The following is a 144,179-nucleotide window of genomic DNA, read 5'->3' as shown; positions in this document are numbered from 1 at the left end:
ATTAGGTCCCATTTGTTTATTTTTGTTTTTATTTCCATTTCTCTAGGAGGTGAGTCAAAAAGGATCTGGCTGTGATTTATGTCATAGAGTGTTCTGCCTATGTTTTCCTCTAAGAGTTTTATAGTGTCTGGTCTTACATTTAGGTCTTTAATCCATTTAGAGTTTATTTTTGTGTATGGTGTTAGGGAGTGTTCTAATTTCATTCTGTTAGATGTAGCTGTCCAGTTTTCCCAGCACCACTTATTGAAGAGACTGTCTTTTCTCCATTGTATATCCTTGCCTCCTTTGTCATAGATTAGTTGAGCATAGGTGCGTGGGTTTATCTCTGGGCTTTCTATCCTGTTCCATTGATCTATATTCCTGTTTTTGTGCCAGTACCATACTGTCGTGATTACTGTAGCTTTGTAGTATAGTGTGAAGTCCAGGAGCCTGATTCCTCTAGCTCCATTTTTCCTTCTCAAGATTGCTTTGGCTATTCGGAGTCTTTTGTGTTTCCATACACATTGTGAAATTTTTTGTTCTAGTTCTGTAAAAAATGCCACTGGTAATTTGATAGGGATTGCATTGAATCTGTAGATTGCTTTGGGTAGTAGAGTCATTTTCACAATGTTGATTCTTCCAATCCAAGAACATGGTATATCTCTCCATCTGTTTGTATCACCTTTAATTTCTTTCATCAGTGTCTTATAGTTTTTTGCATACAGGTCTTTTGTCTCCTTAGGTAGGTTTATTCCTAGGTATTTTATTCTTTTTGTTGCAGTGGTAAATGGGAGTGTTTCCTTAATTTCTCTTTCAGATATTTCATCACTAGTGTATAGGAATGCAAGAGATTTCTGTGCATTCATTTTGTATCCTTCAACTTTACCAAATTCATTGATTAGCTGTAGTAGTTTTCTGGTGGCATCTTTAGGATTCTCTATGTATAGTATCATGTCATCTGCAAACAGTGACAGCTGTACTTCTTCTTTTCCGATTTGGATTCCTTTTATTTCTTTTTCTTCTCTGACTGCTATGGCTAAAACTTCCAAAACTATGTTGAATAATAGTGGTGAGAGTGGACAACCTTGTCTTTTTCCTGATCTTAGCGGAAATGGTTTCAGTTTTTCACCTTTAGAACAATGTTGGCTGCGTTTGTCATATATGGCCTTTATTGTGTTGAGGTAAGTTCCCTCTATGCCTACTTTCTGGAGGGTTTTTTTCATAAATAGGTGTTGACTTTTGTCAAAAGCTTTTTCTGCATCTATTGAGATGATCGTATGGTTTTTCTCCTTCAGTTTGTTAATATGTTTTATCACATTGATTGATATGCATATATTGAAGAATCCTTGCATTCCTGGGATAAACCCCACTTGATCATGGTGTATGACCCTTTTAATATGCTGTTGGGTTCTCTTTGTTAATATTTTGTTGAGGATTATTGCATCTATGTTCATCAGTGATATTGGTCTGTAGTTTTCTTTCTTTGTGATATCTTTGTCTGGTTTTGCTATCAGGGTGATTGTGGTCTTGTAGAATGAGTTTGGGAGTGTTCCTCCCTCTGCTATATTTTGGAAGATTTTGAGAAGGATAGGTATTAGCTCTTCTCTAAATGTTTGATAGAATTCGCCTCTGAAGCCATCTGGTCCTGGGCTTTTGTTTGTTGGAAGATTTTTAATCACAGTTTCAATTTCAGTGCTTGTGATTGGTCTGTTTATATTTCCTATTTCTTCCTGGCTAAGTCTTGGAAGGTTGTGCTTTTCTAAGAATTTGACCATTTCTTCCAGGTTGTCCATCTTATTGGCATAGAGTTGCTTTTAGTAATCTCTCATGATCCTTTGTATTTCTGCAGTGTGAGTTGTTACTTCTCCTTTTTCATTTCTAATTCTATTGATGTGAGTCTTCTCCCTTTTTTTCTTGATGAGTCTAGCTAATGGTTTATCAATTTTGTTTATCTTCCAAAGAATCAGCTTTTAGTTTTATTGATCTTTGCTATTGTTTCCTTTATTTTATTTTCATTTATTTCTGATCTGATCTTTATGATTTCTCACCTTCTGCTAACTTTGGGGTTTTTTGTTCTTATTTCTCTAATTGCTTTAGGTGTAAGGTTAGGTTGTTTATTTGAGATGTTTCCTGTTTCTTGAGGTAGGATTGTATTGCTATAAACTTCCCTCTTAGAACTGCTTTTGCTGCATCCCATAGGTTTTGGGTCATCGTGTTTTCATTGTCCTTTGTTTCTGGGTATTTTTTTATTTCCTCTTTGATTTCTTCAGTGATCTTTTGGTTATTAAGTAGTGCATTGTTTAGCCTCCATGTGTTTGTATTTTTTACATTTTTTTTCCTGTAATTGATATCAAGTCTCATAGGGTTGTGGTTGGAAAATATACTTGATACGATTTCAATTTTCTTAAATTTACCAAGGCTTGATTTGTGACCCAAGATATGATCTATCCTGGAGAATGTTCCATGAGCACTTGAGAAGAAAGTGTATTCTGTTGTTTTTGGATGGAATGTCCTAAAAATATCAATTAAGTCCATCTTCTTTTATGTATAATTTAAAACTTGTGTTTCCTCATTTATTTTCATTTTGGATGATGTGTCTATTGGTGAAAGTGGGGTGTTAAAGTCCCCTACTATGATTGTGTTACTGTCGATTTCCCCTTTTATGGCTCTTAGCATTTGCCTTATGTATTGAGGTGCTACTATGTTGGGTGCATAATTATTTACAATTGTTATATCTTCTTCTTGGATTGATCTCTTGATCATTATGTAGTCTCCTTCTTTGTCTCTTGTAATAGTGTTTGTTTTAAAGTCTATTTTGTCTTATATGAGAATTGCTACTCCAGCTTTCTTTTGATTTCCATTTGCATGGAATATCTTTTTCCATCCCCTCCCTTTCAGTCTGTGTGTGTCCCTAGGTCTGAAGTGGGTCGCTTGTAGATAGCATATATATGGGTCTTGTTTTTGTATCCATTCAGCCAGTCTATGTCTTTTGGTGGGAGCATTTAATCCATTTACATCTAAGGTAATTATTGATATGTATGTTCCTATTACCATTTTCTTAATTGTTTTGGGTTTGTTATTGTAGATCTTTTCCTTCTCTTGTGTTTCCTGCCTAGAGAAGTTCCTTTAGCATTTGTTGTAAAGCTGGTTTGGTGCTGAATTCTCTTAGCTTTTGTTTGCGTGTAAAGGTTTTAATTTCTCTGTCCAATCTGAATGAGATGCTTGCTGGGTAGAGTAATCTTGGTTGTAGTTTTTTCCCTTTCATCACTTTAAATATGTCCTGCCACTCCCTTCTGGCTTGCAGAGTTTCTGCTGAAAAATCAGCTGTTAACCTTATGGGGATTCCCTTGTATGTTATTTGTTGTTTCTCCCTTGCTGTTTTTAATATTTTTTCTTTGTATTTAATTTTTGATAGTTTGATTAATATATGTCTTGGCATGTTTCTCCTTGGATTTATCCTGTATGGGACTCTCTGTGCTTCCTGGACTTGGTTGACTATTTCCTTTCCCGTATTAGGGAAGTTTTCAACTATAATCTCTTCAAATATTTTCTCAGTCCCTTTCTTTTTCTCTTCTTCTTCTGGGACCCCTATAATTCGAATGTAGGTGTGTTTAATGTTTTCCCAGAGGTCTCTGAGACTGTCCTCAATTCTTGTCATTCTTTTCTTTTTTATTCTGCTCTGCAGCAGTTATTTCCACTATTTTATCTTCCAGGTCACTTGCCCATTCTTCTGCCTCAGTTATTCTGATACTGATTGCTTGTAGAGAATTTTTAATTTCATTTATTGTGTTGTTCATCATTGTTTGTTTCCTCTTTAGTTCTTCTAGGTCCTTGTTAAATGTTTCTTGTATTTTCTCCATTCTATTTCCAAGAGTTTGGATCATCTTTACTATCATTACTCTGAATTCTTTTTCAGGTAGACCGCCTATTTCCTCTTCATTTGTTTGGTCTGGTGACTTTTCCCCTTGCTCCTTTATCTTCTGTGTGTTTCTCTGTCTTCTCATTTTGCTTAACTTACTGTGTTTGGGATCTCCTTTTTGTAGGCTGCAGGTTCGTAGTTCCCATTGTTTTTGGTGTCTGCCCCCAGTGGCTAAGGTTGGTTCAATGGGTTCTGTAGACTTCCTTGTGGAGGGGACTGGTGCCTGTGTTCTTGTGGATGAGGCTGAATCTTGTCTTGCTGGTGGGGAGGACTGCATCTTGTGGTATGTTTTGGGGTGTCTATGACCTTACTATGATTTTAGGCAGCCTCTCTGCTAATGGGTGGGGTTGTGTTCCTGTCTTGTTAGTTGTTTGGCCTAGGGTGTCCAGCACTGTAGCTTGCTGGTCGTTGAGTGGAGCTGGGTCTTAGCGTTGAGATGGAGATCTCTGGGAGAGCTCTCGCCATTTGATATTATGTGGAGCCGGGAAGTATCTGTTGGACCAATGTCCTGAACTCAGCTCTCCCACCTCAGAGGCACAGGCCTGACCCCCGGCCAGAGCACCAAGATGCTGTTAGCCACGTGGCTCAGAAGAAAAGGGAGAAAAAAAGAAAGAAAGAAAGAAAGAAAGAAAGAAAGAAAGAAAGAAAAGAAAAGAAAGTTATTAAAATAAAAAATACTTAATAAAAATTAAAAAGTAATTTAAAAAAAGAAGATAGAAGAAAGAAAGAAGGAAGAGAGCAACCAAACCAAAAATCAAATCCACCAATGATAACAAGTGCTGAAAACTATATTTTAAAAAAAACCAAAAAGATGGACCGACAGAGCCCTAGGATAAATGGTAAAAGCACAGCTATACAGACAAAATCACACAAAGAGGCATACACACACACCCTCACAAAAAGGGAAAAAAGAAAAAATATATATACCTATATATATTTTTTAAAAAAAGGAAAAGAGCATCCAAATCAATAAACAAATCTACCAGTGTTAATAAACTCTAAATACTAAACTAAGATAAACATAAAACCAGAAACAAATTTGATACAGGAAAGCAATCCCCAAGTCTACAGTTGCTCCCAAAGTCCACCACCTCAATTTTGGGATGATTCGTTGTCTCTTCAGGTATTCCACAGATGCAGCGTACATCAAGTTCATTGTGGAGATTTAGTCCGCTGCTCCTGAGGCTGCTGGGAGAGATTTCCCTTTCTCTTCTTTGTTCGCACAGCTCCTGGGGTTCAGCTTTGGATTTGGCCCTGTCTCTGCATGTAGGTCGCCTGAGGGCATCTGTTCTTTGTTCAGACTGGACGGGGTTAAAGTAGCAGCTGATTGGGGGCTCTGGCTCACTCAGGTGGGGGGGAGGGAAGGGTACGGAATGCAGGGTGAGCCTGCAGCGGCAGAGGCCGGCATGACGTTGCAGCAACCTGAGGCGTGCTGTGTGTTCTCGTGGGGAAGTTGTCCCTGCATCACAGGAGCCTGGCAGTGGCAGGCTGCACAGGCTACCGGGAGGGGCGGTGTGGAGAGTGACCTGTGCTCGCACACAGGCTTCTTGGTGGTGGCAGCAGCAGCCTTAGCATCTCATGCCCATCTTTGGGGTCCGCACTGATAACCGTGGCTCGCGCCTGTCTCTGGAGCTTGTTTAGGCGGCGCTCTGAATGCCCTCCCCTCACGCACCCCAAAACAATGGTCTCTTGCCTCTTAGGCAGGTTCAGACTTTTTCCTGGACTCCCTCCCGGCTAGCTGTGGCACACTAGCCCCCTTCAGGCTGTGTTCACGCCACCAACCCCAGTCCTCTCCCTGCGATCCGACCTCCGAAGCCCGAGCCTCTGCGCCCAGCCCCGCCCACCCTGGCGGATGAGCAGACAAGCCTCTCAGGCTGGTGAGTGCTGGTCGGCACGGATCCTCTGTGAGGGAGTCTCTCCACTTTGCCCTCCGCACCCCTGTGGCTGCGCTCTCCTCCGTGGCTCCAAAGCTTCCCCCGCCCCCCGCCACCTCCTATCTCTGCCCGCGAAGGGGCTTCCTAGTGTGTGGAAACCTTTCCTCCTTCACAGCTCCCTCCCAGAGGTGCAGGTTCCATCCCTATTCTTTTGTCTCTGTTTTTTCTTTTGTCCTACCCAAGTACGTGGGGAGTTTCTTGCCTTTTGGGAGGTCTGAGGTCTTCTGCCAGTGTTCAGTAGGTGTTCTGTAGGAGTTGCTCCCACATGTAGATGTATTTCTGATGTATTTGTGGGGAGGAAGGTGATCTCCACGTCTTACTCCTCCGCCATGTTGAAGGTCTGCCCCTGTCTTCTTATATTAGGGAATAACATTCTATGAGAGTTTTCTGGCAGGCCTTTCCATGTGAGTCACAGAATCAGTTTCAGTGTGTTTCTAAGAAGGTAAAACACCATCATCATAATTGCCTCCCTACCTTTATAAATATTGGAACTTCTTTAATATGAATGTAATCTTAGTAAAACCTGTATTTATTGCCTTTTGAGAAGACTTCATTTATATGCAAAGCATTTTAGAACCCTTCATGGGTAGAATTTGTATTAGTAGAAATATTTCATATATTTTATCTCATTATTGGCCAAAGGAATGATTTATTTTACAAGGTTAATTATCTTTGTCTTCTAAAAATACTTGTTGGTTAATAAAACTATTTAAATTCTTTTTGTTTAAAAATTAAGTCACAATATACCACACTGTAACAAAATTCCTATACATTGTGCATATACATAGTTCTGGTTTTGATCTAGGGAACACAATTTCCTTGAATGTTATAGTTTTCTATTCTATTTTAGTATTATAATTTTTCCTGGCAATAAATAATGTGCTTCTATTGAATTCAAAATTACAGTAAATGTGCTCTGTGCAGATAATGTAACACGTGAAAATTCCCAAGCCCTACAATTGTAGATTGCATATCTCAAAGGCTTAAGGAATTCTGAATTTTATTGCAAAAGTAATGAGCTGAAGATTGATTGCAAATGTGCATCTGTTAAGACAGCCACTAAGTTTTTCTACTGCTTTGGATAGATCTGAGCATGAGGCATTCAAAAGCCACAGCAATGTTTTGGATTCAGCAGGTTTAGATCTTTAAAAAATAAACTAAAATCATAGCTAATACTCTTCTCCCAGGGATTGAGAAGGGAGAGTCGGTCAGTGGTAAACCCAATGGTAGGTACTAGTCAGGAGTACCTTAGATATATGATCTCACACGGAGCAGTGCAGGGAGGATGGAATAAAGGCTGAAGCAGAGCCAGGAAACCCTGACAAAGAACCACACATTCTGTGCTCCATCTCACCTCTCCTGCCAAATCACGCAGCTACAGAGAGGAGGAGCTATATTTAAAAAGGAAAACCAATAGAATAAGCAAACAGAATCGACCTCCTCCCCATTCTTCTGTTTTTCATACTTTCAGAAGTGATGTTAGAATTATTTGAATCGAATCTTTTCTTGTAACTGAGTCTTTTCTACTGTGAGTATTGATTTTATTCATCCAGCTACCAAAAGAGTGTTTTATTTAATTGTCAGAATCACAACATATTAGCGGTGGAAGGTTATTTAGAAATCATTTACATTTGATTAAAGATGCATTTGACAAGACATGAGGGAACTGGGGCTTGGAGAAGCTATGTGCTCAGCCAAAGGTCAGAGGCAAGGGCAAGCCCCCACCCCAGCCCACTGACCTGCCCTGGACTCTCGTGCAGCCACTCTCATGGTACTGGGTGCCTGCACAGCAGTATTCTGAGTCTTCCTGAAAAAGTGAGGGAAGCGTCTTCCAGGGGCTGACCATCCTATACTTTTAAAAATCAGCTGAAACTTAGAGCAAGGGGAATACCTGAAGTGTTAAAAATAAAATTTGTAAAGACAGTTGTTGGCCTACTGCTTTCTTTTAGACTTTTTCCTGATTCATCTCCTAGGTTCTAGTCTGGAAACATCCCATTGAGAAGGATCAAATATACATAAAAGGAAATACTTTGTTGAATACGCATTTCCTATCCTAAGGTTTGGATTCGGTCACACACTGGTGGGCTGACCCAGTTTATGGGGCTTCCAGTCCTAGATCCTTTTTCTCCCCAGACCATGACTGAGTTTTTAAAAGAGCAAACTACTCAGTCTTTAGCCAAGGAAAGTGTGGGTAGTTACAACCTGGAGTTGGAGGAGGGGATTATTTTATTTATTTATTTTGGGGGGCTGACTTACCACACATTTCCTTGTTGGAGCTTCCTACTTTCTTCCATGTGTATAATTGTACAAGTCTGTAAGAGTAGGATTCAATCTGCCTCATTGTCAACTTGGGCATCAATACAATAGGTGTCAGATATAAAATGATTGAGGCAAATTTTCACACGCAGAACTTATGAAGAAAATGTTTGAGAACTGATTCAATATTTTTTTGACCTCTTTGCCAACTTCAAATGTAAAAGGGTTGAGAGCAGGAAGAAGGCAGGGCAACTATGAGAAGTTCTTAGAGACAGTTGTTATGCTGTCCCTTCATCCCCACCAAACACAGTGGGAGTCGCTGACCTCCAACTCCACACTAAGTGAGTGAAGGGGCTGCTCAGAGAGCTTGGTTTGGTGCCTGAGTCAACCTGAGAAAGTTTAAGCAGAGTGGAGGTGGCTGTGTTGAGTAGTACTGCACACCCGAGATTATTAGGACAAAGGCTATGGAAGGGTTTTCTGTGGCCAGAAGTCAGCCATGTTGGAGAGAGGGGGATGAAGAGCCAAAGGGAACTGGTCTGGAGCAGTTTAAAGTCCTGTCCTAGAGGAACTTCTGTTTCTATTTGGTTGGACAACCAGAGGACCAGGAACCAAGGTTGGAGAGGTAGCTAGAGGAACGGATTCTATCCCCCATCAGGAGAGGGACCTCTGATGAAACCAAGGAAGTGCCCAGTGAGGAACAAGCCTGTTTGAAACCTCCATTGAACCCAGAAAATATCTCTTCCCCTCTTCTTCCTCACTTCTGCAACCTCAGATGCTAAACCACTGTTAACACTGGTGACAAAAACAGAGCCAAAGAGAGGAAACCAGAGCTAACAAACACCTCTTCCTAATGAACACCTTCTTGCCTTTGCGAGTCATAGCTGAAAGAGAGGGAGGAGAATAAATTTGGAACAAATAAATATGGAAGTGTTGATTGATATACTGGGCTGGACATTTCTCATGTGTAAATTGAGACTGAGTTTCGTGACTCTAAGTGATGGTAGAATATTTTGTTAGTTTAAGAGTGAGAAGACATGAGACTGTCAAATGTTTTTTCCGAAAACAGGAGAAGACAACTTTCACTGAACAACTTTGAAAACCACACTGGGAAACAAAAAGTTAAGTAGGCACTGATTCCCAAGTCATACATGCTCAAGGTATTGTTACAAAATGTTCTTTCCTTGTCAGGAAAGACCTTCCTGGTCTCTAAGTTTTGCAGCTCCCCTCAGCCAGAGCTGGTGTCTCAACGTTTGAACCAACAATGTGTCCGGAATCAATTCAGTCCTTAGAAGATAATAAAGTCATTTAACTCTGTTCACTCTGGGATTCAGTATCAAGTTATCCTTGTTACAATTTGGGACCTAATTTTGAGGCCCCTGTTCTGATTCTATGCCTTGTTTTTGAACCCCATCTTATTTTGTTGAATATTCATGTATTAATAGTAATTACAGGTATACCTCATTTTATTGCACTTCACAGATATTGTGATTTTTTTACAAATTGAAGGCATCAAGCAAGCCTATCAGCATCACTCTTCGAGCAGCATTCGCTCACCTCATGTCTCTGTGTCACATTTTGGTAATTCTTGCAATATTTCAAATGTTTTCATTGTTGTTATATTTGTTATGGTGATCTGTGATCAGTGATCTTTGATGTTACTACTACAACTCACCGAGGGCTCGGATGATGGTTAGCAATAAAGTTTTTTAAAATTAAGGTGTGCACGTTGTTTTTTCAGACATAATGCTACTGCACACTTACTAGACTACAGTATAATGTAAACCTAACTTTTATATGCACTGGGAAACCAAAACATTTGTGTGACTCACTTTATTGCGATATTTGCTTTTTTGTGGTGGTCGAGAACCAAACCCGAAATATTCCGAGGTATGTCTGTATAAGATTTCAGTGTTTGTGTGTGTGTGTGCAGTTGACCCTTGAACAACATGGGTTTGAACTGCATGGGTCCACTTGTACATGGATGTTTTTCAATAGTACACACTACATGATCCATGGTTGGTGGAATCCGTGGATGCAGAACTGCTGATACGGTGGCCAAGTTATATGCATACTTGCAACTGTGGGAGAGTCAGCATTCCTTACCTCCCTGTTGTTCAAGGGGCAACTGGACATATACGCACACGTATAAACCTTTTGTTTGTTTTGGTGGCTGACTTTCTCAATAATCTTTTGATTTATCTGGATGTTTGTTCTTTTTAAAGAGTAAAGCACTAACAAGCTGATGGTTCTCATGGGGTGGGAGTGGGTTTTGCATGTGATGAGACTATTGAGGAAGTGACAGACTTTTGCGTGGAGGATCACCAGCTCTCAGCACCTGTAGGACTTTTTTCTTGGGTTGCAATTTCCTTAGAGCATTGGTTCAGCAATAGTTGTCAGACTGTAGCTGGATCAGAATTACTCAGAGGGTCTGTTAAAAAGAAGGGCTGAGCTTCACCTCCCTCACCGCCACACGCACACTCCTCAAGGTTTGTGATCCAGTAGATCTATAGAGACATCTAGGGAGAATTTGCATTCCTATCAAGGTCCTAGTCATTGCAGATGCTGTTGATCTGGGGACCACACTTTGAAACTCACTGCCTTGGTACAGAGTTTCTCAAACTCAGCACTATGGACATTTTATGCCACATAACACCTCGTTGTGTGGGGCTGGCCTGTGCATTTGTAGGATGCTTAACAGCATCTCTGGCTTCTACCACTAAGATGCCAGTACCAAACATGTCTCCAGACATTGCCAAAAGTCCCCGAAGGGGCAAATCACCCTGGATTGAGAACCACTGGCTACCTTATGTTTTTCTGGAAAAGAAAAGCCCAGCTATAAGCAATCTGGGAGACAACGGGAGCCTTGAGAGTCTTACCATTCAGTTAGGACATTCAGTTAAGACATTCTGCTTAATTCCCTTATTTTTGGTTTTGCCTTTCATCAATACCAACACTCTTTCCATTTTCAACTGTAAGTCTCTCCAAAGATAAATCTCTTCAGTAGAGGTAGAAAGGGGCCAGACTCTTGGAGAGGGAACCTGGGGGTCTAACTGACTCTCACACAAACTTTCTACTTACCCTCCAGGTTGCAGTTTTGCTCTCAAGCTCTGCTTTCAGAAATATCTACTGTCTCTAGAATTTGTACCTTTCTGAGGTTTAGCAGAGCTAAGCAACTTTCTCTCCGGCAAGCTCACAGTTCCGTTATCTCTGATCTGCTGAATCAATTACTTTTCATCCCTCTGCTTCCCCGAGTCCAAAGTTTTGTTGACATCTTTCATGTGCTGTTATCTGTTCTTCCATTCTTTTTGTTTTTGTAGATTTATGCCCTTTTATGCATTTATTTTCATTTTGCAGTATTACAAAGGATCGACAGTAAATGCGTGTGTTTAATTCACTCTGTATAATGAGAATTCCCAGCTGCTTTTTTGATATTAGCTTTTGGTGAGAGGGAGGGTGGAAAGGGCATAAAAGTATGTGAATTGGGGAGGTATTATTAATGATTTTGGCTAAAGATGAAGAAAAGAAATTTAAAGGTACAAAATACATTCTTTTCACATTTTTTGGCCTAAAGCCCTTAGTGTTATCATTTGTTCAATAAAAACAGCATTCGAAGTGGAAAATATAGGCCTTATGAGATTCTGAAATGGCGAAACCCTAAAAGCAAATATCTTTGAGCAAGACAATATTTATTAAAAACCTTTTATAAATTTCAAATATACACCTATGTTAGGCTATAATTCCTCATTTAAGAATATAAAGATTAAAAATAGACAAATGGGACCTAATGCAACTTAAAAGCTTTTGCACAGCAAAGGAAACTACAAACAAGACGAAAAGACATATAGCAGGTCTTCCAGAAATACTTGTATGTATGTTCAGCGAGCTCTAATTCTTCTTGGGAAGATGCTTGTGGACTGGCCACCAGTTCATCTACATCTGGACCATTACTTTCCCATCAACATTTCAAGGTTCTGGGAAGAGGTTGTACTCTGCCACTGTCTTCTTTCTCCCATTCCCTTGTTATCTCATTGCTTACAGTTGCCAGGGAAAATGACAACCCATAGAAACAGTAAGAAGAGCAAGGCAGACGGTAGCTGTGAGGTTTTTAGTTGTTTTTCTGGGGTTTTATCTTGTTCCTTCACCTTGTACAAAGTCCTCTGCTTTTTCATTTTGTCTATCTTTCTGTGAATAGAAACCAGCCATGAAATCAATGTCATAAGGCTAGTAGCAACATAGTGAAAAGACAACCCTCAGAATGGGAGAAAATATTTGCAAATGAATCAATGGACAAAGGATTAATCTCCAAAATATATAAACAGCTCATGCAGCTCAATATTAAAAAAACAAACAACTCAATCAAAAAATAAGCAGAAGAGCTAAATAGACATTTCTCCAAAGAAGACATACTGATGGCCAAGAAACACATGAAAAGCTGCTCAACATCACTAATTATTAGAGAAATGCAAATCAAAACTACAATGAGGTATCACCTCACACCAGTTAGAATGGGCGTCATCAGAAAATCTACAAACAACAAATGCTGGAGAGGGTGTGGAGAAAAGGGAACCCTCTTGCACTGTTGGTGGGAATGTAAATTGATACAGCCACTATGGAGAACAGTATGGAGGTTCCTCAAAAAACTAAATAGAATTACCATATGACCCAGCAATCCCACTACTTGGCATATACCCAGAGAAAACCATAATTCAAAAAGACACATGCACCCCAATGTTCATTGCAGCACTATTTACAATAGCCAGGTCATGGAAGCAACCTAAATGCCCATCGACAGACGAATGTATAAAGAAGATGTGGTACATATATACAATGGAATATTACTCAGCCGTATAAAGGAATAAAATTGGGTCATATGTAGAGACACGGATGGATCTAGAGACTGTCATACAGAGTGAAGTAAGTGAGAAAGAGAAAAACAAATATCGTATATTAACGCATATATGTGGAACCTAGACAAATGGTACAGATGAACTGGTTTGCAGGGCAGAAATAGAGACACAGTTGTAGAGAACAAACATATGGACACCAAGGAGGGAAAGTGGCAGGGTGGTGGTGGTGGTGTGATGAATTGAGAGATTGGGATTGACATATATACACTAATATGTATAAAGTGGATAACTAATAAGAACCTGCTGTATAAAAAATAAAATTAAATTAAATTTAAAAAAAAAGACACTGTTTAAAAAAAAAAAGAGAAGACTCCTTGAACCTGTGACTGCAGATGGATCAACATAACTGGAAAGTGTTCATTCAAAGTACATTATGGGATGAATGATTTCGTGAACAAGCTGGAAATCTAACTACCACTCATGATATCATTTCTATATTCAAAGGAGTTTTGTATTCCAAGCAATTAATGTATAAACAGAAATTGTAAAGAAGTGTGGGCTTGAGATACTTGAATTACAATTTGTCAATCCTGGAGGCTGCTGCTAAGACCCACTAGGTGGCAGTGTGTTCGTGATTTGCTGGTAAACACAGAAAATGGAGTAACTAGAGTTGAATCTCAAGCTACTATTTCTTTCTGACATTTATAAGTTTACAATAGAAAATGTTCCCGGAATAGTAGATGGAAAGTCAAACAATGACTATCATGCCAACAGCCATTGACATATGAAATAAAACTGTTTTACAAGTAGTTAACAATGAAGCATTTTATAAAAGTCAAAACAGCAAAGAATGTTGCCTGCTATGTTCTTTAGTGATTCTTCTGATAGATGAATGTTAGACACAGCTGAAATATAGACAGGTGAGAGAATAGGATGATGAGTACCTCTTTGCCAATCGTTACAAACGCCAGGTTGCCTAGCTGTGCCTAGCAGTCTTCAAGGGTTTTCTGTCCCCAGATCACACTTCCTCTTTATCAATCCACATTCCCTGTTTCCTTTTGAAATGCTATTGGAGACAAATCCCTGACAAGTCACTTCATCTGACTATTTTACTTCATTCTCTCCATTTGTATTTCTCTGAAGTTATGTACAAAGACACTCTAACATTTTGCACTGTTAATTTTCTCTATTCCTTTCTGTTTCTGGGACCACTACTTAACTAGCTAGCTGTGTGACCTTGGACAAATTACTTAACCCCTCTGAGCCTCATTTTCTTTATCTGTAAAATAGGATAGCAATAGTACTAACTTCATAGGATTGTTGTAGGGCTTACATGAGTTAATATGAGCGCTTAAAATAGTGGGGCACATGGTAAACACCACACAATAGTTTGTTCCCCAACTGTTACTGAATCAAACTTGGGTCTGCTTGCCTGATGTACAGTAAAGCCAATCTACTGACACCAGGTTGTGTTGAAGGAAAGTACAGTGCATATTGCAGGGCTAAGCAAGGAGAATGGACAGCTCATACTCAAAGGACCTGAACTCCGCAATAGCTTTCTGGGAAGGGTTCTTAAAGGCAAGATGAGGGAGTTCCTTCTCAAGGGCTATAGATAATATACTGAGCCATATCCTTGCATTGTTTTGCAGATACTAAAACCCCCACCAGGTGGAAGAAGTTAGCTGCATGCTTACCATAAGCACATAGACCCCAGACTGGTTGGAACCAGAAGGTTGATGATGTTGACTCCAGAAATATCACCTAGTTACCTCACCACCAACCAATCAGAAGAATGTCCACAAGCTGATCACAAGCCTTGCACGGTCCTGCTCAGTTTCACAACCAGAACGTAAGGGAAAAGGGGAAAAAAACTGTGCATTCTTGTTCCCTTCTATTTGTGCCTTATAAGTGCTGGATATGCAGCATATGCTCAATAAATACTTAAATCAATGAATGAATAAATGAATGGCTAAAATATGATGGTGCATGTGAGATACACAAGGGAGGACTTAATAAATACAATCTGGCATTTAACTTTGGAATCTTTTTATGAATATATTATTCTTGCATGATTTTTAAAAATATTATTTATTAATTTATTATTTATTTATTTTTGGATGTGCTGGGTCTTAGTTGCAGCATGCAGGATCTTCGTTGCAGCATGCAGGATCTTTTTTTTCAGTTGCGGCATGCGGCTTGTTAGTTGTGGCATGTGAACTCTTACTTGCGGCATGCATGTGGGATCTAGTTCCCTGACCAGGGATTGAACCCGGGCCCCCTGCATTGGGAGCACAGAGTCTTAACCACTGGACCACCAGGGAAGTCTCTTCTGTGATTAAAAAATTGAACATTTTAAAATGTTTTTTTTTTATAAATTTATTTATTTATAAAATGTTTTTTTTTAACATTTAAAATATTGTAAAATATTTTTTTACATTTTATATAGATCAAATGTTATTAAACATTAGGATAATAGCTAAGAAAGATTAGTTGAATCCGAAGATATTGATTTAGTAGACTTTATTAGTTAGAAACTAATTTTGAGATAATTAGGTGAACTCTCTCAAAACAAGGCCTTTAAATTCAGTAATTTTTTTTCCTTTTTAACCCATATTGCTGCCCCAATCTGGCAAAAGCCATAAGTATGATGAGTATGTTAAGTGTGGTTGATTTTATTGTTTAAACATATATGTGAGGAATACTCTTGGCATCTTATGTTTTTGTATGGTTGTATCCATTTATGGAGTATCGAAACATAATTAATTTTGGAACTGGCTTCTTTATCATAAAAATATAAAATTTTATTCTTGGATCTGTCTTAGACTGTTTCAAATTATGAAGCACTTTCTGGATGTTTGTACCAATTTACTGTGGCTTTCCTCTTCCTTGAAACTATTTCTTTTCCCTTGAGGAAACTAGGTTAAAACTCTGCTTATCAGGAAAATTAGGCTTGGAGGAAGACAAATGATCTTTTAAATATATCAAGTAAATTCCTTAGTTCAAAAGATTTGAACATTATTCTTGAAAATAACTGGAACTAAAATAACAAAAGTTACATTTCGGAGAAAATTTCTTGGAACAGAAAAATGTTAATTCATGCATAAAACTTGCCCAGACGCCACCACCTAATCTGGTCTGGGTGCAGCCTTCACACAAGAACTAATCCTTTCCTTGTGTCTCACACTGGAACACAACCGGGCAAGCTTGCCAAGGAGTTACGGCGTCTTGTGGGGTTTTTTTGTTTTTTGTTTTTTTTTTACCATTTTAAATGGTAATCTTTTCATTTTTATTGAGTATCTTTTTATTGCCATAAATATCAGTGTAGCCTTAAATGAAATTCTGCAGGTGCGATTCGGCCCTGGAGAATTGTATCCATTTGCAAACAAAAGCTGTACCAAGCAGGTTTTTAGTTTAGCAGAAATCTCACTGCTGTTCATTTAGAATTTATATATTTCTTTGTATTCTTGGCGTAGTTCAGTACTGAGATTAAACCTTAAATGTCATGGTTGAAGTGACTCAAATTCAATGTGTCCTTTACGGAACTTGTCATCGCCCTTCTCCTTTCCAGTATTACTGATTTCAGGGAATGCACCTGAAATCTATCCAGTTGTCCATTCAGAAATCCAGAAGCCAAGCTGCATTGCTTTTACTTGCTTACTTCCACATTTCTCAGGCACCTAATCCTTGAGTTTGTCTCTTGCGTGTCTCCCCTGTGTGACTGCAGCTGCCACGTGGGCAGGGACTTGGTCTATGAACTCAGAGAGGCTATCACAGTCCCTGATGCTCAATAAATATTTGAGGAATGAATGAATCATGAACATTTATCTAATCTATTCCCTCTTCTCCATTTCTGCCATATTGACCCTAGTTTCAGTATTCACCATAGTCTTATCTGGATTATTGTAATAACCCCTAATTTGGACTCTCTGACTCTATTCACATCTCATTGCATCTGCCTTAAGTCTAGCCTCTTCTTTCTTTACTCCTGACCTTATTTTATTAACTTAAATAGTATTGAGCTGGCTATAGCTCCTATATACCCTTATATTTCTTGCCTCTATGACTTTACCCATGATGTTTCTCTCTCTAGAAATGCTTGGTTATTTTTTTTTATTTGCAAACTTGGTCATACACATTGGCTCAGTCCATGTGACAAACTCCCAGTAATTCTCTTCTGCAGTCCCAGCTTTTATTAAATGTCCCTTTTCTTTTGTCCCATAGCACCTTGTGCATTTCTCTAACTGAATAGATGTCTTATAGTCTATTTTTGTCTTTAGCTGCATTTCCCTAACTGAATACACATATTATAGTCTATTTTTCTGTTTATCTGTCTGGCTTTCCTTCTATGCTCCTTTTGGGTGGGAATTCTCTCTTTGGCATTGTAATAAGTTCAGTGGTACACAAAAGTCAGTCCATAAATATTCATTAATTTGAATTGTAGGTATTTTTCTTTTTGTGGAGTGAATAAACAGGAATTTAACATTGTTCCTAATTTTAAATGTTTCTACCATATCTTAAGGCCACTGAGTACATTGTATACGTTGTGCACTGCACAACTCAAGGGGTGGGTACTAGTGCCATAGCTTATGATGTAAATGTCCACTCTACCCCCCTTGACTTGTATGTAAATTATACAAGTTACCCAACTACAGGCAGTTGCCCTGATGGAGACAGAGGAAACAATACAGCAACTATAATTAACTGCAAGATGATTATATTTTAAACTGAAATTTACTTTGGGTTTTTAAATATCAGATCTATATTCACTAAACAAATAATTTGGTGATAATTTTTCTGATACTGTCTCTTTTCATAGGAAAACATTTGTCTTAACATGATCTATTTCCTTCCAGTATGCACCTCATAAATTGTGAAATGTTTTACCTTTCTTTCCTGGACCATAGTCTCATTTCTTTGATTGAATTTGCAACCCCTGGACAGATATAAGCCAATTGATTTCGCTATGAAAAATAAACATTGGCTTGTAAAATAGTTATTTCCATCAAACGAATCAGTCAAAATTAGAACATTATTTTTTAATCAGAAGATAAGGAGTTGATTCTAAAAAAGCTGCCAGTAGAAAGATATTACCTTCCTCCAGATTCTAGAATTAGACTTAGTAATTGAATTTATCATTAAATTTCAAATTTATAGCTTTAAAAAAGACATTAGTTTTCTCTAGGAAATAGAAAAGCTTAACTCTTAGAGAATTTAGGACTAAAAAACATGAAATTCCATATTTAGTAGCTAGCAAATTATAAATTAATGGACAATAAACCAGATAACTATTTCAAGAAAATGAATTTAGTAAAAATAGCCATTAAACTTGTACATCAAGAAAGTATCAAAATAAAAACTGGATAAATGGTCAACTTGGCATAAGGCCTAGTGCAGACTTATTAAATGAACAGTTGGTATTTATAATCTGTATGGAACAGGTATAGATATTAATATTTATAACAACCACCATATTGAGGGTTATATAACAAGCACTCTGCTCCATGTTATGTACTTTTAATTTTGTCATTTTAATACTCAAAAGAATTTATAAGATAAAGATGATTACAATGACCATATTATGATGGAGAAAACATATGTGTGGAGAGGTAAATAAATAAAATAAGGAAGAATTGAACGAAAAATTAATCAAAAGGTGAATATTTTCAAATCCACCGTTAACATTAACGAGCCCATCATTGTCTATCCTTGGAAATGAGGTTAAATATAGACAAGCCAAGGAGACTATAACTCTCCACATATGGTCCATTCAGCCCCTGTCTGTCCCTGCCTGTCTTCTATCCACTTTCTGAGTTTTCCACAGAAACTGAGCTTTGAAATCCACCTGCTGTTAATGTTGCAGATCTGGTATGGGTCCCTGGAAGTAGACTCATGGGCCAATTGACTGGTACCCTTCCCACAATTGCTACTGGTAAGCCTAACTGTGGGATGGACTCATGCCCAATTCTAACTCATATTACAGGAACTTCTGGGCCTGGAGCTATGTGCCCTGGACCCTGACTGCTGGCTACAGCCAAACGGTCCGGCCCTTGCCAACACTCACTTCCTGGTGGGCTGAACTCTGTCTCCTACCTAGAGGCACTGACTGGGGTTCTACTTCAGTCCCAAATTCCCTTTTCCCCCACCTCTCTTAGGATCCAGATGCTGTCACCTACGTGTCCTCAATGCCCAGGAAATACTGATTCCACACATCATTTAAAAGAGTAGACCTTCTGGATATTCACATTAGCCCAGAAGGGAACTGAGTTTACCAAGTCATCTTGGGCTTTGAGCTTTTTACTACCAGACAACTACACACAAGATCAACCCCAAAGCAAGTTTGGTCCTCTCAGTTTCTATCCAGCATACTTCCAACTCACCTCCCTCAGCCCACCATGCTGCTGCTAGGATCACAGAATGCCTTGAGGCCAAACCTATTTAGCCAATAACAATCCTCGAACCTTGAAAATATTTTTCATTTGTTCCAGTCATCCAAATATTGACCCAGTTTGCTAGAACTCTCTATTCATGGCATCTATCTATTGTCAACTTTAAGGAATACTCAGGATAAAACATGGAAAATCATTTGGGATCCCAAGTAGATGGACGGAACGTAGAGACATTTAAGTGGAGAGAAAATAAGTGAAGTTTAAGAGTACAAAGGAGAGATGGTAGATTTGCCAAGATCAGGTTGATAGTTTCAGAGGGAAATTAGAATATAGGAGATTGATTTGAGGTGGGCACATTTATATGTATTGATCACTGGATTAATCACTTCTGTTTTCTGTTTTTAATCAGGTAGACCATATCTTTAACAATTGTCTTTGGTATTGTGGCTGCTATCATTACCACTGCCTTGTTTATAACAGCTAAATAGACGGCACCCGCAACAAATCTCAAGAAAAATGTCGGTAGAGTTTAGCACTACGGATTAGGCTTGCCTCTATTACTGAAACTACGTTCATTTTGGGGAACAATGACCATCTCCCTGACATCTTTGCCAACCACTTTCAGATACACAGCAACCAAAGTGAGGTCTTAAAGGGTGGTAGAATGAAACAGCCCAGTGACTCTGTTAAATGTGCGAACAATGAAAAATTGCAGGATAATACATCTTATGTATCATGGAGTTAGGATAGTTATCTAAAAGTTAGATAGGCCCAGAGAATGGGAAAATATTGCCTGGGCTTGAGATGGATGCAAGAATGGGACTTGTAGGATATGGGGACATAATATAAGGATGAAATGACATGTTAGGGTATTGGTGTAGTATTGGCATGATATTGGAATGCAGTTAAAATGGCTATATTTTGTATTAAAAACTTTCCACTTAAACAGTATTTATGAGTTTATGTTGCTACCAAAGTTTTAATCTATATAACTAATCAAGAAATTACCGATATCAGGACTTCAATAGGGTAGAAAACAGTGAGATTCAGTCATGTAGCTATGTTTTTAAGGATGGTTTACAGCTTAGAAGAGGGAAAGGGAAAAAATTTATTATACGAATAAAGTGTTCATGTGCGTCTGCTATTGTCTGAATGTTTATGTGCCCCCCAAATTCATATGTTGAAATCTCAGTGCCCTGTGTGATATTAGTAGGTATGGCCTTTGAGAAGTGCTTAAATCATGAGGGCAAAGCCCTTATGAATGGAATTACTGCTCTTATAAAAGAGGCTCCAGAGAGATACATTGACTCTTCCACCACATGAGGACACAGTGAAACTGCACTGATTAGGAATCTGAAGGCGGACCCTCACCTAACCATGCTGGTGCTGTAATCTTGGACTCCCAGCCTCCAGAACTGTGAACAATAAATTCCTATTGTTTTTAAGCTGGCCAGTCTTGGTATTTTATTACAGCAGCCCAAAGGGACCAAGATGGCTTCCATGACCACTGAGTTGGGGGAACATATAAATATTTTACTGAGCAAGTGCAGTTAAAGTGGGAGAATTATGTAATAGATACTCCCAAGCTAAAATAACTTTTAAAAAAGCCAGAACTAAAAAATCCAGAAATTGGAAGTGACAAGTGAGAAGATGGAGGAAGAGGATTTGGGGGTACCAGATTTCATTGGTGGAAAGGGTAGATTTAAAATGTCTTAGGCTCTCCTCCTAGTGAACTGGATAGGTGTTGGCTCTGAGGGTGCTACCTGCTCCCTCAATCAGGCTTGGAAGAACTGGGAAAAGAAACTGCTCTGAAATATCAACATCAAAATCTCTATCACTTATGTAACCTCCAGATTACTGGGTACCAGAATTATTTCCCTGCACTCTTTCTCCCTCTTAAGAATATGAAAATAAGATTATTTGTTGAGGGGCTTCCCTGGTGGCACAGTGGTTGAGAATCTGCCTGCCAATGCAGGGGACACAGATCTGATCCCTGGTCCAGGAAGATCCCACATGCCACGGAGCAACTGGGCCCGTGCTCCACAACTGCTGAGCTTGTGTTCTGGAGCTCGCAAGCCACAGCTACTGGGCCTGTGTGCCATGACTACTGAAGCCTGCTCGCCTAGAGCCCGTGCTCCGCAACAAGAGAAGCCACCACAATGAGAAACCCGTGCACGGCAAGGAAGAGTAGCCCCAGCAACTAGAGAAAGCCCCCGTGCAGCAGTCAAAAATAAATAAAAAATAAATTTATTTTAAAAAAGAGAAAGTTTATTTGTTGACATTGATGCTGAAAAAAAGTTAACACAATATGGATGAGTTCAGCTATCTGCAGAAGTCATTTAAAAGGATAGGATATTCCTTAGAATATGAGCTGAAGTAAAAGGGAATGGAAATCAAATTAAGCCACGATTGAATATGAAACATATTTGTAACTCAATCAAAGATATTGACATATTAAATCAATAAACAGGAAAAAATTGGGTTTGCATGGAGACTATAAATAAAGATATCACCAGTTGTTTCTATTAAAATCAGAACCATGAGACTGCTGTCTACTGTCATCATTAAAATCCAACATTGTTTTGGATTTTCTGTCCGATGCAATAATACAAGTAAGGCAAAGAAGACATACAACAATGATAAAGGAAAAGATAATATTACTAATATTACATCCAGAAAAAAGATTGTATAATAGAAAATTCAAGAGAATTTACTTTAAAAAGTCTTAGACTTGATGAGAGAATTCATGAGAGTGGCTGGATACAAAATAATTACACAAAATTCATTAGTTTTTACTATGTATCAATACTAACCAACTAAAAAATAAAATGGTAAAATTAAAGATCCACTTATAGTAGCAAAAACAAGTCATGAAATGACTAGAAATAATTTAAGCAGAAATGTGAGGCCGTATAACCATATAGTTTTGGAATATCTACCTTTCCCTTATTCAATAAGTCTTTACTGAGTGCCTGCTATTCATTAAGCAACTATTCCAGGCCCTGGGAAATGGAGTGAGGAGCAAGCCAAAGAAAGCTCCTGATATCATGACAGGGGGTGATTGCTGGATGTGTATATACATGTGTATGTGTTTACAGCTTTACATGGTGTGGCAAAGTATGTCCTCTCCTAGGATGTGACATTTGAGACAAGACCTGAACATCAAGGTGAAGTAGGGCTTGCAAAGATTAGGGACCAATCGTGCCAGGTGGAGAAAATAGCAAGAGCAAAGACCTACAGGTTAAAAAAGTTTAGCAAGCTTAAGAAATGGAAAACAAAAGACAACAAACACCAGGGGAAGAGTGGATGGGGATGAAGTTGCAGAGATTGTCAGGAGTAGATCACAAAGCCTTGTCAGTGATGTGACCTGATTTATGCTTTAAAGTATCTCTGACTATTAGGTGGAGGGTGGTTTATGGGGATGTCAAAGTGGAAGCAAGTAGCCAAGACAAAATATGATGATGATTGGGTTAGGATGGTAGTGGTAGAAATGGAGCAAAGTTGCCAGTTTGGGGGTAATTTTTTAGGAGGTAGAATTGACAGAATGTGAGAATTCAGACGTGGAAGGGGAAAGAGGGGACAACGAAGTACAGCTCCTAATTTTTTTGTTTTGAGTGACTAAGGCTGTAGAAGGTGGCGCTATTTACTGAGAAGGAAAAGACTGGGTAAAGAACATTTTTGGGGGGAAAGCAGGAGTTACATTTTGGACGTGTTAAGTTTGAGAGATATATTACATATCCAAATGAAGATGTCAATCCCTAGATCTTGCTGAAGGTTTTCAGCACTAAAAAATATTTTAATGTATATTTGATGCATGCAAAAGAGTATTTGCTATACATGTATAAGTTATGAAATATACATAATAAAGGGAAGCCTTGTGCTCTTACTGCCCACTTGAGATCTAGGCTTTAGAACTTGATCCCAACCACTCACACCCTTGCGCACTCTTCTCTGATCCCATTGCTTCGCCTCCTCCCCAAAAGTAACCAAGATTCTGAAGTGTGTGTTGTAGCCTAAGATGAATTAGTGATCTAATGCATCCTAACCCCTTCCTGCCTGATAGTTTCGTGAGTGACTACTAGCCATTATGTTGTTAAATAGACCTGGATCAACTAGCAATTCTAATGGAAGCTCAGTATAATTTAGCATAGAATTTTGAGTAAACATATTTAATTCAAGTACACCGTGAAAAGGGGACATTATGACAGATTATAAACAACAGGAAGATGAGTTTGAATAAAGCTTCCATATGCACTTGACTCATGTTTGAGTCACATCCAGTACTGTAGAGCAGGGGTGATTCAGTCTATAAACCCTGGTGGCAGGAAATATCACCTTATTTCTTATTTTAAATCCATATAACATCTATTCTAAGCTCCCATACAGACAGAGGAGAAATTCAGTCTTAGTCATTAAGGCTGCATGAGAATCAAGGAAGTGTATGTGGTACTGACAAACTGAGAGAAGATTGTTTCATTTCTAGTTTGCCGTGGTCATCTTATCCTCATGGTTTACACCCATGTGCTCTGTTTCTATGCCACACAGAGGCTGCAAAGCCTATGCTTGAGGCCCAGACACAATGGGACCAGAGGACAGCCAGACCCCTTGTGGAGCTGCCACTTCTCTGGGGCTCTGAGCTGGAGCTACACTCAGGTTCCTGCACACAGATCTCCATTCTTTTCCTTCTCTGTTGAAATCTTTCCACCTCCCTCTGTTAACCTCAAAGGCACTACTTCCGCTTTCATCTATCCTTGGAGGACTTATCATAATAACGTCAAGGAGTTTAGTCTTTTACAAAAACTAGGAAAGTTCTCTCTTTTTTTAATTTAAAAAAAATGTATTTATTTATCTTTGGCTGAGTTGGGTCTTCATTGCTGCGTGCGGGCTTTCTCTAGTTGTGGCAAGCGGTGGCTACTCTTCATTGCGGTGCACGGGCTTCTCATTGTGGTGGCTTCTCTTGTTTTGCAGCACGGGCTCAGTAGTTGTGGCTCGTGGGCTCTAGAGCGCAGGCTCAGTAGTTGTGGCGTATGGGCTTAGTTGCTCTGCAGCATGTGGGATCTTCCTGGACCAGGGATCGAACCTGTGTCCCCTGCATTGGCAGGCATATTCTTAACCACTGCACCATGAGGGAAGTCCCTAGGAAAGTTCTCTGATTTCAAGTAGCTTCTGCTTTCCAACCTGCCACACATATCCTCAGAGTCCAAGGAGCATAGCCTTGAAACTGGCAGTTGGAGAAAAGGGGAGGAGGGAAACACATTTAAACAAATTACTATCTCAGTGAATAATCCTGCAACACTTCTACATTAATGCATGGGCATGTCATTAAAGAAAATGTTTTAGGGACTTCCCTGGTGGTGCAGTGGTTAAGAATCCGCCCAACAATGCAGGGGACATGGGTTCGAGCCTTGGTCCAGGAAGATCTCACATGCCGTGGAGCAACTAAGCCTGTGCGCCACAACTACTGAGCCTGCGCTCTAGAGCCCTATAGCCACAACTACTGAAGCCCATGCTCCTAGAGCCCGTGCTCCGCAACAAGAGAAGCTACTGCAATGAGAAGCCCGCACATGGCGAGGAAGAGTAGCCCCTGCTCGCCGCAACTAGAGAAAGCCCACGTGCAGCAGTGTAGACCCAAAGCAGCCAAAAAAATAATAATAATAATAAATAAATAAATAATAGTATGTTAACTTCCAAAAAAAAAAAAAAAGAAAATGTTTTAAAAAGAAAAGGAAGAAGAAGAAAAAAAAGAAAGACAGTGGCCTACATGGCCCTGGATTTTGATTTTGTGTGATTCTCTACTGAGGAAATGTGGTTGCTTGGTCTAGTTCATCTCTTCTATTTTATGGATGAGATGACTAAGTTCCAGAAGCAACACGGTGTGGAAGAAACAGCAAAGGCTTTGCAATAAGCAAAAGTAAGTTAGTTTTCTAATTCTGTTGCTTATTAGTTCAATGATCTTGGGCAAATTATACAGTCTCTCTGAGGTTTCACTTCTTCATCTGCAAAATTGGGATCATTGTACCTACCTTACAGAGTTGTTGGGAGATTTAAAGAGCTTATATGCACACATGGTATCTTACCTCAGTTACTGTCACATAGAAGACATTCAACAATGCTAGCTTCTCCCATCTTGCTCAAAGCCATATATGCAATGTGTGGCAGATCCAGAATGAAAGCCCAGTTCCCCTACTCCCAGAGCATATTGCACCATCAGTGTGGTCATTGGAGAAACGCAGTGACATGTCGACAACCAAGACGTATTAACAGTAGACAAGCCTGTTACCAGCAGAAAGGCAGTATGCATGCTCAGTGTAAAATGGACATCATGTCATCTATCACTCAACCCTTTTTATTTAAAAGATTCATAACATTTTCGAAAACACCTGGCAACACCAATCACCTTTGTCTCTGAGCTGTAGGTGATGGGCCAAGGCCCGACAGTAGCAAAGGGTCAGGCCTCCAGCTGCTAGTTTTCTCAGGTTGGCTTTCCTATTCTCACAGTCGAGCCAAGTGGTCAGCAGGCAGTTGATTAGCAGCCTTTGTTATGTTCCGGGGGGAATGGAGAGGAGGCCAAGGTTATGAGTTCTCTTCCCTCATGGGCAGGAATATTCCAAATGGGGAAAATAATGTACCAAGACTGATGAGTCCAGCCCTGAGCCTGACCGAGCAACTCTCCAATATGTGTGACCTGTCACCAAGACAAACACATCAGGGAAGGTGATGGCTCAGCCTAAGCCAATCACCACCAAGGAGACAATTCCATTAGTGAATCTTCCTGAGAGAGGACCATCACCTACAGCCTGCTAGTAAAGAACAGTGTGCTGATTACATGTTATAGACTTTTAAGCAAACCAGATACACAATCATTAATTCATTTATTCACTCAAACATTATCCAACCTGGGGCTTTGTAACCAACATTATCAACAAAGACCTCGTCTTAGTAGATTTCTATGCTTCAGCTATTAAACTGAAAGCTAACATTTATTAATATAATTTATTAAGGGCTTTACATGAATTATCTCTTTAATAATTAAAAAAAAAACTTTGAAATATTTTCTAGTATCCCTGCTTTACAGAGGATGAAAGTGAGGTTCAGGTTGCTAGGGTCACACACAGCGGTAGAGCTGGGATTTGAATCCTGATTTGTCTGTATTTAATCACTGCATCATACTGTTTTCAAGGGCTACAACCCAGTACATGGGACTGTTTCTGGGAAATTTTCATTCTTTTTTTTTTTTTTATAAATTTATTTATTTATTTATTTTTGCTGTGTTGGGTCTTCGTTTCTGTGCGAGGGCTTTCTCTAGTTGCGGCGAGCGGGGGCCACTCTTCATCGCGGTGCGCGGGCCTCTCACTGTGGCGGCCTCTCTTGTTGCGGAGCACAGGCTCCAGACGCGCAGGCTCAGTAGTTGTGGCTCACGGGCCTAGTTGCTCCGCGGCATGTGGGATCTTCCCAGACCAGGGCTCGAACCCGTGTCCCCTGCATTGGCAGGCAGATTCTCAACCACTGCGCCACCAGGGAAGCCCGAAATTTTCATTCTTAACGAAGGAGGAAAACTAATTACAATTATAGAGGATATACCAGGTGAGTGGAAGTAACATTTTTGATAACTGATTCTGTATTTGTGTATTTTCCGTAAGTAAAACAGGTATCTCACAGTGATTTCTGTTGAGAAATATTCAGAGGAAAAATTCACCATGTTTTCCTACATGCTGCAAAGTAGCAGTCTTATGCAAACGCTTATCATAATACCGTCATTTCCTACCTGAAAATGTAGTAATCAATCTTGCTACAACAGGTAGTGTTCCATAAGTGCTTTAAAATGCAAGTGTATTGAATCCTAAGCTGGAAAACTTATTCTCTAAAATGCTGGTCATTGTCAAGTTAGAGTTGCACCTAAAAATTCAGCTGTTCACATTAATAATGGTGGAGCAACTGCCATCACTGTGCACATCTGTATATTGTGCCCAAACGTCTGACAAAAAAGCTCTTCGATGATTCTTTGAGTCTCTATGCCAGAGGGAAAGGTAATTGCTATAAATTGGGACACTTTTAGAGGGAGGTAGCACTTCATGGTACTTATGTCAGAATCTGGATGTGCAATGCACTCTTTTTCAAATCTCAACCCCTACGTGCAAGTTAAGGAACTTACACCTTGCTAGACAATCCTGTGATGGACTTTGCAGTGGATTGGTTTCCAGCCACCTCAGATGTGAGGCACTGTTTATACTCCTGAAGGGTTTGTATGTGTTATGACTGAGCTATAAAGTCCTGAATGTACATTATAATAAACCTCAGCTAGACCATCAGGTGCTTAACACCACCAGGAAAGACCATCAGACCAGCTTGAAGCAAACCATAACTGGGGACTGTTGACTTTCAGTGCCACCAGCATTCACCACCTGCCACTTGCACTGAGGACACTTGGGCACCTGAATCCACAATTATACTTTCTCCTTTCCAAACCCATCACTCAGAAAATAGGACTTCTAAGAATTAATTCACACTGTTAGCTTCTGCAGCAGGTTGTTGGGTGTAGAAGAAAGAATATTACTACTTCGGATATTTGTCCCAATTCAATGTAAGATGTTGGCCTTTCCCATCCAAATATTCTACATAATTTTCTAAGTCTATTTCTCTCATTTTACCTGATCAAACTTATCCTCCTAATGTAGTCCCTCAAAAGTCAGAAGACTCTTAATATCTTGAAAGCTCCCCCATAGGACTTAATACGTGATAAAGTAGAGGAGATATTTTGTAAATATAATCTTATTCTCCACTAAACTTATTGAGGGTGTCGGACCATGACTTATACCTCAGTATGTACCCTATCTTTAATGCAGAGATGGTCAAACAATATGTGTTCAATAATACTTTATTTGTTATCTATTGCTGCGATAACAAATCACCACATACTTAGTAGTTTAAACAACACAAATTTATTATCTTATAATTCTGGAGGGAAGAAGTCCAAAATGAGTTTGCCTGGGCTAAAGTAAAGGTATTGACAGGTCTGGTTCCTTCTGGAGACTCTAGAGGAAAATCAGTTTCCTTGCCTTTTCCAACATTTCTTGGCTTGTAGCCCCTTCCATCTTCAAAGCCAGAAGCATAGCATCTTCGAATTTCTCTGACTCTCACTCTCTTATCCTCTCTTTCACTTACAAGGACTCTGTGATTACATTGGGCTCACCTGGATAATCCAGGATAAAGTCCCCACATCAAGGCCAGCTAATTAGTAACCTTATTTTTTTTTTTTGTAGTGTCTGAAACATTTATATTAACATATTTCCATACATATTTCCATACAAATACAAATATAAGATTTTTAGAAATTTCATGTAATGTCTGAAACATTTATATTAACATATTTCCATACAAATAACCCAATGAAAGTTTAGTATTAGTTGTTTTGTTTGTTTTTTTATACTGCAGGTTCTTATTAGGCATCAGTTTTATACACATCAGTGTATACATGTCAATCCCAATCGCCCAATTCAGCACACCACCATCCCCACCTCACTGCAGTTTTCCCCCCTTGGTGTCAATATGTCCATTCTCTACATCTGTGTCTCAACTTCTGCCCTGCAAACTGGCTCATCTGTACCATTTTTCTAGGTTCCACATACATGCATTAATATACGATATTTGTTTTTCTCTTTCTGACTTACTTCACTCTGTATGACAGTCTCTAGATCCATCCACGTCTCAACAAATGATTCAATTTCGTTCCTTTTTATGGCTGAGTAATATTCCATTGTATATATGTACCACAACTTCTTTATCCATTCGTCTGTTGATGGGCATTTAGGTTGCTTCCATGACCTGGCTATTGTAAATAGTGCTGCAATGAACATTCGGGTGCATGTGTCTTTTTGAATTACGGTTTTCTCTGGGTATATGCCCAGTAGTGGGATTGCTGGGTCATATGGTAATTGTATTTTTAGTTTTTTAAGGAACCTCCATATTGTTCTCCATAGTGGCTGTATCAATTTTACATTCCCACCAACAGTGCAAGAGGTTTCCCTTTTCTCCACACCCTCTCCAGCATTTGTTGTTTGTAGATTTTCTGATGATGCCCATTCTAACAGGAGTGAGGTGATACCTCATTGTAGTTTTGATTTGCATTTCTCTAATAATTAGTGATGTTGAGCAGCTTTTCATGTGCTTTGTGGCCGTCTGTATGTCTTCTTTGGAGAAATGTCTATTTAGGTCTTCTGCCCATTTTTGGATTGGGGTGTTTGTTTCTTTGATATTGAGCTGAATGAGCTGTTTATATATTTTGGAGATTAATCCTTTGTCCGTTGATTCATTTGCAAATATTTTCTCCCATTCTGAGGGTTGTCTTTTCGTCTTGTTTATGGTTTCCTTTGCTGTGCAAAAGCTTTGAAGTTTCATTAGGTCCCACTTGTTTATTTTTGTTTTTATTTCCATTACTCTAGGAGGTGGATCAAAAAAGATCTTGCTGTGATTTATGTCAAAGAGTGTTCTTCCTATGTTTTCCTCTAAGAGTTTTATAGTGTCCAGTCTTATATTTAGGTCTCTAATCCATTTTGAGTTTATTTTTGTGTATGGTGTTAGGGAGTATTCTAATTTCATTCTTTTACATGTAGCTGTCCAGTTTTCCCAGCACCACTTATTGAAGAGACTGTCTTTTCTCCATTGTATATCCTTGTCTCCTTTGTCATAGATTAGTTGACCATAGGTGCGTGGGTTAATCTCTGGGCTTTCTATCTTGTTCCATTGATCTATGTTTCTGTTTTTGTGCCAGTACCATATTGTCTTGATTACTGTAGCTTTGTAGTATAGTCTGAAGTCAGGGAGTCTGATTCCTCCAGCTCCATTTTTTTGCCTCAAGACTGCTTTGGCTATTCGGGGTCTTTTGTGTCTCCATACAAATTTTAAGATGATTTGTTCTAGCTCCGTAAAAAATGCCATTGGTAATTTGATAGGGATTGCATTGAATCTGTAGATTGCTTTGGGTAGTATACTCATTTTCACAATGTTGATTCTTCCAATCCAAGGACATGGTATATCTCTCCATCTGTTGGTATCATCTTTAATTTCTTTCATAAGTGTCTTATAGTTTTCTGCATACAGGTCTTTTGTCTCCCTAGGTAGGTTTATTCCTAGGTATTTTATTCTTTTTGTTGCAATGGTAAATGGGAGTGTTTCCATAATTTCTCTTTCAGATTTTTCATCATTAGTGTATAGGAATGCAAGAGATTTCTGTGCATTAATTTTGTATCCTGCAACTTTACCATATTCATTAATTAGCTCTAGCAGTTTTCTGGAGGCAGTTTTAGGATTCTCTATGTATAGTATCATGTCATCCGCAAACAGTGACAGTTTTACTTCTTCTTTTCCAATTTTTATTCCTTTTATTTCTTTTTCTTCTCTGATTGCCGTGGCTAGGACTTCCAGAACTATGTTGAATAATAGTGGTGAGAGTGGACATCCTTGTCTCGTTCCTGATCTTAGAGGAAATGCTTTCAGTTTTTCACCATTGAGAATGATGTTTGCTGTGGGTTTGTCATATATGGCCTTTATTAGGTTGAGGTAGGTTCCCTCTATGCCCACTTTCTGGAGAGTTTTTATCATAAATGGGTGTTGAATTTTGTCAAAAGCTTTTTCTGCATCTATTGAGATGATCATATGGTTTTTATTCTTCAATTTGTTAATATGGTGTATCACATTGATTGATTTGCATATATTGAAGAATCCTTGCATCCCTGGGATAAATCCCACTTGATCGTGGTGTATGATCCTTTTAATGTGTTGTTGGATTCTGTTTGCTAGTATTTTATTGAGGATTTTTGCATCTATATTCATCAGTGATATTGGTCTGTAATTTTCTTTTTTTATAGTGTCTTTGTCTGGTTTTGGTATCAGGGTGATGGTGGCCTCATAGAATGAGTTTGGGAGTGTTCCTTCCTCTGCGATTTTTTGGAAGAGTTTGAGAAGGATGGGTGTTAGCTCTTCTCTAAATGTTTGATACAATTCACCTGTGAAGCCATCTGGTCCTGGACTTTTGTTTGTTGGAAGATTTTTAATCACAGTTTCAATTTCATTACTTGTGATTGGTCTGTTCATATTTTCTGTTTCTTCCTGATTCAGTCTTGGAAGGTTATACCTTTCTAAGAATTTGTCCATTTCTTCCAGGTTGTCCATTTTATTGGCATAAAGTTGCTTGTAGTAGTCTCTTAGGATGCTTTGTATTTCTGTGGTGTCTGTTGTAACTTCTCCTTTTTCATTTCTGATTTTATTGATTTGAGTCCTCTCCCTCTTTTTCTTGATGAGTCTGGCTAATGGCTTATCAATTTTGTTTATCTTCTCAAAGAACCAACTTTTAGTTTTATTGATCTTTGCTATTGTTTTCTTTGTTTCTATTTCATTTATTTCTGCTCTGATCTTTATGATTTCTTTCCTTCTGCTAACTTTGGGTTTTGTTTGTTCTTCTTTCTCTAGTTTCCTTAGGTGTAAGGTTAGATTGTTTACTTGAGATTTTTCTTGTTTCTTTAAGTAGGCTTGTATAGCTATAAACTTCCCTCTTAGAACCGCTTTTGCTGCATCCCATAGGTTTTGGGTCGTCGTGTTTTCATTGTCATTTGTCTCTAGGTATTTTTTGATTTCCTCTTTGATTTCTTCAGTGATCTCTTGGTTATTTAGTAACGTATTGTTTAGCCTCCATGTGTTTGTCTTTTTTACGTTTTTTTCCCTGTAATTCATTTCTAATCTCATAGCGTTGTGATCAGAAAAGATGCTTGATATGATTTCAATTTTCTTAAATTTACTGAGGCTTGATTTGTGACCCAAGATGTGATCTATCCTGGAGAATGTTCCGTGCGCACTTGAGAAGAACGTGTAATCTGCTGTTTTTGGATGGAATGTCCTATATATATCAATTAAATCTATCTGGTCTATTGTGTCATTTAAAGCTTCTGTTTCCTTATTTATTTTCATTTTAGATGATCTGTCCATTGGTGTAAGTGAGGTGTTAAAGTCCCCCACTATTATTGTGTTACTGTCGATTTCCTCTTTTATAGCTGTTAGCAGTTGCCTTATGTATTGAGGTGCTCCTATGTTGGGTGCATATATATTTATAATTGTTATATCTTCTTCTTGGATTGATCCCTGGATCATTATGTACTGTCCTTCCTTGTCTCTTGTAACATTCTTTATTTTAAAGTCTATTTTATCTGATATGAGTATAGCTACTCCAGCTTTCTTTTGATTTCCATTTGCATGGAATATCTTTTTCCATCCCCTCACTTTCAGTCTGTATGTGTCCCTAGGTCTAAAGTGGGTCTCTTGTAGACAGCATATATATGGGTCTTGTTTTTGTATCCATTCAGCCAGTCTATGTCTTTTGGTTGGAGCATTTAATCCATTCACGTTTAAGGTAATTATCGATATGTATGTTCCTATGACCATTTTCTTAATTGTTTTGGGTTTGTTTTTGCAGGTCTTTTTCTTCTCTTGTGTTTCCCACTTAGAGAAGTTCCTTTAGCATTTGTTGTAGAGCTGGTTTGGTGGTGCTGAATTCTCTTAGCTTTTGCTTGTCTGTAAAGCTTTTGATTTCTCCATCAAATCTAAATGAGATCCTTGCCGGGTAGAGTAATCTTGGTTGTAGGTTCTTCCCTTTCATCACTTTAAGTATATCATGCCACTCCCTTCTGGCTTGCAGAGTTTCTGCTGAGAAATCTGCTGTTAACCTTATGGGAGTTCCCTTGTATGTTATTTGTCGTTTTTCCCTTGCTGCTTTCAATAATTTTTCTTTGTCTTTAATTTTTGCCACTTTGATTACTATGTGTCTCAGCGTGTTTCTCCTTGGGTTTATTCTGTATGGGACTCTCTGCGCTTCCTGGACTTGGATGGCTATTTCCTTTCCCATGTTAGGGAAGTTTTCGACTATAATCTCTTCAAATATTTTCTCTGGTCCTTTCTCTCTCTCTTCTCCTTCTGGGACCCCTATAATGTGAATGTTGTTGCATTTAATGTTGTCCCAGAGGTCTCTTAAGCTGTCTTCATTTCTTTTCATTCTTTTTTCTTTAGTCTGTTCCGCAGCAGTGAATTCCACCATTCTGTCTTCCAGGTCACTTATCCGTTCTTCTGCCTCAGTTATTCTGCTATTGATTCCTTCTAGTGTAGTTTTCATTTCAGTTATTGTATTGGTCATCTCTGTTTGTTTGTTCTTTAATTCTTCTAGGTCTTTGTTAATCATTTCTTGCATCTTCTCAATCTTTGCCTCCATTCTTATTCCGAGGTCCTGGATCATCTTCACTATCATTATTCTGAATTCTTTTTCTGGAAGGTTGCCTATCTCCACTTCATTTAGTTGTTTTTCTGGGGTTTTTTCTTGTTCCTTCATCTGGTACATAGCCCTCTGCCTTTTCATCTTCTCTATCTTTCTGTAACTGTGGTTTTTGGTCCACAGTCTGCAGGATTGTAGTTTTCTTGCTTCTGTTGTCTGCCCTCTGGTGGTTGAGGCTATCTAAGAGGCTTGGTGGGAGGCTCTGGTGGTGGGTAGCTAATTAGTAACCTTAACTCCACCACAACCTTAGTGCTTCATTACTATGTAACATAATATATTCACAGTTTCTAGGACATTGGAGCATGGATATCTTTAAGGAGCTATTACTCTGCTGACCACAAACACTAATTATTTAAGTAAAAATAAGAAGGGTTAAGGTAAATTCAGGATGGATTCTCCAAACCTCATCTTTTAATTCTACAAGAATTCCTAGGAATCTCTAAAAAAAAAAAAAAGAAGAAGAAGAAGAAGAAAAAAATACTAGATACAATCAAATTTGATATTCTGTTCATATTTATATTTATATCATTTTGAGACTTTTTCACAAACACCTTAGTTTCCTTCTATTGTAGCCAGCCATCTGGCATCTGTTATGATTAAGTTCAAGGTTATGTTGCTTCAAATTGTGTTCAATCTCTTCTTGAAACTTTTTTCTTTCTGACGATGTTTAATTTCCCTGATGCAGTCAAGCCTCCAGACAAGGTGTGTCATCTTTGAGTGAAATCTGTCTGGAAGCAAAAACTGATGCCAGAAGCATTAAAAGGTTTCCAATATATTTGGACCACACAAAGTTTTAGGTGCCTCTAATGATTGAGCTTTACTGACACCAGATTCCACAGACTCTCAGTGTTAAGGTTTGTTTGTGTATTGTTTGACGGTTTGCTGTCAAGAAATAAAGAAAAGCTAAGTGGTAATAACTAATACGGTCTGTCACTCTACCTTGCTTTAACACAGCACATGACATCAGCATTCGTCAACTAATTGACAACGTAGTCTATTCTGTGGACAATGGTCAAACATGAATGACTTTTAGAATAAGCATGCAGTAGGAATGCCTAGTTCTTGCTTTTAATTCAGATTTTAGTTTTTTGATTTGTGGTTTATTTTCTCACTTAAGAACCTACTGAGACTTGTTAAATAAGAAATGGAATAAAATCAGGCTTCACTTGCCTCAAAAACAAATGAAGTCCACTCTAGTTAGTTGAAGCCCACTCTGGCTTAAAAATTCCATTGACAAGTAGATTATAAATACAGGTGAATGAGGATATTCTGGGGCTGTAGATTCCATGACCCAGGCGATAGGGGTGTGTCTGTAGTCAGAGCTTTGCATCGGTGTGGCGTGACTTTCATCTGTCCATGAGCAAGGACCCGGAGGGCGTCTTGGCATTGGTGCACTACATGTGGTGTTGATGGCAGCACGTGTGAGTGGGAAGTTGTTGGTATCATAGCACCTTGTTAAACACACTGAAGCATGCTCTTTTGGGAGCCTTTCAGGAAATAAATGGCGAAAGGATGGCATTTCACTATGTCTTCTCTACTTTTTCTAAGCCTACTGACTGGCTGAAAGATTAAAATGCATAATTATGTGCTTTCTACACCCAAACACCTTCATAAATTCAGCTCAATAAATTTTAACTATTCATAAACTATTCTAATGGATTAAACTTGGCAGGGAAGTAGTTCTTACAAAGCAAAGACATAGGCATGTCTCTTGACCTAGCCTTTGGACAGGGGTTCTTAACCTCAGGTTTATGGATAACTGAATGATCCTAAAGGATATCAGGCCAACTGTGAATTCTCTCTAAGCATAGGAAAAGATTTTGGATATGATTGCATGTGTATTTTTTTGGGATGAGAAACCATAGCTTTCATTTGATCCTTAAATGGCTCTCTGTGTCTAATAAATAATAAGGAAGAAAATAAAATGTTTAAGAATCAGAGATTTAGAATCTGTTTTTTAACAAAATGTTGCTTACAAACCTCAGAAAAAAATTGTTTTAGAGTCCATAATGAGCAGTTTTTGGCTATCATGCATGAACTGAGCAGCCGCTTTGGAAAATTAATATGAAAACACAAAAATGTAATTGCTAAGCAACCTGTGCATTAAGCATCATTTTCAATTAATTTTAGCTAAGAATTGGGTTATTAATTTTAATATCTTACAATCACATTCATAATTAATTGAAGTTAATCGCTTTAAAACTCACTTTAGAGGCTCTGCAAACCATAGCATGTTTTGATTTTTGCAAGGATTTCTCTTTTTAAAAATATGAAACCCCCTATCATCTTGACAGAGTCCCACAATACTGGAAATGTATGGATTTTTTTCTTTAATGACAGATTAAAACGTGAGACTCTATCGTTCAAAAATAAAAAAGAAAATTATTTAACCCAATTCTTAATCATATAACGTTTCACATGTAGCTCAATATTTTAGTTGATTTTTAACTGTTCTTGATCTACTCGAAGAAGCTAACTAGCTTTCTTGAAAGGTAGCAGTAACAAAATTATTAAAATGTTATAAAGTTATCAAAGTCTTTATCTCTAGTATGTAAAAGAAAAGGAAGTGTTGACCATGCTTTGGTAAGCAGTGTAGCTGGTGAACCTAGAAAATTCAGACCATGTTGGGGGACCTTGATTCAAAGCTACTAGGAGCAAAACCTGACTCTTCTAGAATGGAATCAAATAAGAAATTTTAGAAAACTTCTGGAAGAAGACAACTTTTTGGAAAAGATGATGGAATTTAATTACTTTGGGGATTATTGTTATTGATTTTTATGTACTTTGGGTTTTTTGTGTAATTTAATATTGAATCCGGCATAAAAGGCTATTTCAGGGATGCATTATCTACAGCTCTCAGAATCTTGTCAAATAAACTTTTTACTTAGAAAAGATTTCATTTCACTGAACGTTCATTCTCCCTGACATCCCTTGAATCAGCCCCAAATCTCCACAGCCTGGGGTCTTAAATGAATTACCTGTATTATAAGTCATGACCAAGAGATGAAAGGATGCTTTCTAGTCACACAGAACTTTGTTGGAAAGCTTTGGTCAGTGCAAGAATAACATGCCAATGTATGGGTGGAGAAATAATTAATAAAAGGCATGTCTCAGCAGTATTGTTGCAAAGCTAAATGTATCCTATAGCCCTAATTCTCCAGTATTGTCCTGTTTCAAACACTGTCCACATGTTCGTCTCCTAGGGGGTCAGAGGATGCATGCTGATTCACTATGAGGAGAGTTCAGTGTCAAGGGCAAAGGACGAGTAGCACAGTAGGACCTGGGCAAGTTAGAGGCTGGGAGTTCTGAGGGAAATAGCAGGAGACAAAGTGCCAGTCCAAGAAGAAATCACTGACAAAGAGTAATGGACACCTCTTCACCCCAGTAAATCCCCTGAGAGAGGACCTTGCTGGAGTCCCCAAGCCAAGAGGCAACCCTCAGGGAGGAAACTATTTCTGGTTTTTGTTTTCCTTGTCTTATTAGCAATTTATTTTTCTTATTATAGAGTAGCAAATGTTCATTGTAGAAAATTTGGTCATACATATATAAGTGTATCCCTAACCAGTAAGAACAACTACTCACATTTTGTTATTTTTCCTCCCAGTGGTTTGCTGCGTGTCTATTGCTTTCCATCCATATGTTTGCACACTGACAAAATCCCAAAATCTAATTGGTAATCCAACTTTATTCGTTTAATGTATTATGTGTAAATATTTCTCCAGAGACACTTGTTTCTGACTTTCCCTGGTTCTGACAGGCAGTCCCTCCCTACTGACACCCCACCCCCCATATATACATATACTTTTCTAAATTATCTGATTTTTAAAAATATATATATATTTATTTATTTTGGCTGTGCTGGGTCTCAGTTGCAGCATGTGGGGTCTTCATTGCGGCATGTGTGATCTTTAGTTGCGGCATGTGGGATTATCTGATTTGTTTTTTAAGAGAAAAGTTGAGTATTATTTTCACAAAACCAAAAACAGGAAGGAAAGGAAGGGGAAAGGAAAAGTGGAAAGAAAAGACAGGGGCTGGTGGGGGGAGAGAGAGAGAGAGAGAGAGAGAGAGAGAGAGAGAGAGAGGGAGAGAGACCGTGTTAGTTTTACTTTGGCCTAAGAAATGTTCTTTCTGCCATTTCAGGACACCTGTCCCCGTTATGCCCAACTCACCCCCTCCATCTCTTCTGTCAATATTTCTGCACACTTTCTTTGAGCCCCAAACACAGAACAGTACACAAGTGGAGGAAAGGGGGACCATTTATTGACCTAATATTGTGCTATGAATAAATTTCTGTCAAATTAACCAGTCAATTTGCTCTAAACCTCTTAAGGTGGGGCAATGATCAAGTGGCCCAATAGCTAACGAGCACTTAATGAATGAGTGCTGAATTGAGGTGAATGTTTTGAGCGGGGAGAGGGCAGGGAAAGGTAGAAGAAGCCTGAAGGCAACAGGAAGGCATTAGGTGCCTGCATGGAAGTGGAGCTAGGAGGGTCCCACTCAAGGGAGAGAGGTGTTGTAAAAGGGGGCCTCCGGAAGAAAAAGACAACATTTCAAAACCTCACCATCTCTTTTCATCAATCAATCAGGAATGAGCATACGCTGCCATCCACCGAGGCATTTCCTGTCTGGCAGCTGTGGAAACCACTCCTCAGCTTCTGCTGCCTGGGAGGGTGTTCCGCGTCCTGAAAGGGGTGCTTTGGATGGAGCAGGAAGAGCTGTGTTAGTGTAGATTGAGCTGTATTCGCGTTGGTGAATAAGAATCCCCTAGACTAAGACAAGCCTTAGGCAAAATCATGAGGGAGGCTGGTTTTGAGGAGGTGGGGATAGGGAGAGAATCCAGGTCTCCAGAAAGCCCCTCAGAGACAGCAGCATTCAGAGGGCTTTCAAGTCCTTGTACCTGGCACATGGCAAGCTCTCGGCAAATGTTCTTTGAATGAGTAAACGCGGAAAGCGAGCTTTAAGCTCCCTCCCAGCAGGGAAGTGAGAATTCATCAGCTGTCCCCAACTGGCATAAAAGAAGTTGGGCTGCTTGACTTCACAGATGAACGCAGGGAGCTCAAGAATTAAAAAAAAAAAAACCCCAAAAAACAGAGAACCGACCCTCATAACTGGGACTAGAAAATTCTCAGTATCTGTCCTGGGTCATGGATCGTGCCCTGTTCCCAAGTTGAATGTTAGGACAACAAGTAAGGCAGTTCTATTAGTGTCCTGAGAGGGGTTATAGAGAAGTCTAGAAAGGTCGAAAAACACACTAGGCTGCTATGGCAAGCTGAATATTTTGTATCTTATCTTTCTGTAAGGGGCAGCCATAGAAGTTTTTAGGCAAGAAAATGACCTGATTAAAAATTAATGTGGTCATTTTGGGAAAGAAAGGAGGGTCAACTCCAGTTAAGGAGCTATGTTAATGAACAAAGATATTAAGTCTTTATGAGTAAAAGTCCATTAAAATGGACTTAGTTTAAAACCCAAGTGTGACTCACAACTTAAGGAGTTTGAATTGAAACCTCTTCACTTTATGACTTTTCTTACTATAAATAGAACCCTCACCCTTGCCAATAGTAACCACCAATTCTCATATTTATGATTACAAATTACTTCCAATGAAAAGGGCCCCAACTACCCATCCTTTCAACACCAATGCTAATGTAAAATCAAGGATAAGGCAATATAGCTGCACTTAAAGATCATAGAAGAATATGAAAATTTCTCCTTCTCAGAACTTATCATTGCAAGATGTCTGGGATCTTCATGCTCACTGAGTTAGAAATTAAACATTTTGAAGAGTAGACTTTTATTTTCAGTGTAACACATGGTTTCTGTGAGCAGCAAAGAAAGTATACACTGCTCTAGGGAGACATATGTGTAACAGCATGCCTTCATTCTGAGATTCTTAGAGCTTTGATATTAATGGGTCTCTGCCAAAAGGATCAATTGTGATATAGCTTACGTATTTTTGGTTTATAATTGTATTTTTGGTTTCTAATTGTTGAAAAACTGTACTGTGGGAGGTGGTTGAAATATTTATTTTCCATTTCCTCATGTTTCTATGGGTAAAAAGCATAGTCAGGTGTTGGAGTACATACTTTTCTCTTGACTCCCTTTGGGGTCTCTGATGGACAGGAAAATTGTATTCTTGTTCTAGGCCTGACATTTATTAGGTGTCAGAATCTGGGCAAGTTAAACTCTTTGCTCCAACATTCCAGTGTGTATCTTCTCTCTCAAGGTTAAAAAAGGAATTTCAAATTCTCTATGGGGTAATTAATCAATCTGTGAAGGAAAACCTTCTGGCACACTATACACTTAAACACTGTAAAAGAGCATTGTTCATGATTATATTTGGTAAACTTTGTGAAAGCACTCTTTTCAATTTTTTGTTGGCACTTGTCAACTTTCGTTTAAGTAATTAATGAGGAAGCCTATAGGAAGACAGAAGAGCTGATTTGACAAACACTTGAAGAATGGGGACTTATCTTGTCAGTAAGAAAAGAAATTCTACATTTCCTATTCACTGGTATATGGCCAGTGAATAGGATTAATTTCTCTAAAAGCAATAATGTATCACTCTCTGTTTTTTTAACAATTATTTGATGGTTGCTAATCAAACATACTACAGCAAAAAGTTGCATTCTCCCATAGAAGCAGAAGAATATAAGTAGATAATACTCTTGCTAGCAAGATGACAGAAAATCAGGCAACCATTACCTTGCCTTTTCCCACATTTTGAAGTAAATTATTCTTTCACACATCTAAAAGAAGGAAATACAATGAAGCTGCAGATTGATTGCATTTGCAAAAGATTCCTTGGGACTTTCTTTTAGATACAATGAAAGTTCAGGAAGCTTTCAATTCAGTTTGCAGATCTCAGGAAGAATTTCAGAAATTTTGTATTTTAGCTGATGAATTATAAGGTGAAAACTGGTTCTTAAATTTGTGGTTGCTTGTATATGTCAGTTTTGGAGAAAAGCTCTGAAAATATGAAGGTGACCTTCCTAAATCTGTCATTTATAAGTAAGATCCATCCTGTTGCTAGGTCCAGAGTTACAGAGGAGAGAAATGTCTCCAAGGTTGTTGTTGTCATTTTTTGAATGTTCATTATAAAAGTAACATAATGTCACTATAAAACAATTTACAAAAACAAAATTGTATAAAATAAAAATTAGAAGAATCCTCTCACTGTTTAATTTTATTCCCTATTGGTAGCCTCTGCTAATATTTTAGTATATATCCTTCCATGCCTTACACACGCACAGACACACACACACTTTTTAACAAAGATGGGATCACACTATTCAAGTTGTTCTACAACTTCTTTTCTCACTTAACAGTGTCTCTTTGACATCTACCCACATCACTGGTTATAGATCTTTTCTGTTTAATGCTGCATGGGATTCCATTGTATGAACATCATAATTTAACTAGTGATGAGCATGGGGTGATTTCCAGTTTTCACTGAGAGACAGTTAACATAGTTCTTGAGAGCCCAGACTCTGGCAGCAGGCTGCAGGGGCTCATAAGCCCAGTTCCTCCACTTACTAACTTATGCAAATTACTTAACTTCCTAGTTCTCAGTTATTTCAGCTGTAAAATGGGAAGAAATTAGCACTTACTCTAGAAAGTTGTTGTGAAGAGTTAATAAGTATAAAATGCTTAAACAGTACCTTCCTCACAGTAAGTACTATGTGAAGGTTCACCATGATATTTTTGTTGCTAGGGACAATACTGCAATCTATTGCTTTCATATATATCTGAATTTTAACTCTTGAACAGATGACATGTTTTTGAGGACACAGAATTAGGCTGTGGTGAAAATAGCCAATGAACTCTTAGCCTTCATTTCTTATATAGCAGAAATAGTATGAACAGAAAAGGCAATACATTGCTCTGTTCATGGAACACCAGTGCTAGAAACCATAAATAAAGACACTTATTTTCCGAATTTCTCCAATTTATCCCTATTTCCAAAGTCCTAGTTCAGTCAATCATCTTCCCTTACCTGGGCTGTTAACAAAAATCTTCTAACATCTTTGCCTGCCTGCTTGTGAGTTCCCCCATCCCTTCCAACCAACCTCTACCACTGCTGCCAAAGGGGCATTTTAATGTTCCTTAATTTCTCGAGGTTAAAATGTAAACTCTTTAACCTGGGATGCAAGGCCCTTTGTGAGCTTGTCCCTGCCTATCTCTCCAAACTCCTTTTTACAGCTCTGGCTTACTTCCATACTCCAGCCACACTGGCTTTACCAACACACCTCTGAATGTACCACACTGTTTCATCCTCTGGAAATTGCATGTTCAGTCCTCCTTCTTTGAATTCTGTACCCCTTTTGTCGATCTTTTGAAGCCTCCTTGTCTTTTAAGGCCAAGATCTTGTATCTCCATGTCTTTGATATCTCCTTTGAACTATAGCTTCTGAAAGGATTTCTGATGACGTTAACTTTATATCACCATTTTCTACCCTAATTAGGCACTTTTCACACTGCAACTATATGCTTATGGAAGTGCCAAACATACCAGGCCACAAATATGAAGAAAAGAGCTCGAATTCTGATTTTTATAAGATCCTAACTGAACATAATGTCCAATACATTATGTGAATGCTTTCTGAATTAATGAATGAACAATCTAAAACCGAAGCTCTACTTATTTTATCGTAAGGCTGTTTCCTTAGGTGTGGAGGCATGGTAAGGCTGGGGAAATGCATAGACTTCCAGGGATATACTGAAATCTCTCAATCGCCTGAGGATTTTAAAACAGCCTTTCATTAGTCATGTTTTACAAGTGTTGAATAAGCACTGAATAGGAATAGGAAGACTTGGGTTCTGATCATGGTCGTACCACTCTCTGGTTATATGATCCTGAGACAGACACTTATCCTGTGTTCATAAATTTAAAAATGAGGGAGCTGAAAGGAATGACAGCTAAGGTATTTTAAAGGTTGCTCTCCAGCAACTTTAAAAACTGAATGTAGTGCCTAAAAGAAGATTTGACCTGCTCAAGTTCATTACAGCTCATTCCCTTATAGAAACAGGTGCTTTCAGATCAGCAATGGCACAATGAGCAAAGATCCTAAGTGTCAAAACTCATCAAATGACTACTGTAATAGAGCAGATGATCAGGTTTGACATTTCTTTTGAAAAATGAATATTTCAACATTTCCTAATGTTCTAAAATGAATGTGGGAAAGGGTATTCCCAGGGCTTCTAAATAGCACAGTTAAAGCTGCATTCTATTTTACCAACATCATGGCTTAATTAAGGTCTATACATAAGTGTAAATGATTACTGTTTACAAAGTCAGCTGTATGAGGTACAGATTTCCATTGGTAGTATAATTAAGAGTTCCAGATATTTATAAACATTTTTTATTTCAAAATGACAAGTCATCTTGTACTAAATTAAAAAAAGATCTAATATAACTGTCAAGGAAGACATTATCTTTCTTTACCCCAGATCATAAATTATGGGTGGAATATTCATTACCTCAAAAGGGAAACCCTGAATTCATTTAGCAGTCACACCCCATTCCCTCTCCCACAGATCCTGGTAACCACTAAACTGCTTTCTATATCCAAGGCTTTATCTTTTCTGGATATTTCATATAAAACGAATCATACAATATGTGAACAAAATTAAATTATGGGTGGAGAAACACTAAATTGAAAGATTTGGTAGGTCTTAAATTTTTGTTTTATTGAATATTATTAATTTAATGTGTATGTGATGTGCTATTGATTTGATTGAGCAGGAACTGGTGATTAAACTTTTTTACAATAAGTTTTCACCATGCCTGAGAATGTTATGTTAAGAGGGCCTCCCTCCTGGTTAGAGGATGTAGCATTCACACAATGGTTGAGAGACATGTTGAACATCTGCTATGTACCAGGCTACTCTTTTATTATCATTGAATCATTAAAACAGCATCATAAGGACATACTATAATTATTGACACTTTATGAATGAGAACGATAAAGCTCAGAATGGTCAGTACAAGTTGTTTGATTCAAAGGCTATGCTCGCTGGGTAATACCACACGACCATCACCAAATAAAATGTAGCTAAAAGGGCAACATTTGGGGTATGCCTCTGGAGGGGACTGAATTGAGGGGGGATATAAGCAGAGAACTAGGGAAGTCACAAGGCAATGAGAATTGTGTCCTTGTGCAACACTTCTCAAATTTCAACAAGCAGACTAGTCACTTGAGGATGTTGTTAATTGCAGAATATCATTCAGTAGGTTTGGGCTGGGACTGAGATCCTGCTATTCTAACAACTCCTCAGTGATGCCAATGTCGCCGAACCTCAGACCACACTTTGAGTAGCCAGGTGTTAATGCGCCTTGACTGGTTCAGTACCATGGACAGTAGAGCAGGTGGGCTACCACTACCATCTTCTCTGCCATTTCTCTCAAACCTCTAATATCTTCTGTGGGTAGATTCTTGTAACAAAACACACAATCAGAAATTTTTAAAGTACTTCTTGGGTTACTAGCAGCTATGTGGTGATCCTTCCCTTTATATAAGTAGGTACAAATCTGTCCAGAGGAAAGAACTGGGGTTTTAGAAGGGAGAGAGTGTGCATTTTAAAAGTATATGCCACTAGTGCTACTCAGGTAGAAAGAATCTAATCAGGTTTATTATCAAATAGGGAATTCATAAAATATTTAAGTAATATTATCAGCCTCAACATTATAAAATATCTATTTGAGATATCTAAGTTGCACATTTGATGAACAGAAACTAGCAACATCTTTCTGCTGCTAAATCTACTCAACTATTAGCCAGTTGTACATAATGAGAGAGAAAAATTTTAAATATGGCAAAATGCTACTCAAAATAACAGTGAAATTAAAATGATTTAAAAATTTTATTTTAAATGTATTTCTGCTACCTTTTGCTTTCTTCTGGATTCTTTCCACCTAATTCCATATTTTAAGGATGAACTCAGACAGATAATTTTCTTTGACTTTGTCCTTCTTTACCCCTTACTTTGAAACAGCAACTCCGGGTGCCGGCAAAGCTTCCTCAGGGGCTTTATGACTATCAATTTATTTCACAGCTGGAACAAAGCAATTCAGATAAGAGTCTGGCAAACAATTCCATTTGTTTGCCATTAAAGATATTTTTATTTTCTGGTTGAGGAATTTTTTTCTTAGGTCTGGAGATGCTATGGGCTACATTTATGGCAAAAGCAAATGACTACCATCCCACATAAACCTTCTAATAAGCCTTCCCTTAGCCTTGTTACATGATCTACTTATGAATATTTGTTCTTTTTCATTTTAATATATGTTTTCAAAATGAATTCATTCAAAATGTTTTGCCATCCATCGGGATTATATTTTTAGTGTACCAAGAATGAAAATGTTGAACTTCATATTTCAACATTTTTTCTCAAGTCAATTCTTGACTCCAGAGGAAGTGTCTTCTTTCTTACTATGTTAATAGCATTAAAACAAGTTTGTGGTGTGTGTGTGTGTGTGTAACTAAATATGTGTTGAGGAACTGTGTCACAGGTAAAAAGAGTCTTACATGTATTATTTCATTTAATTTGTGCAAAAATACTTTGAAATAGGTTTGTTCCTACTTAAGGGATGGGAGAAATGAAGTTTCAAGTCCTTCTGTTAGTACGTAGTTGAGCTTGAATTATAGGGAATGTTCTCTTCCCACTATGCACTCTTGTCAAATGGGTTTGTTCTAGTGGAAATTTACACATCTCAGAAGGACACTGCAAAAAATATTATATGTGAAGTGCAGTGCAGCTTGATGGTGAGAGCTTCCATCCATTACCTCAAAAGAAGATATGGAGCTAAATTCAAAATCCATTACTGGCATGGTATTTTTGCTGCGCTTTTCCCAGATGGAGGGATACTGGTCATTAACAGAGATTAAATAATTTACCTGAGTTTGAGCACTCAATGACAGGGAAGAATTTATAACTAATCTTGGGAGTTGCTTGGTCTACTGAATTGCAGATAATCCTCTATTTATAGAATACTTTACCCCAGTTTTTCTGAGACTAATAGTAATTATTTTTAACAGAAATGTAAATAATTCCCCTTTGGTGATCTTATGTAGTCCATTTTTCTGCTTCTTTTTTGAAATCTAAGTTCAGAAATGAATCATCAATATTTGTGGCCAAAAGAATGTGCTTATTCCTTATTTCATGGCCTTCATCTTTGAGGGAGGCTCAGTCTTTCACTGTGTAACATGGCTAGATGACCATTTAAAATGTGTCACTACTCGTCTTAGGATGTCATGTTTAATGATCCTGATGGACACCATGAGCCCATTCTTCATTTCCTAGGAAGCTACTGAACATAATCAGGAGATATCCTCTCTCAGGAGCTTTACAGAGAAATGTGGTTTCAAGATATTTCGTCATAAAATGTAGAGGCTACAACTAGAAGGAAGGCACCATGGAATCACGCTCCTTTAATAGGATGCCTGGACAAATGTGTAAGAACACCTAAGTGAGTTGAGCAGTTGGCTGTGGGCTAAAGATTATAGAAACAGGTGGGGCAAAAATAAAACCACAGATGGTTTACAGGGGTGACTCATTTCTCCACCCCCTTCCAACTTCCAACCCCTTTAGTTTTTAGTTTTGTTTTTAACATTTTGATTGTGAAATTTTTACTAAAAGTGCCAAATCTCCAAGTTCCTCTAGTCGAGACAAGAAGATTGTACCAAAGAAATCCATTTCTACAGCAGTCTCTCTTCACTGCCATATCTGATTTCCAAGATTTTTTTTAATGTTAAAAGGTTTTCATGGAATTCTATTCTCTCTCTCTCTCCCTCTCGCATACATTTTCCACATCCAGAAACAAACCCTTCTTGAAAATGAGATCAGCAGATTGCACATTGAAAGACACAAATACACTGCACTAGAATGCCATACTTGCCCTCTAGTTACCAGCTCAAATACATTCAGGAGACAGATAGGTACAACCCACTCCCTGCGCTGGGGGATTGTATGCTCTGTACATGCCAGGGTTGTGGTTGGAATATCTGGTAATCCAGAGTTTTACATAAAACTTTATTTACTGAATTGACCGGCATATATACAACCATCAGTTCTGTCTCTGCGGAATAGGAGGTAACTATCATTAACATTTTACTCTGTGAATAGGGCACAGTCCCCACTCACAGGATGTTTGGGGGCAAGGCGGATTAACCTACACCCCTCCTTGACTGTGATGTTTGGAGTTGAACCTAAGCACTGCTCATCGAAGCCCTCAACTATCCGGTTCGCCCTCGTCCTCCCTGCCCATGACCCTCGCCCCCGAGCCGCTCTCCCGGACCCCTTTCCGGGCTAGATCTGGTGGGCGCTCCAGAGCGGTGTAGAGAGCGGACGTTCGCGGTGTCCGCTCCGCGCGGGGTTTGGCTCCGCTTGCGCAGCGCCCGCGCAGCCCGCCAGGGGGACCCCGACCCGCCCAGGCGGCGTCTGATAAGAAAGAGTCCGAGGGGCGTGGAGCCAGGGTCCTGCAGCGCCTGCTCCAGGAAAACCGGGAATCAGCCGCGTCTTCTCCACTCCTCCGGGGGCTGGCGGGACCCCGGCTCCGAGACCGGGGGCTCCAGCGAGAGGCTCGTCCCGAGGGTGGGAGTGTCCGTTTCCACCCTCTGGCCTTCCAGCCCGGAGAAGAGCTCCTGGAAGCGGGTATTTTGTTCTCAAAGATAGGTTTTTGTCTGCGGTGATTCCCTGTTCTGGAAGTGCAACTTTGCGGCCGCGGCACAGGTCTTGGGGGCTGGGGGTCCTGGAGGGAGAGGATTGGATTTTGTCTGCATCCTCGAGGAGGAGGCTGGCGGCGAGATTGGGGGCGGCCGGGCCGGGGGCGTTCCCACGGGTCGTGGACGGCGTGGCCACGCTCCTGGTAGCCCGCCCGGCCCCCTGCACCCCGTGCCCAGCCTCCTCTTCGGCGCTTGGGGCGTGAGGTTCGGTGGGCATCTTTCGGGAGCCGAGCGGAAAACTTTTCCCTTCCCAGCCCCCGGTCCCTTTTGTCTTTCTTGCGCGGCGGCGGCGACGACTGAGCAGCGATTCCCTGTCCCCTGCCCGGCGCCCCGCGCCGGGTGACCTCCGAGGGCGGGAGCGCTCGGACTCCGTGCGCCCTACGGCTGCAGCCGGCGACCCACGGCGGGCACACACAGCGACGCGCCCCCCGCCCAGAGGCCGCGGCCGCCACTCCCCTCCGCCGGCCCGCACCCCTCGCCGCCCGCCCCCTCGCCTGACTCATCCGCCTGCCGTGGCAGCGCCGCGCCCGCTGCCCGAGCCCCGCCGGGATGGGGAGGGAGAGCGCGGCTGCCCGCGGCTGCCGAGCTTCCTGCTGACGCCCCCGACCCCGCCGCCTCCTTCGCTCGGCTCCGGAGGCGCCCGACGTCCCACCAGCTCCGGGAGTGAGAGCCGCGACAGGCGACCGGACCCCCGAGGCCCCGAGCTCGGGACAGGTGAGGGGGAAGGAAAGGGTGCTGCCGGCGGTGGGGAGGTGGGTGGGCAGTCGGTGCAGCTGAAACGGGGCGCTGCTTTATTCCCCCTCCCCCGCCCCGCTTGGGACCCCGGAGTTAGGGTAAACACCGTCTCCTGAAGTTTGGGAAATAAACCAAGCCCGCCGTCAGTTCCGGACTCCCCAGTCCTCAGAGCGCAAGAGCAGCCGTGCGGGGCAGCCTCCCAGGACCCGGAGCCTTGGAGCGCCTGGCTGGGTTTCTCCAAGCTACACCCTCCTTTGTCTCCGTTCCAGAGAGTCAGCATTCTCTGTAAAGATGTCCACAGCGTAATTTATAGTAGTCCTTGGCAAGAGCAAAGTGTGGTCAGGGTTTCCTAAAGCAATATCTGTATGTGGTAGTATCTTCGTAGGCGAAATGGAGACGCGAAGCAATTGTTTGCCAAGTTCAGCACTATTCTTCTCCCTATGGAGTCTGTCCTTAAGAGAAAGGGCTGAGGGTTTGAAAAATTTTCTCCATTAATCATTCTTTTGCTATAATTAATTGCCCAAGCCAACATTTCACATTTTGTAGGTACAAGCTGTGTGTATTTACTGCCGCTAGATTTCGACTGAGAAGTATGTGTATGTGTGTGTGAGGGGATATTTGTAATAAGAACAGTTCACTATTTCAGTGCCAGTTTCAGGCATTGGTAATGCCAGAAAGTCAGATGCTTCACATTTATGTAATTTACTCATGGAAGTCAGACCAAGTACACCTTAGTCTGGTGTTGGACTAAGCATGTTGGGCTAAAGTGTCTCTTACCCGGATTTTTCTTCTAAAGACCTTCAGAAGTAGTTGTGGACCACTGTATATACAGAAAACATTTCAAGAATCAACAACTATTCTTATTTGTCAGTAAGAATATTGAACTCTTAGGTTTTGCTGTCAAACCGAGTTCTGAGATACACTTTCTGTAGTGCTTTATGAATAAATTATTACCAACTCCTATGAAAGCTATTTACTTTGCTGGTTTGTCATGTCTTGCATTATGGAAACACTTATAAAATGACCTTCAAGTTTGTTATTTGGCTACTGATACTAGAATATATTACCATTTTGTAAAAAGTAGGCTAAATTTTGAAACTTCTCAAATCTTACTTTATTTTTCCACTACTTTTTCCCCATACAGAAGCATCTGCTTTAGTTTCATGCTTTTCAAACAGCTTAAGTGAAGAATAGGCATCTTCTTAAGAGAAAGTAATGCTTCTATTAAGTAGAAACTATAGTTAAATGCCTTAGTAATGTCATGAGGTATTTTTTACTCAAAATATATATACTGAAGGGTTAGGAATTATTTTCTCTAATGAAGTCCTACTACAGAGCTCATAATTGTGAGATGACTTAGGTATAACTTGTAACCCTGGTTATAATTAGCTTTGTATCCTAGGCTGGGGAATCTTTCAGTGAAAGAGAGTTGTGTGGGGAGCTTCTGTATGCAATTTCCAGGCAGCTGGCACATAGAGATTTACCTGTTGCTTCTGAGTCAGGTCCAGAGAACACATGTAGTATTCCAAAGGCACCCATAAGCAGAATGGATTCTTCAGGAACGATCATTGTAAAGAATGATGGCTGCACTTGTATTCCAACTTGGAGGAATTATTAGTGAAGCTTTTGAATCTTCCCAGAGTTAGATTGCTATACTTGGACTTTTGTAGTTTCAGAATTTTGACAACAGCTCATTGGACAGAGAAAGATAACTACTGACATACAGGGGGAGTGGATTTGAACAGTTTGTTTAAATTCTCTTATTCCCATGATAATTCTCAGCATAAAGGGAAAGAAATTCTTTTTAATTTAGGAAAATAGATAAGAACAAAAATAAAAGCAGATGTCACTTCTTACATTTCTTAAACAAAATTAGTAGAAGATAAAATAGTCTTCATGGTAATGCATATTACTTATCAATAGAATGTACAGTCTAAAAGAGGAGGCAGTTTTAAAATAAATTTCATTTAGTGTTGCTCTCCCTAAATGGGAGACCGCATGGGGAGTTCGGTCAAGCAGAACACATTTGCAAAAAGAACTTGCGTAGAGATGGAAAAAACAAATCTGCAGTGAGTTGGACCCCTCATTTTATGACGGAAGATATGATTTGCAGTTTTATCAAGTGTATTCATTTCAGGACTTAAGATATGTTTTGTCTGCTAAGGTCTGATATGTGCCCAAGCATTCAGAAAACATGGGTGAACCCTTGTTATGGTGCCAGGCTTGCTGAAGGACAGCAAAGTAGCCTCTCCTATGGGAGCTTACAGGCTGGCGGGGAGGGGACTGGAAAATGTGCTATAGATCGCTGAGCACCTGGAATAGTCCTTGAGCATCACGGGACTGGTTCACACTGGGGAGCAGGATGGTGGATTTCCAAGGACACTGGATGGGGAGTCGGAAAACCCAAGTTGTTGTCCTGGCTGAGACACTAATGATGTGGCCCTGGGTATGTTTCTAGGCTTTTCTGAGCCTCTCTGCTTTCATCGACAGACCAAGGACTTTGTGATCTTTTCATCCTCTTTTTAAAATACTGCCTGATGAGGAGAAATCAGGATGTGTGGGTGGTGGTGGGGTGGTGAGTAGAGTTTGGGTTGGGGGAAGACAGGCTGGAGAAGACAGGCTGTGCTGGACACAGGGAAAGAATAATGGCCATGATAATAGAAGGTCGAGGAGATCCGACCTGGGGCATCTGGCCCATCGTTGGTTATATGAGTTTAAAATACATAACAAAGTAATAAATAGCAACATTCACTTAGTACTTGATGGTTTTCGATGAATTTTCACACATAATGCCAATTGATTTTCATTACAACCACAAGAGTTTATTCAGGCAGAAAGGTGGTGAAACCAGGAGTAATTTCTTAAAGCACGTTTGCACCAGTACGCTCCATTGCCTTTCTGTAGAAACAGGAAAAGCTAGAACACACTTTGGAAACCCTGTGTAAATGGGAGAGAGATATAAGGGTGGCTTCAGATTTTAGTGGGGTTTCAAATTTCCGAGTAAAAATTTAGGTCACATGCTGGAAGATAAGAATCTCCAATTGTGAGATCAAGACCTGACACATCTGGAATTCTGATTGTTAATCTTTAGTTTGATTACTCCTGTTCTGGGCTTCCTCCTCATCTCATCTCCCTCCCCATCCTCAGCAGGAGTTCTGGTGATATGATTATTACAGTCATTGATAAGACTTTTCCAAGAGTTTTGAGTGCAGTTGGAAGAAGGAAGTTCTCATATAAAGGTGGGGATTCTTGGACCATTGTACTGTTAATTAATGGGATATGTTCCAATAGCAAACTGTGCTTTGGAAACTGTCACCAGAGGTGAAATTACACAAAATTCATGGGAATGTGAGCAAAGTGTGAAGATGTGGATCTGTGCATTCCTTCCTACAGTGCCCTTGTCACTCTGCTCCAAGCACTAAAGGGGGGTCAAGTGCACTAAAGGGGGCCAAGTCCTCTCCCCCTCCCCCTGTGCTCCTGTGGAAGGGAGCTGATCAGGATTCATCTGGTTATACACTCGAGGGACCTACATTTAACTGCATTCGGCAGAAAAAGTAGATTTATTGGCTCATGTGACTGGAAAGTCCAAACGTGGACTTTGCTTTAGTCATGGCTGGAACCCAGAACCTCACATGACTTTGTTAAGGTTCTTTCTATCTCTCCCCATTTCTCAGCTTCTCTTCTTTCTGAATCAGCTTCATTCTGAGGCCTCTTTCTACGTACTAAGAAAGGTGACCACTGTTAGTTCCAAACCTGCATCCTTGGGCTTTTGATCCATAGGAAAGAGAGGTCTTGTCTCTTCCAGGTCCCATTTATAGAAATCTCCTGAAAGGGCTATGGTTGGCCCTGCTATGGAGGTCATTGAATCAGTCTCTGTGTCCAGCAGAGACTGCTACTGTGATAGTCTTGGACTGGATCATGTGCCCAACCCTGTGTATATGTGATGCTAGTGGTGGGATGGGGAAAAGGGGACCGGTAGAGGCACCATGATTGACAGTTCTGTTAAGGTCATATAGATCTCCCAAGACAATGAGGCTGCCAATCAAAAACAACATGTCTATTATTGCGGAGACTTGCCCCCTCCATTTATTTTTTAAATTTTATTTATTTATTTATTTATGGCTGTGTTGGGTCTTCGTTTCTGTGCGAGGGCTCTCTCTAGTTGTGGCAAGCGGGGGCCACTCTTCATCGCGGTGTGCGGGCCTCTCTTGTTGCGGAGCACAGGCTCCAGACGCGCAGGCTCAGTAGTTGTGGTTCACGGGCCCAGCCGCTCCACGGCATGTGGGATCTTCCCAGACCAGGGCTCGAACCCATGTCCCCTGCATTGGCAGGTGGATTCTCAACCACTGCGCCACCAGGGAAGTCCCTGCTCCCTCCATTTTGAGACAGCCACTTGCACAACGATGTGAAGTTTGCACATGGAAGCAACTCAGGTGACCACGGCCATGCAAATTCCAGAAGTGGGACCTTCCTCCCAGCCAAGGCAAAGCTAGGTGATGAAATAATTCCCTCCATGTCTAGACTTTGCTAAGAGGACCCAGAATATTATTGAATGAGGAGCCCACCATTTATCCATGTCCATGTGCTTTTAGCAAATACCCCTGTGCCTTATTTCCAGCCTAGGGTTCTTATTTCCAGAAGCCCTGGTCTTCTAGGGATCATTTGATTAGAGACCCCTACTTTGGGCATTATGAGATTAGAGACCCAGTGACACAGTGACAGTTTGAACAAGGAAGTAAAGTGATGAACACAGAACTATTGTTTATACAAGTTTATTGAGTTTGTGGGAAATGGGCAGAGGGGAGGCAGCAGGCACAAATTAGGGTTACCACTTAGGAGACCTAAGGTAATAGGCCCCAAATTAGAATATTGGCATGTGTGAGCAACATTATTAAGGTCTGGTGAGGATGAAGGAGCATCTGTGTTGACAAAAACATTGGTAGGATGAAACAGATCAAGGGGAACCAAACCAGGAAGGTAGGCTGGGCCAGTAGGTGAAGTGGCTGTGTGTTGTAGGTAGATTCATAGCAACTGGACTGTATCGAAAGGAGGCCTGTGGCCACCACGTGTCCTAGGGGCGAAACCTTTATATGTGTAGCACTGACATTTATTAAAGACCTACCTAGTATGCCAAGTCCCATGTTAAATGCTTTACATTCATTATGTTATTGACATCTCATAAAAGCCCTCTACTGTGAGAAAGCTGAAAGTTAGGGAGGTAAATAAGTTGCTCAAGGTTATGTGGTCATTAAGTGGTAGACCTGGGATTCAAACCCTGGCAGTCTGAAACAAAAGCCTGTGCTTAAACTATGCAACACCACCTCTCAAGGTCAAGGTCAGAATCTAGTATATCAGGCCAAATTGAAGGATGGGCCCCAAATTGGGCCTCCCAGTAGGCAACCAGAGTGCCAGAAGTCCAGGTCAGACAGAGGGGTTGGAATAGAGGCTATCAGGGTGAAGGTGTAGAGCATTCGTGCTCAGTGGCAAGCTGGACAAGAGTGCCACAGGAAGAATAGAACAGGCGTAGATTCTTGGTTTGGGGGGGTACAGGGAGGAAAGTGAGTGGGGGCAGCATCAGGAAGTTGAATAGGTGGGCAGATCAATAGAACTAGAGCTTGATGGTTAATCTGAGAATAGGAACTCTGCCATCTGCCCTGCTTTAAATATCCTTCGTGGTGTAAGTCAATAAGAATACGGGATGGGCAGCTCCTTAGAGGGAGACGGAGTTCTATTAGTTGTCAGGCACTCTTAGGGGAAAAAAGAGCTAACATTTGTAGAGCATCTGCCATGTGCCTTAGATACATAATCTCACCAAGTCTTCATTAGACTCCTGGGAGGAGATGTATTTCGGCTCTTTTTTTTTTTTTTTTTTGAGCAAGGTAATGAAGGCTTAGAGAAGTTAAATTACTTGCCTGAGCTCCTGGAGCCAGACTGGAAAATGAAGGAGCTGTCATGGAAACCAAGATATATCTGTATCTCCACCCCATCCTGGATCTTCAGGGAGTGATCCTGGTCCTGGCAGGGCAAGGTCAATTTCAAGTCTGGGCCATAGACATGGGGAAGTCAACAGGGATGTATGGTTGGGAAGGGAGATCGTGAGTGAACGTTTAGACATGTGAATGTGAGCTGAGAGCAGGTCACCTGAAAAGCGTTGTCCAGCAGGACTGTATCCAGCTTTGGCAGAAAACTTAATAACCTAGTAGGTTTTTCCCCCTCAGTGCAGGATCGCTATCATCATGCAGGATAGATACGTCAGCAAGTCAGATGTTTGGAGGGCTTAATTTTAGTCACTGACTTCAGTTGAAGAGAAGGGACCTCTGCCAGCTGTCATGGCCTGAATTTACCTTTATACACAAAGGTACTTTTCCCAGAAATATGATAAATAAGAAATAGATACATACATGGAGAGAGTTGGAGAGAGAGGAAGAGCATTAGCACATACTGAATGTAGCAGGTATGTGGAATATACTCCAGCTATAAAGGTCTATACTTGAAGATGCTCTAAATGAAACTATTTACTGATGAAATATTAGTGATATATCATTCCCCAACAAATGCAAGGTCAAACTGGTCTCTGTGTAAATTTATGACTGGATGTAGATGTTCGCTGTGTGCAGTGAACTGTGTATACATATGATAAGAGGAAGGGGAATGAAAAGGTAAGTGAAAAGAAATATTTGAGACATAGTTTTGAGAATTCATAGCCTATTGGGGGAGGTAAGACAACCATGCGTAAACTTTTAAAGCAGCACAATGGAATAATATGATTTCAGAGTTGGCAGGATCTTTCAGAGAGTAATCAGGATCACAGTGTTAGCCAGTATTATGAAATACAAACTGAATAGTAGCAGATGAACATAAACGTTATGGAAACTAAAAGGAGTGGAACCATCTGAAACCTGGAAGGCTGATCAGGGGAAGCTTCTGGGAGTTCTGATAAGTATGGGCAGAAAGAAGAGACAAGCATATTCCAGGTAGGATGACTAAACTTCTCAATGAGCCAGAGACCACTGGGAAATGACTTGTAGTTGAACAGGTTGGGTTTGCTACTTGTTACAGTGAGGGAAAAGGTACACCACAGGAAAACATGGGGTGTCGCAGTAAAAGGGTGTTAGAAATACGTGATTATAGGATTTGGTCTCGTAAGTGATTTGGGAGAGGGTTTAAAGAAGCAGGACTTTGCTCTGCATTGAAGCAGGGATAATGCTATGAGTTTGTATCTTAATAAGTCTTATCTAGAAGGAGCAAGACTAGAGGGGCTGACATTATAATTGGCAAAGATGCAGCAAATACTCATTAGCCAGATTAGGGGAATATTGGTCATTTTGGGGGTTGGATAATATTTGTGTTTTTGTTTGTGTTCAGATAGGATTACACAGTGGTCTTGTTTCTGTCCTGATTCATCACGGTCACAGAGTGGCCTCGTCTGGTGTGGATGCACTGTGAAATCATTTCCATCCAGCAGGAGAACCCCAGGGCCAGCTCCTGAATGTCAGGTCTACTGTGCTCTTTCATAAACTGCAAATTATATTCCAGAGTGTACCTGATTTCATGCACCAACCGAGATTCCCATTACAATATGATCCTGTTAGTGAATTCTTCTCTTGGAGTTATTGAGGTGATTTTCTTCCTATTTTGTAAAATTTTATTTAATAGCATTTATTAAGTTCCCACTGTTTACCAGGTACCCTGTTAGATTCTGGGGAGGTCAGGATGACAAGGATCTCAAGAATCTCATAATCTAATGAGAGAACTGCACGCAAGTCAGTGACTGTGATGCCTTGAAATAAAGCTGGTAGGGATATGAGAATAGGTGAAGAAGAATAGGGGCTCCTGGGATGAAAGTGGTGCTGAGAAAGGGTAGGCTCTTTTACAGACAGTGAGCTAATCACAGAGGTGCTGATAGGTTGGCAGCTGCTAAGGTATGTTTGCAGTTTTGAGAATCAGCATCTTTGGGCTGAAATGCAGTATGAATCCAAAGATTCTCAGTCCTCTCTCTAAGCTGATCTTCGTATAGAAGAGGCACGCATTTTTGGCTCACTTGGCAAAGCAAATATCAGGTCAGCTCAGTGCAAGTATGAGAACATACATGTGCAAGTATTTGTGATACAGTTGACAGCATTTCTGAAGGGGTGTTATTATTTCTAATAAAAGCAATACATGCTTCTAATGAAAACTTTGGAAAATACAGTAACTATAAAAAAAAATCAGGGAGAAAATTTGCCTATAATCCCATGACCCAAAAGCACCCATAACAGTTTGGCATTTTTCTTCCCCTTTATATTTAATGAAGTTTTTCCATAGTTAATAACATATTACAATGTGCTCTGTTTGCTTAACCTTGTGTCCTAAATATTTTCCAGCTTCTCAGCAAGCTTTATTAATGTTGTATAATATTTGATTGTATGATTTACCATAATTTATTAACTATTCCCGTAAGATTGGACCGTTAGGCTGTTTCCAAATAACTGGTCTTATAACTGACGTTTTGATGAAATCTTTATTCATATTTCAGATTACTTCTTTAAGCAAGATCCATGGAAAGGTAATTCCTGGGTCAAAAAGTATAAATATTTTAAGACCTTTGGTACTTAATGCCAGACTGATTTTCAAAATAAGTGAACTTGTGATTGACAGTGCAGGGGAATCCCCCCTCACCGTGCCTGCCCTAGGAGTTTATTTTTTTCTTAAATGAGAAAAGCTACCATTTCAAAATGAGTAACAGTTACGCCAACTGCTGATTTTGTTCCTTTGTACCAAAACCTCTCTTTCAGAGTGGAGGTTGGTCAAATGTTGTGATGAACCACTCGATTTAAAAAAACTTACAAAGTGGTCCTGAATATTCAGATAGGGACCCATGACAGAGAGAAAATTAGCTTGTGAATGACTTTTTTTTTTTTTTAATTTTATTTATTTATTTATGGCTGTGTTGGGTCTTCGTTTCTGTGCGAGGGCTTTCTCTAGTTGCGGCAAGCGGGGGCCACTCTTCATCGCGGTGCGCGGGCCTCTCACTATCGCGGCCTCTCTTGTTGCGGAGCACAGGCTCCAGACGCGCAGGCTCAGTAGTTGTGGCTCACGGGCCTAGTTGCTCCGCGGCATGTGGGATCTTCCCAGACCAGGGCTCGAACCCGTGTCCGCTGCATTGGCAGGCAGACTCTCAACCACTGCGCCACCAGGGAAGCCCATGAATGACTTTTTAAAGCCAATGACAGGCAGGCGCATCGTGCGAGGGCACACTTCAGACCGTAGTGTGGAGAACCTGCGAGTGAAGATGATGCTGGACAAAGGCCCCACTTTTTGGAGCAAACGCTCTGCCAGCCCCGCCTCTGTAGCTTGGCAGTCAGGCCCTCGCAGTCCTGGAATTGTGGAACATTTGGGACTGTTGCGCTCGTGGTCCCTACACTGTTTGAAGGGGCTGTTACCCAGGGAGCATGGTCTGTTTTGTTCAGGGCTGTGCTCTCAGCAGGCGACCCAGGAGGAGTTAGTGCTGATGGGTAGAACTTGAGGTCGGCTGTGCCCTAAGGTAGGATGTAAACACCTGAGGGATAGCTCCTTCCCGAGGCCCTCCGCCCTCTTAGTCACTGATCCCCGCAAAACGAGCCAAACAAAGATCCTGAATTTGGAACCTTCTGGTTTTACCCCCTTTTCCAAAGACAAGCCAACCATATCGAAGTGTCCGGTTTTCAGAGTGATAAACCTTGCCTTATTCCACAAGAAGGAGGAACTTGGAGTTTATTCAGACCTCTGTGGGGTGTTTATTGCCCCAAAATATTGCTTGAGACTACAAAGGAACTATTGAACTTTACCATAGCAGTCAATTTGAGGTGGTTTTTGAGTGCCTGTTTCAATGTTTCCACAACTGCTTTTTTGCTGTAGAAATAATTCACAACTACAATAAAAATACTTCTGTTTTTCTTCTAAAAGTTGGAGAATATTATTATAGTGTTATGACTCCATTTTCTTCTGTGGATCTCAGTCAATAATTTTGAGCAAAATTGTTTTCATTCATTTGTTCACCAAATCATTATTTACTGAGATTCATTCAGTAGTTGCTGTTGAATTATATTTATGACCCATTTTGTCAAATGTGAGGTGTGCCTTACACCATGATAGTGTAGAAAACCAGGTAGGAAAGTATGACCTATACATTTATTATTTGCTCTCTGATGAAACATATAAAAGTTCATCATGCATAACGTAGTAAATGCAAGCTCTGTAGGAAGTTCATTCACTAATAATTGATTCAATAAATGTTACATGCCGGGAGCTGGGGATAGGGTAAAGATCAAAAGAAAGGTTGTGGTGGAGTGTACATCCTAAATGAGGAAGACAAGTCAGTTTCAGGAAGTAGAAAGTCCTATCAGAAAAGGAAGGAACCTGATGTAACAGAGTGCCTGGGGTTCTGTAGATCAGAAGGTCAGGAAAGACCTCTCTGGGTTTGTCATTTGAACTAAGACCAGCCTTGCATATTGGGGAGGGGAGGTAGGCTTTATTTTCAGGGCACTGGGAAGCCATTAGAAGGTTTTTCTTCTGGAGCATGATGTTTGAGGTCATTTATTAAAAATAGTGGTTGAGGTTTAGAATGCTAAGCAATATTGTGATGATGGTGTTGGAGCCGGGAACAAAAGCAACGTTCGCGTTAGAAACTCCCTGTGTAGTTCTGCTCAAGATGTGCGCTACATCATTATGTGGCTGAAGGCATCCCATAAATAGTATATCCACCTTCAAAGGGTTTTTAATATGACTACAAATATTCTATATTAATATAAGTATAGTTCTGTCCATAAAATATAAACAGCTTAATCAGTCCACTGTGAAGTTTTTATGTAAAGCTTATATTTTTTTAACTGTGCCTAGCACAGTGACTTGTGTATTGTACGCATTCAGTAAATGTTTGCTGAATTAATTATATTGAATCTTCTATATTGTCAGTAAAATATCACCCTACGACATAAAATCACATTTAAGACAGAGTATTTTTATGAAAAGACCAAATCATTTTTTAGAAAAAAATTTAGATAAAATTTAGGTAAAATGTTAACTGTACTCTGAATATTAATAATAATTTTCAATTATAGTCAAAATTAAAAATTGAAATATTGAAAATAAAAATCTAATACGCAGCTATAATTATCTTCTTTATATGCAGTATAGGTGGAAGTCTCTGGAAAGTCCACATGTTAGATAAAGGTTTCATTAGCATCAGTTGGTTTTATAACACTCTATTTAACACATGTGGAAATTCCTTATTTATTTTATGAGTCTCCCAATCGTTGAATCAACCTCTATTCAGAACTCTTCTGCCAACACCGGCGTAGTGGAATATAGATGATAATAGCATATAATTAGTGATGCTTGTTAAGCTCATTGTCTTCCAGGAGACCGAGTTCAAAATATACTTATTGAGTCATCAGACATTTATGGAGAGTGAGCCAAGTGCCATCCACTGTGGTCAGTTCTGGAAGTTAACAGGCTTCTCGTGAGGAACTCACAGTGTAGAGAGCAATCTGGTACGTACTTAGAGCAAGGGTGAGAGTTTTGAAAGATGATCTTTGGGTCTCCCTGAGTCTAAGCTTGGGGAAAGGAGATGGTAGTGAGTGAAACTGTGCATTATTTCACAGAAGCCTTCAATGTGGAATTTGGTTAGGTTTTTTTTTTTTTAAAAGACAGATTACAAAAAGAAGACAAGGATAAAAAAGGCAGCACGTGCCATCCATCTTTCGGTAACAAGGCCACCTGCGTCCCGATTCTCATTTGTACTGATATGACCCTGGGGGTTCCCCAGCTGCCAGTGACTCGGTGTTCATTTGGCAGGAGACCCAGGGACTGGCAACATCCCCCTGCCTCCCCCAACACACAACCCCATGAACCCTGCCCCCTTGGCTCACCAGCCTTGGGGTCTAGGGACCTAAGCTCCCCCTCCACATCCTCATGGGCACCACTCCTCCAGACCTTCATATACTCCTGCAGCTTTAGATCTGCTGTCTTCTCGGTTGCTAATAGAGCATCACTTATTCATTGCTTTATTCATTCACTCGTTCAATAAATATTTTCTGAGTACCTACTAATTTAGGCACTGGATATATAACAGGAAACAGAACGAAGTTCCTCAGGAGACAGACAATACATGTATACTTTCTTGTGACAAGTAATATGAAGAATGAAGCACAGCTCAGGGACGGAGAGCGCTGGGATGGGGGTAGTGTGGCCTAGTCACGGAAAGCCCCTGTGATCAGGTCTGATGTTCGAGCAGAGCCCTGAATGAAAGGGAGGGAAGGACTCATTAGAAGGTCGGGGGGAGAGGAGAGTGCCAGACAGAGAGCAGGAAGTGCAAAGGCCGGAGGAGGCAGCAGGAGAGGTGGGAGTTGGCTTGGAATGTTTGAATAGCAAAGAGGCCAGTGTGATGAAAACAGAGCAGGGGCTTACAGAGGGCCTTGGGGCCACGAGGGAACTGTGGACTTTACTCTGGGTAGCATAAGAGGCATCTGCCAGGATCCTAACCTACAGTGGGGACTTTGCTGGGCCCAGTCCTCGTGGTCCTCAACTAGTCTCAGAAGGGAATATGCAGCGAGTGGAGGCCTAGGTGTTCTGCCTCATCACCTGTAGGCCCTACCTGATGGGCCTGAACTCCAGTTCAGGATTCTCAGCAGTGATGTGATCCAATGAAATTGACACTGATAAAGACTTTGAAGCAAGAATAACCCAGAGAATTCCAAAGGAGATGTTTTACTTTGAGTGTGAGCAAAATTTTGCTGTGGAGTGGAAACTGTGCATTCACCGATTCAGAGTGTGAGAGCCATGAGGAGACTTTTTCATACAACAGTAAGAAATCTGAAGTCTGGAGAAGCAGTCCGCTTTTGCTAAAGTTCACTTACTAAGTATTAGGTGCAGATACAGGATTAAAATCCAAGCCTTTCTCCTCCTGATCTTGGCTCTTGAAGAATGGGGTGACATACATGGGTTAAGGGAGAGAAACATTGTGAAATTTGGCCGGAGATTAGCTACCTAATAAGAACCAGGACTGTCAGGGTTAATGACTTGGAGCATGCCCAGAAGACCTCCTTAAATATCAGCATTCATTTGGTCGAGAGATGCTCATGGAGCAACTGCTGTGTTCTGCTTACTGACTGCGTGTGGTGCGGGGGGAGCAGCGAGCTGTGTTCACAGGGTGCACATGGAGCTGATGCTCTAGTAACGGGGGCAAAAATTACGTCATAAATGATAAGTGTGGGACTTCCCTGGTGGCGCAGTGGTTAAGAATCCGCCTGCCAATGCAGGGGACACGGGTTCAAGCCCTGGTCCGGGAAGATCCCACATGCTGCGGAGCAACTAAGCACGTGTGCCACAACTACTGAGCCCGCGTGCCACAACTACTGAAGCCTGTGTGCCTTGAGCCCATGCTCCACAACAAGAGAAGCCACTGCAATTAGAAGCCCACGCACTGCCACGAAGAGTAGCCCCCGCTCGCCTCAACTAGAGAAAGCCCGCATGCAGCAACGAAGACCCAACACAGCCAAAAATAAATAAATAAAATAAATTTATATTAAAAAAATGTAAGTGTGATTCGTGGCATGGAGACACACAGATTGCTAGGAGAGAGGGTTTGTGAGTCAGAGGGTCAGTGAAGGCTCCCCTGAGAAATGTCTAAGATGGGACCAGAGACGAGAGGAGCTTGTCTGGAGAAGATGCTTGCCAGAAAGGAAAACCCAAGTAGGGAGGTTGAGGAAGGCAGGAGTTGGATTGCTTTTGAAGGACAGAAAGTAAGCCCTGTTATTGGTCAAAGTGAGCAGGGGAGAGACGATGGAAGGAAAAGCTGTAAGCTGGGCCAGCCATAATGCAGTGCCCTGAGGGAGATGGTAAGGGTTTGATACTTGATCCAAAGAGCAGGCTTTGAAAAAAAGAGGAATGACATGAACTGATTTGCATTTAGGTATCATTCTAGGAGTTTCCTGGTGAAGGAGTTGCAAGAAGCAAGAATGCATAAAGGAAGAGATAACAGGGCCTTCGATCGGTGGCAGTGATGTTCGAGAGAACTGGACAGAGTAAAGACAGGTTTTGAAGGCAGAACCAGCAGACATTGGTAACTGAGAGCATGTGGGAAAATGTGGTCCAAGATCCTCCAAGATTTTAGCATGGATGGTGGTAGTATTCATACAGGTGAGGAAGACTTTTCCTAAGTTCCGTTCATGAGCTCAGTTTTGGACATGTTACATTTGAGTTGCAGGTGAGATATCCCAGGGGAAAGGGCAAGTAGGCTTTTGGACAGATGGGTGTGGAGGTCAGATGATCAATTTAGAATGGAGACATAAATTTGAGAGTCCTTAGCTTGTAGTTGGTAATAAAGTCATGGAGAGAATAGAGACCAAACAAAGAAGGTGACTTAGGAGCATGCTTTGGGGATTTCCACATTTAAGGGTGGTTAGAGAAACATACAGAGAAGTAGCAACCCTGGAGGTAGGAGAAAAGCCAAGGGTGTGATGTCATTCATGAAAGGTACGTGGTATTAGCAAGAAAACTTTGTTTGCCTGCTCCTTACTGAGCCCTTTCTGAAGATTTAAGTTCAATTTCTTTCTCCAATTAAACTTACAAGTGCAACGGTGATGTAGTTTAACCTATAAACTTTTGGGTGAAATGGGATTAGAAATTGCTGAAAATCTTTTTTTGAATTCCATGTCATAGTTGTTGATGCTAAATTAGAACAGAATAAATGCACGAATCATACCTTCACAAAAAAATCATGATAGAATAGCATATCTGAAGGTCATTTTCATTATCATGCTGGTTACTCATCTATTCCTACTATCAGTTCCACTGCTGCCTTCCAATTTGGTAGGTCTTTGAACTTTTTAAAGCATTTGCATACACTTCTTATTTAAAATTTTTTTTTTATTTTCTATTTATTTTTTAAATTTTATTTATTTATTTTTTTAAAGATTTATTTATTATTTATTTATTTTACTTACTTTTGGCTGCATCGGGTCTTAGTTGCAGCATGCGGGATCTTCGTTATGGCATGCAGGATCTTTCCCCACGGCACGCAGGTTTCTCTCTAGTTGCGGCATGCGGGCTTCTCTCTAGTTGTGGTGCACGGGTTTTTCTCTTCTCTAGTTGTGGCATGCAGGCTCCAGGGCGCATGGGCTTTGTAGTTGTGGTGTGTGGGTTCCAGAGCACGTGGGCGCTGTAGTTTGCAGCAAGCAGGCTCTCTAGTTGAGGTGCGTGATCTCAGTAGTTGTGGCACACAGGCTTAGCTGCCCTGCAGCATGTGGGATCTTAGTTCCCTGAGCAGGGATCAGATCCACATCCCCTGCATTGTAAGGTGGATTCTTTACCACTGGACTACCAGGGAAGTCCCCATATATACTTTTTAAAAATTGAGACATAATTGATGTATAGTATATTAGTTTCAGGTATACAACATAATGATTTAATATATGTATGTATTGTGAAATGCTTACCACAATAAGTCTACTTAAATTAACATCCATCAAATTAACGCATAGTTACAAATTTTTTTTCTTGTGATGAGAATTTTTGAGATCTACTCTCAGCTACTTTCAAATATACAATACAGTATTATTAACTATAGTCACCATGTTGTACATTACATTCCCCAGGACTTATTTATTTTAAAGCATTACTAGGTCATATGTTATCTATGTGACAGGCATTTTAAAGCTGTTTTCTCTCCCAGGACACTATAAGGAAAGTATGTAATTTAAAAGAGAGTTGCTTGGATAGCTAGCAGAAGACTCAGAGGATTACCCTGGCTCTTATTACAATTGCATTTTAGCTCATTAAAATTGAAGAGAAAAGACACCTGTTATTTGAGGTTGCCTTTAGCCTCCCCACTTGGGAGCTTAGCTTAGCCCATTCTGTGTGTGACAGTGGACCCTGAGGGAGCATCACATCCTTGTTCTTGTATTTTCCTACAGGAAAAGACACAGTGGAAAGTCACCAGTAGTACGTGAAACTAATGTGCAAAAATAAAAATCATCCTTGTGTGCGCATTGTCACATTAGAGGGGATTAACTACATTTACATTTTCTCTAATCTTCTAATGTAGTCTTTTCATTTTTTAATATTTTTCTTCATATTAAAAGATTATTTAAGATTCAGGAATAACCTTATTTATAATATGAAGTTATCAAAGCACTTAATAGTGCTATTATGTCCATAGTACTTTCTTAAGTTATGATTGACAAGTATATAATAAAAAAACTCTCCTGGACTTTGAGTCCTTTGGGAGTTTGCACCTTGCTGCCCAGGGTCCCCTGTGTCAATGAGAATCCTCCAGACCTCCTTTGGCACCTTTCTTTTGTTATTTGAATGCTTAGAAGGTGAGCTTATCACTGGTTTTATCCATAAGTTTTATCCACTGGCATAAGTGTCCATCAGTTACATAAGACCTTCACAGCAATGTGTCCTAAGAAGTAGTGCTAGATACTGCTGGCTATATTTGATGATCCGTCTTCTTGCTTGCTCCCAACCAAAAAACATTTTTTTTTTTTTTCCAAATGTGTGCCTCTGTGTGAACCATTTCTGAAGATAACCTTTGAGGAGAGAAGTGGGGCCGTTTTCTGGTTCAGAGAGGACTTTTTATAACTAGTCATGGAAGTTGACTTCCCAGTGGTTAACTATGTCTGGTGCAGAAGATGAATGAGAAATAGATGTCAGCCCTGGATTACTGTGCTGGGGACTCCAGTAACTTCTCTGCAAGTGCAGTTCGTTTAGAATGTCAGCCATCTTTCTGTACAACTGCAGTACATTGAGTGACGGTCCCTAAGCTGCCTTGTGCTATGTCAGACACACGTTATAGCATGATATTATTCCTGCAGAGTGGGAGAAAGCCTTTTTTTTTTTTTTTTCTGTTGAGGCGCACATATAAAAAGCAGTTTGTGGAAAGAGGCAGAGTGCCATTTTAAAATTTAAGTGTAGGCACCAGAAAGGTTTATATGGGTCTTATCCTTTAGCTCTATAGTTTAGCCGATGAGATTTGAGGAATTGCTAATTAAAGGTTAACTTTTGAAAGGTTGGTTCCCGGACCTGCTGGACCATCTCTGAGTGGGATCCCATCTCTTACCTGCATTTTCTCTTCCATTCATTCCAGAATCCCTATCACCTGGCTGTCTAGCTCTAGTGGCTCCCCTTCAAAGATACTTTTTAAATATAGAGCCAACTTTTGATTATCTGGGCTATTTATGATTTAAGTGAGATTTTGTTTGAATAAAAGAGTCCCATTGCCAGGGATAATTTGAAAATCACTGGAGAATTCGAGCTTTACACCCTAAAAGCTGTGTGATCTTGGTCAAGTTACTTAACCTCTCTGAGCCTTAGTTCACTCTCCCTAGCGTGGGACCGCATGACTTCCTTGGAAGCATGGTCGGGTTATAAAAGGTCATGTAAGTAAAGGGTCTGGCACAGGGTGAGGCACGAAGTGGAAACAGTATGAGGCAGCAAGTCTGGGCGTCCTGTCATTCCAGAACATAGCCAGAGGGGGAGTGTTCAGTGACAGTAGATAATCTAGTCCTTTTCTTGGCCTTTTTCTCCACTGGCTCCCATCACCATGCCTTTGTTTTGCGCACACAGTCTGTGGGATACAACTGTTATCTCTGCCTGTTACCTAAGATGAAATCCTTTCTCCTGGGAGAGTTGGTTGCACTTTCCTGCACCTCTGAGATGCTTTGAAGCCTGATCCACAAAGAGTGACTTCTCTACCTTCTGTCTCTGTTCTAGACTGAAGTGTATAAGTAGTAAAAGTGGACCTAATGCCTCCCTCAGGACAACAAAAAGAATTGAATGGAGAGTGGAAGGGGAATTATTTTTTTCCATTGGTGGTGGTACCACCAGGAATGTTACCAAAAAATAGAACCACTTCAGCTTTTTGGAGACCAGTGGACAGGGGTCTCGAGAAAGGCAGCAGCGCCACGAGCAATAGGGGTATGGGATGAAGAGATACAAACTAACTGCTATGCGTAACATAGATAAGCAACCAGGATATACTGTATAGCACTGGGAGTTATAGCCATTATCTTGTAATGAAACTAATTTTGAAACTAATATAATATTGTAAATCAGCTATACTTCAATAAAAAAACAAAAGAAGTACCTCCTCCCCACCCCCAGAAAGGTTCTTTCTCTGTCTTCTTGGGGCAGGGGCAAGGTAGATGCACCAAGCAGCCAAGTTTCTGCTCCTAAGTCTGCTAAGTTCCTGCTATTAAGTTTCTTCTGTGACCAGGCTCCTCTAGACACCTCCTCTGGCCCCCTAGGGACTCCATACCGGAAGCAAACCCTCTTACCTGATGAATGGTGTGAGCTCCTTATGGCCAGTTGTGGTGTTCTATTAAGTTTAAGACTCCTCTCTAATTTTTGAATTGTCAAACTCAGTTGAATTAAAACAGCAGCTCTGAGGGGTTTATGAACCCCTGTAGTAGCATCAGGTGGGATAGTGTCACCTTGGTTGACGGGCAGGTCTTATCAAGCCAAAGGTATTAACTAGTTCAGAGGAAGAGCTACCCTAGACTTAGTAGCTTTCTTCTCTTTTTTGAAAAAAGAGTCTCATTGCCAGGGATAATTTGAAAATCACTGGAGAATTTGAGCTTTACACCCTAAAAGCTATGTGATCTCGGTCAGGTTACTTAACCGCTCTGAGCCTTAGTTCACTCTCCCTAGCGTGGGACAGCATGACTTCCTTGGAAGCATGGTCGGGTTATAAAAGGTCATGTAAGTAAAGGGTCTGGCACAAAGTGGAAACAGTATAAGACAGCAAGTCTGGGCGTCCTGGCATTCCAAAACATAGCCAGATGGGGAGTGTTAAATGACAACAGAAAACCCAGTCCTTTCCTTGGCCTTTTTCATTTTGATGTTTTGAAACATCCATGAAGGTATCTTAATAAAACTGAAAGTTGAACACTTGAATGCCTGACAGTGACAAATAATCAGCTTCCCAAACATAGTTCATAACTCAGCTGTGTATCTAGATATTACTTTCCGGTCTCTCTGAAAATACTGATCAATAAAGTATGAGCTGTCAGGCTCAAAACCCAATAAGTGTCTTCAGTTTCAATTTTTAATGTTTTAGTAAATCACATTTGGTTGGCATAGAGATAAAAATGAATATCAGAAAGTGGTGAATACTGTCTTCATTATGAGTACAGAGGATTATCATTCTCTTTTAAAAATTTTCTGAATAATTCTGGCAAATATTAAAACTTTGAGGGCCAGTGGACCCAAAGAATTTTACAGGAATAATATATTCAAATGATATGAAAAAAGAAGAAATCATTTCTTAAGTACTTTCTCAACATTGTAAGTTGTTTTTATAGTTACTTTATAAAAAGTAAATTTATTCTTTATGAATTTATTTTAGTTTATTATAAACATTTGTCATGGTACTGAAGTTTTGATAAACATACCTTTCTAAAGGCTGCAATGTGGTCTGCTACCAACGTTTTTAAATTATAGTTTTTAATTAATTAAAAAGGAAATATTGATTCTTGTGATATTTAAAACTTTCCTTTGCAATTTCTTTGCAATCTTGGGAAAGAAAAGCATGTTTTTCAGATGTATCATTGGATATTTTGGAATTTTTTTAATGAAGCTTAACATTTAAAGTGAAGATCAGATCACACTTATTAACTTGTCAAGGGGCAGATAACGATCCCTGAAAGTTTTCTGAAGGAATTTTTTTCTCTTAGAAGCTTCACGGTGTCAGACACTTTGGGATTATTTTTGCTTTTCTTCTAATATTACAACAGTTAACATTTGGAGTACATTTATTATCTTTTCGTAAAAGGATTTATCTTTATTAGCATCTCATCCAGTGGTAGAGAGAAACACAGCAAGATTGTCAGGTTTAATACAATCTTTTGGATATAAATATGGAAGAAAGTAGTCAGAAAAAAGTCTTTATCTAGAAAGGGGATTTTCTTTGTTAACATTTTGCTCCATGCATGCATTTTGGGGGAATTATCAGTTATGAAGACCACATGATAAAACTTTTAATTTCTTATAGCCTGAAGCTACTGCAAGGTCTGATGGGGACCAGGGCTCCTTACTGGGACTCTGTGCCTGGAGGTGAGTGAGCGACAGTGTGGGATGACATCAGGGCCCTGGAGGACGTTGTCGCCTGGAAGGTGGCTTTTTACGATTATTTTTATTATCTGTTTATTCTTTCAGGGATCTAACAGAGTTCCTTTAAATTCCTAACAGTTTATTGTCAGGGATTTGGCAGGCCATTTCTTTTGTTAACCTGATTATATAAAGCAGTTGTCTTATGTTGCCAAATCAAAGCTTCTCCAGTAAATACTTTTAATGCACAATAAAGATAGGCCGCTACTCTGGTGAAACACTCACTGTAAAAAAGTTTGCAGACCATTTTGTTGAGGAGGCTCTTTAGCAGGATTGCGCCTCATTTCTCCAGGTCTTTGCTCTCCACCCAAATCCCCAAAAGAAAATGCCCTTAATTAGAAGCTCATTGTCGAAAAGAAAAATTAATCTCTCTGCACTTCTGTAATTTTAAAACTACATTATGTTCTGCTTGGAATGAAAAGAGGTCTGTAACCTTGCAACCACTGATCTTGCCTGTCATTTTCCTTTTTGAAAACCTTTTCTAAGAGTCTGAGCCTCAACTAACTCATAACGCTATGTAATCTCACATTATTATAAATAAACCATTAGAAGAATTTTCAGCTGAGTTTTTCGGGGTGACGTTTTGCCCTTTGGTCGTGCTTTGAAATGCAAAATGAACAGTTGAGAATATTATCCTTCAGTTGAGAAAGAAACTCCTGTTTTTCTGAAATCATATTGATATTCTAAGGAAAATTGTTAATATATTTGTGAGCAAAGGGCTCTTACATTTACATTATCTAGAATTTTCCTGTATTCTTTATTTCACTCATGTGTATGTATCTGGGTTTATACAGCAACTGTATAGTCGTTGGGAAAAATATAAAGTATGGAAAAGTATCTCACCCTTTTAGGGCAGAAAAGAAACCATAGGTCTTTAAAAGCTACTCTAGGTCATTGGCATTGAAACACTTTTTCTCCCACCTCCCCACAGCCAAAAAAAAAAAAAAAAAAAAAAAAACCAAAAAGAAGAGGAAGAAAGAAAGAAAAAAGAAACTAGTAAAAATGTAATCTCAGCAGGTATGACCTTGGAACATTTTATAGTAAATTTGCTTTGCAAATTTTGCTTTGTTATTTTAAAACTTGTGCTCAAAAGTCAGTATTCCTTTTTCTTCCACAGCGGCAGTTGAAAGCCAGATCCTTTTATAGATTTCCCTGCAGGACTCCCAGGCACTCCCTCACTGAGAACCTATTTCTAAATCGGAAACCTTTCAGCTGTGTTGAAGGCAGTCTCACATCATGGCTCATTCATCAATAATCCTCTGATGCTATTAAAGTGAGTGGGTAGGAGAAGGCCCTTTAATTGTCAATTCTAAGAGGATGTGACCTTTATGATCCATTCTAGCTCTATCATCTTGTGATAGTATGTCTTCCTTATGTGAAGTTGGTGGTGCAAGACTCTGAAATGCACGAAAAGAAAGGAGGGGTTACCTGTCTGTAACTGTCCCCCAGCCCTATTGTGTTTATCATAAAAATATCAGTCACATAACAACATTAAAGGCCTTTGGGAAAATTCCCATAATTCCTTTGTAGCAGAAAGGCTGTTTTGTTTGGGTGGGGTTTTAAAAGCATAGGTCATTGGGTGTGGTCTTATGAGTGTGGTCATGTGGACTCAACCACATGACTTTTCAAGTTTGTTTACAAATGGTTGAGCCAAGGAGACTCAAATCTGTAGAGGGAACTCTAGATCAAAATCATGGTACAAAAAAAAAAAAAAAAAAAAATCATGGTACAGTTTCCATACTCTTAACTGTGTTTCCCTGGAACAGTTATAGGTGAGGCTCTTTGGCTACTGGATTTGGGAATATTTAGGTTTAAACTTTTTTGTTTTAGAGATTTTCTGATATATTCATTGTTTTGTATATTTATTAGGTTTAAATTTTCTGGCTAGAGTGACTCAGAGTCCTGTCCAATTGTTTTCTCTTTGGAAGTTTCAAAAATTCTGTTTGCCTTTGTGAAAGTAAGAAAGAATGCAAAGATGTGAAGGGTAGGTATTCCAGTGTCACAGAGAATTGAAAATTTACAGTTAGTTTCCACTTCTCAGGATAATTTTCCTTTCACAGGTGGACATTTTCATAATGAGTATATGGGAGTGGAAGGGAGAAAGGCAAGTTCCACCCAGGAAAGAGGAGAGTGAAATTTTAAATGTTAGTAACATCCTTATACTGTACACTAGTGGAGATCATCATGTCCACTTCAGTAATCTCCAAATGAAGAGGCCGTGAGGGAACTGATGTTTAGGTGAGCAATAAGGCCTGACTAAGATGTTGCAAAATGTGAAAGGAACTAGGATTATTCTGGAAAAGAGAAAGTTTATATTAATAGCTTTCAAATGTAAGAATCAGATACCTCCCTCTTTAGGGAAAAAACAATTCGAAAGGAAATGTGCTTAAATTACAACATTAGGAAATTAGCTATATAGACACTTCCTAAGTTGATAACCTGCATAATGAATGATCAAGAGCGGTATTATACCTGTCCTTAGGGAAAATGGGACCTATTTTCAAAGTATGACAATTCATTGCTTAGATAAGTTCAGTGTCTGTTGATGTTACATGTGCATTCTTGATTATGTGTGTTTTCACTCCCTAATCTAAACTCATATAGCCCTATTTTTTCTACTTCTGATAAGGTGATTGATTTAGTGAGCGGCATAATTAGATAACCATGCTTTCTCAATCTTGTCACTAGAAAAATGACTATTAATTTTTATGTATGTAAGTACATATTTGATTTTTTAAAATAATTCCAGTACTTAAAAAATATGTGCATCAACCAGTTATAAACACTAAAATCACTAAGACTGAAAAAAAGAAGCATTTCAGTATCCTTACAGAAAGCATATTTATTGCAGTTTATGTGAATTACATCAACTTCTGCAGGTATGTGTGCTTACAAAATCATATAACTCATGGCACTCACTGAATGGTGGTAATTTTAACACTGATCATTACGTTTAAGGAGAAGACAAGAAAACTTATTTAAAAAGCAACTGCTCATCATTAATCTAATAAAGGTAAACTGAATATTAGTATAAAATAAACATAATATGAAAATACTACTATATTCTAGCTTCATTATGTTTAGATAATTAGATAAGCCAATGATATTTTCATGGCCTCTCAACAAATTAGAACCTTAGGATATAATTTTAGGTTATAACTATAGATTGTTGGATTTGGGTAGACTATAGAAGACCTTCTAATATAGTCCTCTGATTTTACATATGAGAGAACAAAGATTTAGAATTGGGATCCAGTCATACTGCAAGATATTAGTGGAATATTAGTGGAAGCAGGAAGCAGATCGGGATGGGCCTGAGGGGTCTCCTGATTCTCAGCCCAGGGCATGTTCTACTGTAGTGCACTGTCCAGAATGCTAGGTGTAGACTTTGGAAAGGGCACTGAAGGCACATGCTGGGAATAATGATGAGCAGAGTAGATATATCAGTGCTTGTACCATTAGGGGAAGAGGGAGGTGTGAGCCTGCAGAAAAGGATTAAGGAAAGCTAGGAGCAGGAACTTTGATTCACCAAGCCAGCTCCACTGTACATGACCCCTGTGAAAGGTGGCCTTTCCAAATAGAAAGGTAAATATTACCTTAGAACTTGAACTTCATCTTTCTGTGAAGGAAAATGCCTCACATTTGTTAGTATGTACTCTGTGTACCTTGCTAGGTACTTTGTCCATACCTTCTCACTTGATTCTCACTGCACCATGTGAGGTAACAATTGTGCATCTAAGAATATTCTAGAAAAGTGAAGGAACTTGTCCTTGGTTGCTCATCGAGTAAGGGGTCTGTCACTGGAGCTCTTGCTCCTTTGACATTATGTTGCCTCCCTTAACCCACAACTGTATCATCTTATAAAAAATTGAAAGTAAATGTTATATACTTGAGAGTAATATATAAGGTTAATGTGGATCCCGGGGCCCTCCACCAAAAATTTTTGAATATGATAGGAGGAAAGCAGTGATACAACTCCAGAATTTTGAGAAACCATTACTTTTAGATATAGGAGATCACAGCCAGATTTTAACACCATCAATAGATTCTGATGATTCACTGAATTTCAGATTTTCTCAGAAATTTCAAACTTTCTCAGTAAAATTTCCAGGTTAGTTGTGCGAAGTAAAGGACATATGTTCAGACTTCTGTGGGCTCATTACATGGGCCCACTTTGTCACAATAAAGCTATAAATTCTCCACCCAGTTCTTTGTTAATATGCTTCCTTAGGAAGGTTTAACCAGGTAAAAATTGCTCATATTGACAATTGAGTTACTAATAAAAGTTATTCTGCTTACAAGTACATTAAGCACACCTCAAGGACAGCCAGAAGTGTTTTGATTTCTTGGATGTTCTGGTTAACTAAAAATTACTCTGAATGCTTTATCAGTTTCCAAAAAACAGTATGAAAAATTAAATGCCCAACAGCCTTCAAACTATTTTTGACTATATAATTTAATTTTTCTTTGATTATAAAATTTCAGCCCTGATAGACATGATTATAAACCATACAATTTTACTTATTTTATCTCAGTTGTTTGGATTCTGGAGAAACGAGATCTTATTATACCTCTCAGTCATCCAGTTATTTTTTTTCTTTTTCTTTTATTTTCTTTTACTTTATTTTCATTGAAGTGTAGGTAATTTATAATGTTGTGATCGTTTCAGGTGTATACAGCAAAGTGTTTCAGTTATACATATATATATTTATTCTTTTTCAGATTCTTTTCCATTACAGGTTATTACAAGATATTGAGTATGGTTCCCTGTGCTATACAGTAGGACCTTGTTGTTTATCTATTTTATATGTAGTAGTGTGTATCTGCTAATCCTGAACTCCTAATCTATCCCTATCCCCAACCCTCCAGTCATCTAGTTTTAACCAAGAAGCATTCTGAAGTTCTTCACTGTAGCTGAATAGCAAACTTGACAGAGTCCCATTTTGGTGAAATGACGGGTGCCTTTTGCCATGTCGGGTGAGTGTGAGCTGCATTCTGCAGGGTGCTATCGTGCAGAGGGCAGGAGGAGAAGAGGGTGACACACCACTTTCTGTGTGGTCTGAAGTATGTCATTTGATCTCAGCGAGCCATTAATGAATTGACAAAGTGAGGCTAGTACTACCTGCTTCACTGGATTACTCTGAGGTTTAAATGATAAAGCATGTGAAAAAGCTTGCTAAGTTAGCATTCTTTATACCCTTAAGAGTGTGAACCCTGCCTTTCTTATGAATATTTCTCCTCCATATCATGGGGGGATTGCATTGCATATAGTAGGTGCTTAATAAATGCTGATAATGGATTGGGACTGTGAAAAAAATACTGCTCAGCAAGGAACACGGGTCCACTAAGATCAGATATCCACTCATTTCCTGGCAGATTCCTTCTGATGGAATCCACTCCAATGTTGAGGTTGCTCTGATCCTCCAAGGCAGCCTTGAGTGTTTGGTCCGTCTGCCCTGGACTTTGCTCTCCTTCATTAGAGCAGGATTTCTCAACCTTCCCACTATTGGTTGTTTGGACCAGATAATCCTTTGTTGTGGAAGGTCGTCCTGTGCATTTTAGGATGTTTAGTCACATCTGCCAGGAACTTCAGCGTTAAGAGCAGACCAAGTTGAACAGTAAAAAATACCTCCTGACATTGCCTCTTGTCGCCTGGGGACAAAGTTGCCAGCAGTTGAGAATCACTGTATACAGCAGTCCTGCAGCATCGCTGGATTTGTATGTAATAATCAGCTTGCCTGTGCCTTCTCCCAACCAGACTGCCAGCCCCTAGGAGGCTGCACTGTGTCTTTCTCTGAGCCTCAGCTCCCACACAGGGCAGAGGTGCATTGAATATGGAAAGAAAAGGAAAAGACACTTAAAGAACTAATCAGTTATAGTAACTGTGTTGGTTCATTATATGAATTTTTTGTTTTCTTCTGGACCAAAAGGGCAAGGACCCGCCGTAATCTCAAGTCTCTTTTCTGAAACCATTAGTGCTACCACCTTCTTCTCAATCTTCCTTTCCCCCATGCCCTGATCGTTGACAGAATTATGCAGTGTGTTCACTCAAAGCGGCATTGGATACTTGAGACTTTAGGCTTCAAGGTCCAGGCAGAGATCAAAGGCGCCTCTTTCTCTCCACCTCTTTTTTTAAACTTTATAACACTTTCTGCACCCAGGCTCCAAATACCACCTGTACCCTGAAGATTCCTAAACATGTATCTTTAGCTTAGAACCTCCCTATTAATTCCAGAATCATGTTTCCTAGCCCTACTAGAGATCTTCTCTTATATATTTCACAAACTCTGGAAACAAAAACCCAACCTGTATCCAGATGAACTCATGATCTTACTTCCTTGCCCCTTTTCAACTTCCTTCAGGATTCTTTATCCCAGGGACTGGTGCAGGGCTCTGGAGTCAGAATCTTCCTTTGTTCTTTGATAACTCAGTGACCTTGGGCATATTATTTCTCCTCTTGTTGCCTCGTTGCCCTCCTCTGTCAAACAGATACCGATCTTCCAGGGTTATTGTGAAGATCAAATTAAGTAATGCATGTAAATCACTTAGAAAATATTGCCTTGCCTGCTTAATAAATGGTAGATGTTGTTATTGTCCAAAAACATGCCTTCACCAGGTACCTGAGAACCATCTCTTACTCCTTCGCTCACTATTCCCCTGGTCCCACCCAGCAAATCCCTACAAATCCCTTTTGTTAATCCCACCTGTCATTTCAGTTCAGTGTGGCCCATTCTTATCCATTTTAAGTGCAATGGCTTCAGTGAAGGCTTTGGTCCTTTCTTGCTTAGATAGTTACAGCAGTCCTTAAAACCAGCCTTTCTGCCTCTAGTTTCACCTTCAGCCTATCTGTTCGTTGTCTTGCTTCCTGGGTGGGGATACTCCTTAGTGTTTCCCATTGCCTTTATAATGAAGGTCAGCCTCTCAAGCATGACGTAGATGGCCCTTGGTGACCTGCTTACCTTTCAGGCTCACCATGGGTAATATCCCAACATGCTTTAGCAATCAGACCCTAACATGCCAGGTTCACTCATGCTTCCATGCCTATGCCAACTGTCCCCTCCTCTTTGTTTCTTCTCTTTTCTTTGTTAAGCTAACATCTATTCATCTTTAAGTCAAAGTTCCATTGTCTCTTCATCTTAGAAGCAGTACTTGACCACCCTTTGCTGAAATAATTTCTCCACTATGTGCCTGTGCTCTTACCATAGTAACACTCTGCATAGGTATCTTCTGGCACTTACTATGATGACTTATGTTTCTTGATTGTGTTTCCCACTAAATTGTGATTTATTTATTTATTTTTTTTTTTGGCCTTGCCACACAGCTTGTGGGATCTTAGTTCCCTGACCAGGGATGGAACCTGAGCCCTCAGCAGTGAAAGCACGGAGTCCTAACCACTGGACCACCAGGGAATTCCCTAAATTGTCAATTTTTGACATTGCATCCATTTTGATTTCTCATTCATTTTGGTTTCTCTAGTGAGTAGCTCATTTCTTGGCACATAATAAGGTGACGACTATAAATAACTACTATTTATAGTTGAGCAAAGCTAGGATTCCATAAGATTGAGTCAGGCAGCGTAGACTTACAAAACTGCAGGAACAAAATTGAATCAGAATAAATTGACAGAAGTAACCAGCAAAATTTGGAATGAAGAAACCATGTTGGTATCTCTATTGGATAGAATCCAGTGGTCAGTAGATACAGAAGCTTAAAGCTGAGATCAAGTTAGAAGTCTTAACTGAGAAAGCTCATCTGTAATAGATAATAGCGGGAGGAATTCCAAAGGGTCTGGGTGTTAAGGCATGCTGCCTTCTTTTACTGTCGCTGAGAACGAGGAAGAAACACCAGAAGGAAAAGTGAATCAATGCTTATAATAGAGTGCTATTTAAAAAGGTACACACCTAGTGTTATGGCAACAGAGATGAAGTAATTTTGCAACAAATGGAGTCATTGCCTGGGGGCCAGAAATGACCAGCTCAGACATCAAAGGCACATGTGCAGTGGGCAGATGTTTTACAGCAGTTTCAAGCCTCCAGTGCCAGCAACAGCCGTGTGTAAAGAGCCTGATCAAAGATGGTGTTCAGCGGGCCACAATGCCTTGGGGTCACATGGCCCGAGCCACAAAAGGTGCCAGTGTTTCGTCATTTTCTACCTAAGCGTTTTTAGACTAGTTCGCTGCTAAAAGCGGTAGTCTCAAGAGTCCTTTTTCAGGAAGATCATTTTTCAGGCCTGACATACAAAGCGGGGAAACATGGTGTACAGCTTTCTCAACATTAAGGAGATGACCAAAATATCATTTAGTGACATCACTAATTATTTTAACCCATGATTCCATCGAAGGAACCATGTTGCTTTCTGGTTGGGCAAAGGAACACATTTCTTTGTTGTTCAAATATGTGCCTTTTATAAATTACATTTGAAAAACCTCTAGTCATGTTTTATCGTTTGAAATGTCATCTCATCTTCTCAGGAAGGATTTCTCTTCCTCTTTTTGATTTGACATATGGAACAGCACATGTTTCCCTTCAATTAGAGTAATGAACAAGTTTCCACACCCGTTATTTGTGCATTGCTTTGTCACTGAGGTGAAATAGCAGTGAATCGCATCCCTGGTTGTGTTTAAGGGATTCAGTAAACTGTATTTGTGAGTCAGCTGTTAGAGTTTGACGTCAATATTCATCCATTTCTGAAAAACCTTATACCAACCCCAGGAGATTTGGATCTTGACTGCTCTGTGTGGAAAACGCCAACACCCTTCCTCTAAACCCAGCCGAGAATCTGTAAGCCTGGGACTGCTTCAAGGGGAATGCAGAGCTGATGCGCAAGAAAGACCTTTTATCAAGGCTTGATCTGATTTTGCTGTCTCACAACTGTCACACTGAAATTCCCTTCCGTTCCTGCAGAAGGGAATACTTACTTCTGCCAGCAGGTTCCTGCCAGGAGCTGGAATGCATCCCTGTAAATACTCAGAGTAGCGGGGGTGGAAGAGCTTTCTTCTCTCCCCACGCTGCTTCTGCTTCTGGCAAAGGTTTGGGTATTGGCAGGGGCGCCCCGCCTCTGCACAGTCTGCTCTTGGAGGTGGGGAATTCCTCTTACTTCCAATTACCAGTTTCTTTACACGTGGGAGGACATTTTTGGGCACGGATTAGCCTCTTCGCTTCATGTCTGGCTGACAGTGCCCTTGCTGATTTATTTTTTGGCATTTTTTATGCATTTGTTAAGATGTCAAATGGTACATACAGAGCATTGGAGTGAAGGCTGAATTTACATTCTGGAGCTTCCAGTAGGCATGGGATGTTAGAAGTTCTCTCTTTGGAATGAAAGTTACAGTACTGGGTAAACAGAGGGTAGTGGGTGTGATTTACTTGCCTTCTCGCAAAAGTCTCAAGACCCTTTAGTGAACAGTGGATCACAGAATCCTAAGCTTGTAAGTGGGTCAGGATTTGAAAGTTCATGCGATCTATTGCCACGTGATCTATTGCCTTCATTGAGGCTGAGAACACTTAAGTGACTTACCTATGGCCACCCAGCTGGCCTGTGCTAGAACCTACACCAGAATACTGGTCTTTTCTCTTTGTCTTGCATTATTTTCACTGTATCTCAATGCTTTGAAAGTAGTGAGCACTCAGTACATTTTATTAGGTGTATCGAATACCTTCATTGTTGTTTCTGCATATAGGATGAAAAAAAAACCCCTTATCCCTTTCCCCACAAAAAACAATCCTGACTAGCTGCATAGCCATACTAGATGGATTGGCTATAATTGCAGCTAGATTGAGTTGCCTGGAAAAAGGGTCATTTCAGTAGTTTTCCCTTCTCCCAAGTGGTTGGAACCCTTAGTTGAAATGCCAGCCAGCTGAAACATGTCAAAATCAATCTGTAATTTTGGAGCAGTTCCAATCACCTGCCCTGGACAGTCTGTTCCATTATACTATCTGAAACATTAATAGCACATTTGTGAAGGCATACTCAGGAAAAACAGATCTCACAAATTTTTTCTTCAGAGGGAATGATTACGTAAACAACTAATTTGAGTGAAAGTAGCTCAGAAAATATTTCAGATTCTGGCTGAGAATCTTAAATGCTTAATTAAGTAATTTTTACAAAGCTCTTATGAAACCTGGTATTAGGAAGTGATTTTTTAAAAACAAAAGGTTAATAAACTATATATCTGTTCATAACAATTGCTTTTAAATTCACTGGTCAGCTGGGAAAGGTTTCGCTGGTAGTGATGTTAGAAGAGGCTCGCCACTCATTTCCTTGACTGGACTGTGTTATGTATTCAAGAAGGTTACTAGCTGGATCAAAGTCTGATTGAATTTTCTTTTTAAAACACTGATCTTCTGACTTGTAGTTTAGTGCCCTTTACCTTAGAGCCCATGATTTTATTTTATTTTATTTATTTATTTACTTTGGCCACTCCATGCAGCATGTGGAATCTTAGTTCTCTGACCAGGGACCGAACTCACGCCCCCTGTGTTGGAAGCACGGAGTCTTAACCACTGGACTGCCAGGGAAATCCCCTGATTGAATTTAAAGCAAATGCTACATATAATGGTAGTTAAAACATAGAGACCATAATGGTGTGGTCTTTTTTGACGGTAGTTCTAAAAAGGGCAGGGATATCAATTTTGTGGTGGTGCCCTTAGTGGCTAAAACTTAACACTTTAACGTCTTCATCTTCCTCCCTGGACTAAGTATGAAAATGCTAATAAGGGACATTTGGTGTTGAAATCATTTTCAAACAAAAGTATCAGACATACTTTAATTATGAACTTGTGTGCAAAATCTATACGGTTTACATTTTTAGGGGCCTTAAAAATATCAGCGAAAGCTTTAAAAAACGTTCTCCACTCTCAGACTTTATATTTATTAGTGTTTCTGACATTTATGGACATGGGGCCCGCAATTTCTTACACATAGTGGGTGTTCTGCAGATACTGGGAGGTGATAATATTAAAAGATTTTAAAAATTTAAGGAAAATCTTTTGCACCAACTTTTTATCTATGTATTTTCTAAAATTTACTTTATTGAAATATAGTTGATTTACAATGTTGTGTTAGTTTCAGGTGTACAGCAAAGTGATTCAGTTATACACATATATACATTCTTTTTCATAATGGTTTACCACAGGATATTGAATATAGTTCCTTGTGCTATACAGTAGGACCTTGTTTGTTTATCCATTCTATATAGAGTAGTTTGCATCTACTAATCCCAAACTCCCACTCCCTCCCTCCCCCACCTCCCTTGGCAACCACAAATCTGTTCTATAGGTCTGTGGGTCTGTTTCTGTTTTGTAGATAAGTTCATCTGTGTCATACTTTAGATTCCACATATAAGTGATATCATATGGTATTTGTCTTTCTCTTTCTGACTTCACTTAGTATGATAATCTCTAGGTCCATCCATGTTGCTGCAAATGGCATTATTTCATTCTTTTTTATGGCTGAGTAGTATTCCATTGTATATATGTACCACATCTTTATCCATTCATCTGTCAATGGACATTTAGGTTGTTTCCATGTCTTGGCTATTGTATTATTTATGTATTTTTGTTTGCTTATATCTTTATTGGAATTTTGAGAAAATCCTCAGACATTTTGGGCTTTGACCAGTTTTTTTTTTGAACTAAGAATATTCCAAATTGGTGAGATAAAAGTTATAAAAAAATCAAATTTCCCAAGAGGAAATGAGGGAGTTGGTTTTTGAGACTGTTGTTGTTGGTTTTGTGAAAATAATACTCAACTTTTCTCTTAAAAAACAAATCAGATAATTTAGAAAAGTATAAAGAAATAAATACAAGTCAGTGCAACCTTCATACTCCAAATCTGCAGTGGCTTAATTTCATATTATTTCTGTCACTGGCAGCCTTGCTTCTCTCCTTCTATCTCTAGGTGCAGCTGCACCAGGTAAAAACATTTGGGAAAAGCACATGGATGGAACATTCTATCTTATATTCCTCACACTAATGGTCCCCCCCATGCTGAGAAGTATCTGACATGTGACTGCATTAGTGATCGCTAATTACTACTTTGAATTCTGTTGATAAATGTAACAGAACATTCACAATAATTAATTTTTGATGACAGCAGATCACAGATTTCCTTTCCCATTGTTCAGACAGAATGCATGACCAAAGAAGATATCACTCCCATACCAAGCAAATTCTAGATATGTAGAATAATGGAGTCTTCTTTGTTATTGTTATTATTTTGATAAATGGTGTCCAGACATAGTTCTCTCTTTTTTTACCTTTGAGGAAATTTTTTCCTTCTAACTTACATTGGTGATCGCTTATATGATCACAGTGTTATTGGAAGAAGCAAATTGTATGTTTAATATTATAAAATTTTGAAAAAGAAATGTGTACTCTTTGATAGCTTGTATTTTTAAATGCAAAAGCATGAATCATTCTACGATTTTTGAGTGAATCATTCTTTTTTTAAAAATTTAATTAATTAATTTATTTATTGGCTGTGTTGGGTCTTCATTGCTGCACGCGGGCTTTCTCTAGTTGTGGCGAGCAGGGGCTACTCTTTGTTGCAGTGCGTGGGCTTCTCATTGCGGTGGCTTCTCTTGTGGCAGAGCACGGGCTCTAGGCATGTGGGCTTCAGTAGTTGTGGCTCGCGGGCATTAGAGTGCAGGCTCGGTAGTTGTGGCGCATGGGCTTAGTTGCTCCACAGCATGAGGGATCTTCCTGGACCAGGGCTCGAACCTGTGTCCCCTGCGTTGGCAGATGGATTCTCAACCATTCTCTTCCCTTGCCACCAGGGAAGCCCGAATCATTCTTATTATGGAAACTTTGAAGAATTGCTTTACTTAAATCCACTACTGCAGCAGTTTGTTTTGATTTCTTCCTACCATTCACTTTCCATTAGTTGATTTGGTGTCATGGTAGGAGAGTCATTTTAAGAAGGAGAAATTATGTGCATCACATCCTTGTGAACAGTCACTCACCTCTGACAGCTGGATTGCTCAGGGCTGCTGGAGACAATGCCACAACCTTGCACATCACTGCCCTTACACAGTTGTGGTCTCCAGCCCTGGGTGTGCTTTCAGCACTGCTCAGAGGTCCTCTTGGGAGCCTCTTGTCCTCTTCCTATGCCAGCTCATACCGCCCTCCCCAGGTTTCCTCACGCACTGCTTCCTGGTCCAGATGACAGACTTGCTTACCACCTCACTGGACCACAGCCTCTCTATGTATTGGACAGACCCATATGAAATTGCCAATGTTTGACTGGTTTTGACTTGCAAAGTCAGCAGTTGCATCTGCCTCAAGCTAATGCGTGCTTCTTTTCATATTTTCATCCTCTGTCATTCCCTGACTTCTAATAAGGAATAGATGACCCTCTTTTCCAAGGTTCATTCATCCGTCTCAGGAACCCATAAATCGTTGCTCTTCTGGGATCCACCTCCAACAGTTATCCTTGTCTTTTCATAACTTCCACTTCTAACTTTCACCTTGGATCCTTTTCATTAATATATAATATAGCCAAGTCATTTCTGTCCTTTTATTTGATTTTGAAAACTATATACAACATACCACATGTATAAAGGAGAAATATAAAATGTATGCGCAGTTTAAAGATTAACAGTATAACACACACAACCTAGCTTAAAACTAGACCCTTTCCAATACATCTGAACCACTTGTGTGCTCTGATCCTCTTCCTTCTCTCCCTCAAACAATATCCTGAATTTTATATTATTTTCTCCCTTTTCTTTATTGTTTAATCACATGTGTATGTATCTCTTAAAAATCTTTTTGCATCTGAAAATGCTTAAACATATTTTAAGTACCTTCAGAATAACAATAATAGAAGCAAAATTAATTGGAAAAAATCTTACCGAATGTTTCCTTTTATCCAGGGATTCAATTCACTTTGGAATGTGACAGGTATCAAGATTGTGAAATATGACACATGTTTGGCATCAGGATTAATAACTTCTTCTCATTTGGGCCAGGATCTTACTTCAGTAGGATTGCTGTGCTTAAGAGATATATTTTGTCTGCATTAGCAAAGATTATTAAAATAATGATCTAGGTAATTCAAAACCAAAACGTTTGTTGCCTAAATTATCTCTATTCTATAATTATCTCAATAATTTAACATCAATTACACCTTTACATGAAGATACTCTTTACATCTGTGTACACCTATGTACATGAAGATTCCTATGTACATGAAGATACTCGATTTGGCCAATCTCATAAATGCCTACGATGTTTAAAACACTGATTCGGGCTGTAAGAAACCCAGCAATGAATAGGAGAGATAGCCCTCAAGTTGCCGCCAATCTAGAGGAGAAAAAACCCAAAGTAGACAAATAATTTATATTGCAAATCAGCCTACAAATGGCATTTAAGAAACAGAAAAGGTATATAAAGGTTCATGTGAAAAGGGAGCTTGACTCTCACAAAATTTGAGACTTAATTTTCTTTTGAAGCAGATTTAAGACTACGTCTCAGACCTGATTTTTGAATTTTCTGTCCTCTATCCTTTTATTTTTATATAACAACTGTGTTGACGTATTACTTACATACCATCGGTATTCTAACACTTGTGATAAATTCAGTTCATTCATCAAACTTGTGTTGGTACTTACTATGCTCCACTACAAAGTGCAGGCATACAAAGCTTGATAAGATGTGGTTGAGAAGTTCAGAGCAGTAAGGAGATAGATGTGAAAACCGTGGGATGGAGAGCGGGGGAAAGATTAAGAGTTTGGGATTAGCAGATTCAAACTATTATATTTAGGATGGATAAACAACAAGATCCAACTGTATAGCACAGGGAGCTATACTCAGTATCCTGTGATAAACCATAATGGAAAATAATATGAAAAAGGATACAGATATGTATAACTGAATCACTTTGCTGTACAGCAGAAGTTAAACACAACATTGTAAATCAATTATACTTCAATAAAATTTTAAAAAAAGAGACCGTATTCCTAGTACAGTGTAAGTGCCCCAGTGTACACAACACTGTAGTGACCCAGTGGAGAGAGGCAGGCGGGAGCTCTGATTAGATCAGGTTGCACAGGCTTCAGGACCCAGTGGGGCTCTTAAAGGATGACTAGAAACTTACCAGAGGGACACAGAAGGCGAGTGTTCCAAGTTTTCTGCCCAGGTGACATTTTTCATGGATTTTTCTCCAACGACACCTGGGGCTGGCGAAAGTCTATGACAGACCTTTTCCCAGACGTTTTGATTAGTTCTAGCCTTGCTCTGGTCTCCACCCTGCATCCTCGGATCCTGACCTCCTATTTCTTACCTACTTTCCTCGAATTCGGACTCTAGGTTCTGGATGCCTCCAGAGCCCAGAATGGATTTGTCAGGTGTTGCAGCTTAGATGGGGTTGGGGAATCAGACACAACAGGAAAGAAAGGAGCGTGTGAAGAGTCAGAGAAGCAAAACTGGCATGCGGCATGTGGGGCATGAGTAAATACGCCTGGCTGGAGCATAGGTAGGATGCTTATGAAGAAGAGGTGGAAATGGAGTTGACCAGAAAAAGCAGGGTCCAGATCCTGAAAGAACATATGTGCTTTGCTGAGGAGTTTGGACATGATTAGGTCGAAATGGGAGAACCCTGAAAGGCTTTCAAGTAGCAGAATGACATGAAAGACTTGCGTAGTAAGTATATTCATACTGTTTAACTAGTTTTATTGTTTCTGCATTGAAGCCGTTGATGAGTTTGCTGTTCTGACCTCCCTTCAGGAGGGAACTGCTGTAGGAGTAGTTAGCCAACAGCCGGCAGGTGCCACGTCTTCTGATCTGCCACAGCATCCCCTCAGGGCCACACTCTCCGAGGGCTGCTCCCAGGGTAATGACTGAGCAGGGCGGGGCCTGGGGCCAGGCCAGTTCTGCCCAACGGGGACTCTTCCAGTGGGTGGTCTGCTTGAGGCTGGGCTGGCAGAGACTTTCTCAGAGCCGTACACATCCGAGTCTCCTCCTATTCAATCCTTCTCCTTCTTTTCATGGGTGCCAGGGGTTTATGATGGTCTCAGGCTTCCTCTGTCTATTCCTGAATCCCTCGCGCTTTATCTGTCAGGTGTTTCCCCCAGTAATCTCTTTTAGTTCTAATTCTGTCTTGACATTGGCTTTCCATAGGACATGAACTGACAAATGATGCCTCAAAGCCTACTTTTAAATTTTAGTCTGTATCTTTAAGTGGTTCTTTATACTTTTACTCTCTGAACTAGCATGCTTTCCTTTATACGAAATACACTGTTTTATGAAGTCAGAGGTAATCTTAAATAAATGATCTCAGGACAGTTTGGACTCGCGGGCATGCCAAGCTTCTCTGCACAAGTTTGTCATTACAACTACCTGGGATCTGACAGGCTTCTGAGGAACTAGGGCAGAACTGGCAGCCTTGCTTAGTTCTACTTAGTAATGTATTTCCTATATCCCATCGTGGCAGGATTGGCTCAGGTTCAAAGAGTTGATGAACAGGAAATGCTTCAGACAGAAAGGATTTTTTTTCCTGACTGTCACTCTTATAAAGTATTTTGATATCTCATGACTAGCAGGTGGTTAGATAAAAGAGGAAGATAATTCAGCATCTTAAAAGCCCGTGACCTAGCATTTGGGAGGACAGGATTAATTATAGCAAATCACTGTATGGTTTTTGAGGCAGTGTTTCTCTCTAGAATATTGTGCCTTATATATGAAAAGCACTTCCTCTCTCTCTCTTTAATAAAAATATCACTTTAAGTAAAAACAGTGAATCATGTTCTTGAAGTAGGTTGTGATCTTCAAACATGAGAAAAATATGGAAGTTAATTTTTTGTTTTTAGAAGGTCTGTCATATTGCAGTTTATATAATATGGCTAACAGCAAAATTGTGCACTACATTTATTTAAAATTAAATGCTAGGTTGAGTATCAAGATTTTTGAAACTAAAATGAATTTGTTTGAGTTAAGTTGTAGAATTGAGCATTATCTAATCTCCTGGGCAGACTTTCAAGTGTTCCTGTGATCAGAGGTCTTTTGTGAATTCTCTGTGAACGGGGATTCCCTGTGTGGTCCAGGATTTAAGGAGGGATTGAGGACCAACCTCATGGTTTTAGCTGCACTGCTTTGCTCTCATTTTACACACAGACTCTCTTAAGTGACAACTAAAAGGCTGACAGAAATTCAAATGGATTCAAACTATGCAGAATGATAAAATGTTAAATACCTTTAACATTAACTTTTCCATTAAGAAATACATATCTATTAAGTCCTAATGATCTAACTGGAATTGTGGGCATTATCTAGTAAGTTCTCATTTAAAGAGAATACATAGTAGTTGCTTAAATGTGAAAATAACCATGTGAAGAAAAATCTCCTATTTCTGTGAACTTACTTAATAGTGCTAAGAAGTTTATCTGGTGAAAGGATTTTGTGTGATATAATTTTGCAGTATCAAGACCCATGCACAATTGAGATGTTGCTCCTGTTCATGTGGCATATCCCTTCTTTAAAAAAAGCTAAATGATAATCAGTGAACATGACAAGAGTGATTACTTCAAAAGCCCAAGTGAAATACTGATGAACTTATGTCTTAATTCTGATAAGATTGAATTTCGGGGGCATGACCTTCTTATTCAATTAAGAATAAGTTATTAATCATAAAGATCAGATCAGAAGTAAATGAAAAAGAAATGAAGGAAACAATGGCAAAGATCAATAAAACTAAAAGCTGGTTATTTGAGAAGATAAACAAAATTGATAAACCATTAGCCAGACTCATCAAGAAAAAAAGGGAGAAGACTCAAATCAGTAGAATTAGAAATGAAAAAGGAGAAGTCACAACTGACACTGCAGAAATACAAAGGGTCATGAGAGATTAGTTACTACAAGCAACTATATGCCAATAAAATGGACAACCTGGAAGAAATGGACAAATTCTTAGAAAAGCACAACCTTCCAAGACTGAACCAGGAAGAAATAGAAAATATAAACAGACCAGTCATAAGCACTGAAATTGATTAAAAATCTTCCAACAAACAAAAGTCCATGACCAGATGGCTTCACAGGTGAATTCTATCAAACATTTAGAAAAGAGCTAACACCTATCCTTCTCAAACTCTTCCAAAATATAGCAGAGGGAGGAACACTCTCAAACTCATTCTACGAGGCCACCATCACCCTGATACCAAAACCAGACAAAGATGTCACAAAGAAAGAAAACTACAGGCCAATATCACTGATGAACATAGATGCAAAAATCCTCAACAAAATACTAGCAAACAGAATCCAACAGCACATTAAAAGGATCATACACCATGATCAAGTGGGGTTTATCCCAGGAATGCAAGGATTCTTCAATATATGCAAATCAATCAATGTGATACACCATATTAACAAACTGAACAATAAAAACCATATGATCATCTCAATAGATGCAGAAAAAGCTTTTGACAAAATGCAACACCCATTTATGATAAAAACCCTCCAGAAACTTAGAGGGAACTTACCTCAACATAATAAAGGCCATATATGACAAATCCACAGCCAACATCGTCCTCAATGGTGAAAAACTGAAACCATTTCCACTAAGATCAGAAACAAGACAAGGTTGCCCACTCTCACCACTATTATTCAACATTGTTTTGGAAGTTTTAGCCACAACAATCAGAGAAGAAAAAGAAATAAAAGGAATCCAAATCAGAAAAGAAGAAGTAAAGTTGTCACTGTTTGCAGATGACATGATACTATACACAGAGCATCCTAAAGATGCCACCAGAAAACTACTAGAGCTAGTCAATGAATTTGGTAAAGTAGCAGGATACAAAATTAATGCACAGAAATCTCTTGCATTTCTATACACTAATGATGAAAAATCTGAAAGTGAAATTAAGGAAACACTCCCATTTACCATTGCAACAAAAAGAATAAAATACCTAGGAATAAACCTACCTAGGGAGACAAAAGACCTGTATGCAGAAAACTATAAGACACTGATGAAAGAAAGTAAAGATGATACAAACAGAGGGAGAGATATACCATGTTCTTGGATTGGAAGAATCAACATTGTGAAAATGACTATACTACCCAAAGCAATCTACAGATTCAGTGTAATCCCTATGAAACTACCACTGCCATTTTTCACAGAACTAGAACAAAAAATTTCACAATCTGTATGGAAACTCAAAAGACCTTGAATAGCTAAAGCAATCTTGAGACAGAAAAACGGAGCTGGAGGAATCAGGCTCCCTGATTTCAGACTATACTACAAAGCTACAGTAATCAAGACAGTATGGTACTGGCACAAGAACAGAAATATAGATCAATGGAACAGGATAGAAAACCCAGAGATAAACCCACGCACATATGGTCACCTTATTTTTGATAAAGGAGGCAAGAATGTACAATGGAGAAAAGACAGCTTCTTCAATAAGTGGTGCTGGGAAAACTGGACAGCTACATCTAACAGAATGAAATTAGAACACTCCCTAACACCATACACAAAAATAAAGTCAAAATGGATTAAAGACCTAAGTGTAAGGCCAGACACTATAAAATTCTTAGAGGAAAACATAGGCAGAACACTCTATGACATAAATCACAGCAAGATTCTTTTTGACCCACCTCCTAGAGAAATGGAAATAAAAACAAAAATAAACAAATGGGACCTAATGAAACTTAAAAGCTTTTGCACAGCAAAGGAAGCCATAAACTAGACGAAAAGACAACCCTCAGAATGGGAGAAAATATTTGCAAATGAAGCAACTGACAAAGGATTAATCTCCAAAATTTACAAGCAGCTCATGCAGCTCGATATCAAAAAAACAAACAACCCAATCCAAAAATGGGCAGAAGACATGAATAGACATTTCTCAAAGAAGATATACAGATTGCCAACAAACACATGAAAGAATACTCAACATCATTAATCATTAGAGAAATGCAAATCAAAACTACAATGAGTTATCACCTCACACTGGTCAGAATGGCCATCATCAAAAAATCTACAAACAATAAATGCTGGAGAGGGTGTGGAGAAAAGGGAACCCTCTTGCACTGTTGGTGGGAATGTAAATTGATACAGCCACTATGGAGAACAGTATGGAGGTTCCTTAAAAAACTAAAAATGGAACCACCATACGACCCAGCAATCCCACTACTGGGCATATACCCTGAGAAAACCATAATTCAAAAGAAGTCATGTACCACAATGTTCTTTGCAGCTCTATTTACAATAGCTAGGACATGGAAGCAACCTAAGTGTCCATCGACAGATGAATGGATAAAGAAGATGTGGCGCATATATACAATGGAATATTACTCAACCATAAAAAGAAACAAAATTGAATTATTTGTAGTGAGGTGGATGGACCTAGAGTCTGTCATACAGAGTGAAGTAAGTCAGAAAGAGAAAAACAAATACCGTATGCTAACACATATATATGGAATCTAAAAAAAAAAGTCATGAAGAATCTAGGGGCAGGACGGGAATAAAGACACAGATCTACTAGAGAATGGACTTGAGGACACAGGGAGGGTGAAGGGTAAGCTGAGACAAAGTGAGAGAATGGCAAGGACATATATACACTACCAAATGTAAAACCGATAGCTAGTGAGATGCAGCCGCATAGAACAGAGAGATCAGCTCGATGCTTTGTGACCACGTGGGATAGGGATGGTGGGAGGGCGGGAGACGCAAGCGGGAAGAGATATGGGGATATATGTATATGTATAGCTGATTCACTTTGTCATAAAGCAGAAACTCACACACCATTGTAACCAATTATTCTCCAATAAAGATGTTTAAAAAAAAAAGAATAAGTTATTAGTGATGTCACAGGTCTAGGGAAACCACAGTGGATTGTAGACTTGGCTACTATCGGGAGGCTGCCTTTGTCAAGTGGAATTTTTGGAAAACTCAATATGGCATCTCACATTGACACTCGAGATTTGTTTCAAACCAGTTAATTGACTATGTTGGGATGAGTGGATGGGGCACTAAATCAAATCAATGCCATTTTGGGAAGTGTTTATTTTTTTAAAATCTCATGCTTACAGAAATTTTGCAAGTATAGTACAAAGAACATTTTGTCCTAAGCCACTTGAAAATAACTTATTGGCATGATACCTTCACCTATAATATAACCATCAAATTCAAAACATTCACATTGGTACATTCTACCGTCTAATTTTCTGACCCTATTCAAGTTTTGCCAGTTGTCTCTATAACGTAAAGGATCTAGTCCAGAATCATGTGTTGGATTCAGTGGTCATGTCTCTTTAGTCTCCTTCCATCTGGAATGTTTCTTTAGTCTTTGCTAGACTTTCATGATCTTGAAAGGCCAGTTATTGTAAGATGTCTCTCGCTGTGGGTTTGTCTGATGCTTCCTTGTTGTTAGATTCAGGTTTGTTGGGAATATCACAGAAGTGTTGTTGAGGTGGAAAATCACTTCTCCTTTACTGTCTTTAGTTCAGTGTTTGGAGGCCTTTGAATTAAACTGACAAAAGACAGATTAGCGAGAGGAAAGAAAAACAGATTTAATGCACGTATGCACGGGAGTTCTCAAAGAAATGTTACTCAAAGAGGCAGTTAGGATTTGGGGCTTACATACCATGTTAATAGAGAATCGGGAGGGCCAGAGGGATACTTCTGGGAGAGCAAATAACTTCTTAGAAGGGAAGTGGAGAGAAAGGGCACTTAAGGAAAAACAAATGACATTTTGGAAAGATAAATGGGCCTTAGGAGAATGGGTAGGATATGTAATAGTTTTGTGACAGTATGTTTGGCTGTAGTGCCAACTTCTCTTTCTGAAAGAGAAGATTGGAGTTGTTGCCAGGGATGGGATTTATGACAATTGAATTTTTTGAGTTCTTTTGAGAAGCTCTGCTTTTAGGCAGATAAGGGATTTCAGGAACTCAAATTACTTTAGCTTAAAATAATTTTTATGCCAGAGTGGCTTATTCTGGATCCCTTCATGGCACTGTATTATGTCATTTGGTGTGTGATTTCAATTCATCTCATGATAATGATGTTCACTTTGATCCCTTGATAAAGGGGTGTGTGCCACTGTAAAGTTTCACATTGTTTTCCATTTTTAGTTAATAAGTATTTTGTGAGGGGTACTTTGAATTTATGCCAGTACCTTTCAAGGTACACATATGTGAGTTTATATTATTGTGGTCTCATGGTTTAATGGGTTACAATCTGTTACTATCATTTATTTTGATGCTCAGTTATCCTTTATTTGGCCAGTGGGAGCTTAGTCAAGCTGGCTTTTATGTTGACACACCCCCATTAATCTTTGAGCATTTCCTTGTTTTTTGGGAGGCACATGTTGCTCCAAGATCATCTTATACTTTCCCTGCCTTAGCTCTGAAATTAGCCATTTCTCCCAGAAGCCCTGATTCTTTTTAGTGGAGAACGGTCTTTAGAAACCAAGATCTGGATGATAGGTGTGCTCATTGCTCTCGGGGCGTTGCTGCTTCTCACAGACCCTCTCAGTAGGTACACAATCTCTCGTCACTGCAGCTCCCAACCCACCCCTTGGGGACTCCCTCCTCATTGTCAGTGCCCTGATTCCCTGCACTAGGCTACTGTGCAATAGCACCCCTTCCTCATGCTGCCCAGGTCTCAACACCCACGTCAGGCCACCTTATCCCCTCCCACATGGAGTCCTAGCTCACCTTGCACAGGCTCAGATGCCCTGTGCTAGGCCACAGTCCCAGGTAGAAATGCTCCGTGCTTTGCTTGGGCTCTGAAACTCTGTGGCTAGACACCTCCCAGCCCACAACTCCATGCCCTGCTGTGGGGATGCCTTCTTTCCTCCAATCAGATTTTGACACCCTGGTTGGAGCTGCCACCCCTCTGAGTGTACATCGTCCTCATCCTAGCCAGACTTTGACACCCCACTCTCTGTCATCCTGGACCCCACTCTCTGTCATCATGGACCCCACTCTCTGTCATCATGGACCCCACTCTCTGTCACCATGGCTCCTCTACTCCTGTGTGGATTTCTGCCTTCCTCAGCTCCACCACATGGCTTCAGGAATGAATTGTTCATGTAGGGGAATAGAGCTCAATGCCATTTTAAAGTGTGGATTTAGAAGTTACCTAACAATTTACCAAAGATCTGTGGTCCTATTCTTTCACCAAGATTCTGGAACATATAATTGAAGAGAAAAGATTTCTTGAGACTCCTCGTGTCATTTTTTTTTAAGATTTATTTTTAATGTGAAAATACATATTTTAGTAAGGCAAAGGTTTGATGTTTGATTCTGCATTCAATGAGAAACTACCATATATTTATAGCATATCTTCTCCAAAATATACATGTGCATTAATTACTTAGGAGTAAGTTGTCTTCAGAGGATTTTGTGTCCGAAATCCATGACGAAAATTTCAGAATCCAAGTACCAGCAGTTCCTCATTTACATTCCATCAGGTCTGTACTTTTAAATCAGACAAAAGGTCTAAGGTACTTTCTGTTCTACACGTGGGATGTATACTAAGGACCCTGAGTTTATATTTCCAGCCCAGATCTTGACCCTAGAACTACCTTCAAACTCCCTCTGTTTTGGACTACCCTTTAGTCTCAATTGTGCTAAAACTTTGTCATCGAGATGGCTATGAGATATAAAATGCAGATGTCAAGTAGGCATCCCCTATGCTTCATGCTCCTATAGCCAGTGCCTATGTGACACCTCCATTTTGATGTGTCACGGGCATCTCAAACTCAGCATGCCCACACCTGAACTCTTGAATCCTGATACTGCCCTCCACAGCACAAATCTTCTTCTTCTTCTTCTTCTTCTTCCCGGTCTCAGTAAATGGCACAACCATCCCCTCCCCCCCGCCCCCACAAAGCCCCAGCCAGAGATCTGGAAATGTTCTTGGCTCTTCTCCTTTATCCTTTATGTAGAATGGATCAGTGTATTCTGTGGTCTGTTCTGTTCTTTTCAGCACTTCCTGTCTCAAGCCTAGTCCAACCCACCGACATCTCTCACCTGGTCTACCTCTTACTCCATTCTTGCCACCTGGTGATTCATTATCCTCACAGCTGCCAAAGTGATGTCTGCATATTGGATCATGTCACTAACCTACTTAAACACACTTAACAAATTCCACAATTCTTATATACACCTGCATGACTAGCCCCCTATTCATCTCTGCAGCCTCACCTTGTGCTATTCACCCCCAAGCCCTTGGCCTTCTTTCTGTTCCTGGAACGTATCAAACATTTTGCTGCCTTAGAACTTTTGAATATCATCTGCTAAAATATCATTAACTTCCCTATTCCAAATAGAACCTTTGAATCTTTACACTAGAACCAAATGCTTACTGATGAATGTGATTTGGGGACTAATCTCTGTGCTCTTACATATTATTTATTTTGTACTTGAAGGAGAATCTCAGTGGCAATTAGTATGAAATAATTGTTAAACTTAATTTACTATTAAGAAAACAACAAGGAAGGGTCTGCTTCCAACTGCTTCCAAAATAAAAATCTTAATAAAAATCAATGTAATTATGACATTTAAAATGTAAAAAGGAAAAAAAGGCACAGTGTCTATAAAATATTCAGTATATGAAACACTTTGAAACCCTGGAAGAAAAGGGAATTCAATGTATTATTGTTACCAAATTATTACTAGTTTAATTTTCACATGACTCATTTCAGTAAAGATGGTGAATTTTTATTAATGGTGTTTGTAAATATTATAATTCCTTATGTGTACGTTGCACAGTCCAGTGTACAAGAATGTGTGCATGCATTGTTTTTCTTGAATTCCAACCTCTTGAGCACAGAGAAGTGACTTGTTGTAGCATCACTTGGCCAAGTCCAGTTCTCTAGACTTCATCTTCATTCAAGAAATGTTATCTGAGAGTATATTGTGCATCAAGTGCTATGCTAGGAATTTATGAACAAAAATGTTCTCTTAGAGCTACTCCAAAAATGGAGTAGATGCATAATAAACAAGTCAGCCAGCAAATGCATACATGTGGTTGGAGAGTTATTTTTCCTTGCTCATACACTGTTTTTCTGAAGCCAGGAATGTACTGAACTTCCAAACCAATCTTTGGATTTTAAATACAAAGGAAGGGAAGAGTCAGAGGCTCTTTTGGCATTATTAACGCATAGGAGGTAAATCATTTTACCGCATTATGAAAGATTTTATTGTTTTGTAAATTATTTGGGGGCAGTATAAAAGATTTTATTTTTTTATAGATAATCTATCCATGAGAGCTAAAAGCCCATCCCTACCGCACCATTCAAAATAGAATTCAGTGGAATGTAAGGGCTTGCAAATTTAGCCTCTGAAGAAGTAGGAGCAAGGGGAAGAGAGTCAAGGAGTTAGAGACAGTGGGGGATGTAAAGAACAGAGGTCTAGCCCAAAGGGGGAGGGATTTTTTTCTCCTTCCAAGTGCATGATACGGTGCCAAGTCAGGAGGATAAGCAGAAGAGAGTAATTCCCCCTGCACCCTGTAGAGACGACAAGATGAAATTGGAAGCTGAAGAGATGAACCACTTAGTACGTGCTTCTCGATTCTGTGTGCTTGACTTACCAACAGCAAGCTTCATTATTAATGAATTGCATCATTACTTGGTGAAGAAGTTAGCTCTTTATAATTTAAAGAAAACTACATGTCAGTAGTTAGAAAAAAGAGAACCAAAATCTTCATAACGTAATAGACCCTTAACTTTTGAAAGGACACTGGGACTCCTTTGAACACCATTTTTATAGTTTACTAAATAATTACAATAAATGTGTCACCCCTTTCCTGCTCATGAGATCTATTTTTCTCTACTGAAGTGTCATTAGATGCCTCCTTTCCTGTGGCCCACAAGACAATTTTTGGAGGGTGTCTGAGCTTGTGCCCTTATTTAAAAGAAAACTGCAATCTGATATGTAAATGAGTTACTGTGCTATATATGTGTAAGGAAGTATTATAGTATTTATAAACATCATTAGTAAAAATTTATCGTCTTTATTGAAACAAGTCATTTGGAAATTAAACTAGAAATAATTTGGTAACAATAGTACATTGAATTCCCTTTTCTCCCAAGACTTCAAACTGTTTCATATACTGAATATTTTATAGACATTGCTACTTTTTTTCTTTTTGCATTTTAAATGTCATAATTACATTGATTTTTATTAAGACATTTATTTTGGAATCAGGCTATTTGGGGTTGTTGTTTTCTTATTTATTTATTTATTTATTTATTTTTGGCTGTGTTGGGTCTTCGTTTCTGTGCGAGGGCTTTCTCTAGTTGTGGCAAGCGGGGGCCACTCTTCATCGCGGTGCGCGGGCCTCTCACTATTGTGGCCACTCTTGTTGCGGAGCACAGGCTCCAGACGCGCAGGCTCAGTAATTGTGGCTCACGGGCCCAGCTGTTCTGTGGCATGTGGGATCGTCCCAGACCAGGGCTTGAACGCGTGTCCCCTGCATTGGCAGGCAGATTCTCAACCACTGCGCCACCAGGGAAGCCCTGTTGTTTTCTTAATAGTAAATTAAGTTTAACAATTATTCCATACTAATTGCTACTGAGATTCTTTTTCAAGTTATAAAATAAATAATACTGTAAGAGAACATAAATTAGTTCCAAAATCACATTCATCATGTAGTATTTGACTAGTGTAAAGATTCAAAGATTCTATGTCACTAAGAAAAACAACATTATTATGATTCATAGTCATTAAGCCTCATGCTTGTTTTATCGATGGATTAAATTTTCAGCTTTTGATTTGTGTGTGTGTGTGTGTGTGTGTGTATGTGTGTGTACATATCGTCAGTTAACAGTAAGTCTCTAGGAATGTAAGATCCAATAACATGTTCAAAGCTAAAATTTCCCCTCCAACAGCTTCTCTCTATTTGTTCCTTATTTTTCTAAAAGGTGCCATTATCCACATCCAATTGCTCAAGCCAGCAACTAGGCATCATCTTGACAAGTTTCTCTCCTTTATCTCCCACATCTACTCTAATGCCAGGATCTATTTATTCTGCCTTCTAAACTGCCTTCTCAGTTCTGTCCACTCATTGATCCCATAGCCACCACCTTCGTTCAAGTTACCATCGTCTCTTACCTGGATTGCCGCAGGGCTTCTTAACTAGTCTTCCTAGATCATTTGTACCTCCTTTGCATATGGCAGCAAGAGTCTTATAATTTGATCCTAGATTTGATCCTAGTCTCTCTCTGCATAAAGCCCATTCATCATGTCTCCTAAGATAAAGTTCAAAGCCCTTAATATGATCTATGAAACCTCATGTGATCTTGCCCCTACTACCTTTTCACTCACCACCTTGCCTGAGCCACATTGTTTCTGTTCATTTCTTTGAGAACCGGCTACTCAACCATTTCAGAGTCCTGGAACGTGCTGTTCTTCCCTCCCTTCTCTGCACTGTCTCAGTGTAAAGTCACTTCCTCATACTTCTCAGACTGAGATAGGTCACCTTGATATTCACTTCCATGTCATCCTACATTTTCCCTTCTTAACACATGTAACTCAGAATTATTTATTCAAAGTCTATCTTTCCCACTCAACAGGTAGATCCAAGGAGGTGAGGATCAAGTTTGAGTTGTTCATCATTTTATCCTTTTTGACATTATACTTACTTTTGACATTATGACAGAGTTCAAAAAACCCAAATAATTAAAAATTGAACACAAGTGGGTAGTGCTTTTTAAAAATTTGTTTGAAAGTATCATCAACAGTCGTGTTTACTCAGGTTCAAATTGACTTGGCAATGTATGGGTACATATGGAAAGAATCTTCCAGGTGAAGAAATTTCAATATATTGGTAAGCCCTGAACAAGTGGCCTCTTTATGAGAATGTATGTGGAATGTAAAATCTAGAAGAGACTTATTTTCTTGTAGTCATGCTGCATGTATCTAAACACATAAAAGAGGATCCAGTATACTAACTTTACACTCACTGGAAATTTGCAGACAGATTAAGAGCAGCAAAACAGGAAGTAGACACACATCCCAAAAGTCAAAAAACAAGTCAGATAGATGTCATAAAGCCCAAAGTGTATGTGTCCTCAAAGCCTTCACTCCAACTTTGCTTGCTCTTAATTTGCACATAGTATCAATAAATCTATTTGCTTGGCTTTCTCATTTCTAAGGCCAAAGCCCCAAACAAGAACTGGACAGGGAAAGACGGTTGCAGGAACCCACTGTTCCCAATGGCAGTGTCGACTGACAGCAGGGTCATCTCTCCCTCCTCCAGACTTCGGTGGGACCTTACTTGTGTGACAGCACTAACTATATTTGCCTAGTGGCATGATTATGCTTTCAGAAAGTCATTTCCCATTCTTGATCATAAGCTCTTAAGGGGAAACCTTGACTTTTTACAAGACTTTCAGAGTATCACACAAAACCATGTCATAGTTGATAGTCATAATTAAAATAAAGCAAAACAACTCTGAGCCATCAAGAGAAAATTGAATTATGTTTAATATTGTTTGAGGAGCGTGGAATGAAATATTGTATTTTAGAAATGTTTTCATACCTAATAATGGAAATGAAAAGCTTTTCTTCTAAAAGAACTGAATACAAAGTTATTGCTTCCATTTTTTAGAGCCACTTATAAACCATGGAGTGTCTCAGAGCTGAAGTTTTACTATTTACTACTCCTAATTCTATTGATGTATAGTTTGCAAACCCTTTAAACAACCTAGCTGAGAGCAACCTATGAGGAAGAGAGGGTAAGTGTTCTCACTTTACAAATAAAAAACCTGAAGCTATAACATAAATTATTACCTCAAGATTACAGCTATTAAGGACCAGAACTTTTAGTCTTTCTGGATACATTTAGCCATAAAAGCAATGTAGCATTGTGGTAAAATCACAAGCTTTAGTGCCAGAAACATCTAGATTTGTCTTTCCTTTAGTCACATACAAACTGAGTCACAGTGGGCGATATGCTTAATCTCTTTAGATGAGGGCAAACTGAGCAATTATTAGCCATGTGATATATCAGTTTGGCAAAGTATGAACTGGAGCCACAAGGGGGAATCTTTGAGGAATCAGCTAATGAATTCCTTTGGGTTTTGAAACCAGAGGATCAGGTATTAAACAAAAAGACATTTCCTGGTGACACCAGCCCTCTGTGTTTTAGTAAGGTATTTTTCAGTCCATCTGACTCTCAGCTTCTCTGGTATAACATTGGAATAACAGTAGTACCTATCTGTATCAGTCAGAATAGGTTATGTGCAGTAATGAAGAGTCCCCAAATCTCAATGATTTAAAACAAGATGTATTTCTTACTCACTCATGTCCGTTGTGGGTTGCCCAGTAGCTCTTTCACATCATCCTTGTATGAGAACCTGGGATGATTGTCTTTTTATTATCTGGAAGGTTGTCATTATGGCATTATGATCATTATGGCAAGGGGAAGGGACCACAGCAAATCACACACAGGCTCTTAAAGGTTTTTGCCAGGAAAGGACATACATCTCTTCACTCACATTTGACAGACCAAGGTAAGCCACCTCTCTTGCCTAACTTCATGGGGTTGGGAAAATGAAAACCAACAGTGGGCCTGTGAGCCTGGAAAGAGAACTGAAATATTGATGAACAGCCCTAATGATCACCATTTGGCCCTAGTAGGATTGCCAGGAGGGTTAATTTAGTGAATGTAAAACACTAAGCTTAATGCCTGGTACCTTACAAGAACTAAGTAAATGTTAGGGATTGTTATGACTTACATTGGTTACAAACTTTATTCATAATGATGATTTGAACCTTATATCAGCTTGTTACATGTAGTGTGTCTTAGGAAAATAGAATTTTTGAAATAGAGCCTGTGTCTGGAAGAAAAATAGAGCTGCATGACTTCCTAACCTTGCATGAGGGAAATGCCTCAGTGTGCTACACAGACACAGCATCAGGACTCAGCTGACTTAGATGTAGCAGTAGTCAGTTATTCTTTTCTGTCCAGATGGGAAATTTGTTATTTATAAACTGCTAAATAACAAAGAGGATTGGAATTATACATTTCATGTTACAGAGCCAAGTTCATTATTTTTGAGTGTCCAACCCTGTTTCTGCACATTCCTTTGCACTGTGTTAAGCTGCAAAGCCCTGCTTATGGTTCCTAGATTCTTCCAGGTTGATGGTAAGCAAGTCACACTATAGTCAAAGCCATTTAGGCAAAAATAGGTCCCCTTGGTTTTTAGAGTCCTTTTTTGTCTTCCTTTTTCCTTGGGAGGAGACATTTCTCTTGCCTTATTTTTTCACTCTTTTCCACTAAACAGGAAAGAATCGGTCATTGGGTCATTGTGATGGATGGTTGATTGATTACATTTTACCACAAATGACTTTATGTGTTAGTTGGCACTTTGATCTTAAATGTGTTATTCTGGCCTGTGAGCTTCTCTACAGTGAAGACCCTGTCATCCTTTAGCCTTGGGTCCCCAATGCCCAGAAGCATCTGGAACTTAGTTGGTCTTCATTAACCGTGAATGAAGAACAGAACGACAGTGCAACAAAGGTACAGTCCCCAGTTAAAGGAATTTCAGCATAAAGAGAGAACAAGGGGACATTTTCTCAGTACAGGGACCCCCTGCAATCCTATGCTAATTATCTTTTTCCTTTCTCTTCATTTCTTTCATCCTCATGGCCGGAAGTGACCACTGGGGAAGCAAGGAGGGGTCTCCCAGATCCTACAGCACTGCTGGCCATTGTTGCCTCGAGCCATATTTCTCTAATAACATCATTCCCTTCCCCACCTCCTTCCATCCCTGAAAAAGCGTCCTGTTTTAGAAGAATACAGTCAGCCGTCCCCTCCCCACTGTTGCATCAGAGTAAAGACTGGGTCTGTTAAGGAAATTCCTCCATCTCAGTGGCTCTCAAACTTCAGGAACATCAGCATCACCTAGAGGGCTTGTGAAAACAGATTGCTGAGCCCATCCCCAGGGTTACTGATGCAGTAGGTGGCAGAGGGCCCATGAATTTGCATTTCTAACAAGCTCATGGGTTATACCAATGCTGTGTTACTTTGAGCGGCACTACTCCATCTGAACTCTTCCGGTGCTCCTTCCAGAAGGAGCCCAAATTTTCCAGTGCTAGTTTCTTTCTAGGTACTGGTTTTGCTTCGTTTTTCATGTTGCTTTTGAACTGGTGGGATGTTCCTAATTATTTATCTTTCTGATATCATAATACTTGTCTTCTCTTTTATGTGTCTACCCAAATGTTGTTTTGATTGTTACGGATTATGAATTCCTACGCATGGGAGCTGTCTCATCCCAGAAGACCTTGTAGAGAGAGAAAGCTGAGGGAGTTGCCTGCCCAGCGCTTATGAAGGCTGTATTTGGTCAGTAAAGGGATGGTTTCCTTGTAGCAAACATTTGGAGCCTTTAACCAACTATTTAAGAAATTCATGAGTTTTTTTTTTTTTTTTTTATACTCCTGGTATCTAGCTAGTTAGCTGGTCAGCCTTTTTGAAATCATTAAAAAGGAATTACTTCAGCTATATTAGTAGGAGATAAAATTAATGTGTCTGCAGTTTTGCACAAGGAGATTTATCATTTAGTTGACTGCTTCAAGCTTTAATTTCATGGTATTAGCTCTTAAGTTGATCTTGATGTAACAACAGAGTAATTTGACTTTTGAGAATAAAGACACACGTGAGCCTGAAGAAATGAAAGTCCAGATTTTAAGCGATTTTCTGTTTGGGATGTTTATTAATAGATGAGCAAACTAGAAATTACATTAGTTAGACCATAAAATCAGCTCTTTTCCAAATGGCTTATCTGGGTATTTTCTTTATGTATATCTTTTCTCTGTGTATATCTCTAGTTACAACAGGGGCATTTGTGTAGCTCAATCAGTACACTGTAAGCAGCTGTGTACATTTTGGTGTCTGTTCTCCAGCCGTGTGTGTTTGTGTGTGTGTGTGTGTGTGTGTGTGTGTGTGTGTGTGTGTGTAAAATATAAATTTTCAAATAAATGAGATTGCTACTACATTATTCTTTTTATATTCAATTAGCATATTTATTGAACATTTCTTCCTGTCATTAAATGATTTTCTACATTTGTAAAACTGACTACATGGTATTCCTTTATTTGAATGTATCATAATTAGTTGATCAAATCATTGTGTTAATGTAATTGAAAGGAAAAAAAATCATGTTGTCAAATTACCCTCTGGAAAGAGAGAAAAAGCTTTTGTATAAACACTAAAAAATAAAAGCTAACAAATAAAAGCCTTTTGCTGACATTTCCTTAGTTTATACTTCTCATCTGATACTTCAGGTGAAAAGTGGAATCTTTAAGCTGATTGGGTTTTAAAATATTATCTATAAGTTTAGGGTAATAGGAGTCAGTTTTACATATCCTTAGTTTTGGAGCTAGATGGTCAAATCTGTAGCGATAAAAAGATAAAATACCAAAACTTATGCCTCAAAGTAATAAGATATATAAGAAGCTAAATAGATTAAGTGTTGCCATCAAGCAACAAGTGTTACTTGCTTTTGGGGATAGTTGATCTTTCTTTTATCTGTGTATTGGGTGATGTGGTATTTGGATATTTGTGGTATTTGGTTTTGTTTTTGGTTTTTTGGTTTTGTTTTTTTTGAGGAACTTGATTACTTCCCACATACTATCTTGATAATTTTTATGTAAGTGGTTCTTATAAAGGTTAGAAGCTGAACTCATTTTGTCATCACCAACAATTGCAAGTTATTGAGGGCGTGGCACTATGCCGTGCAATTCAGAGATGCATATGATTTCTTTCTTTAAATAATGTATTTTTTCTTTAAATGACACGTTTGCTTTTTCTTTAAATAATGTATTTTTCCTCACTACATCCTAAATTCACGATCGTAAACTCTTCTTTCTCCCCCTCATCTCCTTGTTTTCTCTCAACATTTCCAATTATACCTCCTTCCCTAATCCTATTTCTGTTAACAAGCAATATGATTGAAGGAGAAATCACATGATTTTAAGCTAAACAGATCTGGACTTGAAATCTTGCTCTTCTACTTCCTGGCTGTGTGGTGTTGAGCAAATTACTTACCCTATCTGAGCCTCAGTGAAATGGTACAGCTTTTCCTCTCTCACAGACTTTTTCTGAAGATTAAATACGATAATATGTATTTTCCTAAAAAAAAAAATCAGAGCTCAATAAACACTAGTGCCTTTCTCATTTTTAATTTTTTATTCTTTTCTCAATTTACATCCTCTCCCCCAAAGTCTCCAGATAAATCATTTGAACTTCTTGGCAGTTCTCTTGGAAGAGATTCAGGATAAAACTTTTTCCCTTCTTTCTGGGATTCATTAGTATTAAAAAGTCACCACTTAACTAACATCTCCTTCGATCTCAGTAAGTCTGTAGACCTTAGTTTAGTCAACTATGTTCCATTTAAATCTGAATAAATCCTAAAATGACTTTTTAAGCAGGACATAGTCCTCAACTATTTTATGAGAAGGGATTACTATCTGAGATCACAGGTCCAGCAGAGGAGCTATGATGGTGACTAGTGTCTCCATCAAGCAAGGCTTAAGGATTTTACCACTGAATTCTGCGTTCTGCTTGGGAATTGCTGACAGAAAGTGACACTACTTGGGTCTAAATCTCCAATCAGTCTGACTTCATGCAGGTCCACTTGTGGCTTAACTTCCTTCTGTTTTCTCTGCTGGAAATTCCTCTCTGCCTCTCTGCTTTCCCTCCTCCCTTCTTTTAAGACATCTTAAGGGTCACCTTCTTAATGAAACCTCTCCTGCTCATTCCCTCCCCCACCCCAAGGTCATTATCTCCTTTTGACCTTCTCTGTGCCCCATGAATACTTCCGTCATTGTGCCTAGAACACTTCTTAGTACTTGCTTGTCCCCCTGCTCTAGGCGCTCAGCCCAATAAGAGCACAGAGGATGTCAGATTCACTTCGGAGCTTTGAACATAGTCGGTGTTCAACTGAAGAATTAGGACTGTTATTTGATTACTTAATTACTTGATTTCATTATCTTATGCAGATTTTAGGAAGAAAGGATAGTTCTCTTTATCATTCAAAAAGTAATACAAAAATAGTCCAGACTCCCTATAAATATATGGTTTAAAGCAAAGGATATTGAAGCCTGAATAAGCTGACTGATTACTTCAATTCTCTATACCATTTTCATTTTGAAAACACAGCCAGTTCTTCAGAAGGTAATGTCATGGCTACAGAAATTGTATAGTCAGAACTGGAGTTGGAAATCTTGTAAGACAGTTACTTACGTACAAATTGCATGTCTTCTTGAACTCTTAGCTCATTGGTATGAGGGGGATGTTGATAACTACTTTTCATAGTTATTGTGAGGATTTAATGAGCCAATATGAGAAGAAGCCAACAAATGTTTGGTTAAACTCCAGAAGGATACAAATAAAATCTGTGGTACAGCATGTAACTACAGCCAATCAAAAAAAAAAATAGAGTACAGAAGCAAAAATTTACCGCTATAACCCTACTAGTATTTGATTTTGATGGAAAAAAAATCAAGATTAAAGGCATTTTAAAACTCAGATTGAAGTCATGTGAATTTATAGGAAAGCTCACCCTTGGCATAAACTCATCTTAAATAAGCCCCAGGGTTGTTAATGCCTTGAAGAAAAGTTCAATGTAAATATACCTTCTTTAGGTTCAGATTAAGCAGAGAAAAGGCACGTATGAGGTAATCCTTGAGTGCAAGGGTGGTCTCCTTCCTGCCACCCCACCCAGCTCCTGCCATAAGGCCCTGCCCAGACAGACCCTCACACTGGGATGACTCATGAGTCTCTGTAGACACTGGGCTGTGCTGCACACAAAGGATGAAACAGGGTAAATGGAGGGGACAGAACAGAGATTTCACTGCAGAGCATGAAAATTAAATAAAATTCAGTCTTGCTCCATCATCTTTAGGAGGAGATGAATATAAATCAGGTTAAGGGGAAGACCCCTTTCCGGAGCCCCAGCCCAGTTTCCCTCTCATAATGAAGCTGAAGATCTCTGTCCAGCCTTGATGGCTGCATGCTTCATGAGAATAATAATTTTGAAGTTGCCAGATAATCTCCATAAGAAACTCATTTGCATAATTGAATCAAAGTTGGAAGGTGAGAGTAACCAAAGGCTCTCGGCAAGGACTGAGCTCTGGGGAAAGAAATCAAGCCACACCCCCTCTGAAAGCCAGAAGGGAGTTGTGTGAATAGGTCAGGATGGCCCAGGCACAGAGAAAGCTGATCAATCCTGATAAAAGATTTGCTTTACAATATACAGCATTATCCTTGACATGTTCTAGATTATAAATTGTTTAAAGGCAGATACCAATTCTTAATTCATGCTTTATGTTGCCTTGCACCCAGTAAATGCAAGTGTTGCCCAGGTAGGTAAGAATTGTTTTCTGTGCTTCAAGATTATGATGTACCATAAGTAAATCTTTCATTCCTGAATTTCTGGTTTACTCTGGTTAGTGATTTTCGCCATTTCGTATTTTTTCAAGTTCTGCATTTTTGCCTCAAAGGCTACATTACACCTGTTTTTAAATTAGCAAGTCCACAGAATTACCCAAATGTCTATCGGGTTGGTCTACTTTTTATCTTATTTGACAAGTTACAGCATCTTTTTTTTTGCTCTGTATTTAATTAGAGTCCCAAAATGGAAATGAAATAAAAGCAGTGCACGCTCCTTGCAAAAACGTGAATAATTTGGATATGTAGAAAGTGAGCGTTCTGTTAGGTATCCCCCGCAATCCCACTCTTCAAACATAAGCACCGTTAACAGTGAGGTTGCCTCCTGCGTTTTTTCAGTGCATATTCAAACACGTCTGTATGTTTGACATCAACAGGCCTGGACTCTTATTTCTGTTGTAAAATCTCGAAAATATGATGTGAAAAATTTTCTTTATTGGTCTATATCAATCATTTTTGGTATCTGCATAATATTCTATTATACAGATGCAGCACAATCTTCTGTTGATGAACCTTTATTTCCAAGCTGTTGCCATTACTGTAGCACTGAATGCATGATTTTATGTGCACTTCTGCAAGTCTTTCTAAAGGATGTCTTCGTAGAAGTGAAATGGGGGGCGTGGCAAGGGGAATGGACAGTTAAACTTTGGAAAGTCATTCCCAAATTAACCTCAAAAAAGTATCAATTTGTCCTCTCATTGCCAGCTTATTAGAGTTTATTTTCTTACACTTCACCAATAAGGGGCATAATCAATCCCTCTTTTTTTCATTTTTGTCAATTAGTAAGTAAAGTTATAACTTTACTTTTGATATTGCTTTAGTTTGCATTTCTTTGCTTGCTACTGAGTTGCCCTTTTCATTTGTTAACTGGACATTTGTATTTTTTTCTTCTGTGAATTGACAATTAATGTCTTTTGTCCATTTTTCTCTTGGATTGCTATCTCTCACAGGAAATTACCAATGAAGCAAACCATTCTAAAGTATAACTGATATTTGAAGCTAAAAATATCTCAAGCATGATCCCCAAATACCCTACCCTTGTAGAAAGTCGTAATGTGCCTGTATAATGTTTTTAGAAACACGGTTTTATCCCCCGTTGATGTTAGGTTAGGTCTCTCTTGAATCATTTTTACTGCTAAGCATTCTTTCCAGTCTTTTTCATATTCCTGACATTTCATACAGTCTATCATTCTTCTCAACTTTTCCCTTTCAGCTAATATATTTAGAGTCAGGATTTGTAGAAGATTCAGTCATCCCAGCAACCCCAGGAGGACAATTCCTGTCCTTATATAAATGTTTTTTTAAAAGAAGAGATGAAAAGAAGTAAGGACCTTTAAGGAAATATACAGGAGTTGTTCACTGTCAGATAGTTAATGTTTGCACTAATAATCCATAATTTTCTCCCCCAATACGTTTCTTCATCTTGTCCTCCACTTTTCCCACCTTTCCCTCTTCCTTCTTTTCTGCCCTTTGCCCATTTTCTCTGTCTTCCTCTCCCTCAGCAGCTCTGAATCAGTTAATTTTGTCTCCTGGAATTCTAGGTAAAAACTCTCAGTTAAAACAGGCACTGATTGGTACTTTTTCAGGTGTGAAACAGTAGGCATTCCCATTCAATAGGAGCGAGGCAAGGATGTCCACGTCATTCCTGTTGTGTACTTGCTTACCTTTGCTCTCTGGGTAGTGGGGGATAGTTAGATAATAGCAATTGTAGGTTTAAAATTGGGAAAGGGGAGGCCAAAATATATCTGGAAGACATAATTATATTTCTAGAACTAAGAGAATGAACTGAAAAGTTTTTTTATTTAAGTGAGCGAGTTCAGTAAAGTAGCTTAGTACTAAATTAATGTACAAAAATCAGTAGCCTTCCTACATCCAAACAACAATCACTTGAAGATAGAAATGATACTGACAGAAAACACACCAATGTGCAATAGAAACCCAGTGACAAAGTACCCAAGAAATAAAAAGTAACAAAAATTAAGAAAGATCTATGTTTAAAAAATATATAACATAAAATAAAACTTTTCAGATAAAATGCTGCTGTGGTATAACAATGCCAAGTTTCCCTATATTTATGTAGAAATTTAGCACGTCCCAATAAAAATACTAACTGGATTTTTAAAAATCAAATTCTAAAGTTCGTAGGCACATAAAATGTGTAACAATATACAAGAAACTTTTGGCAAAGGAGAATGAGAATGGACTAATCTTATCAGATATTCAAATATGTATTTTAATACAAATGGTAATTAAATCAGTTTGGTTCTGGCAAACTAATAGACTGATTATTGGAACAGAATGGTAAGTCTTTTTTTTTTTGAATTTTATTTTATTTATTTTTTTATACAGCAGGTTCTTATTATTTATCCATTTTATACATATTAGTGTATATATGTCAGTCCCTTAATATTGATCCATATGCACATGAGATTTGGTATATAGTACTGATATATGAAAGTAATAGGTAATGGAAGTAGCATTTCAAACCGAGAAAGGAGTGACTGATTACCTGTCAACAAAGTAGATCCCTATCTCAGCTCTTACACAAAAAGGAATTCCAGATACATCAGAAAATTAAAATGGAAGATAATTGGCATATAAAATTATTAGAAGAAAACATGGGAATATTTTTAATATAATCTAACATTGAAGAAGGTCTTTCTAATGATTATATGAGGCCATCAATCAACATACTGATAAGGTTAACCGCATACAATTGAAATCTTCTGTTTGGTTAAAGATACAACGAAAAAAAGTAAAAATATAAATTAAATATGTTTGCCAGGCATATCGCTACCAGAGAGCTGAGTTTTAAACAGCTTGTATAAATCAATTGTGAAAAACCAAATGAGAAAATATTCTCCCCCTCTCTGGAAATAGCTAGGAGAAATACAACACTGTGCTTACCTCTGGGAAGGGGAACTAGAGAAAACAGGGGTGGGAGAGACTTCTTCTTCACTTTGTGCTGTTGGGCTTTTACTTTGAGCACAAGTAATTCCCAAATAAGAGAAGAGAAACACAGACTGGCCAACAAATCCTTTTTTTTAACTGGAAGCCTAAAAATATATTTTCCTCAATTCCCCTTGCTGCCACTAACCTGTACAAATAGGAGAAGAGAGGGAAGAAAATGAAAATAAAAATAGTTACATGCATCCTCACTGCCTCCTGTATTTTTTTTTTCAGTACATTTACCAATAGTAGAGTTTCTCTAAAGGACCTGTGGAATATGCCCCCTAAATGCTAAGGGACTTTTGCATTTCCAAGCTTAATAGATTCTTTTTTAGTGTGAGTTGTGGAGTTTGGTCTTGCCATCCCTCACAAGGCCTCTCTTCATACCACTTTCTATTTTGCCTGAAAGGCAATCCTGCTCAGATTTTACTTATGGGAAAAAAAAGTAAATTCTCTAGATGGACTTTGAACTATTTCCTAATGTTTTTCTAGGGTTTTAAAAATGCTATGTAGCTTAGAGCTACTGTCAGTTGGAAAACTTTATAAGAAATCTGATGTACTACGGTACTGTTACCGTGGATTAAAAGATGACATGGCTCACTGCTAATTTAGATGGTGTTTTTGCTCTGGTGAGAGGTGGTTCCTTCTTTACAGTAGAGAAGAAGGCAAGACCTTTTGCATCCTTAATGGTATTGGCACAGCTGTGTTACATGCAAAACTGACAGATGTATATAAGATATTGGCTAGAAAGTGGAGCAACTGGGATTGAAACTTCCTACTGCCCTCCAGCTTTTCCCCTTGCCCTATAGGAATGTCAGCATGTGTTTGGATTTTCCAGGCATTTAAAATCACTGGAAAGATCATTACCACTTTTTAGAGTCTCACTTTCCAATATTGTCTTCAAAAACACGGTCACCCTACCTGTAAGTGAAGTTACAAAATATGCTCTCCTGCAGAGGAGGGATCCATATAAAAAGTCCAATTTGTGATTTTAAATACTTCAGCTCTTTATGCAGGAATATCTCCGCTAACTTCCTGCATCTTAGTAAATTTGTGACTTCTTTAGTGATAGCTTCTTTACACCAATTTCAAGTCAACTTCCTGTCAGGAAACAAAGTGAACAGGGAGTGTGACAATCCTTCTAAGGACCCGTCCAGATTTGAGGAATTGGGATCCAGGGCGGGGAGTATATTTCTACTTTGAGGAAAGAGGTTCTGATTTCTTCTGTTCCTGCGGAAAATGTCTCCCACTGGCTCTCAGCAGAGTTTTTTTCTAACAGCTCATTATGGATCTGTTATTTGGCCTCCTGAAGACTTTTGTGTTCCATGGGCTTCCTGGCTTTTAGCCCTTGGAAAGAAATTGTTCCACGTCATTGTTACACAGCTCATAATTGGTTTAGGCCCATATTTTACAGTTTGTCAGGCTGGCAGGTTATGAAAGCATCAGTAACAAAGAACATATATAGATTTCCAAGTGCATTTTCCATTCCTAGCATTTTCTGCATGTTTAGGAGGTACTTGACCATAAAATGATATTTTATCTTTAATGACTGGGTATCATGCTGCTAATTATCAAAAAATTCTGTATTTCCCTTTAGTTCTAGCATTCGTGTGGAAGTAGAGCTATACTAAGTATTAAGAAGCCGTTCTCTCCATGGTAGGCCAGCAAAGGTCTTCAGAATGTACATAAAATCATAGCTTAAACTTTTTGTCACAAAATTCACATTTTGTAAATTTTCACTTTATGTCACCTTTTCAGCATCTTCTCTAGTTCTCATATCCCCAACCCATATTCTTCATTTTCAAGCTGTTTTATGTCCAGGTGTCCCAATGGAAACAGAATGGTGCTTGCAGAATTGATCAGATTACTCAGGCATATGAGTTAATTGCATCACTAAGTAAAAACATCACATGAACTGGTTTGGGTTTTTCTACCTTGTTTTTATTATTGCTATTATTTTTTGACAGAGACAAGTCTCCAAATCTCAACAAACAGAATGAATTGAAAAGAAAATCATGCTTTATTCTTTCTGTAACATATTTCCCACCTGTCCCTCTCTTACATACACTCAACTCTTCTTTGCAACCACCAAATTATTAATGCTTCTGCCACTAAAATACACAGACGCCACTCAGACAGTTTTTGACTCTAAATCCTAGGACAAACTTGCAGTCATAATTTCCTTCCCATGTACAGTGACCCATCATTAATTATTTAACTCAATATATTAAAATATATTTTTAGTTTGCCTACCTGAGCAATGAAAGGGTTAATAATAATAAACAATGAAGAGTTAATAGCTATTGTTTATTGAGAAATTACTGTAATCAACACTATAGTGAACACTTTATATGCTTCATTTTATCCTCAAGAAGACCTTAAAATCAGACACAGCTGACATCACTGATATAGTCCTTCGTTCCCAGACACTGAGCTGTGCTTTGCATTTATCATTTCCTTTGCTTTACAGCAACCTTATTGGTACTATCCTCATTTTACAGATGAGGAAACTGAGGCTTCAAAGGTTGAGCCAGTTTTTCAAGGATGGCTATTAAGTGCTGTGTAGGGATTCAAGTCCCCCCAGGTCTTCTGCCCCCAGTGTACCGTATCCTCTGTATTACAGACGGGTTTTGCCATTTTATACATGAAGAAACTGAGAGGAGAAAAGTTTAAAACAACATGCCCAAGGTTGCAAGGCTATCAAGTGATGAAGCAATGGTGTGAACCCCTGTCTTTCTGATTTCAAGGCCCATGTGCAAAACCATTACGCTACACATAAAAAAATGATTTCTGTTCTATTCTTATTTTTTAAACTTTAATATGATTGAGCTATCTGTCACCCATAGGCATTTTCTCTTTCAACTCTGGTAAAGATATAGATTAGAAATCCTCCTCTAAAAGTTTAAAATGTCTCTACAAGGAAGAAAGTCCTAAAACTGTTCTAGCTTGAACAGAAAATATTTCCGTCTGTCACATCTGTGGATACCACATGGGGTTTTAATATAATGCTTTTGTTTGGTCCTGAAGGCATAGATTAATTTTCACTTCCTTTTGGCAGATAGCCTCACTGTCTGGCAACTTTTTAAACCTCGAGATTAGAATAAAAATTCAAAGTATACGTAAGACAGTATCAAATATATTTAAAATAATAGGCACACTTCAGCTGAGAAGATGAAGAAAAACTGTAGGGCGAGGACTCTTGTGAAATAGGAAAAAGAATGACTTAGAATCTGCATGGCCAACTCCTGCTGATGCACCAGGTCTCCATGACCTGCTGCTGTTTCTTGGAAGCTTCCCTTGATTCCTCCAGATAGTGTGGAAGAGCATTCTCTAGTATAGCTCCATCAGAGCAATTCATTCATTCTACTTTAAACGTGTACTTTGACTGCTTTCCCACTGGACCCCATACTCCTTGAAATCAAGGATCGGGTCTTATTATCTTTGTGTCCCTAGTTACTAGCATATTTCAGTCATAGTCAAGCCTTCATCAAGGCAGTTCGCAGTCAACAACTAAACTTGCTGAGCACTTAACTACATTCTAGGCACTGAGCGAGGCATTGGAAGATAGCATGAAAAATAATACAAAGAGGAATGTCTAACCAAGAATGAACATTGGCCTGGGAGTCTGAAAACTTAAATTCCAATCCTATTCTTTCTGCTGATTCATTGTTAGATCTTAGACAACATTCCTGTTTTTAGCTGGCTAAAAGGAATGTCTGGATTCAAAGTCTTCTAAAGCTTTCAACTCTGCAAGTCTATTTACTTACCTTTACCTTAGATATGAGCATGTGAATGCATTTAGAATCACATGTGGTGTAAAACAGGCTCACGTGTGGTCAGAACAGTAGGTCAGTGTGGTCAGAAGAAGACTTAAGTGTACAGGGATAAACTTCCATGGGGCTGTGAATATTAAAAACTTGTATGGATTAGGGCTATGAAAAGCAAATTCCAGAATGTGCTTAAACTTGTAAAAAGGGTAAAGGACAACAACAATAAGGCTTTTAGAATTACAATCAGAGCAAGAACAGGAGAGGATAAACCTGACAGTTAGATGGGATGGTGTAGCGTTGATACGTGATACACAGGCAGAAATCCTCCTAGCCAAGGAGAAAGAGCTTTCAGCTGAGAGGTGTAGAATAAACATGGTCCAGGGGGGAGATGAGCCCAAGGTAGACGAGTAGATGTTAAGTGTGCTTGAAAGAATGCAAGGGTCTGCGTCTGTAGTGAGAAAGGTAGCAAATGAGATTGAATTCCTCCTGATGACTTCTGAGCTCTACGACGAGTGGGTACGATGGCAAAGGCTTGGAGACAGCCCAACAGGATCCTGGTTTGCACAGTGGAGAAGCAGGTGTGTTGTGCGAAATTTAAGCTGCTGATCTTTATAGCTGTTGCTAGAAAAATTGTAGCTGATTTATGAACACTGGGAATGCAAAATAGGACGATTGATATGTAGCTAAAAGTTAACCCGAACTAATTTTTTGTTTTGGTTTGTGTTGTTAACAGAAGAATATCTGTCTTTTAGCTTGGCATTTGACAAAATCGTGATATCTCTTTGGAGAATATGGAAACACTGAGTGTAGCTGACCCTCTCGTTAGGCTAGTTGAATGACCTCCTCAAAAAAATAGCTGCTAATCATTATATTCTTTAGGCCAGGACACATATTTTGAGCCCTATATCTACTACAGTACCAGATATCAGTTTTTACTGATTTCATGAATGAATATTTACATAAATTAACAATGTCCACCTAGGAGGAGGTCTCTAGGGGAATACCAAAGGGCTTTCTTCAAGTTTCAGAAGTTTGGGTGAAGCCTTGGATCCAGAGAGACTGATAAACCAAAACTCTGTGCCCAAGTTAACAAAATGAAATTCAGTGTAGAAAAATTCTTCACTTGGATTTTTGAGGAAATAAGCCCCAGCCCTACCCTATCCAGGATGGTAGAGTAAGGAGGGGAGTCGGGGTAGAGAGTGGTCTGTTCTGAGTCTGCACCTTCATATGCTGAAGGTGATCTAGATAGATGTGAGAGGCCAATGCTCACCCAAGGATGGGTCTTCATCCTCATCTACTCCCCATGAAATGGAAATGGAAGTCAGTTGGTTCATAGTCACAGTTTTAAAGGCACAAAGCATTCTTTAGGGTCTCGTGTTCTGGCAGAAACAGGAATCAAAATAAGAAAACGGACAGGGAAAGAAGACCTCAAGCAAAAGCAAATTTAGAGCAAATTTAGAGGCCCATCCCCATCTCAAATTCTGTAAGAGCATACGCTCTGAGGCCACCTCTGAGCTGTGTGACCTTAGGCAAGTCACCTAAACTCTCTGAGCCTCAGTTTTCTCATCTGCAAAATAGAGATCCTAATGATTGTGTCCACCTCCAGAATTGCTGTGAGAATAAATATGTTCTTATACCTAAAACACTTAGAGTGGTGCCTGACTATGAGCAGTGTGTGTTAGCTATTATTACTATTATTGTTATTGTTATTATTAAAACTTAGAAGGATGCAATGATTTGTTACAATAAGAAGACTGTAGTTAATGGGGTCCCTATCCTCCAATCCCAGCAAATCACCAGCAAAAAAAAAGTCGTAATGGGCTTCCCTGGTGGCGCAGTGGTTGAGAATCTGCCTGCCAATGCAGGGAACACGGGTTCAAGCCCAGGTCTGGGAAGATCCCATGTGCCGCGGAGCAACTAAGCCCGTGAGCCACAACTACTGAGCCTGCGCGTCTGGAGCCTGTGCCCCGCAACAAGAGAGGCCGCGACAGTGAAAGGCCCGCGCACCGCGATGAAGAGTGGCCCCCGCTCGCCGCAATTAGAGAAAGCCCTCGTGCAGAAACGAAGACCCAACACAGCCAAAAATAAATAAATAAATTAATTAATTAAAAGAAAATTATTTTTTAAAAAAAAGTAGTAAAAGTGTAGGATGGAAGAGATGTGGCTTTGCAGCATAAATAAAGAAGTAGACTTAAGCTGTTTTTGCATGTACTGAACACATTGGACCAAGCTGACATTGCAGTTTGAAGATGCTGAGGCCTGTGCGTTCACTGCCTCTAGGTTTTATAATTTCACTAAGTTTCTTATTGCAAAGCTGCCTTTAGCATCCTCATGTTATTTCCCAATATCAGTCCCTCATTACGGCTTTCCTCTACACGTTGAGATTAATTTTCCTAAGACGACAACTGGGTTTTGCATCTTCCTTCAACTCCATTGAGTGTGAGTGTAGCATTCAAGCATTCAGCAATGACTCCTGCTCCCTCCCAAGACCTGGCCCTCCCCTCCCTCTCTAGCCTCGCCTGGTTCCCTCCCTCAGTGCCGCGCTGTGTGCCAAAGGCGGGGCAGAGCTCTGTTCCCCAGCCTTTCTTTTTCTTGACCTTACCCCAAGTGCCATTCGCTTGATTTTTTTACTGTGATAAATGTTAGAAGGCTCTTGCCTGCATGAAGCCTGCTGTAAAGGTCCTCCCTGATTGAAACTTTTATTCTAGGGGTTACCATGTTATGTTTTATGTCGGTGTATGAGCCCCTTCATTAGGTTTCAAGCTCTTTGAAGCAGGGACCGAGTTTGTGCACTTTTGCTTTCCCAACTCAGGGTCAGTTTGGGGCCCTGAATCCCCAAAGAGGCTCACTTAGTGTTGAATTGCCTTGATTGGAACTGAGGGACGACACTGACAGCCACCCTGAGCTTGCCGATCCTTGGGCGTGTTGGTGCCCCTGTCCGGCTGGCAAGGGCCGACTGGCTGAAGAAGCTGTGTGAACCTCCATCTCCCCCTGATTCTCATCTCAATTTATAAACTCCTCCAGGAATCTTTCCTCCCTTCGCTCACACTCTTAAACAGCCCTTGCTTTTTCTTCCCGTCTCTTCCGACTGGCTTTGCTTGCTCACAAAAGAGCCCACTCACTCACTGCACTTTGCCACCTTCTCTCCTCATCTGGATTTCTCTTCCAGCCCCTTTTCCTCTATCAGCTTCAGGAATAGAAAATGGCATCACTAGCAGAAAATGTTTTCCCAAGTTGGGGAGGGCTAGGAATGTGTATGGAATGGGAATTCACCAAGGTGGCTTTCAAACCAGATGCGAGTCTTTTGCCCTTGTTTTCATTCTATTCAGAAAGAGTTCAGACAAAATTCGGATCTTGCCATTATGGAAATAATTGAGTTAGATGGCTCCTATGTAATCTAAGCATTTTTTTCAAGAGCTCGAAACTGTTTTTGGTTCAAGAAAATGCAGGTTGACACTAACCTTTGTTTTAGCCAAGGTTTGGGAAAGGTTCTAAGTTATGGTATGTATACTTTGATAAATTTCACAGACTAGAGCTATGGGTTATAACATGGTTTGTTCTTCCAATATTCAACTACTTTAATCTAACTTAGAATTCCAACGAAGGCTGGATTTACTCACCAGCCAGTTCAGCTAGCTAAAACTGTAGATACCATCCACGACCCTGTTATTTAAGGACAATTCAAAAATCATAAATAGAAATTCAAAAGGAGAGCTTGATTTTGCAAGACAGAATGTGATGCCGTGAAGCAACCCTCTCAGAAATTTGCCAGAGACCTTGTGGGTCTTAAAATATTCTCTGTTTTCTACCAGCCAGATTTGGCAGCTTGAGAACTATTCATCACAAATAATGACAGATATTTTACCAAGTCACAAAATGTTGCTTTTTATTTTGGTATTAAATTTGTTCAAATTTTTAACTAGGAAAGTTAGTATAGTAATATTATGATTATATAGCAAATCTCAGGAAAAGTATTACTCCCTTACTGAGCATTTTAGCAAATATCTCTTGACACTTGCTATGTGTAAGGTATTATATTAAATACTTCTGATAATAAAAATGTGGATTGAACTTGATGTTTGACCACAAGAAGTGGAAGAACTAAGACATTATAATATGGTGAGTGCCATAGAACACTTGCTAAAATGCTGTGAGGAATGAACTCGTGTAGGAGTTTGCTTAGTGAGTCAGAGAAGGCTTTATAAAAGAAGTGGAATATCAGCTTCAGTGATTAGCCAGATGATAATATGTGAAATATGTGAAAAGGGGGATCTAGACAGATGAAACATTATTAACGGAGTCTCAGAAATAGTATAGTATGGAGTACAGGCAATATGGTTGCGTTTTAGTTTTTGTAAATGAAAGAGAGCAGTTGAAGATGAAACTAAATTCAGTAGTTGAATTCATGGGTTTGAAATCCCAGATTAAAACTTTGGTAGGTAGTGGGGAGTATTTTATCCATTCTTCCACTCTTTAAGCAACTTCAGAACTGTATTTTAGGATAATTAATCTGCCCTCAGCGTGTAAGCTTGAGTGTGGAGGAAGAGAAATGGAGTTTGGAAGACCAGTTGGGAAGTTATTATAATGGTCTAGTAAGAGTTCAGAGACCTGCACTAGGCTGGGAAGAGCAGGATGGGAATGAAGGGGTAGAATTGAGAGACATTCTATAGTGAAAATTTCTAGGAGTTAGAACCTGATTGGAAGGTGAGAGGAAGAAGGAAGGGAGGAGTCAAAGATAACTATGGAGAGTCAAGCCTGAGAACTGAGGGCATTGAAAATGTCAGACAAGTCAAGTAGTGTGGGTAGAAGGTGAGTCCAGCTCTGTGTGTTGTGGGATGGAAGGTGAGTTCAGCTTTGCTGGAGGAGCATGAATGTACATATATATGTTCCCCAATGGAGAGCTGGAAATGTGAAATTGAAACTCAGGCTACAGTTTGAAATAGACTTGGGACTCATTAGCTTAAAGGAAATGGTGGAAACCGTGGGAGGGAAAATGAATACCAAGGGGAAGCATAAAGAGAAGATGGCCAAGGACAGGACACTGGAGGGAAGGTGGTCTACTTTTGGGTGAGAGAAGATGAGCCAAAATCGAAATAGTCAGTGAGGTCAGGGAAGAGCCAGAAGACTTAGCATCATAAAAAGCTGGACAAGAGAGAGTTTCAAGAAAGGAAGGGTCAGGTAATATCCATGGAAAGAGAGAAGTGAGGAAGATGAGAATTGAGCAGGAGAAATTAAACGTGGTAGGTAAGAGTTCACTGGTGACTTTCACAAGAATGGTCTTAGAACTGTGAGTTGCTGGAATGTATTCTATTTGTAAATCTAGAGTTTGTTTGGGGCCTATTAAGTGTTCTGGATTTTTCTGTTTCTTTAAAATAACAGATAATGAAAGATGATGTGTGTGTGAGAGAGAGAGACAGAGACAGAGAATATGTGTATCTTGTGACCAAGGAACTGTTTTATATAATAAGTGATAAAATTATTTAAGTCAAATATACCTTGAGCTCACATTTCATTAATAATAGAAACACTAATTCTGGCAAAAAAGGAAATCTCCAGAATTTTACATTAGTCAATAAACAAAACAATACCCAAATTAAAGACTTATTCCTCGGCCCCATTGCATTACATGAAACAATAACAACAACAATATACAGCATTCGCCAAAATGTTCGTTCGGGATTTTCCATAACATCTTATATAAACAATTGCTGAACTGCTGTGCATACCTCAGAACATACTTAGATTGCCATCTTTCTCTCTCCTTTTCAGAATAAAAGACTGAACTATGATAGCAACTGGTGGAGTGATAACTGGCCTGGCCGCCTTGAAGAGGCAAGACTCTGCCAGATCGCAGCATCATGTCAACCTCAGCCCGTCGCCTGCTGCCCAGGAGAAGAAACCGGTCAGGCGTCGACCTCGGGCCGATGTCGTGGTTGTTCGCGGCAAGATCCGGCTTTATTCCCCATCTGGTTTCTTCCTCATTTTAGGAGTCCTTATCTCCATAGTAGGAATCGCAATGGCAGTCCTTGGATATTGGCCTCAAAAAGAACGTTTTATCGATGCTGAGACGACATTGTCAACAAACGAAACTCAGGTCATCCGGAGCCAAGGTGGCGTGGTGGTCCGCTTCTTTGAGCAGCATTTGCATTCTGATAACATGAAAATGCTTGGCCCTTTCACAATGGGGATTGGCATTTTCATTTTCATTTGTGCTAACGCCATTCTTCACGAGAACCGGGACAAAGAAACAAAAGTCATACATATGAGGGATATCTATTCCACAGTCATCGACATCCACACGCTAAGAATCAAGGAGCAAAAGCATATGAATGGCATCTACCCTGGTTTAATGGGGGAAACGGAAGTAAAACAGAATGGGCACTCCTGTGCCTCGAGACTGGCAGCAAACACCATTGCTTCTTTTTCAGGTTTTAGGAGCAGTTTTCGGATGGACAGTTCTGTTGAGGAGGATGAGCTGATGATAAATGAAAGTAAGAGTTTTGGACACCTTATGCCACCTTTGCTCTCTGACAGCTCTAACTCTGTTTGTGGCCTCTATCCACCTCCTTCCCAGACAACTGATGATAAGACCAGTGGCCCTAAGAAATGTGAAACCAAGTCAATTGTATCATCGTCCATCAGTACTTTTACATTGCCTGTGATCAAACTTAATAATTGCGTTATCGATGAGCCCAGTATAGATAACATCACTGAGGATGCTGATAACCTCAAAAGTAGGTCGAGGAATTTGTCAATGGACTCCCTGATGGTCCCTTTGCCCAATACCAGTCAGTCCTTCCAGCCAGTCAGTATGATGATCCCAAGGAATAATTCCATTGGGGAGTCGCTCTCAAGTCAGTACAAGTCCTCTGTGGCCCTTGGACCTGGGGCTGGACAGCTCTTGTCTCCTGGGGATGCTAGAAGACAGTTTGGGTCCAACACATCCTTGCATTTGCTCTCGTCACATTCGAAATCCTTAGACTTAGACCGGGGTCACTCCACCTTAACCGTTCAGGCAGAACAACGGAAACATCCAAGTTGGCCTCGATTGGATCGAAGCAACAGCAAAGGATACATGAAACTAGAGAACAAAGAGGACCCGATGGAGAGGCTGCTTGTACCCCAAGCTGCAATCAAGAAAGACTTTACCAATAAGGAGAAGCTTCTTATGATTTCAAGATCTCACAATAATTTGAGTTTTGAACACGATGAGTTTTTGAGTAACAACTTGAAGCGGGGAACTTCTGAAACAAGGTTTTAATGTTGAAAAAATATCTTATTTTACAAGGCTATATATTCTAAACCTATTTTCACCAGTGTTCCCTTGTTAAAGCCTTGGTTATAAGCCTTTTTAATCAAATGGTTTGTAGTGTATTAGACCTGGCTGCTTAATTCTGTAATGGAGATGGTTATATGTTTGGATTACTTAGGATTGCAGTACTCTATATTACTACGTATGAATTTATTGTTTTCCGTTCCCTTGAAAGCATGGGCTCTTTCATTAATATGAATACAAAATACTTCCATCCAAATTAAAGTTCCTATTCTTTACTTTAAAGTTCTTTCATTGATGGTCATATTCATAGAGCAAAGTGTCCAGTTTAGAAAAGGCAGGGTACCAAAGTGTAGACTAGAAGTGCCAAATTCAATGCAAATCTTAGGTGTCATTTTCTGAAAAGTTGCTTTTATATAGGATTGGTTAAATTATTTAAAAGGAAAAAGATCTAGCTTCCGTGCGAGCTAAATAATGTGAATTGGTTAAATTGGCTTAGTTCTGAGTAGCTAATTGACAGGAATTGGTTAAGTTGGTTGTGACTAGTACCCTGAGCTCTAGGTAGGTAGTATTTTTTTCAAAATCAGTTCTATTTTAGTGATATTCTATTAAGAAAACATGTATTCAAGAGCCATGGCTGAGAATGCCAGATATTCTTAGGGGTATATATCAAAATGCTCAGCTATAACTTTAGATATTCAGAATCAAAATTTCTTTGCAACTGACTTGAAAAATGAATGAACCAATTTAGTGTTTAGAAGTGCTATCTTGAAATAATTATATATATGAAGAAAAGATTGACTAGTGAATGAAAATACATGCTAGTTAATGCTAACTAGTCTCAGTACCTCTTCCTAGCCGTCTCTCTTATCATCTAATACCCACTCACTCCCGCATCCTTGTTTTCCCCCAATATTTTTTAGATCCTGTTATTTGGAAGATAATCAGCTAACCTTGACATTTCTTTTATCTTTGCATATCACTAAGTTGGTGGTTGAAGAAAATTTAGTCCTTGATACATTGCCTTGAAATTTACCTTATGCTAGAAAGCCTTATGATAACTCCAAAGACTTTCTTATGGTGTAATAAATATTTTGGATTGTGGTTCTCAGTTATTGAAGATAATAAATATTAAAATGGATTTTCCATCAGAAAATTTTCATGTTTTCCGTTAAGGTAACCTAATTTTAAAAAGTTGTTTAACGGAATACTCAGGAAATTTTACAAGTTTTTCCCAATGCATACACATTTCTGAACATCAGTATTGCAGTTGTTGTGGAAGAGGAGAAGGAAGATATCTTTGTATTTGTAGCTCCCCACAATTCCAGCTTGTATTAGCATCACGAGCTTCCTTGGACTGGGGCACAGTGTTACTTGTTAGAACATCAAGCCTGTGTATTGTAATGGAGTGGGCTTAATACTTTACGATAGAGCATTTAATAAACCTCCAGTATTAATACAAGTGTGTGTTTTTCATACATTTCTATTATGTTTTAAATAAAATACATTTCTGTTCAAAGTACCATTTTTCAAACTTTCAGATACATTCTACAGAAGGTGCTTGATACCCTAGCATCTGCCCTGGGTGCTCTGGCTTTTTTATTTTGCTTCTATTAGGTTAAAGAGCTAGGTCCATCCACTTGTTGTATTAAGCTGTTTTCATATTTTGTTATTTGGATGTGATGGTTAATTTTATGTGTCAGGTTGACTGGGCTAGGGGATGTCCAGATTTCTAGGTGTGTCTGTTAGGGTGTCTCCCGAAGAGACTAGCATTTGAATGGTAGACTGAGTAAAGATAATTGCCCTCACCGATGCAGATGGATCTAATCCAATCCACTGAAGGCCTGAATAGGACAAAAAGGCAGAGGAAGGATGAATTCCCTCCCTCTACTTGAGCTGGGCATCCATTTCCTCCTGCCCTAGGACATCAGTGTTCCTGGTCCTCAGGCCTTTGGACTCAGACTGGGACTGACGCCATTGGCTCCCTTGGTTTTTTGGCCTTAGAGTTTGGGCTAGAACTACCTCTTGCTTTCCTGGGCCTCTCTAGCTTGCAGGCAGATGGCAGATAGTAGGATTTCTTGGCTCCAGAGCCAATGCTTCAAAATAAATATATGTGTGTGTGTGTGTGTGTGTGTGTGTGTATAAATATCTATCTATCTATCTATCTATCTATCTATCTATCTATCTAATCTCCTATTGGTTTAGTTTCTCTGGAGAACCCTGACTAATACATTTAGGATGATTTTCACTTAAAATTTCATTGACTTTCAGGAAAATAACCAGATACATAGCATCTAGCAAATGTCAGTGATACTCCCAGATTTGAAAACAATGGCTCACAGCACCCCTGATGTGACAAATGACTAAAGCCATATAATTTGCTCAGCTCACCCCTGAAAGAGCTCTAGCAATTTGAAGAGGATTAAACAGCATGGGTCTTGGAAGATTTGAATAAAGGAATTGGGAGCTCAAAGCAGAGATTTCTGTTGAGCCTCCGCTCCATCAAAAAGCCTGAGTTTTTACTTACCAGACAAACCAACTTTATTAAACAATAAATAATATTCTTATTTTAAATTAATCAAAGACATGTTGCTAAGTAAAATTTTAGATGAATATGAAATAGCTGATGTCGCCATATTGACTTGATGTAATTCCACCCCAAAGCAATGGAACCTGGAATTTTAGTTAGACTGTATTCTGTACATTTCCCTTAGGCTTTTATAAATATTGCAGATTACTTATAAACTCCATTTCTTCCTCTGGGAAACCCCAGGAATCTGGGCCATGAACCAGCTGCCTCTAGTCCAAAGAGTTTCTAAGGCCTGTGGCCTATCTGGGGTATATTAGTTTGCTCAGGCTACCATACAAAATACCACAGATTGGGTGGCTTAAACAATAGAAATTTATTTTCTCACAGGTCTGAAGTCCAAGATCAAGGTATTTGGCTTGTCCTGAGGCCTGTCTCCTTGGCTTGCAGAAGCTACTTTCTCACTGTGTGTCTCTGGTATATCTTTGCCTAATGACCACACCAGTCATGTTGGATTCAGGCCCTACCCTAGAGGCCTTATTTCACCTTAATGACCTTTTAAAAGGCCCTATCTCCAAATAGGGTTACATTCTGAGGTACAGGGGGTTAGGATTTAAACACGAATTTGGGGTTGTGCCCATCACATGAGGTGTGCCCTTGAGAAGCAGGAAAGCTGCGTGTTCTTAGCCTGGATTAGGTGACAAGAGCACAGTATGCCCCCAATGGCTTTGCCACCCTAGCTGTGTAGCCTTGAATAAATCACTTCATCTCTGCATTTCAATTAATTCAATTTCAATTAATTTCTTAATTTCAAGCCTTCGTTCCTCAAGTGGGAAATGAAATGAGTAAGAACATAAATTATAAAGTCCTTTTTAACTCTAAAAGTCCCGGGTTCTTGGTGCCCTGGGATGAAGATCCATTGCTATAGATTAAGTGGTTTGATGCTTATAGGGCATCCAGGATGGTGCCTGGGTGGGCCCATAGCGAACACTCAACATATGTGAGCTATTAGTGTCTGCAAGTGTCACCTAAGAGCTCTTCAAGCTTCACACTGCCCCCACCCTACCCCCCAAGTATACCCCCTGTGGTAGGGTGAATAAAAGTCCTCTAAAAGTGTCCATGTCCCATATGGCAAAATGGACTTGCAACTCTAAGTTAAAGATCTTAAAGTGGGGGAGATTATCCTGGATTATTCAGGTGGGCCCAGTGTAATCACGAAGGTCCTTGTAAGAAGGAGGCAGAGGAGACGATGATGTGACCAAAGCAGTTAGAGAATGGAAGGCTAAGATCCTGGCTTTAAAGATGGAGGGAGGAGCCATGAGCCGAGAAATACAAGGAAGGAAGCTCTAGAAGCTGGTAAAACCAAGGAAATGGATTCTGCCCTCAGCGCCTCTCTAGGAACCAGCCCTGCTGGTTGACCTTGACTTTAGCGCAGTGAAAATGATTTTGGACTTGCGGCCTCTGGAACTGTAAGAGAAGAAATACATGTCGTTTTAATCCACTATTTTTGTGTAATTTGTTACAGCAGCCATAATGAACTAATATTTTCCCCCAGTCCAGATGAACTGCTTCAGACCCATGAGCCAGTAGTCAGCAGACTCATAAGCAGGGTCAAATGTGTCTATACCAGGTGATGGCAGGTGGCCCAAAGCAGAATATATGGTCAATTTTAGATTTACATTAACACTGATCATCTTAATGTAAGTATAATCATTTAAACAAAAGTGGTAGAGCTTTTTTGAAGCAGGAAATACTGATTCTGATACGTAATAAAAAATAGAAAACCCTATAGTTGGCTTAGGAGTAACCATCGATTATAAAAGCTTTCAGGCTCAAATTAGTGTTTCCATCTACATAATTTTAGAAGAAACAGTGGTAATCAGTAAAAATCATTTAAAAAACCCACTTTTAGCACAACTTTGTATCAAAGTGGATATTATGCCATCATTTAACAATTTACTAGATGAAGATAAGTTTTTAGCTACTTATTTTAGCAGTTCAAATTTAACCCTTTTAAATCATTACAGGAACACACCATGAATAACTAAAAGAAGTAAAATAGGTTCTTAAAAAAATCCGCCAGTTTACCAAAATTTTACTTATAGCATTTTAAATATTAAAACGTTGACCTGCCCGGTGGTATATATTCAACTGCTGTGGTATTTAGATTGTTCAAAGATCTTAATCACTTGTTCCCTAAGTAGGAACCGTAAGAGCCATACACAGATTATTCTGTCTCTTACTTTCAATGAATTGCCCTGTTACCCTTCCCCCACCTTATACGTAATCCTGTTTTAGACCTTATGTCAATACTAGGGTACATAAACTTGACATAGGATCCCCATTTGATGGTTTAAGTCCTTTGTGATGTGAATTCAAGCTGAAATAGTTCAGTCGGTTTCTGTCTATATGCTCTTTCTCCCAGGGTGATGACACCAGGGAAAAAAGGCCCACTTCACTGAAGTGCCTTTTACTCAATAGTTGATGTCACCTTGAAATAGTCATTTAAAAATCAAAGAATGAAATATTGCCATTTGCAGCAACATGGATGAACCTAGAGACTATCATACTAAGTGAAGTAAGTCAGAGAAAGGTAAATGTTACATGATATCACTTATATGTGAAATCTATTAATTTATTTACAAAAGAGAAACAGACACACAGACAGAGAAAACACACTTATGGTTACCAAAGGCGAAGGCGGGGAGGACAAATTAGGGGTTTGGGATTAACAGATACACACTACTATATATAAAATAAACATAAAGGACCTACTGTATAGCACTGGGAACTATATTCAATATCTTGTAATAACCTATAATGGAAAAGAATCTGAAATATATATATATATATCTGAATCGCTTTGCTGTACACCTGAAACTAACACAATATTGTAAATGAACTATACTTCAATTAAAAAAAATTTTTTTAAATAATAAAAATCAGGTCTGCCCAAGAATAGGGCTCATTGACATGACAGAATTAGGTCACTCAACCTTTATATGTTAATATAAGTCAATTCCTATTCTTTTTTTTTTAAATAGTGATAGGATTTTTTTTTTTTTTTTTTTTTAATTTATCTATGGCTGTGTTGGGTCTTCGTTTCTGTGCGAGGGCTTTCTCTAGTTGTGGCGAGCGGGGACCACTCTTCATCGCGGTGCGCGGGCCTCTCACTAACGCGGCCTCTCTTGTTGTGGAGCACAGGCTCCAGACGCGCAGGCTCAGCAGTTGTGGCTCACGGGCCCAGTTGCTCCGCGGCATGTGGGATCTTCCCAAACCAGGGCTTGAACCCGTGTCCCCTGCATTGGCAGGCAGACTCTCAACCACTGCGCCACCAGGGAAGCCCTCAATTCCTATTCTTGAAACACATATTTGGTAAACTTATTTACGTTTATGTTTGTTATTTGCTGACAGTATAAGAAAAGAGAAAATAAGTCATAAAGAAGATATAGGAAACCTCTGCACATAGGATCTTGTCATTCTCACTTCAGTTTGGCTATCTCCAGTCTTAAACTTTATGTATACTCTTTCTATTGTTTCCCTCTGCTACTGGTTGATCCAGCACTTGTTTTATACCAGAAATGATTAAGAAAATTACTTTTATTTTTGTCTCTTCCCCTATTAATTCACCATTTAATAGTTTGAGACTTCTAATAATTCTCTAGTTCTTTCTCATCACTGAAGAGTATAGACTATGTCTCCAGGACCATGTATACTCTACAAATTAAATGTAGAGATTTTGTTGGCAGTGCAATGGTTTACAATCTAGACAAGGTCACAATATTTGTGGTACAAATGATAGAATACTTGCTAATAGAAACATGCCAATCTGGAATCAAGAATAAGGACATGCGAGCTGACACACAGTGGAACACACAAGGTCATGGCAGAGGCAAGACTTGAATCCAGGACTGTTGATTCCCAGTATCACCATCAATTAAAATCAAACCAAACTTTTTAAAAAAAACATTTTAAAAAAACATACATTCAAAATCCAATGAATAGATTTTGGGTTTATTAGGACTGGTAAAGAGAAAAGTATCTAAAATTTTGGGCAGAAAATGTAGTTTGAATGCTTCATCACATCTTAGAAGTGCGTGTGAGGTCATGGGGTGATATACTAGGGGCTGACGTTAGACAAGGCACAGAATTTGGCACGAGAATTTTCAATACTTATTTTATAGGTGATTTCCTGTGTTTGATTTATTAACTATGCAACTCTGCCATGAAAATTATGCCAGTATGCTCTTCTGAGCCATTATATTATCTTTGAACAAGATCTATGGAACTAAAATGAGTCATTTGCACCCATATTCAATAAACCACATGTACTAGAAGGAAGGCAGGAAGACAAGGAGGAGGGAAGGAAGAAGTGTGGGATCTGGGGGCTAGAGAGAGCAGAGAATGCCATATGGTTTTTCTGTTTTGTTTTTTTTTTTTTTCTGCTTATTGAAAACCCATGCCCAGCAAAAGGCATTCCATTTATACTTTATTTTGGAATAAAACCAAGCTTATAATTTTTAATCACCAAAGCAGTGAGAACATATTCTTAGTTAATTTTAAATACATTTTAGTAGACATTAACAGTGTTTATTATACAGCTCATTTGAATCAGTCACCCTCAGGTTTAGGGAATTAATCATTAACTTGAGGTTGTCAACTAATGAATCATCAATAATTCAAAGCTGCTCGGAGATTATTATTTTAAAAAATGAAATCACTCTTTTCTGCACTCAGATATTTTGTGTTCATTAGGTATATATTTTTCCCTAAAGCATTTCCAAATTCCAAATGTGTTACCTTGTGTTATCAGTTACAATGTTAATAATCTGAGAAGTCACATTAACTTTCCAGCCAGTTAATTGAAGAGTTAAGGAAATGTCTTTCAAAGGCTCTTGCATTTTATGAGTTCGCTATTATAGTCTATTACTATGTCAGGGCATTAAGAGGGCATATGAGCAAAAAATATGGAAGACATTTAGAACCTGGATCATATTCAATATAGGCTATAAATAATTGTCCTGTACAGTGTAGCGTGCTCCTTATCATTTAACAGAGAGGGAAAAAAATTATCTTATGAAGTAATCTAAGTGAAATATATTCACTTTGGTGTGTGAATACTACATTGTATTTTATATTGGCTAAGAAAATATTCAGCAGCTTACAAAATAAATTTAATGTAAACCATTCTTTTCTTACTCTAGAGTTCTGGCAATGATATACACTAAGAAATTCTGACACAAATTTATTGTATATTTATAAAATTATACCAAAAGGGTCTAGTCCTACAAGTATAGCCTGCTCTCAATTATTTAATTATTTAGTGTTTAATCTGTGGATTATTCACACTCTTCTCTTTCAACTTTTTAAATTTATTTGTATATTTTGTAATTTACTTTCATTAACACAATGTTATGGTTATGTTCTCTTTGGGTGATGGGTTAAAGGAGAGGTAACATTGAGTACTGACCATTCTGTAACATAATGATCACACTGCCATGGGTTCACAGTGGAAGCAAAGGAAGAAAATCTGAGAAGGTGCTACAGTGGGGTATTCAAATTATGTATTTTATATTTGTTATTTTTGTTCTTTCACTTCTGTTGCCACAGTCTACCAAGAGTTGACTCTTGGTCAGAATGGAGGTTATTGTCAATTCAGGTATGTCATTGAATTATTTGTATATTGGAAAGTTCAGGAAATTCTGGAACTGATTTTAACAAATTCTTTGTAGACTCTTTTCTCCATATTTCTATTCTCCTAGACTTCAGACTTTATTCATCAAGATGCATCAGAGTCTTGCACAATGTTGGTACATACTGGGCTCCCAGTGGAAACTGAGAGAATTAATTTACTTTTTGTTCATGGTGAAAAATATAGGCTGTATTTCATTGCCCTACACTTATGGGTCAGTTCCCAAAAGACCGTATGATAAGAAAGGGAGACTGTATGTGGCTGGTTATAAAATTTTAAGTTTTACTAGAATATAAGGCATGGACTGGCCTATAAACCAATTGCTGGAAGATAAAGAAGGAATTAATCCAGTGGTACTCTTGGTCTTTTGATCCTAGAATGAATAAGGAAAGTAATTTCAAAAGCTGTGTATATCTTTTTTAAAACATAGAACTTATCAATAGAAAACTATTTTTGTAATGCAAAAGCAATTCAGTACCTGTAGAGTTGGTCAATGGCCTTTCTGAAACATTAACTTTGTATTATCTTTGTGTCCCATATACCTGCCTTTTAATTTTAATGCCCAAGCCCTATTTGAAATAAAGCAGTTATTTCCATTTCATCAATGAAGCAGTTACCCAGGTATACATAATGTTTCAATTTCATGAATTTATCTGTCAAAATGATCATCTGCAGTTAGCGTTTCTAGAGAGTCGGAGGTTACAATCCATTTTCCAAGGTCTTGTGATTGGTATAGCACATCTTCCTCATTCTCCAGTCTCCCAGGAATTCCAACATTACCTGAGCATGCAAATTACCTTCATTTCATAGATGTAAACCTGAAATAGAAACTTGCTCTTAATGAAATTTTATACCTATGAGCTAACAGCAGATACCAGAAGAGAGGGAAAATAGAAATTTAAGATGTAAATATCCCCTCTTCCAAGTTAAGTGAGAAGGCATCCAGACGTTATTCATTTTATTAAATAGATAAAGAAATAGATTTTTAAAAAGACTATTAAGAATCTTATACACACTCATGGGATACTGTTGATGGCATTGGGAACCAGCTATGAGAGCTGCACTATCCTTAACACCCTGAAGGAATATCAAAAAGAAGGTAATGCTCTCTGGGAAGAAACAACTTGAGGTATACTTTGAAGGATTTGTATGAATCAAGGAAATAGTTCAAGGGCAATCTTTTAGAGGGAAATACCTCCAAGGTTGAGACCCAGAACCAGGGAGAAGTAAAGCCTGCAAGACACGTGACCTGTCTGGAGCACTGAGTTTAAAATGGAGAGAACAGAAGGTAAGTTGCAAAGGAACATGGAGTTCACATTCACAATAACTTCAAAAGCCAGGCCAGGAACTGGTTCCTAGACTCATGGTAAGACCTCCTAAGCATAAGAGGAATACATCAAGGGAGGTTTTCTAGAAATATATGCTTAATGGTGATCTGCAGAGTGGTTTGGGAAATATTGGAAGGAAGGAAAGAGTAGTTGGGACCTGGATCAAGGTAGTAGCAAGGAAAATGGGGAAATATTGATTCTCAGTCATTGTCTTGCTAATTTACCAGCTTCATTTGTCTGTTTTTCTCTCCCTCATCTTTGGTTTCTTGGACAACATATCCTCCTGATTTTTTTTCCTGCTTTGCTATTCCCTTCTTCTCAGTCTCCATGGCTGGTCTTTCCCTTTCTTCACTAACATTGGAGTGTTCTAGGGCTCATTCCTTGGTTCTCCTCTCTTCTGGATCTACCCTCACTCACTTGGTGATCAGATGGCTTTTTAAACCATCTCATGCCCATGACTCCCAAACTCTCCCTTTTATTCAGACTCTTGTCTTTTCCACTTGGATGTCTACTAGACAAATGAAATTTAACATATCAAAATTGAACTCCCATTTTCTCTCTAAACCTGGTCTATCTGTAGTCTTCCCCTTCTCAGTTGATGGTGACTCCCTCATTCCATTTGCTTAGCCCCAAAACCTTACCATCATCATTGACTCTAGTTTTTATTTCATTACACACACTCAATATTTCAGCAAATGCTGTAGGCTCTGCCCTCAAAATATATAATCCAAACATTTCTTACCCACCTCCACTGTTTACTTCATCATCTTATCTCATCTGGAATTCTGAAATACCCACATAACTAGTCTTCCTACTTCCATCCTGGAGTGTAGTCTACTCTCAACATGGCAGCTGGATTAGTCATGTCACTTGTCTTCTCATGCCCTGCTGTGTCTTCCCAGCCCTGGCAGGACCTACATAATCTGTCCCTTGTTACACCTCCAGCCTCATCTATTACTACCTGCCTCGCTCAGCTCCACCCACTCGCTTTCCTTCCTGATCATTGAGCACAACAAGCCTTTGCCTGTCTCAAGGCTTTCCACAGTGTGTGCCTTTTGCCTAGAATGCTATTCCTTCAATATCTGCCCCTGCTAGAGATCAAGTGGCATGGCATGCCTGGGGCTTCCTTGAGCCACTTCTTCATTTCAGAGCCTGAGATAAGTATTTATGGTTTACTCTTTTCTCATGCTCTCTTTCTTCCCCTGTCCCCACAAGGCATAGCTTGAATTTGCATCTGGGTCCTGACTCATTTGGACAATGGATGCTGATTCCTACCGGAGCTGTCTTCCACATCTCTCTCTCTTGCTTTTCCTGCCAGTTGCTATATTCCCTGTTTATTTAGTCTCTCATTCGTGTCTAGGTTTTTCCTTTTGATTTGACACCCCAAGCTACTTCTTCACCTTTGCTTTCAGGACTTTCTTCAACTATTATTCATACATTTAAAATTATTTGCATGGCATTACTGGTTATGGAAACAATCTGCAGTCACGATTTTTTAAAAACACACACATGCCAACAAAATGGAACTGTATAACTTAGAAAGGGAAATATCTCCCATGATTGCACTCTCAGATAGCCACAGTAACAATCACTTTTAGAGAGCCCAGGGTGCACTAGGCATTGTGTTAAGTGCTGTAAAAACAAAGCAAAATAAGACATTGCCTGTCCTTCAAGGATTTTACAAGCTCAAATAACCAAGTTCTCCTTTACTGCATGGGAATAGCCACTGTGCTATGACCTTTAGCTCACACCTTGCTCTGGACACTACCAGATGGCATCTATCATCCACTCTGCAGATACACAGAACCGCCTGCTGGCAGCGAGAGGGATGAGGAGGTGGAAACAATGGGCTTAGAGTGAAGAGGCTGGATGAGGCCAGGAAGACCAAAGGCAAACAGTTTTGAAAAGACTGTTTCTGAGATGATCCAGAAACTGAAAAATTATTGTCAAGTCACCTATACTTGAACGGATTTGAGTATATTCTAAGTTTCTTTCTTTCTCAGTGACACATCTTCTCAGAACTTTAAAAATCATTATTTTTAAAAAAGTCCCTTAGGCCGAAACAAAGTCTTCTCAGAACAGAAATAGACTCACAGACTTAGAGAACGAACTTACGGTAGGGAGTTTGGGATTGACACGTGCGCACTGCTATGCTTAGAGTGGATGACCAACAAGGACCTACTATACTGTATGGCACAGGGAACTCTGCTCGATATCATGTAACAAACTAAATGGGAGGAGAATTTGAAAAACAATAGTTACATGTATATGTATAACTGAATCACTTTGCTGTATATCTGAAATTATCACAGCATTGTTAATCAACTATACTCCAATATAAAATAAAAAGTTAAAAAAAAAAAAAAAAACTTGAGAAGCAGAGTGGCACATAGTCTTAACTACACTTGAAAAAGCATCCAGGCAAGGAGGGGTACTTGACCCAACCCAAGGGGACCCTGGGAAATTTTTAACATATGTCTGTTTGCAAGTCAGCCTTTGCTACTCTCCTCTTCCTATCTCTACACGTGGCTCTTTGGAACAACATCCTCCATCCTCTGTGCTTCCAAGAGGAAAAGATCTAAAATGATAATTCATGCTAGCTAACTGATTAATTGATTACACTTTGATTTTTGGCCTTTTTATCTCTAACTGTGGAATGAATGTCTTTGTTCTCCAGTAAATTATCCCAGTCTTTGCAAGAAGTTGGGGCAGAGGGAAATAATACTTCTGCAGGCTCTACTCTTCTTGAAACTTCTTTCTCAAGAAGGGAAAACCAGGGCCGGCTTAGCTGCCAGAGAACTTTTCCAGGAATTGCTGGGAGTGGAGGAGCTGAAGTCCCAGATCACCTGCTTTTTCTAGGACCTAGAACCAGCGTCTTCATTCCCTCCATACCAGCCCCTCCCCCAACTCCTCCTCATCTCTTCTCTGCCTGAATTTGGATTCCATTCTATCTTCCCATCCCTTCGCCTTATTTTCTCCTCCAACTTCCTACCTCTCTATTCCAAGTCTGAGCATATGATTTATGGTTTTCATTACCACTACAGACTGACCTAAGCCAATGTGGGCGCAAATAACCATGAAGTTCTGGGTCTGAAAATTAAACTGACAAAGGCAGATCAACAGGAGAAAAACATACAAATTTTATTAAATCTTTACATGTACACGGGAACCTTCCCAAGAGAATGAAGACACCTGAAGAAGTGACCAGAGCAGGACGATTTTATAACCCTTTCAGACAAAGAAACAATAAATATGAGAAGAATTGACAAGACAAAGGGGTTTGGGCTGGGGATAGTAAATGATGAAATAACAAAGTTTGTTCATACAGCCTTCTCAGCCCTACACTCCCTATCCTTGGGGACATGTAGGGAACATAAGAATGTCCCTGTCCTTCCAGATACAGAGAGGGTGCCTTTCACATGGGACATTTATCTCCTGCTTTCAGGGAAAAAAATGTGAGTGGAGGGTATCAGAGTGACCTTCCTGCTTCTGCCGTTTTCTCAAATTTCTTCATCTTAAGATATTCAATATGCCAAGGTGCCATATTTTGGGGTAGCGTGTCCTGAACCCCCTCAATATCCTCCATGACAGTTTCACTCAAGGCAGACACGACAACAATCTAAATAAGGGGTTCTCAAACTTTTGGGGCTCAGGAACCTTTATATTCTTAAAATTTATTGAAGACTGCAAAGAGATTTTGTTTATGTATCTTATATCTATGGGTATTTATTGCATTGGAAGATAAAACTGAGAACTTAAAAAAATATAAACACACCTTCCTCTAGCTGTCAGAGCAATGATGTTTTCACATATCATGGAGACTCTGGAAAACTCCACTGTATACCCATCAAGGAATGAGAGTGAGAAAAGCAAACAGAACCTTATTATTTAAAAAATAATTCTGATCTCATGCACCTCTTTCAAGCCTTCAGGGCCCCCAGATGTCCCTGAACCGTACTTTCAGAATCACTCTTCTACAGTCACGATCCAGTTATTCAAAAAGGAACATATGCAACCAGAATCTTCTGAACCAATATCTTGGATGTAGGGTAATTTAAGAATAAAATCCTCAGGCACCATCCCTATGGGTAAAAGTTGAAGAATGAAATAAAACAGATCTCAGGACTGTAAAACCTGTTCATAAATGTGTAGGAATAACTCCAAAACATTTCAGCCAATCCTCTTGTCTTGAATACCACAGATTTCACAAGCGGAAGCCCATCTCTCACAGCCATTTTGCTTTTAGAAAGCCACTGATTTCAACAATGGAAACTCATTTCTAACATCATAATACTAATTAGCAAAGTCTCTGTTGCTGAGTGATTGAAAAAACAAAAAGGTAAAGGTCTCACCCCAACTACCGCTACCTCTGAATTATCTTGGAGCAAGTCCCAGACATTCCATTTCTTCTGTAAATGTTTCAGCATTTAGCCCTAAAGGAGTCTTCTCTCATCTTAATTTAATCACAACATCATTATCATGCCCAAAAGTGTAACAAGAATTTCTTAATATTATCAGATACTCACTTGGTATTAAAATTTCTCCAATTGTTTCATACTTTTTTTTCCCTGTCAGTTTCTTCATATCAGGATTCAAATAAAGTCCACACCTTACCATTGATTAATATATCTGAAGTCTCTTTTAATCTTTAGATTTCTCCTCCTTTTTTTTCCTCTTGCAATTTCTTTGTTGAAGGAAACAAAGTATTTTTCCTATATCATTTTCCACATTCTGGATTTAGCTGATTGCATCCCTCTGGTGTTATTTGACAGGTTTCACTGCCCCATATGTCCTGTGTATGGGTTGTCTGATCAGTGAGGTTTTTTGGCAGAACATTTTATAGATGGTATTGTGTACTTTCCACTGGATCCCCTTAAGGAGGCACATGAAATCCATGGACTCTTTTTGTAAATTGAAATAACAGGAAACATCTGTAAATTGTCTCTGCTCCCAGTTCCTGGCACAGAGCTCCTGAAACCCTTGTCATTTCCTAAGTGATAAGAGCACTAGTCTTATTCAAAGACTTATTCAATATCTGTATTTGATTCTTATTCAAATAAGAGTCAAATATTTGTATTATTCAAATCTCTTATTCAAATATTTGCACTTGACTTGACCTCGTCCCTGACACAGGGCTTCTAAAAGTCTTATCAGTTCCTAAGTGATAAGAACACTGGGAGCATCTTTTGTTCTAATGAAGCATCTCTGGGTGGGCTCATGTATGACTCCTGTGTGGGGACTGGTCACCAGAAAGACCAAGCCATGATTAGAAGCTTGGAACTTTCAGCCCCAATCCCTATCCTCCAGAGAGGAAAGAGGGAGCTGAAAATGGAGTTAATAATTGATCATGCCTACATGAGGAAGCCTCCATAAAATCCCAATAGTAGGGGGTTCAGAGCGTCCACGTTGGTTGAACACATCCACACCAGGAGGGTGACACACCCCAACTCCAGAGGGACAGAAGCACCTGAGCTCAGGACCCTCCCAGACCTCTTCCTATGTATCTCTTCATCTGGCTGTTCATCTACATCTTTTATCATATCCTTTAAAAAACTGGTAAGCTTGAGTGTTTCCTTGAGTTCTGTGAGCCACTCTAGCAAATTAATCAAACCCAAGGAGGGTCTTTGGAAACTCTGATCTATAGCTGGTTGGTCAGAGCACAGGTGAACCTGAGCTTGTGACTGGCATCTGAAGTGTGTGTGTGCAGGGGCAGGGGGTCTTGTAGGACTGAGCCATTACCTGTAGGATCTGACACTATCTCCAGGTAGATACCATCAGAATTGACTTAAATTGTAGGACACTTAGCTGAGGTTGCAGAGAATTGTTTGTCATGGGGAAAAAACCTCCACATATTTGGTGACCAGAAGTGAAGTGTTTGTGTGAGTAGTAATGGTAGTCTCACAGGGGAGAGAAACACAGTAGGGAAGAACTGGGTTTTTCCTTACACAGAAAGGAAAAAAAGCTGAGTTTTTCCAAAATAGTAATGTTACGATTAAGTGGGCTGTTAAAATTGGATTGTGTAGGAATTGAGAAATAATCTTTATTGAATTAAACCTCTGCAATTTCTCAGATTTTCTGCTACAGAAGCCATGTTATTCCTCAATATTAATACAGCTAAGGTAGTATCACTTTGTCCAGCAGGAAGTATTATAAAGTAAATTATGAACATCTCAACAATCACCTTTAAAAATTGACATTATCAATTTTTAATAATATTTTAATAATGTAACCCTCTTTACCTGAAAAACACAACTATTTCTATAATTATTTCTCTCTCTGATACTTAAATTTCTGAGAGAAATATGTAACTGAAACAGTATCTTTGTGGATAATGACTTTATTGTCTTTTAAAACCAGGACAGTCTAATCTTCAACCAACCATGCCTGGTGACAAAGTTTTTTTATTGTCTTGACATTCCGTTAAGAACTCTTTTGTTTACACAATAGTAATTTCTTCCTGTCCAATAATAGACTTTCTTGATAACATCATAGTGTATTTGATGGTTTTGGCAAAGCTCTCTCAAGCAGGGCAATCTCTGTAAAAGCCACAAACTTTTAAAACCTCAAAGATCATAATAATCTAGATTCACCTGATTCTCAAAAGATGAGGATGCATAGCAAAAGGAAAAAAATAATAGGAAAAAAATGCTTGAGAGTTTTCCTTTATGAGGTGGACTTTCTTTTCTGCCCCCTGACAGAGTCATTCAACACCTCCTACATTTGAACGAGAAAAAAGTTTTTCAGTAAATTGAAATATAACTGTTTACCAGGAGACTTCTTTACTCACAGAGAACAAAACGATAATACTTACGTGGTCTGGAAAAGAGGATTTGGGCTCATGGGTCTTTATAAAAGTGTTTGCTGCTCTTTATTTGATCATGATTAATTTGGCCAGAAATGATGTGATTGTAGCCTCCACTGTTAGCCCTATGGGTATTAATCATCTCCAAGGTGATCTCAGTTTCCATGACAACTGCAATATTTATTTTTTCACTATAGCACTAGCTGGTCTCCAGTGGTTGGAAGGGCAGAGTAATCCTGAAACTTTAAGTCTCAGTCATAAGTTTCTCATTGCTGATATTAGAAAGCCAATTTACTTCCAAGTATTATTACTAATCTGTATTCAGATAAGTGAATTACAAAGGTGTTCTGAGACAACTCTGTCCTTCAGTTCCACGTTATCAGGCTTTAAGGTCCGAAGGGTTTTTGCTGACTAAAGAAGCTCCTGGTATTTGCATCCAAATTTTCATGATAACTTTAAACATACGTAATGTATCACTCTCACGTTTATATGGAAGTAGACTGAGGAGGTCTAGGTATAACTCTCTCAAGGAAAAAGAAAATAAATATTAAGTATAACTTTATGTATTCTTCAAAACAGAGATATCAATCAAGCCCAACAGACATTGAATTAAAGTTTCTGCATTTCATTAAAATTAATAAAATTCAAGAGTGAATTGTAAATGAGAAAAATTCTCCGATCTTTCTTGTCTTCCCCAGAAGTCATAAATATTGTATCAGTTATCAAAATTTTCCTAGAAAGAGTTTCCAGAACAATGAAATCGAGCAGGCTGTCTTACACCCTAGGTGGACTCAAAGGTGGAAGAAAATCTTTTCTGAAAGATGGCCTGGGGCAAAATGATAGATTCTTGGGCCCTTGAATTAACAGTGTAGGTATTCCTGGCACGTTTCTTCAAGTTCTTTTCATCCTGTGTGTCTTCTAAAATATATGATTAACCTGTTAGACTAATAAACGTTAAAATGATAGTTCTCCTAGGCTTTAAAAAAAATCATGCCACGGAAGCATCTTCCACGGTGATCATGCACAAAATTGGCCCCATCTTTTTCCCTGCCAAAGATTAGAATGGTACTGCAGAATGGCACACTGCCCTCTTAGAAACCGGTTTTATCATCTCTGGGATAGGAGGTGGGGAAAGCTGCAGCGGGGGCAGAGAGGGGTAAGTGTAAGGACAGAGAGTGAAGTCATTAAGATTCAGTCACTTTGTGGGGTCTCACTGCTGTGTGCACTGGGACTCCTATCCTGTCCTCTAACGAGCTCTGCCTCTGCTAAGTTCAGAAGTGACCATACCTGGTGCTTGGTGGCTGCAGAGGAGACGAGGGTTAGGGAAACTGAGCACCCAGAAGAGGGTCTTTACACAGCACATGCTCAGAGGACAGGCTGCAATAAAATGCAAGGAAAGGGCTTCCCTGGTGGCGCAGTGGTTGAGAATCCGCCTGCCAATGCAGGGGACACGGGTTCGAGCCCTGGTCTGGGAGGATCCCACATGCCGCGGAGCAACTGGGCCCGTGAGCCACAACTGCTGAGCCTGCGCGTCTGGAGCCTCTGCTCCGCAACAAGAGAGGCCGCGATAGTGAGAGGCCCGCGCACCGCGATGAAGAGTGGCCCCCACTCGCCGCAACTGGAGAAAGCCCTCGCACAGAAACGAAGACCCAACACAGCCAAAAATAAACATAATAAATAAATAATAAATAAAAATTAAAAAAAAAATGCAAGGAAAAACTTTAGTCCAGCCAAAGGGCACAGCTTTAAACAAAGAGCTCTTAAATTGGGAGATTGGGGTTGACATATACACGCTACTATATATAAAATAGATAACTAATAAGAACCTACTGTATAGCACAGGAACTCTACTCAATACTCTGTAATGACCTATATGGGGAAAGAATCTTAAAAAAGAGTGGAGAGAACTTCCCTGGTGGTGCAGTGGTTAAGAATCCGCCTGCCAATGCAGGGGACACAGGTTCGAGCCCTGGTCCGGGAAGATCCCGCCTGCCGCAGAGCAACTAAGCCCATGTGCCACAACTACGGAGCCTGCGCTCTAGAGCCCACAAGCCACAACTACTGAGCCCAAGTGCCACAACTACTGAAGCCTGTGAGCCTAGAACCCGTGCTCTGCAACAAGAGAAGCCACTGCAGTGAGAAGCCTGCGCACCGCAATGAAGAGTAGACCCCGCTCTCCACAACTAGAGGAAGTCTGCGCACAGCAACAAAGACCCAACGCAGCCAAAAATAAATAAATTAATTAATTTTAAAAAAGAGTGGATATATGTATATGTATAACTGATTCACTTTTCAGAGCACAACATTGTAAATCAACTATACTACAATAAAAAATTTTAAAAAAGAAAAGTGACCCCAAACAACTAGCTAAAAGAACAAAATAAAAAAAACCTCAAAACAAACAAACAAACAAAGAGAAACGGTGAACAATCTCAAAATTCAAACTTTTGAACTTTTTCTACTGTATTCCTTAATTCAGACACAGTGGACATCTCCAAATATGAAAATAGGACCATGCAAAATGAATCCCATCCTGAGTCCCTGCTCCTTCCTCCAAAATTGGAAACTCAACAATTAAGTGATTCTATTCCTCTTTCAGTGCTTCTAATATAAGTAGTGGCGGGGGGCGGGGGGGGGGGTGCAATAAAATACTGCCAGCGTTGGGACACAGTAATTAGGTCTGCTTCTCTGTGATGTTTTTATGCTCCTATTACGGAAAACCCCTGTAGAATCTCAGACTGATTTCAAAGTCTGCTTTCATCATGATAAAAGGAATCATTTGAATTAGACATGAATGTAATTAGCTCAGTTCTCTTAGAGGGAGCACTGTATCTTTGAGGTGGCTATTCAGAGAGTGGACACTCCCGGAGGGAAGTCTTTGCAATAGACAAGATTGATGTGGTTCTTTAAAAGCACATTATTTTATGAAACCAACTCCAGAGTCTGGGTTCCTGGTGGTGGCTGCTTTCTACTGGATGAATGGAAATTGGGGTTTCCTGACATCGCTCTTTCAGGGTGTGTGTGTGTGTGCGTGTGTGTGTGTGTGCAGAAAACGAGTCACTTCCTGTGTGGAAGCCAAGTTCTGCCTCCTTTATTTCTCTTCCACTTTGAGCATTTTTCTCCTTGTGTAACTGGCAGGTCTCTGTCCCAAACATGGAAGCACAAATATACTTAACTGATGCTGGAGTGAAGAGCTCACACAGCACAGGACACAAGGGCCTTGGAATGAAAGCTCACCCTCCCCACCGACTGGCACGTTGCACAGGAAAACAGGTGTTAGTGGCTCACTTAGAGCCAAACCCTCCCCAACGATAATTGTAAGCGCACCAACCTGAAGGGGCAAGAGACCCTGAAGTAAATACTAGAAAAGCCCTCAACTGCAGCATTTTGGATTTGCAGGTGGCTTACAGGATGAAGGAAGAAAAGAAGGAGCAATCACTGGGTGGCCCTGTTCCTTGGCAGCTCTGTCTGAGACCTCAGACCAGTGCTGGCCCTCTCGGGGTGTGTCCTACTGTAAAGGCACAATATGTTTATATAATATAGCTCAATTTTAGGTTCTGATTGACATTCCCTACATGACGAGGAGATGGAATTTGGGGGACGGCAAGCAGTATACCAAGTAATACAGTGTGCCAGCAACTGGAAAAGTCACATTCGCTTAGGTCCTGCCTCTGAAGGTACCAGTTTTCCAGACCAGGTGAGACGGGAGAGCAAACACAAAGGAAGTAAAAGATGACAGAATCATGGAGGCACAAAATAGAACAATATAAATAAATCCTAATGTTAATACACATGATCGGACATTAAAGTCCTACTGTCTGATCAGATACCACGTGTTCCCTCTCTGGCTCCGGTTTGAAATACAGCCAAGCTTGCTGACACTTCTCTCCAGGCACTCAGCTCTGACAGCCGCCTCCCTTCCAGCCCTCACCTCTCCCACACGGTGACCAGTGACTACAGCCTCCTCTGGGGTCTCTGCGGAGCTCTAGAGACTCAGCCTTCCCCACGGGGACGCAGAGCTGGAAAATTCACTCGGAATCATCCTCCTTGCCTCCCTTTTATTTTTAAGTGAGTGAACTCAGATGAAAGAGAATGTCTTAGAGGGGAAAAGGAGGCACAAAAGGGAGTATCCAGCAGAAGGGCGGAGCATAGAAAAATAAATCGGATGCCTCTGAACTTTGTCAAGGGCTCCAGCCCACGTTGGCAGCAGCTGGGAGAACTGCCTCTCGTTCCACGGTCTCTGAGGTGCCCGGTCTTGCTGACCATCCCTGGGGGATGGTCCAGCTGACTCCATCTGCATTCCTCCTGTCCCCATCTCACCCCCGGGACCGCTCTGCTCCTTCATCCCACCACCCACCTCCATCTCGGCAGGCAGACATGGCACAGATAAAATAGAAGCCCAAATTGTAAACCAAATCAAAAGCCATGCTCGATCTACAGAAGCCTGTGAACCTCTGTCCCCTAGAGGGTGTTTTCTAAGTCCAATTCTTTGGAATCTAGGCAGCCCATCCTGCAGGGGTAAGAGCATGGGTTTGAGAAGAGAGGTCTGCATGTAGGCCATGGTTCTACCTCTAAACTGGAGTTTTCTCATCTGCCAAGGGGAATAATAAGAGTGCCTGCCTCCTAGGGCTGTTGAGAAGATTAAACGCGATAACGCCCATTAAATACGTAGTAAATGCATCACAAATGTTAGCTGTGGTTATTGGCAGAGTTAGCCGTAAGCAAAAACGGAAGGCAGGCTCTGTTAATTTTTAGAGTCTTTTTGTTCTACTTTCAGTCCTCCCACATCTTCGTGGGCAGCTTCCATCCTCCAAAGCCCAGAGGAATGTCTGTAGACACATTCCCAGTAACCACCACAGCCAGGACTCATAACGTAAGCCCCTTTCCAAGTTAACCAGGAACATAGCGCCCAGCCCCCCATGAATCAAAGAATGTTAAGACTGAGGTTGCCTCCACAGAAGTATCTTAAGAGATTGTCTAGTTAAAAAAAATTAATTTTTATTCAAAACTCAGAACACATCTCATCCCTCATCTAGATATAAATGTCTATTTACATCCCTCTATGCACTATGCTAAAACTAACCTTAAAACTAAGTGGTACTAAGTTTTAAAGAGTTTCGTCTACCAGGTAATATGTTTGCATAGTAACAGGGGATTTCCTCGCCCAAACTTACATAAACGTCCAGTGGTAGGATTTGCAGGCTTTGCTGACCAACTAGAGTAGAAGGAACATTGATTAGTGTAGTAAGGAATGTCAGAGCCAGGTAGATGACTGCATGTTATTTTGGAAAATATTATTTTAAGGGACTCTGCAAGGGTTAGTTATGATATCAACAAGCCCTCACCTTGAGACATGGAAATGTTTTCTTAAACAAAATCCTGTATTTAAAGGAAATTCATTAAAATAGTTTTACTCACGGCCCATGTATTATTGAATTATCAAAACAAATCCCTATTTCAAATATTAGTGAAGACGATGGTTTGCAAATTTCACGTATATAAGAATTTCTTAGGACACTCATCGAACATACACATGCTACCATCCCAGTGATTCTGGAATGGTCTCTGGGACTCTGTATTTTAATGAGCACACCAGGTGTTTCTGATGCAGGTAGGTTAGAAAAACGTCTTGGGAAAAACTGCTGTAGATACATTCTATATACAGCCGTTCTCAGTTGGAGGTGAATTTGCCCCCAGGGAACATTTGACAAGGTCTAGAGATATTTTTGATTGTCACATCTTGGTGGGGTGGGGAGCGGTGCTACCGGCATCTAGTGAGTGCAGGTCAAAGATGCTACCACACATGCTACAGTGCACAGGACCGCTCTCTGCAACAAAGAAGTACCTGATTCAAAATGATAATGGTGCTGAGGCTGAGAAAACCTGCCCTATAACCACACTGACCTTGGCAGACTTGGGTCCCAAACTCTGAACTTTCTGCCTTTAGTTCCAGGTTCCCCACACGTCAAGCCTGGTATTGGTGACTGCTCACCACTCACCCCCTCCCATGTCCGCTCAGTCTCAGGAGTTTACTATAGAGCATTTTGACAACCTGGGTACCCAGATTTAGGATGGAAAATGCCGACTCGTCTCTGACCCTTTGGAGGCAATTAGACTCGGAGGTTTGAAGGACGATGGGCTTGCTCTGTGGCCACTCCTGAGTCATCACTGCAGTTGGCAGACACAGTCACGCTGGAGAGATTTCTCTGTGAATTTCAACTCCGCTTACAGTTCGGAAACAGTGGAGTTGGAATCAAAGTAGATGATCGAAAAGCATGGTTAAGCTAGAAAGCTGTGGAGGCTTTGCTGACCAATTACGTCTGTCTCATTTCAGCTCAACAATTCAACAAAGTGTTCTGTGCCAGGCAAAGTGTAAGACAGAGGGAAAGATTGAAAATTGGATAAGACCGTCCCTTCCTCAAGGAGTCACAGCCTCAGCGCCCTCTGCCTTTCTTCTCTCTGCTGTGTACTTTCGCCCTCACCTACCTGAAAAGCCCTTCCTTATGACTGACTTCAATTTATTGGCTGCTTAGGATCTAAGAAGCTAAAATGACCCGAAGAGACCAATCTAGAAGTCCCAGAAAAGGCAACAAAACAATATCCCTCTTTATAGGAAGGTTCTGGTAATTTATCATTTACAAAGAAACAGCCTTCAATGGGGCTATTAAATACTGAGACCCTCTATATAAAAACTATCTCAGTTAATGCCTCTAATTTGTAGACAGTGACTGTTTGCAAGTGAGGTTACTCTGCTTGCTTAGGTGGAATAGCCATAGGACTTGAGTTTTGCTGGGAAAAAGATGCAAAAGACATTAAACTGTAACATACTGGAGTCAGAGTAAGAACAATAACACCTGCCAGCCCACTCAGACCTTACCAATGTACCCAGGAACCACCCAGCTGGCTATGCAGAAGATACAAAAACTCCATGACATTTTCTTGAGAAAGAAAATTTGTTCAAGGAAACCCTATCCACTCCCCTTTCACTCACATCATTTACTCTCCTTTGCAGTCTTTTGAAAAGCTACCTCATATTTCTGGGCTCTAAGTTCAGGATAGAGGCTTCCTTCCCAGGGCAAGAGAGGCAGTCCATGGAAGGCACCCACGGAGCTTCAACAGTAGGCAATATCCTTTCCCTCGAGCTGGGTGGCAGATATTTGATGTAGTGTAATGCATCAATCTTTAAATATTTGTGACCTGTATTCCTTGGGATATGTAAACTATTTCACTGTAATGAAAAACAAAAGTTTCTAAGGTAATTCTTACAATCGTCCAGATGTACATTCTGTATTGTTTCTCCAACTTTCATCGCTCTTCTCTGCTTCTTCCAAACTCCTATTCCTCTGAACTCCTATTCCCTCCTGAACTCTCTGTCTGTCTTTCTCAATCCTGTATCTCCACCTGCCACTTCCTCCCACTGCCTCCTCTTCCCGTCTGGCTCCATGTCCCATTTCTGCAAAACCTCCTACTCTTTCTTCCCACAGCCCAGGCATCTGTGAGGAGGGAGGGGCTGGTGTGAGCAGGCAGTCAGGTTAATTCTAGACCAAAAGCTTCACTTTGAGATTGTCCACATGGTCCCCCAATCCTCAGATGTTTTCATAGCTATACTTCTTTAAAAGCGTTCATTACTTAACTTTCTGCACCAAGGATTTGAGATTAATTACCAAAATACATAGACTATAGAAAGATTGAATAAACAGTTGAGAGAATCAGAACAAAGTTCCCACCACTTTGTCACGCTGGGTTCATATTACATCGTTCTGTTATCATCTTAATTAAGCTGCAACTGTGTTTCTTAGAATCCCCATCCTTAGATGGTTCCAGGTTAGAATTGGCCAAAAGAGAACCTTGTGTAAGATAACGGGAGGCAGGATTTAGCAGCAGCCTCCCTCTCTGGATGTTGTATGGTCAGAGGTGCCAGTTGGTTCTAGTTTCAACTCACTCTCCTCTGCTTCTCTGTCAACCATCCTTCCTGACTTCTCACCGTTGACCAACAGTAGCCCAAGCCTATCTCCAGACACCTGCTGTGTCCCCATCAACTTCTCTGCAGGCTCCGTCTGTGCCTGCTTGTGTTTGGCTTCTCAGATTAACTGGTCAGGCACTCTGTTGATCCTTCAGCTCCCCCGTGAGACCATCACTTCCCCAGCACTCTCTCCCTCCCCACAATTGTGAAAGGTCTAATTCCTGTAGTAAATCAATTGTCCCCTAATTCTTAGAGGTTCGGCTTCTTGGATAGATGCAGTGAGAACAGTGTTCAGGATCAAAAAGATGATACAAATCAGACATTGTCTGTGAAGCATTGACTGTGGCACAGTAGAGGTAATCTAGCCCACTAATCTCATTTACAGATGAGAATATGAAACCCAGAGGCATTAAATTACAATCATCATCCATCGAGGTCACAGCTACACTGGCAGACATGGGAATAGGACCCAGCTTACTGACTGGTAGAGTTTCAATTTTTTTTAACAGTGACTACTGTCATATTTTAAATTACTGACTATTAAATCAGTTTGCTTAAGGAAAAAAAAGAAGAAATGATGTGTCAAAGCAAGAATTAGGAGACTTCCCTGGCAGTCCAGTGGTTAAGACTTCGCCTTCCAGTGCCGGGGGTGCAGGTTCGATTCCTGGTTGGGGAGCTAAGATCTCACGTGCCTCATGGCCAAAAACCAAAACATAAAACAGAAGCGATATTGTAATGAATTCAATTAAGACTTTAAAAATGGTCCACATCAAAAAAAAAAAAAAAAATCTAAAAAAAAAAAAAAAAAGCAGGAATTAGTACTTTGACACTGCTTGGATCATTCTTTTAGAAAATAGAGAACTGTTATGATTATTTTGTTTAATAACTGACAGGAAGCTAGACGGTATATCATACACGTGCTGAATTTCATTTCTTTAAAAAAATCAATAAAAAAATTTTTAGAATGAAAAAATTTCTGAGCATATGAGAACCTCAAAGTTGATCCTGAATCTACAGTTACTATGGCAACATTACTTAGAAAAATTGTATGTATTAATTTTGTAGTTCATTGAAGATATTAGCATCTTTAATATTTAAAAATAAACAGTCTCAAGATGTTCCTGTTTATATATTTTCTTGAATTTTTGTATTTTATTTTATTTATTTTTTTAATACAGCAGGTTCTTATTAGTCATCCAGTTTATACACATCAGTGTATACATGTCAATCCCAATCTCCCAATTCATCCCACCACCACCACCACCCCCTGCCATTTTCCCCCCTTGGTGTCCATACGTTTGTTCTCTACATCTGTGTCTCAATTTCTGCCCTGCAAACTGGTTCATCTGTACCATTTTTCTAGGTTCCACACAAATGCGTTAATATACGATATTTGTTTTTCTCTTTCTGACTTACTTCACTCTGTATGACAGTCTCTAGATTCATCCACATCTCTACAAATGACCCAATTTCATTCCTTTTTATGGTTGAGTAATATTCCATTGTACATATGTACCACATCTTCTTTATCCATTCATCTGTCGATGGGCATTTAGGTTGCTTCAATGACCTGGTTATTGTAAATAGAGCTGCAATGAACATTGGGGTGCATGTGTGTTTTTGAATTATGGTTTTCTCTGGGTATATATCAAGTAGTGGGATTGCTGGGTCATATGGTAATTCTATTTTTAGTTTTTTAAAGAACCTCCATACTGGTCTCCATAGTGGCTGTATCAATTTACATTCTCACCAACAGTGCAAGAAGGTTCACTTTTCTTCACACCCTCTCCAGCATTTGTTGTTTGTAGATTTTCTGATGATGCCCATTCTAACTGGTGTGAGATGAAACCTCATTATAGTTTTGATTTGCATTTCTGTAATATTTAGTGATGTTGAGCAGCTTTTCATGTGCTTCTTGGCCATCTGTATGTCTTTTTTGGAGAAATGTCTATTTAGGTCTTCTGCCCATTTTTGGATTGGGGTGTTTGTTTCTTTAATATTGAGCTGCATAAACTGTTTATATATTTTGGAGATTAATCCTTTGTCCGTTGATTCGTTTGCAAATATTTTCTCCCATTCTGAGGGTTGTCTTTTCGTCTTGTTTGCAGTTTCCTTTGCGTTGCAAAAGCTTTTAAGTTTCATTAGGTTCCATTTGTTTATTTTTGTCTTTATTTCCATTACTCTAGGAGGTGGATCAAAAAACATCTTGCTGTGATTTATGTCAAAGAGTATTCTTCCTATGTTTTCCTCTAAGAGCTTTATAGTGTCCA

The 144,179-nt window shown here is 39.5% G+C and overlaps 1 protein-coding gene across 3 annotated transcripts; it reads left to right on the top strand.

The window, feature by feature from the left end:
* The first annotated feature begins 47,390 nt into the window (after positions 1–47,390).
* Positions 47,391–119,078, top strand: TMEM200A (transmembrane protein 200A). Of its 3 annotated transcripts, none has more exons than XM_057528100.1 (3): positions 47,391–48,066; positions 68,099–68,160; positions 116,094–119,078. In XM_057528100.1, exon 3 carries the CDS (start codon positions 116,110–116,112, stop codon positions 117,583–117,585), a length of 1,476 nt encoding a protein of 491 aa, XP_057384083.1. In that variant the 5' UTR covers positions 47,391–48,066; positions 68,099–68,160; positions 116,094–116,109; the 3' UTR covers positions 117,586–119,078. The 3 variants fall into 3 exon arrangements, with proteins under 3 accessions (XP_057384083.1, XP_007190905.2, XP_057384085.1); XM_057528102.1 differs by lacking the exons at positions 47,391–48,066; positions 68,099–68,160 and adding exons at positions 69,146–69,231; positions 69,332–69,487; XM_007190843.2 differs by lacking the exon at positions 68,099–68,160.
* Positions 119,079–144,179: the final 25,101 nt, after the last annotated feature.

Source organism: Balaenoptera acutorostrata, chromosome 14, assembly GCF_949987535.1.
Source record: "Balaenoptera acutorostrata chromosome 14, mBalAcu1.1, whole genome shotgun sequence".
In the NCBI taxonomy this organism is placed as follows: domain Eukaryota; kingdom Metazoa; phylum Chordata; class Mammalia; order Artiodactyla; family Balaenopteridae; genus Balaenoptera; species Balaenoptera acutorostrata.
This window is presented reverse-complemented; position numbering and strand designations above follow the sequence as displayed.

What these genes read in the sequence shown, in the direction of transcription:
- TMEM200A (XM_007190843.2), top strand. Translation starts at nt 116,110, where the DNA reads ATGATAGCAACTGGTGGAGTGATAACTGGCCTGGCCGCCTTGAAGAGG.